Source organism: Vanessa tameamea, chromosome 4, assembly GCF_037043105.1.
Source record: "Vanessa tameamea isolate UH-Manoa-2023 chromosome 4, ilVanTame1 primary haplotype, whole genome shotgun sequence".
Taxonomy (NCBI): Eukaryota; Metazoa; Arthropoda; class Insecta; order Lepidoptera; family Nymphalidae; genus Vanessa; species Vanessa tameamea.
The window spans coordinates 6,091,924-6,236,102 of record NC_087312.1 but is presented as its reverse complement, the minus strand read 5'-3'; the positions used below and the strand labels follow the sequence as shown (position 1 = coordinate 6,236,102).

Sequence of the window (144,179 nt, the reverse complement as noted above, 5' to 3'; positions counted from 1 at the left end):
TTACCCATAGTAAACTATATTTTACTTTTAAAGGTTTTGTACAAATTACAGCTTAAAAAATAACTTGATATCGCTCGCAGCGATATTCGAGTTGTAGGTGGTGTCTTTAATAGAGTAATTTGGTTTGGTGTGAGGTCGATAGATACGGATACCGCCTCAGGCTGAACGCTCATTGAGTTATGACTCGCCACCTGAAACGTACGGGCATTAAACACAACTATCACACAAAATTAAAGTGAACTAAATTGTCGACAAAGTCATATTACCAAGTTACTAATTATCATATGTATGTTATATAGGACTTTTTATGACACAACAATAATAACAAATTCAAATAACGAAATACATTAATATTAAAATGAAGTTAAAACCTTAATGGGTCTCAGAAAATGATTATTATTTAAGTTTCGAAATATTAAATAAAAACATGGTAAATATCCCGTTTCAAATATTTATAGTAATAAAAATAACCATGTTAATTTAAAATCTAATATTTAATTTGTTTAGAACAGAGAGTAGATATAGCAACAAACAATACACTAACCGCAGAAGACGAGCATTGAACTTCAGAAAGTGAGAAGTCACATAAACATAAGTTATAATCATAATACCTTATCAAAGTTTTTAACTTATTACGAGAGAGTTATGATGTGAGTTCTTTTGAACAGCAGTACATCAAAGAAACGAATTATATTCTTTAAATATTAGATTATTTTTGACAACTATTTAGTTAACTTCTTATTTTATTACTTACTAAGGTACCCGTAATTCATACGGGTGGAATAAGGGTACTAAGAATACTATACAACGACTACAACTTTTAAATTGAAGAACTAACATAATTAAGAAATATTTGGCTAGGAAAGTTGAAATTCAAGGTTTTTCTTAACTATAATATGCATGTATTATTCATATAAACCATCCTCTTGAATCACTCCGTTTATTGATGAAAACTGCATTAAAAGTTGCGGTCCGTTGGGTAATTAAAAAGGTCTAAGCGTACAGACGCTCGGAAACGATTTTGTTTTATACTATATAGAGATGTTACTTAATATATTTAAAAAAATGTTAATTTATATTTCTATAAAAAAAAAATAGATGAGCACCTATAAAATAGCTGTTTTTATATCCTATTTTTTTACTAAGGATATTATAAAATCTCAGTTTGAGTTGACACTCCTAATAAGTGGGGTCGTAACTTAGGAATTCGCTCGGGTTACTTAGTAAGGATACCTTAAGTGAAAACTGTAGCTAAAGTGGTGAAGGAAAATATCGTGAGGAAGCCTTCATGTGTCGGATGGAAATCTGCTATATATGAGGCCTTAGTCGGCTACGGTACATTACCTAGGTAGTACAACTTGACATAGATAAGTAGTCAACAGCGCTGTGAACAATGTGATTTTGCTTGCTAGCTTACTCATGTCTATACATTAAATATATATACATATAATTACAAAATATAGTTCGTACATCTTTAATAGATTATTCTAGAACAGGCGATAACGTCGTATACCTTTCTTGAGCTTGGACTAGGCCCTAATACCAGTAATATAATATAGGTAATATTAGTTCTATCCAATTTATAGACATTGGAAATGTAATAAAGATTTTATGGCCAACACCAAAATACTTCTACAGTTTTTTTTAAATATAAAATGAGTACTTTCGTGTATCTATCTTCATCTATGCTTATTATCTTTCTAGAAGTTTTTAAGTAAACTAAATCGTCTATAATTTTTATTATTTTAAAGACAACTTAATGGATATTCCTTTTATTATTTTTACTCTTTGATTTGAGTGAAATGAATACTGTTTATATATAATAAAATATATAATTTTATTTGACAACATATAAATTAATTAGTTTTGTACTATAATTATCCCTTATTGCATATCAATAAATTAGTTATTGATTTTTATATAACTAATACGATAAATCATGTAAATAATTACACAACGGAAGTCGTATGCATAATTAAAGATTAGTTGCAATTACGTGACGTCTAATAATGAGATTATTCCGCTTATCTTAGATCAAGTACAATTTACGATCAGTAACTAAATACGATATTATACATACGCGAAATCAATTTCACTAGAAATGTCGAGTAGTGTTAACCAACACCCCTGGTTATTTAATATGTTACTGACTCTATTCCATTTCGACCATACTCGCTCTGGTTCTAACAATGTTGATAGCATAACTTATACGAAAATTCTGTGCAATTACAAATCCATTTAAATAATACAACTGTTACTGCCATCAACTTTCTCCTCACGTTGTTGTAATTAAGGAAATGTAATTCTTTAATTCGTTTATATGCAGAATTCATATCAATGTTTTTTTTTTTTTTTTTAATGTAGCTAATGCTCGACTTGTCTTGTGATAATTCTTAAAATTGATCTTTAAACAATCTTCCATTACGACTCGCCCGCTACCTATTTACGTTACATATATGAATATGTAACTTTATTATAAATAACATATTTAGTTACAAAGATATACCCCTAAATATCGGCTATAAACCAGATAACATAAGAGAAAAGAAAAATTATACGCCAGAAACTATTACGCAATTGTTAACAAATTGGTGGTAGGGCTTTGTGCAAGACCGTCTGGATAGATACCACTTGCACAACCATCCGCTATTGTACCGCCAAACAAGTGAAACTGAACTGAATTGAAATAAGCCAGTGTAATTACAGGCACAAGGGACATCTACATCTTAGTTCCCAAGGTTGGTGGCACATTGGCGCTATAATAAATCGTTAATATATCTTACAGGTATATTTTTTTGGACGATGGTGACCACTTACCATCAGGTGGCCCATTTGCTCGTCCGCCTTCATATATTATAAGAAAACTGTTTTAAAATTTGAACTATATAGGACGCATGGTGTAGGAACACATAAGACACGAACAGTGTTGTCAGACTATTGATTTGAACAATATACAAATTGAAGCGTTGCAGCGCTGTATGATATCAAATTACTACAAAGTAAATAAATTAAAGCTTATCCATAAATAAATTAAAAGAAAAACATTTTTAAAAGCAAGCTTTTATTTAAATGTGATAAATATAAAAAAAAATTATAACTTTTACACTAAAACATTTGACTAAAACTTTATTCTCAGCAAGCCTTTCATTTGATAACCATGTTGTATGATTAAATACATATTTAATGATTATGATTATGATTAAATACCATGCAAGATTTAAAATGACGTCATACAGTTAACTATACATTGCCAAACAAACTGAACTTATATACAAAATTTCAGCTCGATCGGTTATCTGCTTCAAAATTGAGTTGCAAGATTTTACTCGTACATATAAGTATATATAAATAAAATCTTGAATTGCAATTAAATAAGAGCTTGTAAAAAACATTAATGAGTCTGAAAATTATATATAGAAACATTGATCTGAAGTCGCGACCTGCTTGGAATTAGCATGAAAATCCATTTCAATCGTGCTATTATAACATTTAGGTTAATACATACAAAAAAAAATATACATTATTGGGAGGCAGCGTGGACACGGTTGGACGTTGGAAAAATTCTTCTCTATATATAGCAAATTTTAGAAAACCTTAAATAGTACTTTTTGTTATTTAATACAATTTATACTGAAATGATATTTTGAAAAAGAAACACATAACCATATGGCCACTTATTACATTATATCTCTTTTCTACTACCCCTTATGATTTTCGACATTTTTTTCAATAACCTACATACCCGTTTGTACTTATAATCTTCACCCCTAGGCTTGAGGGTGATATAAATTAGGCTATGTCCGTTCTTGGGGTTCAAAAATGAAATGAAACTAGTATTTTAAATATATTGTGACACAACAGTGAGTATTCCTGTCACGCTATCAAAAAAATCTCGAAGGTAATCTCGAGCTCCAAGATTACAATTAGACCGGCCTCCTCCAACACTTTTTTTGTAAAATGAGAACAGTTTCATTAACTGTAGTGTTACCCCAAAGTATTATCCCGTAAGGCATAATATGAATGATACTATTTATTACAAACTACAAATGAAAATTAACTCCAAATACATTTCATAATAACACACGCAATATTGAAGAAAAAACCCCAACTTGACATTTAGATATTAGTAATATGAATAGCAAATACTCGTTGTCTTAACGAATATCTATTGAAGTTAGAATGTTAATATTAACTTCATAGTGCTAGTTCTATCTCTACCGGAATTTGCTTATTAAACATTATACTCATATCAGGAAGCCTTCAAGCGTATGAAGGTACCAAATCAATATACCTTCATATCCCTAGCTACATTATATACATTAACTCTATGAAATACCGCCTTAACGAACAGGTCTAATAGGTATGTTACGTATAATTCTTAGAAAATTTAAGACTGCCTTACATTGTTAAAATTCAAATTTAAGATGTAAATAAAATATAAGAATAATCATTACACAGTTGGTTGTATACTTAAACATGTTTTACTACATGTAAATTAAATTACACCAACCAATGCGTAATTAAATTATTTGTTTGTAAGTCCATATATTTTAATTGAAACAAATTCGTAATTGCTGACTAATGAAGTGATAATTATTTTATCAAAAATTTTATGCACGAGTGCATGCTCTGAATAAAAAATAAACACATTATGATTACAAAATTAAGCAATCAGGCAACGCTTATACAGATACTTCCATAATAATACTTTTTGCTTTTAAGTATAGTTATACCTAATGACGAAACTTACAGCGTACCTACACTATACCTACCTGCTTATTTGATGTAAAGGTTGTCTTAGAAGTTTGGTTGTCCGATGTTAAAATACCGCTTAGGTCTAATAAAGTTTTTAATTTTTGTGTGATTTCTTGACAGAAGCTGCTTTTAGTATGAAAATTAACAGAATTTAAACTCCCGTAAATTCTGATCATGTTCTCTGAATTCAATACAGATTGAAATTTAGACGTGAGCAAACAACACTACACTACTCAGATACCACTCATACTAAATACATTATGGCAAAATCACAATATTTAGTTGAATAACTATTTAGTTACTAAATCCGTGTTGTTAGTAAATTAAATAGTTCAAAATACAGTATTACACTATTAATAACAAATTTTATTGTATACCAGGCAAAATGGGTGCAATGAAAATAATAAAAACAATACGTACATCTGGTTAAGCAATTCTACTTAAACCTTAAGCTTAAATATATAGTTCTTACGATTTCTTTAAGATGAAGAAGACAGGGAGGTTGAATTTAATTTACAATATAATACATATTATACAAATAAAGAGATGCAACATATGTCTATTTAGGCACAATAAATTACAAAACAGGAGGATAAAATATGAAAACAAATTAAGTATAGACAAGATATAATTTGTTTGCGACAACATCTGACGAATTCTATATTCAAATTTTAATATTTAATTCGATATCTAAATCTTAATAGTATTGGCTATCGCGGTGCAATAAAAAAATTTCACTTAATCCACGCAACCTAAACAGCACAAGTTAAACTCGCGTGGAGAGGGTTTCATACTATTCTGTACAGTTTCTCATGAGAATTTAGGTGGATTTTTCATTCAGGTGTTGCAACTGTAAACTATGAGTACGGCTCTACATTTAGTATTTTTTTCAAAGAGGTCGGTAATTTAAGAGGGAAAATTAAGAAAATTCAAGAAAAAAGTGAGTAATTTTCGTTATTACTTCAGCACATTATAAACTGTGCGTTTTAATTTTATAAAAAACTTGATCTAAGAAATATATACTTTATCTAAATAACAAATCCTATAAACGTTCCTTTCTAGGGGTTGTTCAGAATCTTGTAAGTAAGAAAAAACAAACGATATCGTAATAAAATTGATCAAAAACCTAACATATAACATAAGTAATGCGTATTATTAATATAACTAATTACAAAAATGGTCGGGGTTAACTACTGAGTCCGCAAGTTTAATCCAAATAAATAGATAAACGGCCTTTAATTACTACTAGCGACCTTTTCCCGGCCTTTCTATTTATCTCGGAACTATTAGGATAATTTTGTATAAAGCGGCACGACGGTGTATGAAATTAATATAATACTATTGTTAGTACGATATATATTTATTTTGATTCGATATACGGCGCATACATACAGAAGCTTATATAAGAAAATATTGTGAGATATAACGTAAGCAAGCAGACAAACATTTTGTATTAATAAACGTGCAAATAACCTATGAACCTCATATAAAGGCAGCGTTTTCAAAATTTCCTATCCAAACAATACATTTTTTTTTATATAGTTGTAATGGAATAGGCGTTTGTCTTCTATCTGACCTGATGAAAAGTGTAGATGAAGACGAAGGTGGTACACGCCCATCCAAAAGAAACCTGTTCACTCTACTCTTAAAGGCTCCAGAGTTCAACTCATCAGGAAAAATAGACCCAGGCAGTATTAAATATTTATTCAATTTAAGTAATACCATTGATTTACAGATAATAAGCAGTGAGCCCAGTTACATACTTGTCAGTCTTCTTCCACGCTTTTATTCAAATACTTTCCAATCGTGTAGCTTAAGAGTCAATTACTAGTCTAAATTGAAAAGTTTAAAAGGGAATTTTTATTGAAAGAAAATGTTTAAAATGTTATTTATTTCAATAAGACTTAATTCTCTTGGACACAAAAAAGCAAGTTGAACTAAAGCTACCGTTATTTATTTATTTTTTATACCTAACTAGCCATGTACTCAATGTGATAAAACATTGCAAACATTATACCCAAGAAACCCATACAACTTTCTTAAGTATTAGTATTTTGAAAACTTGCCTCTCTAATATTTATTTACCAATTTTCACATTTGGAATTTGAAAAATGACAAACTTCCATGAATAATTTCAACCATAATTAAATTATCTTCTCAACTCCACGAATTTTCAAAAACACTGTAACAATATTCTTACTCATAAACAGAAAACTCATAAATCATTTATGAATAATTATATACTCATAAATTACTCATAAATCTAAATATGAAAAACTTACATAATAACAATCATCCCCAAATACTTTTAGACAATTGGAACTTTTTTTTTTTACTTATAAACAGACGCCCAAATACCGATTTCCCTATCCGTAATTAAAATGGTGCACTTTTTCACAAAATTTTATCCAATTCTACCGATAAAAGATACTGATGACTATTCCTTACTCGTATTTAGGAATAATGGAATGTTATCGTGAAAATTTCTGTAAAAAATTTAAACATAAGATCCGTTAATCATATGAAGCAACTAATAATACATAATATGATGAATATTTAATAGTCCGTCTCGCATAAGCCATATAAGCGCCTGAAATTTATTATAAAAAAGTAATCTTAAAGTTAAATATTCTTACAAAGTTTAAAAATACCTAATAAAACCTTAACAAATTTTGTATATCATGTTAGTAAGATGCTTACGTGTACTGAAAAATGTTCCCCAACTTGGTTGTTATGAAAACGCGGCTAATACAGCACAAAGCTGTCTTTGATCTTTTATTACCCGTATTTTGCATCTTGAGTACGCTCATGCACGCTACGGTGACTTTTGGATCTTGTTCGGAATCTTAATGTTATTCTATACGATATAAGATCGTCGGAAATAACCACTCTTATAATAATGATCATTAATTATATCAAACAATTATTGAGAGCGTGAGTGCTCGTTTTTTATTATAACAGTGACTTTGGAAACGACACAACTCTTTTAATAAAATTATATACTCGAAATATAAATATATAAACGTAGAATAAATATAATACAAATATATAACAAATTATGAAAAAGTTCATGTATTATACTTATGAAGCTATATATAAGTTCATATATTAGTAGAGAGGCTATTAATAAAATTTCACCTATGCCATGGATAATAAGCACAATACCAATTTTTCTCGGTAGAAAGTATAGCATTTTTTCACATTCAGGGAATAAGGTGACAAATTTTATAATCGTCGCGGTACATTTAATTTGTATGTGTAAGTGTACCTAATGCTATATAAATTTCTCGATCCAAATACTATTTTAAGTGATCTGTGCTTGGCATCCGAGAATGTAGTTTTATGACAAAAAATATAGGGGAGAGGTAATAGACAGCGTTTCAGTATACCCACCAATAAATCAATGAAGATTTCGAAGATTTACCATTTTCAAATAACAATTTAGCACTGTAGTAACTAATTATGTTATTATATTAATATCATTTACATAGTATAAAACGAAGTCGCTTACCGCTGTCTATCCCTATGTATGCTTAGATCTTTAAAATTACATAATTAATTTTGATGCGGTTTTTTAATAGATAGATTGATTCAAGAGGAAGGTTTATATGTATAATACATGCACAATATAGTAGAGAAACACTTATAATTTTAGATGTTTCTTAAGTGATGTCATAAATAAACACATTTTGTGTGCTTACATTGCAAATGCTGGCTGAATCCTACGAAATAGATCAAAATAATATACTACAGTATTGAACACCTTAAAAGAGTCTTCAAAATAGTCCTCGATGGTATAAATCTATCTCTTAGGGATAGCCCACAATAACCATTTTTTATCCTTTACTTTTTCCGAGAAATAATGGCTTATTTCCGAAGCGATTTTAAGCAATACACTAAATTATCGTTAAGGTACGTTGGAGTATTAAAATATTTTATTTAACTTGCCTGCCTTGTATGTTTGTTCGGGTGGAATCTTGCTACTGAATTTTGAAACAGATATCTTCAACCGGTTGAGCTGAAATTTTGTACACGCGTTTAGTTTGGATGACAATAGACGATAAGCTGTGTAACGTCGTTCTAAATCTAATATGGCGGACCGCCCAAGGGTGCGGAATAGTTATTTATAATATATTTCTACAATATGGGTATCAAATGAAATGGCTTGTTGAAAGTAACTCGAAAAATAATGTGACGTCATTCTAAATCCAATATGGCTGACTTTTGATGTTTTTTAGTATTACAAAATTAACCAGCTTGCAACAATGATGCGTTGAATTTTTATTTTTTTTTATGTTAGAGGTGGCGAACGAGCAGTAGGCTCACCTGATGGAAAGTGACTACCACCGCCCATGGACATCTGCAACACCGGGGGGCTTGCAGGTGCGTTGCCGGCCTTTCAGGAAAGAGTACGCTCTTTTCTTGAAGGTTCAGGAATGAGATACAGACTCAGAAACTTAGCCAGTGATAACTAAAACAATTTTTTTTTTTTATTTATTTCGACCCTCGTTCAATTCCGCGGTCAATTGGAAGGCAAATCCAAATTGGCCTAAGACTATACAAGGCGCAAATTCGGCCTCACATGGAGTACTGCTCTCACCTCTGGGTGGGTGCTCCCCAGTACCAGCTCCTTACATTTGACCGTATCCAACGTAGAGCAGCTCGAATTATCGACAATCAAGCCCTTTCTGATCTGCTCGATCTGCTCTGCGTAGAGATGTTGGATCACTCTGCATCTTCTAACGAATTTTCCACGGGGAATGTTCCGAGGAATTTTTTGGATTAATCCCGGCAGCTGAATTTCACCTTCGGACATCTCGTCAAAATTCTTAATTTCACCTGCACCACCTAGATGTCCGAAAATCCACAACAGCGCGATATTTAAGGCATTTTCTGCCTCGCACAACCACTCGGTGGAACCAATTTCGCCGGCGGTTTTTCCGAACCGATACGACTTGGGAACCTTCAAGAAAAGAGCGTTCCTCAAAGGCCGGCAACGCACCTGCAAACACCCTGGTGTTGCAGATGTCAATGGGCGGTGGTAATCACTTTCCATCAGGTGAGCCTCCTGCTCGTTTGCCCCCAATAACACAAAAAAAAAGTTTTTATTTAAATGCTCTAAAAAGAAGATAATAATATATTCTTTTAAAATTTTTACAATCAACTTATAGCCTCATTGTAAACAATTTATATAATCATAAAAACTTGTCGCGAGGTTTGCGAAAGTACCTATAAGTATTTGATTAAACTGAAATAAAAAAAATAAACTGAGCATTTTAATTACTCAATTAAATATAAACTGGTTCTAAATAAAAGCTTTTTTCTAAAAAAAGATTTTTTTGTTTTTAATTTATTTTAAATAATATTCTCTCTATTAAAGCGTTTAGTTTGTGCAAGGCCTGTGTAGGGTTATTTAAAAAATAGATACTATGTAACTGTATAAGTGATAGCTTTGAGCGTTTAGGGATGTGAATTTATTGCAAATATATACAAATGGATAAAAACGAATGCATATTCCATCATGGTATATGATTTTAGTTTCGGAATTTCAATGATTTTTTATTGCATCCGTGAACACACTGAAAGATTCGAATATGATAGCGAAATAAGCGAGAAATTGTTCGTCTGTGTACTGCCTGGGCGTTTCTATTCAGAAAGATCAACTAGCGGTTAGTAATCTTTTTGAGAGCCAACGTTTAGTTTTATTACCGGTTTTTCATAGGAAAATGAATATACAAATAAGCTTTAGCTTCGGCGTTGGTAGTTTTTAGTTTTTCGTAAAAACTACAATTTTCATCTATTTATATATAAAAAATTATCCCTATTTCACTTAGCCAGGACATCGTGCGTGCACCTGAAGTGTTGGACCTTTTGAAGTGAGTGTTGTTGTTGAGTATTGTGAGGAAGATTAGAAAATTTAAGAAAACTAAATTTAATGACTGTATTTATTATTCTAATGTAAATTGATGGCGTTTGACATAACTGTCAGTTGTTTGAGAATTAGTCAATTTACAGATTGCGCGCTGTAAATATTATTTAAAATAGATCATATCTACATTTATATTTTTAACAAGTATACAATTAATATATATTTTTAACAATATACAATATACAATTCATATATATTTTTAACAAGTCTTTCTAGTACGATTAAAAATATGTAATAATGGCTTATGCCAGGCCTATGTTACAATACTTGATTAATTTATGATTGGAAACTTTTATCAAATATGATTTAAATATTCTCCGTGCTCAAACGTATACCGATTGTCATGGCGATAGGTTGAACGGTATATATGTTGATGTACAGCACCGTCTAGTAGAGAGATATAAGAAAGGGTATAAATGTTCTATGACGTACAGAAGTACATTAATGTCTCAATTATTTTAATGTTAAATGGTCAAACGGTGTCGAAGGCGATTAATCTCCAACAGATGTTCCAACATGCATTTTATAAGTATGCGTAGGACATCATAGAAATAATTATGTATCTCATTATAATAAATGATTTACTATTTGAAATATGTTAAAAGATTATGTTTTTAAATGTTGGTAAAAGTATTTAAAATATATTATACAATCAATCAATCTATTGTCCCTATTTTTTAATGATTTTTCTTTTATATATTTAGAGTAGTTTTTTATAATTTTGATATGTTTAGGGCAATTAGGCCATCTGATTGAAAATGGTCCCCGCCCATAGACATTGTCGCTGTAAAAAATATTAACCATTCCGTACATCATCAACGCGGCGCAAGCTTGGGAACTAAGATGTTATAAAATATGTGCCTATAGTTAAACTGGCTTACTCACACTTCAAACTGAAACATAATAATACTAAGTGTTGCTGTATGGTGATACAATATCTGATGAGCCCTACCACCAAGAAGGTAAGTAGCTAGAGACTTGTTTTTTAAAGAAACAAAAACGAATTTGTACAATTACAAATTTAAACACCATACTAATCGATAGATTTATTATAAACTGACAATGCTCGCAATTATCACATGACAAAATATATGACATGCTGTAATCCTACTTATTAAGCGGAAAACGTTAATAAGTGCATGTAACGATTCTGGAATCTATTTAATATACATATATTATGTTAGAAGTTTGCAGATTTTACTTATTAGTATCATTATTTTACAAATCTTTTAAATTCATGTGCAAATTAATCTTTCGAACAAAAATCGCTAGATGAGAAAACTTGGTAATATGAAATCCGTCGCGCCGTGAGTCGTAGCGCATAATTATGTCCTTTGCGTCTCATAATTAGGATTTTCCAAGCCTCCTGGAATACTACTATGTCATCTAGGATAAAATAGTTCACGAATGTACTGAAGAACCTTCACTTGCGTGTATAAAATAATATCATTCATTATTCGACATTCATTCATGAATTATATTCTTTATGGAAATATACAATTCTCAACTATTCATTTTATATATAAAATATAATTCACGGAAATGCACGGAACTTTGACAGTAGTGATTTTTTACAACAAATGAATTTAAATGTACCTTCTCGTTTACTTCATAGAAACGTTTTTACATTTCTATTTCTTATTCAAATCTTGGACACTATGCTGCTTTGTCAAGGATCTGTAAACAATACAATATGCTTTCTAAAAGGCACGTTTATTTAGATATATAGTTTAAAATGTTATTATGATTTTTATTTTTTATAGATATTTTAAATTTTGAACTTTATACTTCATTTCAAAATTTGCTTTACATTGTGTCTTATATAACCATTGTTTACCTTTTTTGTAGTTCCTATGTGAATTAATTAAGTAACATTATGTAACATTTCTTTTTGTTTAAATCAAGTTTAGTCAAAATTTAATGTGCTTTATATGGTCTACTGTAATTGAAGCTGCACGTACACTTTATAATACTATTACACGATTTAATGTACTCGGAAGTGTGTATCCTTTATTGGAGATCCTTAATAAATAAATAAATAAAACTATTCTTACTAATTTGATTCCTACGTAATGGATCTAGACGAGTAGCTATGGTTAATTTCGTTGTTCGAAAATGTCATACAATACAATTGACGTAATGAGTAAGATAAATCGAAGATCAAAGTCAATAAACAATCACAACAACCTTCGATGCATTTTATCTAGTCCGCCTGGAAGACTTCCGTCCGATTAAACCATGCATTCCGTCCATTTTTAAAATCTTTAAATATTTTGGATGCTAGAAGAATTATTATTAGTTGTAAGTTTGGTTATGAGTCAATCTTTTATTCTTAATTTCAAACACGAATGTTTCAAAAAATACTCACTACTTTCATCAACGTCAAGACGTCTTCTTTTATTTTCTATGAATCAGTACGTTTTCATGATTACAAGTAACGAAATAATTCGAAAACACATCAGACATTTATTTTCGCAAGCATTTAACTATTTTTTAAATACAAGAAGGAATGAAAGGTAAAGTTTTAATTTTTTTTTATTATTATTTAGTAATAATTTTACTTTATCTAGTATCAAATTAATACCAAAATTATTTCAATCCTTTAAAATTACACGTATCGTCATATTTTTTCTGAACAGGAAAATACAAGTCAAATGTTTATAATGTAAATTTAAATAAAAAACGTTGCATTCTATTTAGTTTAAAACTATGTAAATAAGCTAGACGTATTACAAGAGAACATCGTTCAGACAAATAAAGTCTATTATAGTAGGTAGCCCATAATTCTTCAGTGATAACGACGTATCGGCCTCATCGCTGTGTTATTTAGGCAGCTTGATTGATGGAGACGAATATTCAGACGGGCGGCGCCGACAAATCTAGGTATATTTCTACTGTGATCTGCCTCGTTCCTGTTTACCTTCTCCAATTGCAATATAAATCTTACACGAAAACGAAATTCTAAAGTGTTGCCTGTTGAGCTAAAATGCAAGCTTATGTACTAAAATAAAGACTAAGTTCTGCTAGTGAACTATACTGGATACCGAAATTCCATCGTATTTATTTGCATGACTGCCTAAAATATAGGCTTAGAAATTGTTTTTATATCCTCTTCAAACAATGCGAATGATAATCTTCAATACGTCGATGTTCGATTTACTCCTGTTATTTCCGTAATATGATACGTATTTTCTAATGGATACAATTAAAATCCGTCAGGTTTATTAATCCGGATCGTTCTAGAACCAATGGACCCCTGTTTTCCTCATGTGATAAAATAACGTTTCATTTATGTATATTACACAAGGTGTGTAAAAAAAATTGAAATGTTTTTTTAATCCTTTCTACTTTATGTCTAAATAACTTATTTTAAAAATTGAAGATTTAAAATTTTCAAAGCGATGATTCAAATTTTTAATAATTCGTTCGAAGATTTTTTTTAAAATTATAAAAGTCAAACATATATTCAATAAATATTTAATGATCTTATAAATTATAATTTAATAATAACTATTATTATTATTTCTATCATTAAAGCTTCATTGATCTGTCTATTCAGCAGAAAAGTGGTTAACCGAGTCGAATTCGCAGATAGTTTGGTGATTAAAGACCGATAATGTAACTATTAAGCAAATTCGTAGTAAACGATGCATCGATGGTAAAGCGACGGCAGAGTAGTCGCCAAATTACTTGCAGCTTCTAATTTGAACGAGAAGACGCTCCGAGCCTTAGCGTAAAACCCATTGTCTATACGTTCCTTGAATTACGGGTCGTCTTAATCATAGTTAGAGACTAATTTCGTCACTCATCTACATACCTTAAAATATATGTATATATGTTTTTTATATTAAATAATTATTTGTGATTTAGATATAATGTTCCTACTATAGTAATAATTTTAAGACGGAACAAATACTAAAAATAAATACCACTATTTAATGATGGTAAGAAATAGAGATATATTTTGATGAATACCAAATTTATGCGTCATATAGTTTATGACGGAGTAAAATAAAGGAACACCACATGAAACTGTATTCGTTTAAAAAACAGTGTAATGGAAAGGATATTTTATTATATACGAGCTATATATAATAACCCGTATGTTGGCGTGTAACTAACCTAAAAACAAAAGCATTCCCCAGGTGCGTTAGCGTCAAACACGCAGCGGGTCGTAATTCTGCCAAAACATCGTTTTTTTCAATACTTTAAAAGTTATGCCGACCCTCAATTAAGGTTATAACGTACATCGAATTATTATATAAAATAAGATTATAATGAATATAGGAATTATTGTCATTGATGACTTTTATAAGTATAACAAATCAAAATTAAAAAGAGGTATTGTATATTATACAAAACATGACCACATCAAATGGTTACAGAAATTCTAGCAGCGTTTGACGTTTCTATGTTGAGTTACAAATCTGATTCTCTGGACTGGACAGGGCTGGATTAAACAGCCCTGCTGTCACAAGTGGACGCATGTCAAGGTATTATATGTTTAAGAAATATGTTTCCATTGATACTCCCTTGGAGTATTAAATTCAACTACAAATGGACCAAATATATTCTTCGGTATTAGATACAAATATTTTTTATCTATGTGTTTATATTTACTATATACAAGCAAACACACATAATCATAAAATGATTTTATAATGTTATATGTTCCTTTATTGCGTACAAAATTTGTTGCAGTAGGTTTGAGACTGTGGATTTGAAATTCACGATGCCGTAAAGAGTGCACTCGAGATGCAAAATACAGCAATAAAAGACTGAAGGCAGATCCTTGCTGCTTTAACCGTTCTCATAACATTTTGTTGACATTTTAGAGCTAGATGTTGATACTAACCATTGAACTATTGCGTCGTACTTATTTTAAATGTTCTAGTCGAATAAATCATATAGTTTTGATATCTTACACTTTTTGTTTAACATAAAATTGAAATTGTCAAGTAATGCTTAAGAAAGAGTAATGAGTAATAATTACAATAAACAGTTATAAAATTTATAATTTTTTACGTACTTTTACACAATATTAATTAGTGAAAACATATTCGTATTTAAGTATAACAATCATATAAATAAATATAATTTTAATTAATACATATGTAAAATGTAAGAAAATAAAAAATATTATTTATTTAAGTTTACATTTTTAATCAAAAGTTTTTATATACTTTCTTGTGATTCGAAAAGTAACATCGATAAAATCGTTGAGTTTTACATGATATGTTATGTATAGTTTTAAACAAAGAGTATTTGATGAAATAAACATCACTCGCAACTTGTGATTCAATATTTTATAGAAGTCACAATCACTGAGCATATTTATAGAAGCTAGAACTCCCTGAAATGTTAGATTTATCTGCCTTCTGTTGTGGTGAATGCACCGCGGGGAACGAACGTGCATTTTCTATCGGGCAAAGTCAATCCAATTTACGGCGTGGACGGAGTGGTCGCGTTGTACGTTTTATTGTTAAGCGTGACCCGCTACCACAATAGCAGAAATAAAATCAACATTTGTTGTATTCTTTGGCAGAGTCATGATTCATACGATTAATCAGATGGTACTGCCTTTCTTGTAACAATATATATTACAACGAAACTCAATAAGAAATTGTGGTTGCTACTGAAAAATTCTCAACAGAAGAAAATCCATAACTTTCTACTGTTCCCAAACAAGATTTGAACACAGAACCTAGAGATTTGCATATATATGAACTACCCATTCAATTAACGAAACGGTAATATAACCTTTAATGGAATAATTATAAGTTTTTTTTTTTTTTGTTAACATCAATTACAGATCTGTTGCTAAATTATAATGTCGGTTTCAATATATTTATTTAACGGGCCTCTGTGAATCTTCCAATAGAGATGATCCAACCGCCATCAGTTTGTTTCCCAGAGGGCTCGACATGTGAATCTATTTATAAAACCTTTCTTTCCATACCTTCTTAAATGCTACATTAATCTTAGTCGCAGTCGGACATTTACGGTTCTCGTTGCTTTTCCCAAATGAATTCGTATATAAGGATCGCTTGTTGTATAGTGATATAATTATGTGAAAGCCGAAACACAACATGATTACATGAAATATTTAATAAGGGTAATTATAAATAAGGATTTAATACAATAGTTTATTTTAATTTTATTTTAAACTATCTGTCTGTTTAGTATTCGTAGACTCTTATTTAACTTCTGTACTCGTTCACATAATCGTCAAACTTAATTCAACCTGAGTATTTTTATCAATAAAATCATTATTTATTTAAAAAAACAATTTTGATTTTACATTTCGCTAAAGAGAGTGATCCAGTTTACATTAAAAGTTCTAAAGATTAGTATCAGAATAACAGCTTACAATTTACTTAGTAGATTATTATTAATTACACAGTACTAAGCACGTTCGAGTCAAACGTGGTTCTGCGGGGGATACGAATCGATGTTCACCAAATTATTTGCAGCTTTTAATTATACCTCTTACGAATGAATTCTTAGTAAACTCTTATATTTAGTATATTTAATTAACATTAATTACATATACTAATATATTTTGATTAACATTAAAATAGTCTTTATAAACTGTAAGCCAATATATATAATTAAATAATTAAATAAAATTAAATTAAATTAAATAAAAAAAAACAATATATATAAAATAATGTATAATTAAATAATTTAAAAAAGGCTTTTTGCTTTTATTTTATTTTTATCTTTTTAGTTATCGCTGGCTAGGTTTCGGAGTCTGTTCATCATTTAACGCATCATTGTTGCAAGGTCGTTTGCCGGTTACCTAATTTCGTAATACTAAAAAACTTCAAAAGTGCCATATTGGATTTAGTATGACGTCACATTATGTTTCGAGTTACTCTCAACAAGCCATTTCATTTGATACCCATATTGTAGAAATACATTAAAAATAACTATTCTGCCATCTTGGATGGTCCGCCATCTTGGATTTAGAATGACGTCACAGACATACGTGTATTGTCATCCAAACTAAACGTGTATACAAAATTTCAGCTCAATCAGTTCAAGACATCAGTTTCAAAAATTGAGTAGCGAAATTCCACCCGAACTAACATACATTGCAAGTTAAATAAAAGCTTTTAAAATAGATAGGACCGACATGGCGCAGTGGTTCAAATTCGTCAATCATTAATCGAAATTTGTGGGTTCAAAAAAACAACAGTGCTTAATTTATATTTATATTAATTCATCTAACACTTAGCGAAAAAATCATGAGGAAACTTGCATGTATCGGATTAAATTAGTTACATGTATAACTAGAAATCCGCAGCGAGATAGCATAAACTTCAAAACGTTTTCCTGAAAAGGGGAGGAGGCCTTAGCCCTGTCGGACTGTCGGACTTGTGATGGCTTAACAATCTTTATTTAAATACAAAAAAAAGTCTATTTAATTTAATCAATGATAGCAATGAATTAGTTTACTCAAAAGTAAAACATTGGATATTTAATTGTCTATATTTAAACAGACAATTTAAATCGCTTTGAAATAACATTGAAGAAATATATCTTCAAAGAAATACGGCATTACAGCGTATTTTGTAATAGTGCGTCTATAACTACAGTTGAGTTCAAAGCTTAACGATGTTTGCCTTGTTAACTAAGTCCAAAGCGTAGTTGAAGAAAGTGGCAAACCAGAAAGTTTATGTAAACCGGCTTAAATCATTATTGTAGGCACCCTTTTTGGCAACCGATACCCGTTTCAGGATTTCGAAATACTATTGGGCCTTATATTAACGTTAACGTTTGTTTCAAATTAAACTTTTAATATTGAATTAAGCTGAATAATTAATTTACATTTCACCGTTAATAATTTATTTTTATTAATATTCAACCTTTTTATTAATTCTTGTTTTTATACTGGCAAGGGAAGCTTAAGTTAGGCTTTTCTCTATTATAATATGCGTATATTATAAAATATAAACCTTCTTTTGAATCACTCTGTTTATTGATGAAAACCGCATTAAAAATCGTTGCGTAGTTAAAAAGATCTAAGTGTACAGACGGCGGGAAGCACGTGTATTTATACTATGTAGAGATAATACTTTTATTTCACTTATCACATTTTAAAATATGTATATAAAATAACACAAAATGTTTAAAAATATCTTCCATCAGTAGCGGAGATTTGCCAGATTACTGGTAGTTAACAATGAGACTAAGGAACTTCCTCAATATATGTGCCGTTTCTAACAACACAGCCTTCTGTACTTTGTACGGTTCTTGAATCAATAACTAAGCTAAAGTTCCTTTAGGTGTTGGTCGAAATCCTTAACTATTAGTCTAAGGTTCGTCTATCATATTAATAATAATAATTGTTCCTATCATCAGGTAAGGGATCCTAAATTCACACTATAATTATTATACAATTAAATTATTAGTAATACAATCATATACTCTAACAAACAATATGACAAACTTCGGGTACGTGAAATAAATTACATATGTACGTGAATGCTTAATAAATGTATGCGTTTACATAATATAAGTAGTAAGTAACATATACCAGTGGTAGATCATTGTGGATCCGCAGACCTGTCACTGACCAATAATATAATCATTCTACCAAAAAATACCCAATACTTCGTATTGCTGCATTTTAGGTATAAGGGTTAGTGAGCCAAGGTACAAACTTATTGAATCGTCGTGCAAACTCGTGTAAACTCATGTCTCGTCGGTTCATATCTTGTTCATTCAGTGCCAGAGTCTATTTATCTATATAACATTTATTATAATAAATATTTTTCTGCGTGTATATGACAGATTAAGTAAGAAATTATTAAATAATTAAATTATTACAACGCTTACATTATTTATTGTATGTTTTAATAAATTCTGTAATAATAATAATTAAAATTTAAATTAATTTTGATTTTTTTGTAACATCTGAATAACATTGATATTAAATAAGACGCTACTTTGAATCGTCTGTCCATTGTTGTGAATCATGTGATTTGTAGTGAGGCTTATATAAATGAAATAAGCTCCTTACAGAACACTTTTCCTGGACCAGCAAGTTGTTAACATTTAAGGTATGATATAATTTTGTGATAAAGTATATAATTGTTATTGCTTGTTAAATTATTGAGACTATATAAATTGTTTTTTTTGACAATTATCAAGATACAAAGTTAGTATTAAGGTAATTAGTGATAATGTAAATATTAATTAATACAATATTACGATTAGGTACTACAGCTATTATAATGGTTAAGTAAATATTTGTGCTTCATATAATTTTTTATCGTCATTAACCAACATTAAAATATTTTAAAGTAATAAGGAAATAAAATTCTTCTCAAAATATTCTATCGTTATCTATTAAGTCACTACAAATAAATCTAACAAAGACATGTTTTTGCAATTTATAAAAATATTTTTTTTATGGCATCGGGAGGCGGACTTCCAAATTGATTACCTGATGATAAGTGGTCACCACAACCCATTTACATTGGCACCGTATGAAATTTTTCAGACACAAATTTTTCACCATCAACCTTGGGACCTAAGATGATATGTCCCTTGTGCCTGTAGTTAATTTGACTCACTCAACATGATGGTAGCTTGCTTCGGGTTGATTTTATTACACATCTAATGTAGGCTGAAGTCTGATTATTATATTCAAAGGATAACAATTTATTTTGCTTACGTATTGTATAGGATTGCTTAATTACGAGTTGATTGAATTACTAGTGTTTATAAACTTCGTATGTGTATCTCATAATCTTTGTAGTCTTCTAATCTGTAAATAGCATAGGAAAAACGCGTTCACCCCTTTAACAAAGACAGGAAAGCTTTGAAAGGAATTGCAATTTGCTCCTGATTTAAAATAATTTTAAAACAATCTTTCTCTAAGTTTTTTAAACAAAGTGTCAGTTTCTCATATCCTGGTGCAGAGATTAGTGTTGTTGACTGCGCGGTCACGTAGGCCCCGTGTCAAGTATCATGCGATGGTGAAAATGCAAGGTACCGTGAAGCGTCTCCGCAGTTTATGCCCATGCACGTAGCACTAGCACATAGATTTTTATAGTAACCTCGGCACATAAAACATTCTTTTTTTTACCAAATATAATATAATTATAAATATATATTTATTTAAATTATATTTTTAATAATTCATCTTTTATAACATTATTTTGATACAATTCTGACTTAACTATATTTTTAAATACTCTTCAAATATAGTTACATTAATATCTAATACTATTAGTAATATTATTATTAACCGCATAGGATATCCCATCGGAACATTTTCCAAAAATTCTCGAAGTTTCTTTACCACTTGAATTTTTTGGTAAACTCCATTGCCCATCATTTTATCTCGATCACAGTACAAAGTCTGTGTTACGATGAATGTCCTTGCAAACTTTTATCACCGATTCTCCCTCTTACGGAATTACTTACAAAAATATACCTAAACATCGGTTTCCATATTTCTATCATCGAAAAAGGTGAACTTCCATATTCCCAATTTCATCCTCTTTGATGATGATAAGGGGAGTACTTTCACATAAATAGAAGCTTAAACACCGATTTCCATGGTTGAAATGGCATACTTCCAAACAAACTTAAATCCCCAATTTTACCTCCTTAAGCGATGAAATTTCAGACAGTCAATTTAAAAATGGCGTACTAGCGATCTGCTGCGCACGGTTGCAATTTAGTATTAAAGAGACTTAAGTGCCTACAATAAAAAATTGTTTGAGTTATAATTTTATTATAAACGATTAATACTTTTTTATCAATATTAAATAGATAAGAATAATTTTGATTTTACTTATTATTGATTGAAATGAACCATTGGTCCAGTTTATTGGTCGTAATGTAGATTTTTTTATTCCAATTATATAAGAGTTATGTGACTAAAATTTTGAGTGATAGCAAATAAAATACTTAAATATTATTACCGAATATTTTTCGTAATTTTTTTTTATTGGAATACGTATATTTTCAAAGTCAAGAAAATATTTCTTTTGTGTGTATCCCATAAGTCAATTCAATTATGTGAAAAATTCGTATACACTTCGTGAGCTTGTGGAAAGGTGTACTTGAGAACGACGGTCTCCAAGGTCTTAGATTATGTACATTGTTTGCGGGAGACCGAAGTTTAGCACTTTCTAAATAGGACTTGAACCAACCCAGAACCAAAACAGTTAAATCGGAGAAGTTAGGGTACCGTCTTGCACGAGTCCGGAAGCATAGATCGCGACATTCGAGCCCGTATAAGCGCTACTTGTGTAGCGGACGTGCTACGAAAGCGATCGCGTAAATCACTCCGTTTCCGTGCTGATGGCGGCCATCATAGGGGTTTTTTAGTGAGTACAATCTCACATAACCCGACATCCCCCCCAGGAGTCGGGTATCTATGAAGATTTACCCTGCGTCAACAAAAAAACAAAAAAAGCGCTGCTTGTGACCGCATAATACCGCCCAAGCTCAAAGAACAGATGGTACAAGAGCATCATCCGACCGGTCCATACGGAAGCGAGTGCTGGCCAGTACTATCTCGGCACATTCGAGATGAAAATGCTAAAGTGGATGTGCAGCGTAACGCGGTCTGCCCGCATGCACAACTCGTTCATCCGAAGTAGTGTCGGGGTCTGGGACGAGCGGATAAGCTCCATGAGTGCTGACTGATGCCACGGCATCGCGCGTTGACCTAAGGACTATGTCGGGAGAAAGTGCCTAGATTTGTACCTGGAACTAGGCCTCCCTGGCGCTTAAGGAAGTAATGACTGGACGTCGTGAAGCAGGACATGAGACCCAATGAACTTACACAGGATGACGCTAAAGACCGTGTAAAGTGGAGTAGACTTAGTCGGAAGGCAGACCCTAGCAATAGCCGGGATTAATAAATGCCAGGCAGAAGAAGCAGAAGAAGGCTCAATGGCACGTGAACCTTAACTGAATATTGTGGATTTAATTACCGGGCAAGCACCACTAAAATTTTATGTTTAATTAGTGTTTATAATAATTCATCTCATGCTCGGCGGTAAGGAAAACATCTTGAGGAAACCTGCAAGTGTCGAATGAAAATCTTTCACATTTCTATCCACCAACCAGCATTGATGGTGCGTGGTAGAATAAATTCCAAATCTTTTCTCACAAAAGGAGGCCTAAGCCCATCAGTGGAACTTTACAGTTTGATACTTTTTTGGCTAGACATATTACTCTTAACATATTCAAGGTAAGGCTTGTCGAAAATTTAGCATGGAAACTCGTAAATCACACCTTCATAGTCCTTGAAATTTCTTCTATTATTTTGATAGAAACCCTTGTCAGCTCCATTACGCTCCGACATGGAGACAGTTGTGATCCGCCCGTCCTTCATTTACGCGAATTACGGCCTCCTCGTATTTCCTTCGTAACATTTAGATGATGAATTTTAAAACTTGTTTAAACATCATTTATGGTTTTATAGGTATTAAACACACGTTACTTTACGTTGATACGTAAAGTAATATATATTTATATATTTTACAGAAATATACAATCGCATATTTTAATATTTGTTATCGCTATTAACAGAAACGGACAGGCGGGACTATCTCACAAGACGAAAGCGATACGACTTATATTACAGTGAAGCCACGGAAAAGTGTGCTATTTATTGTTTTTGTAAAATAAAAAGTATGAATCACGTCGTTTTAATTTCAAATGACTGATTGTATTGGTTTTGATTTTGTCTCAAGTAATGAAATATTTGATTAATTATTCGATTGCCAATATTAATCCCTATTTGTGCTACGAACCTTTCGAAATTGTACATATAAATGGGCCAGGAACTTTGAAGTGGGATTATATTAGATAATTAATTCATATCGAGATTTTCGTTATTACATTTTCTCGAGCTTGTTTTCATACTTTACAATTTTGAGATAATTGCTACACTCAAAGACATTTAACGGATAATTAACGCGTATGAGTATGGATTATCCATGTTATATCTACGAAAATTGAGGTACGCTATAAGATATTCTTGATATTCATCTTCTCCAATTATTTTTCTTAAATTCTGTACACAATCGTAATCTGTAATCAGTAGATTGAATGTTTATTTCTTATTTTTTCGTGCTTCATTATTTCAATATTTATTAATTAATATAAATATATTAACATCAATAGCTACTCGCACCGACTTCGCTGGTAACAGCTATTTTTTATCTGAGCTATCGTTTTTAGATTTGGAATGGAGCTAAAATCAAATATTTTAAATCGATCAGTATCACGTTATATGTTCTTGTACGAATTCGCGAAAACGAAGATTGAAATCTTTGTTACAAACGGATATCTTTGTTTGTTTGTATTTCTACGTAATTTTTGTTTGATAATTGTTCTTCCCTTATCACATTTTGTTGAAAAACCTTACGAGTAAAAGATTATTTACTATTTTATTTGTAAATAATGGCTAAATTATTATTTTATTTATATTGGTAAAGATTTACATCCTGTTTTAAATTGATAAAGTTAACGTCGTCAAAGCATCTGTAAACTGTTATTTTAGAGCTCTAGATATTGTAAACGTCAAATTCACAAATAGATGTGTCACTGTTCGTTTGAAACTGGCTCAAACCGAGGATTTTTAATAAAAAAAGAGACGTAATCAACTATCATTACATAGTATAAAACAAAATTGCTTACTACTGCCTGTGTATGTCTTAATTCGTCGTCTTAAGTCGGATTTTGATGCGGTTTTTTTAAATTGATAGATTGATTCAAGAGGAAGGTTAATATGTTTAATACATGCACAATTCAGGAGAGAAACACTGATTACTTTAGAGGTTTTTAAAGTGAACCCTACGAGATAGATCAAAATAATGTGCTATAGTATTGTACACCTTAAAAAGGTCTTCAAAAAATCCGCAATGGTATATGTCTGTCTCTTGGGGATAACAAACGATAACCATTTTTTATCCTTTACTTTTTTCGCGAAATAATAGCTTATTTTCGAAGCGATTTTAAGCAAAACAGCATTAATCCTTATCCAATTAAGTACCTTAAATACATTGTGCACTTAATATGGATCAATATGGCCCTTGCAGCATGTAATTTAAATTAATATTTTCGAAGATATTACAGATTTAAAACGCAGGTACATAGCGGTTTGTATTGTCTAATGACTGAAAAACTGTGCACGTAGTATATTTATTATTGCATCCGTGCGAAGCCGTGCGGGTCGTATCTTATAAAATCTATCTATCTTGTAATCATAATGATTACTGCGTTAATAAAAATAAAAAGTGCGCTTACAAGTTTATCTCTGTATTCAACATATTTTAATTTCAGTATGAAAACTAACTTTTATATCAAGAATAATTCTGCTGTCGCGTTCTTTACATGTTCGCTCGTCGTTAATACAATCAAATCATACTTTTTTATTTATTTATTTATTTATTTAATAATATCCACGGGCTCACAGTTGCCCGTGCCTTTTTTTACTTCATATTTTTATTTGTTTGTAGCGGTTCACTATTTTCTTATTGGCTAAACATAAACAGATCGTCGCTGGGGTTGGAGCTCGCCGTTCTTCTCGAATGACGTGGCCCATACCCATATATTTTTTTGTTGTATTGTTTTAGTAGTTGTTGTTCGTATTTGTGTAAAAAATTTTAAATAGATTAAGACCATTATATCTTCAACGAGCAATAGATGGCGAGCGAGAAGGTACAATAACCGCCGCTTTTCACAAAAAATACATAACGGAACTTATACAACGTTCAGGATATACAGGCTTAACCGAGCTTCATGAACTCCTTGTAGATGTAACTGTAACTTCAGACTGTGCTACGGAAGTCGGTTATAATTCCAAGTAAACCTCGTATACTTCTGATTATGCATTTTAGTTCACGAGAAAGCAATTCAACATTTAAGTTTGTTATGATTTAAGTTGCAAGGATTATTTTATTTAAAATAAAATCGTTTTTAGACGAAAGTTTTTTATAAAGCAAATTTTTACATATTTTTCTTCTGAGCGAACTGCTCGGAATAGCACCTTGTTTTTTGCCTTCACAAATGGTAGGAAGATTGAGTATTTATTTGTTCAGAGACTCTGGAATGCGATTCATCAGGAAAATGCCACTGATAATTGTTATTTATAGTTCTGATTTGTTGATATTAGATCAAGTATTTTATCATAATATTGTAATATCATTAAATATGCAACAATTATGCTCATCCTCGTACCAGATACCAAAAAACGATTGCATTTGGTTTACCGCACTATGAAATTCCAATTTATGCACTTAAATACATTTTATTCATTTGATTTTGTTAAAATAACATTATTCAAACAAAATCCACTGAATTTATTTTAATTAAAATTAAATCATAATATGATCATTATTAATTAAATATCACACTAACTGACATGCATACACACACTACACTTTCGTCTAAAAACGCAGAATGTATACGCAAAATCGCGCGCAAAGTCGAAACGTGGTTAGATAGGCAAAGTAGCCTAACATTGATACGTATGTATGAAATATTATTCGTTACAACATCAATGCGCAAACCACAAAACATATTTATTTCTTAATATAAAAATATAATAAACTGGTACATGTTGAAATATAATAACAAACAAAAATATATTACTCTTTATATAATATTTTTAAGAAATGTAGTACCTATAGACGGTGTAATTTTTTAAGCGAGATGTCCAATCGGAATACGACTATTGTTCAAAGGAGTCTCGGATTCTGTTTTATTTTTGTCGCGAAATTATGTTTTGTTAGCCTAAGCCATATTTTACAGTGAAAAACCTTTAATATAATGGCTTGAAATAAAAAGTATTTATATATATAATATGTTATAATAGAATAGACAGGTGATAACACAGGAGACAGGGCAATTTTAGTAGTTTATTTTTGTACGTTGTAAATCAGGTATTTGCACATTGGTATGTACCTACGACGTATATACTTAAAAAAAAAACAATAACAAAAATGATTTAGTCGGTATTTTAGTCAATACTTGCTATATTACCTCACTGAAAAGCAAGGCTTAGAACTATGTGAAAGTTCTTACTGCTTGGTGCTGTCAAACTGTAAACACGTCGGACACGTTCTACACAGGTTAATTTAGGTTTAAAGAACTTTATTTCTCAAGAACATTACAGTTCACTTATGAGTACAGAATTTTACACATAATGCAGTTAAACATGTAACAAATAGTTCGACCGTAAGAATATCAATTGGTAATTTTAAATATTTCTTCAACAATTTTTAATATATTACTTAATATTAGAAATATATTTTATAAAATTATAAATAACTAAAATAAACTAATAACTTTTGTAAATTATAATAATATTTTATTGAAATAATTTATGAATAATGTCAACCAATAAATAAATATGAAGAAAAATAAAATAAAATCATAGAGAATTAAAAAAATACTGCAGTATACACAATCACGCGAAGAAGTAACCGCAAAGGTTGAAATAAGAGAAAAAGTCATACTGTTCAAGGTATACGAGTGCGAGAATAGATGTTTCACCTAAAAAATAATTAATGATAAATATATATTAATGATTCACTGATTTTCTAATCCATATTCTATTCATTATAAATTTTATAAATTTCTTAAATTCGTTCGACTGAATGCAATTGTCAATATTAATCTGTGATTAACAAACAATTCATTAATGAAGCATTTGATTGCGGAACAAAAGACATACAAGTCCCAATTATGTAAATCGAAGGTTGATTCGAGACAAGGGTCGACAAGCGTGTAAAATAATTTCAGTAGATTAAGATGGAGAATGGTGGAGATTGTTTCAGAGTAATTATATACTACAATTTCTACAAATTTACATACATTGTCTTAAAAAACTTTATACGATACGCTCAACAATTACAAATTTGTAAGCATTCGATTTAATGCACACTTTTTTTTTAAATACCTATTCGAAACAAAGCAGAGATGTAACTTTTTTCGGTTTCCAAAATTTATACAATAAATTATATTCAATTAACTCATAATATCTATATTTTCATAATATATTAAGATAACGTCGCGTTAGAATTGGTTGTCTACAAAGTTGTGATTTATGCGGGTTCATTATAACTTTATGCGTATATTTTAGTCATAACTGTAGGAATCATTCCTAGGGTTAATTATAGGATTATTATAAGAACTGTGAAATGCAACGTATTTACAATACATATTATTAAGATACGACAAATTAAATAAATAATACAACGTAGACTTTCTCCTCTATTAATACTACATTAACTTTATAATGTTTAAGAGTAGCTACAATTTTCATATAACGTTCTCTTTCATGAGTTACCGCGACATAATAGTCTCAGAGACAAAGAAAGCGATACTTCACAATGCTTTATTACCAGTTTTTAATCTTCGTTTCGAGTTCAGCGCTATTCGAGTTTACAGACATATTTAGGCGACAACGACGAATATTTTGATGTTGGAGATACAATCTCGTTTATAAACCGTATGATTGGGTTAATTCAAAAACTTTACAAACGTAATAAGTTCTTCTAAATACTCATAGTTTTTATTATCTACTAGCTGTGCCCGCGACTTCGTGCGCGTTTGAATTTTAACAAAAAAGTTATTGTTGTAGCCTAAGTTACTCCTTATTACATCAGCTATCTGCTAGTGAAAGTCCCGACAAAATCGGTCGGAACCAACCGAACCGGATTAGCCGGACACATAAAAGACAGACAAATTTGAAAAATATGTTATTTTGTTATACATATGCACCGTGTATACATACATATGCATTTAGTAAAAAGCGGTTATTTTAATATTACAAACAGACACTCCAATTTTATACGTATAGATTGCATAATACAGTGACCATTTGAATTACAAACGAGTCAAAACTATAATTTCAAGATTAAATAATTTTAAACTCAACTTCTCTATTAATTGGTACAAATGTTAATAGAGTATCCGTTTTTATGTTTATATAAATAACTTGCACAATTGTACCTTTACTGTTCAAATTGTTTGTTTTCATTTTGGCGGTAGAACTTTTCATCGCTCCGTATATTGCTGGTGGATTCAGGTAACATATTCTTCGTTCTCTGTGGAAAATTTTAATATTAAAGCTAGCACGTAGATGAGCAAAGTTTCTTCATCGAGCGATGCGAGTTTTTGTATACACCTACATTGTCTGTTGTGAAAGCAAAAGAAGAAAAATGAACGCGCCTACTTTCAAAATAAGCACAATGTTTGTTTAAAGGCGCTCGAAAAACGCACATATCTCCAAAGACACATTCAACGATAAATCTAAAGAATAAAAATAAAAATTATATTTGAATCTAAAATAATATATCTTAGAATCTGTTAGTCGGTCGTAAGTCGGTCGATAAAATCAGACTTGATTTGTAAAGTTTGTTTTTGTATAAAATATAAGTTTAATCATTAATAATCGTTGCAACAGGTAAATATCAAGCACTGCATAACTACTACAACTTTCTAAAATATAATATATAACTTTAATAACTGGAATATGACACTGCAACACTATTAATAACGACCTCCTCCCATCCCGACGTTGTAGACATCTAGCAAGCCATTGGTCTTAACTTGATATAATGGCAGATTCACACTAGACTTACGTATCGCGTCGGGATTAGTAAAAGTTGGAAAATATAGATTTTTTATAAAGATCATGTTAGAATTTAGTACATGCCGTTCTAACATGATCCGCTTTGATTCTTCCGACGTATCACGAATTATCATACTATATGATACAGTTTGAACTATCGTAAGAAGGCAAGATGATATTTATTTGCAAGATAGCTCTCAACATAAAAACTCAATACGACACTGCATTGAAGTCTAGTATGAATCTGCCTTAATACTCTTGATCCACTGCCACACTTGCACTTTAAATGAAATCATACGTTACACTATTGTAAATTAACAGAGCTATTTTAGAATATTATTAACTCTGCGTATTATCTAGTATTTGAACTTGTATTTGTATAAATATTTATAAAAACTCTTAGTGTGAAACTAAGTAGCTATTTGTACTTAAAGTCATGTATTATAGAAATAGCAAATATGTAAATGGAACGAATAGGATTGGAATTTCGAGAATGTTATAGAATATATATATTTAATATGATTCTTAATTGTAGTAGTGGTAACATTTGTTAGTTTAAAAGGGAGTCGTTAAAAGGGGGCTTTCGGGGTGGTAACATGGCTCATGCTCTTATAGATTAGATATTTACATAGAATGAATTACTATAATGTATGTAAGTCTTCAAAATGTTATGAAACGGACAATTCATTACAATATAAATATTAAAGATTTAATCTTTTTTTATCAATGAATTTACCTAATTATCAATTATGCATATATTTTTTTTTTATGTTAGTGGTTGCAAACGAGCAGGAGGCTCACCTGATGGAAAGTGACTACCACCGCCCATGGACATTTGCAACACCGGAGGGCTTGCAGGTGCGTTGCCGGCCTTTCAGGAAAGAGTACGCTCTTTTCTTGAAGGTTCCCAAGTCGTATCGGTTCGGAAAAACCGCCGGCGAAAGCTGGTTCCACAGAGTGGTTGTGCGAGGCAGATAATGTCTTAAAAATCGCGCTGTTGTGGATTTTCGGACATCTAGGTGGTGCGGGTGATATTTTGTAATATAATTATAAATGTAACTAAATTTTTGAAAGTATATGTTACTAAATACTACACTGTCTGATATGATTGAAATCTGTTTATTTGAAAACAGAGAACGTTAAATCATATCAAATTTGTTTTGTCTAGAACAATTTTATATCATGAAATGGACGCGACAGCTTTATTTGAGAGCACAGTTAAATACGAAAATAATATATAACAGTTTGCCCTGCCATTAAAATTAGATGCCCTGTAATTAAAATTAGATATTAATATGCATACATTTGTTATAATTTTAAACACAGCGAATATAGTTAAATATAAACGAGAGCTATAAAATATATATATGATTTTGGATGGAAATCATCAATTTATGCAAAAGTTTAAATAAATGGATACTTAAAAGCCAGGCTTAAAATTCATTTAATGTAGTTAAATGGTAAATATTGTGCATGGTATTCCATTTACAATCATTTATTTAAAATGGTATTTTTGTTCATTATTTTATATTTTAAATACTGAAATGAACCAATGATTTGTGTTGTATGCGCAAAATGCGTCACGCTTGGTCAAGTACCATTTTAATGTGCTTAATTTGTGTTTATAATTCATCATACTTATAATTTATACTCTTTTTTATTCTTACTCTATCCGTTATTTTTGACATTAGTGTATAGGTTTCTGCCATAGTGTCATCAACTTGTTAATATTATTCAACAAACTTGACAACCATAATACTCATACAAAGATACAATCCAGTAAAATCTACATACAATTACTCTTACAATTCTCAAAGAAAAACTGTCATTGACCCGAAAATAATAGCGAATATAATTATTAAATACTTTTTACATTATAATGGCTCCGAATGGTTGTTGTTGTCAAAATCGAATCGTATGTGTTTGTTTCACAAACGCACACAAAGAATCTGAGACATCGGTTAGATCTTTCACTTGTCAAATTTTCCGTCACAGAGTAATAATGCAACTGTTTTGTGAATATTGTAAAGTGAGACTGAAAAACAAATAATATCGTATTTTTTCATGACACCAGTAGAGTTTCTGAATAAACTTGTCTGATACAAATAAATAAAAAAATACTTCAGAAGTTGGGTGTGGGAAAGTGCGAAGTTATCATTTTTAAATCAAATATTTAGACGTATACGATATAACAATTGGATTTGGAGTGTGTTTAACACATACAACAAACATTATGATATAAATATTTACATGCATGCGTGCATCTTAACCGATGATTTCGGGTTCAAACCCAGGCAGACACCACTGAATTTTCATCTGCTTAATTTGTGTTTATAATTCAACTCGTGCTCTGCGGTGAAAAACATCGTGGGGAAACCTGCATGTGTCTAATTTCAACGAAATTCTGCCACATGTCTATTCCACTAACCCGCATTGGAGCAGCGTGGTGGAATATGCTCCAAACCTTCTCCTCAAAGGGAGAGGAGGCCTTAGCCCAGCAGTGGGAAATTTACAGGCTGCTAATGTAAAAATGTAATACAGGCATACATGCTCCTAAATAATAAATAAACTCCGAAAATGACAAATAGTAAATTATAAAATAATAAAAATAAAATGAACGTCTTACGATGCAATTGTAAAATAAATGAAATAAAACGTGTTATTTATTGCAACAAAAAATAAAAGTAAAAGTAACGAAATTATATTTATGACTACGACGTTACACTACGAGTTTTCGAAACGAGGGCGCATTTCTTTTCTATCCCGGGAGTAATATTAATGCAGCTGTCTGCGCGGTCACGTAACCATCGAGTCGAGAGTCGAAGAGCGTCGTCGAAGGGAGCGCAACGACATTTTCATGGCTTATGCCGTTGCACGCTACGCGTCACCACCTCTGCCTTTGTTCAACTTTTTAACTTTTGCGCTAAAATTTAAGTAACTAAAAATTAATAAACTAGAAATAGTTTGTGATAGTTAGACAAGACAATTTCAGTATAACTTTACATATACTGACATACATTTGAATATACCTGATATATTTTAAATATTCGTGTAAGTTTGAGTGTAAATGTACACTATAATTTTTATAGCAAATTTATATTATCATTATAAAAGACAGAATTTGAAATGCTTTTTATGTTTCAATGTTTTAGAAATAAAGTTGCAACAAACAAAGATACGAGTTTTTTGTAAAGAATTACGCGGTCGTATTTTTTTATCCCTAAGGAGAAGTATTTCAAAATACTCACCTTAAGAAGATTTTTCTTTATACCGAGTTTTTTAAATTCTAGTTTTAAATAAATTTGTCACTTTAGTGTTTTTTACGTGTAATTAAACTATTGATAATTTAACTAGGCTCGCATCCTGCATCTTCGACAGCTTAATTTTTTTTACATTTGTAGTACTACTACAATATAATTTATTGCTAATGATTCACTGATTTCGTCGCGATGAGTAACAAACAAACAGACGATATTATTGTCGCTTTTGTAAGAGTATAGATTTATCTAAAATCATATATTGAATAATTATTTTTTACAAATTTTATATTGGTTTTGGTATTTTATTATGGTGGTAGTTAAAGCCTGTAGGTACAAAATATATTTTAGTTCATCAGTTAGTGAAAAAACCGTTATTATTTTAAGAAAGATATCCGTTGACCTTGCTCGAGAGGGCGTTACCGATAAATATCTCTCACCACCTGTGCCCTGTGTTTGCGGAGAAAAGTGTCACAAGTCTGTTCAGCTCAATGTCTCGACTCTCACTGATTTGTTAGCCGACAGAGGGGATGCACTGCGATTTTGGAACATCGTTGCAATAATGAGCCAAAGCCTTACGAAATTGACCCGAGTAATTACGTAGACAGAGAAACTTTTTATTTATTTCTGTTATACGTATTATAATTGTTTTTTAAATTTTGTGGAAAGAAGAGGAAATGCTTTGAATATTGTTAATTAACACAATATATATTATTTAAATTATTTCGATAACGATTACAGAAAAAAAGGTTTAAGTGAAACTCAAATAATGCCACTTTACGTATACCCACGCCTTAAAAGTTGTTTCCGCGAGACTGCTTGACAAAATCGTTCTTCACCTTATCCCCTACGTGTCCACGTCATCATTGATTTGTAGGAAACCTTCACACCTTACGACCTTTACACAATTCATGTGTGTTGTGATTCAAAGCTGATTAATAACCGACCAACACCCTTTCCATAACCAACAACTATTTCAGTATGTTTACTGAAAAGGAACAATTTAATGAGGAATAGTGTATAATAGTGCAATAGATATTAATTTTGTAGGTTACCTGATAGACGTAATTAAATACAGAAATATTGAGTGATGCAATATTTATAAACGTTATAAATTGCACTAAAAATGGTTGTACAAATAAAAATATAAAATAATCTTCTTCTTAAAACTGATTTGTTATGCAGGGTATAACTTTTTCACGAAATTGTACGCTTAATGAGACCTCATAAAATGATCATACCAGAAAGAATACAATTAAAAATTTTATCAAAACTTCGTCGTTCTCATTTAGGAATAATAAAAACTGGAGCAATATTAATTCTGGTTCCTGGGTGTTGATAATGCGATTGTATGATTAATCGGTTCTCGTGAAACATGAATTTGGCTTCGGATAACTCTCAGGATCCTTCCGTGACGTCAGAATACCCGTAACGTTTAAAACTGCCATTGATATTCTAGGTCCGCTTCATGGGTTTACATATTTAATTATAGAAGACGCATGTACAAATTGGGCAGAGCGCACAATATGAAAAATTCAACGGCGTCATCGAAAATAAGTTATAAAAATAATTGATTTATGAGAACATTTGGCTGTATCAATAACTATTATTAATAATAGTGACTCGTTTTGTATCTCATATTTTCCAAGTAAAGTGTTCATTTATTGGTATTTTCACGTGATGTACCTAAACCAACGTTATAATACATTTTAAAGGCAAATAGTTGGCTTATTTCCTGTTTTCGCTCAATTGTTTAATATATTATATATTCATCAATTTCTATTATCAAAATGTTATATAATTGTATTGTAAATAAAGTGCAAATCATAGGTAAATAAGTTATTGTACGTTATCTAGTCTAAATTTGCATGCGGTGACAACCTAAAGGTGGAATTATGTGTAATCTGAATGTAAAACGAAAATACGACGAACGAAAAACTGTTGTTATATCATTTGAAACTATAGAATTTTATTTTGTTAAAGATCTGTTTGATCGATATATTTTTATTAACCTAACAATATTAAACAAATACATTAACATTTAACACTACTATTAGTTTAACATATACAGTCAAGGGCCTTTAACTTTACCTAAACTTTCTAAGATTGGAATGCAGTTGAATTAGGTCAATTGGCGGTTAAGTCCCATCCGGATACATTTAACATTTAACCGCAGCATGTCGAGGTTAACTTTAGTAAAGCTAAATTTTACTTTATTAAATAAATATAGTTCTAGCTATAATAAATCTGTAAACAACACAAAATAAATAAGACTATGAAAATACATAATGATATTCCAATTGTAGATTTTTCAAATTCAAAATATCAATTGCAAGTCGTAACAGCCAATCAGAAACATGACACAATTCCGCTATCGCTCTTATGACCGATAGCGGAATTGTGTCATGTTTCGCATTTCCTCGAGAGAATTCTTCGTTTATACGAAGAATTCTCTATAATATCACAAATACAACAATTTAATCAACAACACTTATAACGTCCGTATTACTCGGCTCAACGAAAACAAAAAGTAACATAATACGAGACCATTAAAAATACCTACGTCCTTATGGAACTCATAAAGAACTTCTCTGTACTCATCCCTTTCTGAGAACCCGCATCGCTCAATTCAAACATTCAGGTATGGAATTTCCTTACTTTCTTGTCCTACGCCAAATATTAAATTCTCTTACCGACGTATTAATATTCGCAATGACGGGCGCCCGACCTCACCTTTTCTCTTGTGCTCTAGAATTTTATATCTGGCAGTTATTTGAGAAATTACGAACTCGGCTTCTTACCATTTATTTTATTTTCAGTACTATTAGCAATGATTATTTATTAAAGAAATAATTACTGTTAGACGAATGGAAATATTAAATATATTCTATTCGTACTTATTCAATTATAATTAACTATTAAGGCACCGCTTATCACTAATAAATAATTACTAGAACTGGCGTCAGGTTCGATACTTGTAGGGAGTTAAATAATTTTCTTTCCCCTTATAAATTAAATACCAACCACTGGAACCAAAAATATGTAATTAACTGACGATTAAACCGAAAGGAGAACTTAGTTGGACCATCTTACAAAAACACAACTTACTCAAAAGGTCATTAACGCCATATTCATCATTTGTTAGATTAGAATGGCAGTGCTGAGATAGATTTTGTAATGGATATGAGCAATTGAGACTATATATATACATATATCAGCTTTTCTAATATTAAGCAAATATCAGAGTGGAGCCAGAAATAAAATTTTTACCTTAGCGATATTTATATTTACTTTTTTCTATTCTAAAAGGTAAAACGGTATACTTATATTTGTTCATGCACGTACAAATATGGTTTCAAAATTTGAATAAACTTTTTAATCGTCGGAATTAAAAATATCCGCTATATCTATCACATTGTGTACAAAATTTTTAATTTAGCAAAATTTCAAAGAAGGTTAGGATACATTCCATTCTCATTTTTTTTATTATATTTGTCAAAAACAGTTTAACTCATTTTGGATGAATTAATCTTTATTTTATTGTGATAGGTTATCTGGTGGCCCTACATATTTTCTTTGACGATTGTAGTGTCATAAATGAATGCTATTCGTGTAATTTCTTTTACATGTCAATAATGTGACAACCAATTTAAATTACTTAAACTAATTCATATAAGAAATGGACAAAATTACTTATTTTATTATTGAAATTGAATCATTAGATGCTTAGATATATATAAATGCCGCTTACTGTAATGGCCAATTACACTCGTTCCCCCTTCTCACGAAATGTTTCAACAGAAAATGCACTAACAGCAAAGAAAACATATCGAATTATTTTTATTAATTTGTTTTTTTGCTATTTTCGCCGGCCGGCCGGTATTAATAAAATAGGAATTATTTTTTAATAAAAAAAAAAATCAAAATCAAAAAGGTCAGGGTGTTCCTTTTTCCGAACCGGTGGTAGTGTTTAATTTGACCACCAATAAGTAAGTGTGATGCTTCTATGTTGAATAAAGGAATTTTGAGTTTGAGTTTGAGTTTAATTAACCCTTTTAAGTAATAAAAAGCTAGCTATGCTCTTTCATAATAAGTTTTTATTATAAAGTTTAGTTTTATATTCTTTTGAAAAATAGAATCACCGTAATACTCTTAAATCATTAATTGAATTGATAATACGCAGAGTGCAGTCGCGGTAGCACTTCATTATTCGTTTGTCTGAAAACTTTGTATGGAGAATGACATCTCCATAAATTTTACATTATTCGACTGTACCGCGGTCGGTATTGTCTTCTAAAACAGCCTGAGCACGGCTTGAACAATAAAACTCATTCATTCCTTTACAAGGCAAATGTACACCTCCAGATTAATGGTTAAATAATTAAGAATTAAAATAAAACTTTGAACATTATAATTTCATATTTCAATTTTCTTATACATACCTATATAAAAAAACGTTTATATTTATTATAAAATATTACATAATTATCCTATTAATATATTTTTTAATAATAAGCATTGTGTAGCGGGCGAGTTATATTGATCCCTTGTTCTGTCATTTATAATTTGAAATTCGAAAAAAGAAGACAGCATTGTATTATCACACAATCCGTAATACAATTTTATTTTTATTTTAACGAATAAATAAAAGATATGTAGGTAGAACTATACATCTATACTAATATTATAAGTGCGAACCTTTTTTTGCCTAACACCTGACGACTAACCCCTAAAATACGAGCAAACCCCTAGATGACAACCTATAGATGTTAGATAGTGATTGAATAGTTAAATAATGCCTTGCCTTCTTCTTCAAAGAGATAAATCAGTTTTAACATGATTATCCAACACGTTACATACAATGTCATGTATGCATATTAAAAATATATATTACGAAATTACGTATTATGATGTACTTTTTAAATGTACATTTAAACGTAGTATGTTCTTTTTGCGTTCTCATAAACAATCATAAAACAACCTATATGATAAGATATAATTTAGCTTGAATGCGATTAAATTTTCTAATAAAAAAAAAGAAAAAAAAAAAAACAGATTAAAAATTTTAACATACTTCTACAAAAAAATATAGTATATTTCCATGCCTAGATGTAATAAAAAATTTTTAAATCGCCAAACCACAACGAAGCAAAAATATGTCAGCAGATAAAATAGATGACTTTTACTTAGTCTGGAAATGGCAATCTAAATAGGCCAATATAAATATATCTGTAACCGTTTCGTAAATGTCCACGATATGAAACATCTATAATAATGTGCATTAATAATTTGCGACAAAAATGTGAAAAATAATTATTTAACCAGATTACTATGGGTTAATTATAATACAAATCGTATGGTTCAATTAAAATAATAAATGATTCTCACTGAATTCTTCGCATTTTATACGTAATAATATTATACAAAAACCGACCGAATTTTCTTAAGTATTTGTGTTATTCGTTTCGCAGAATATACATATTATAATGTAAAAGTGTATGTATGTGCAAGTCTGCCTGAAGACATAAGGGCACTCTCTATTCCATGACCTTTATAATCCAATGGGACGGCAAATTTTACAAGGCCGTACAGTATTTAGGCGGCTTTACGTCCTTTTCGAGATATAGAAATATAAGCACTGCCAACTTCCAGAATCTGAGCTTCTACAGAGAATTTCTCAACAAAATAATCAATAACTTCTATAAGCCCAATTCGTTGGAACCCATAAGCTCAGGGTTGCAACCTTGTATGCTACCCACTAGACTAACGAAGTATTGTTTACTAAGTAGATTGCACACATATGCGAGCATAACGTATGATTAACTAAACTAAAAAGTAAGTAAATTTAGTTGTCCACAGACAGAGTGAGAGCTAAGAAATTATCAGCCTTCGTTGCGTTGATTCTTTAAATGCTTTCGTAAGCAATTATCGAATGCGAGACTGATACCACACACTGTACATTGATGGTAAACTACCAAAAAACTCACACGAATGCAACTGTACTTAGTTTCAAGTTAATCAAACGAACGATCCGCGAGCGCAACTAATACGTGCACAACGACTAATTCTATTTAATTCCCGGCATGTATCATCATATTCGATTTACGCTAAAATATTATTCGTCTTCATCCCTGCGATTGTCATGGTAATCGGTAGAAAGGTACAGAAATAGATGCACTAAGTTGCAAATTACAACAAATTAAATAGTATAAAAACCTATTCTATGAAAAAATACTTATGTATACAACAAACTTTTACGATGATCACTTAAGCAGTATTGAAGTCTAGGAATTTCAAGCAGATATCCATTTATAAATAAGATGAGATAATATTAATAAGATTACTATGATGTGTTCAAAAGATAAATAATTAAAAATAAAATTCAGGCGCCTGTTTCAATTAGATATTTTAAAATACGTCAGACTGCAAACTTTGATAAGAGACTTACTGATAAATTCTATACTATTTGAATATACGACAATGGATGTCACTTTAAGTAGGTCGAGCTAAAGCTGAGACAATATTCATTACTTTCCTTAGGCAAAGACGAGAACTACAAATATGAGGTTAATAGGTTGAACGTAATATTTACTTATCAAGAAAATGTTACGAAATCTAATAATTAAAATTAATTTGTTTGTCGAACGTAAGCGAAATATTCTATCTACGTATATAAAATAACATGTCCTGACTGACTGATTTATCATCGGCGAGCGTAAACTATTGAAGTTAGGGCCATGAAATTTGGTGAGTAGGATCGATTTATTGAATAGACACCAACTAAGGAAGGAATTTTGGAAATTGTAGCCCTAAGGGGGTGAAATAGGGGTTGAAAGTTTGTATGGAAGTTCGTCATTTTTTAAGTTAGAAACATGAAACTTGAATTTTGGTATACTGATTTGAAATGAGCAGATACATATTTAAGCGTTTCTGCATATTCTACCCCTAAGAGGGTGAAATAAGGGTTAAAAAGTGTATGGAAGAAACAGTATATATTCCACGGATATCTTTGATACCATCAGAATACCCCTTTAAGTTCAAGAGAGTACGGTTCGCGCTTAAAGTCTGCTTTGCCATATCAATTTATCAAGGTCAAATAAGATCAATCAATCAAGATATTAATTAATTAATAATTAGTGTCCTGTGATGGAACCCGAGCCTAAATCCAGGCGTTTTTATCTAAAAAGTACTCTTTTAATGAATAATAAGACTTATTTAAATTTGGTGAATGGTAAATTGGTTACATTTCCCGGTATCTTATTATATATGCGTATACCATTGCCCAAAAACGTTCTCTGTACCGTATGCAAACGGAAAGTACGGGTTACAAGTTTATTCTTATTTCTTGTATTAATAGTATGTATATCAGCTTTTATGGAATACTTTTGTATATTCTTCTGTATAAACATTATATTCTCATAAATATATTGTGAAGCAGCCGTTAATACACCTATTTCTTTAAATTTTTCGCGTAATGATGTCCTAGAGCTAATATTAAGTATAAATAGTTCGGATAGCTCTTTTCTGCAGAATAAATACTATTGCAATATCTGCTGCATTACCCCATAACAAATACAAAGACAACTCAAACATTCATGGGAAAAAACCAACGAACCCCTATGAAATATTTAACCTAAATAAGGGAACCGCAAAGATCGTAAATTAATGTGACTCGCTCGGAAGCAGTCGCTTAGTGCCGCCTCTATTAAGTAGCGTTCACCGCATGTTAAAGTATTTATACTTCACTTTTACGCTCGTATAAAATAGTAGCATTTGATTTTAAATTAACATTTCAGTGACTTTTTATAGATGTTTATCAAACATTTACATCATTAAAACTCTTACTTATCCATATAATAATTATTGATATCTGCCTTTTTTATACATGACTACTAACCAATCTTCAGTAAATATTGATTCTGTGAACAGATAGTCGCAGCGTGTAGGTTTTAGGCAAAGCTTTAATTTACTGCAATGTATAATATGATTTATTTTTATTTTTTGGCTGTTCGTTTTTTCTCCAGAGGATCGAAATTGCGATTCAACGGGAAATGCTAGTAGCATACTAGCCACCACAGCACGCGGTTATGATTAAATATTACTTTTAATTGTTATTTGTTAAGGACGTAAAGCGTATTTCTAAACTTATGTAAAATAATTTACTAGAATTTTTAGGCGAAAAAAAAAAAAGATAAATGTAAGCACTTAAAAAGTATTTAGAAAATTTGCCCAGTTTTAAAACCTCTACTTTATTCGTCGTTTATTTTTTATGAGCCCGCAATGAAGCCATGATCAATTGGTCGACCTAATCCATCATCTTCTCGGTATAGACAAAAAAAACAATTTGACAAACTTTAACGGCTAGTTTGCATAATGAAATGTCATTGTGGATGCCTACTTGTTAAGAAAAATCCCGCCACCATTTTCGTGCTACGTATTATTAAAGTACTAATTTCTTGATAGTATCGATTTATGCGCTTAATATAAAAAGAAAACTTGATTCGGACCCTTCACTATACGTCGATCAAGATAGAGCGATGATATTATTCTATATAGTGACAAAACTACTCTAATGTACGCTTTCAAATAATAATTTGAAATACCTAATAAAATAAAGATTAGTAAGGTAAGGTAATTAATTGTATAAATGTATGCAATATAATAAATCTATGCAATATAAGCAGAGTGAAGACAAACTGCCAGATAACTGCTCGCGTATGGCCAAGGACACGACGACCGTTGAAGCTTACCCCTCGAGTTGAAACCGCGGGTCGGCAAACGCAGCGTAGAGCCCTCCAGCTAGGTGGATCGCTGACCTAAAATAGTTGATGGAACTCGACTGGACGCAAAAGAGTGGAGTGCCGACTTTACCCAGTAGTAGTAGTTTCTTTTATAGCTTTAGTAAGCGGACGAGCAAATACGAGATCAGATCCATACATCGATCGACAATGCGCCACCAACCATGTGAACGAAGATTTTATGTACCCTTGTACCTATAGTTACGCCGCTTACTCATCCTTTAAGCCAAACAATAAATAAAGGAACAGAACAAACTCTTCGATGAATTTGAAAATATCGCATATATTGAGTAATTTACATGAACTCCAAAAGTTAGGATAAAAAAAATTAACTTGATATTTCCTTAACTTCAATCTGTTTCATATAAACGTCGGGTAGCTTCACAAGCGTACAATAAGAACCTATTTATATAGATTGAGCTTACATTACAAGCAGAATCATTGTATTTTTCCGGCTAGGAAAGTTAAAATTCGCGGATTTTCTCTAATAAAATATGCATGTATTATACATTTAAACCTTCCGCTTTATGTGTTTAATATAGGCAAATTTTAGTAGAGAAAAGAATCACTCTGTTTATTGATGAAAACCGCATTATACCGTGTTGTCCTGGCTAATAGTGATGTTGATGTCGGAATGTAGATTGGTAAATCCACATAAATGATAACAAAAATAATAATATACAACTTAGAGTGACAATCGTATTAAAATTGGTTTATTTTACCAAAAGACTAGTTTATCTCGAAACACAAATTTGGGCTTTATTTAATAATCTCGTTTAGTTTCATGCAGTGTCCTCGCAAATAACCATAAAACGACCGCTACTTTAATCCCTTCTAAGTACGGTCGGTCGCGAAAGACGCTGTACAGAAACGTATCTACTTATCTTTTCTACTTTTATTTTATGTAAAACAATTTTAACATATTACTTTCGCCTGAGGTTTTGTTCATCAAAAATATTTTTATATATATTCAGTTACTGCAATTTTATTAGGAGCAAGTTTGAATTATTTTTTGTCACAGCTATCGTCTTCCATAAATTATAATATATATATTATATAAATTGATATGTATTTTTGTATGTTTGTTCTCTATGTATTGCTACACCATTCATTCGATTATGATCAAACTTGGGTGGGTTACTCTGCTTACACTTGCAGAGGCCCCGGCGATAAAAAGTATTAATATTTCTTTGTATGTTTGTCCCTTAATATAAACGTTATATTAACTTTATTCCACCGGTCTGAAGCCGGGACGATAAACGACTTAATCAATATTATATTTAATTTTAATCATAAATAAAATATAAATATCGCAAGCAGTCAATCCGATAATATATTACACGAAAGTATGTCATCATTGTTCTGTAATAGATTATTCATAGAGAGATATGATTAGTTTTGTTAATAGTTATGGTACGTAAACAATATTTGTCTTCTATATCTTGTATTAATATTTTACTCTGTCTTCCCGTAAAAAACAATTCATGTGAAAGTAATTGTAGCGAAGCATAAAAGTACTTCTTAAAGAAAACAATAATACATAAGCTCTACACGACTATTGCGAATTACGCGTGGAGTGAATATGTATGAAAAACAATAAAAGAAATAAGATTGCTTGTTTACTCGTTTATGTACATATTTGCACGATGTATATGTTATATGACTAAAGTATGATACGTAAATTGATGAATTAAACATTCTTTATAATAATTATATCTTCTTTATCATTTGTTAAGTTGATATGTGGATATACTTTTTTATAAATTACTTTGTTGGAGCAAAATATTTTACGTAAAATATATAAAGAATCTAAATCATAATAATTTTGATGACCTCCGTGGTCGAGTTGTGTGTGCACCGGTTTTCATTGGTACGCCGCTCCGAGGTCCCGGGTTCGATTCCCGGCCGAGTCGATGTAGAAAAAGTTCATTAGTTTTCTATGTTGTCTTGGGTCTGGGTGTATGTGGTACCGTCGTTACTTCTGATTTTCCATAACACAAGTGCTTTGGCTACTTACATTGGGATCAGAGTAATATATGTGATGTTGTCCAATATTTATATTTATTTATTTATAATGAGTTTATAAATATAATGTTGGAAACAATTGTAATTTACAGCCAGCAATCACATCCAATTGTAATGATAGCATATCGTCATCACGGACAATCCATTGACGTCCATTATCGAACAGAAGCCTTTGCTCCTTTATAATTCAATCAAGACTGTAAATAATTGTTATTATATTCTGTGTTGGTAGAAAATTGAGGCCTTTTTATACTTAATGGACAACTGATGTTAAGTGGTTAACCATTCCTTACATCGCCAATGCGCCACCAACCTTGGGATTGGAAACTAAAAGCAACGCCCTTTGAGGTTGTAATTACACTGACATAATTAAAACCCTTAAACCCTAAGCAGATCTGTTTAGTAGTAAATAAAGTGATAAATGGGAGGCCTACTATCAGTATATAGCACAATTTTGGCACTGAATATCGCCTGTGTTAAAATTTTGTACTCCTTTTTTATATTTAGAAAAAATACACGTTTCGGTTTAAGATATACGAACGAGACTTTATATAGAACACCGCATTGCAGTCGACTTAACTATAACTTTCAGTTATCATAAACATCATTCAAATATTTTAAATCTAACTTGTTTTCTTTTTCGAAACCCTTGAGACTGTCTCTTTCAAATATTGACAAAAAATATACGAGTTATATTTTTATTAGAAGCCTATATTCTTTTACAATATTTACTACTGAATATAAATTAGGTCAATGATATTTAAATAACAAATACCTATACGTTACTTTATTTAAATAATAAATTAAGGGGGAAAATATCTCTGATTAATTTCTTTCGATAAAGTTAAGATAGATTTGTGCATTTTCTTATCGAAAATATATGATTGAAAATATACGAGTATATTTTTATACGTTATACAAAAGTATATATTATATCAACGGAATGTGATTAGAACAGATGTCTGCGTAGTTACGTAGCCGTGGCGAATGACGTCATGTGCGGTCAGAGACTGCATATTGAAATTTTCACATAACCTTATATAATATATATTATATCATTAAATTAATGTAAAAAGCTGGCATTACATATAATTTAGAGCGGTTTATAACTTTTAAACAAACAAACAGTCATTGATGCTTAACTGAATTTATTGATTTAATCAAATATACATTTTATTATATGTTCTACTGTAATAAGAACTATATAACAAAATTATCCGTAGACCCGTATTTATCCGATTTATCCGTACATCGGTATCCGTTGTCAACACTTATAGGCTTAAAACTACTATAATAACAAGATAAAAATATAAAAGAAACATAAATCAGGTACATAGCAAATAAATACTACTATATATATATTTTTTTTTTTTCATAAAACTGCGATAAATGGATTGTATTATTTAATAATATTGATTATAATTTAAAACCGTAATCTTCGATAAAATAAAACTGATATTTCATCCAATCGGATTGCACTGTAAAAATATTATAAAATATATTATTGAATATGAATATATACTTTTGAATAAATATGTATTCCATAAAATATAACAAAACGAGTTACATAATAACTTAACTACAAACCAGTGAATCGTTTCTACATCAAAACGATTATTAATAAAGCAAATATTAAATTAATTAGTGATCTAATAATAAATTGGAAAAACTTTAAATGAAACATGAAACAAAATAACTTCGTTACTTCCTCGGTCATATCACTCAGAAAATTTCGGAATACAGTTAAATAAACTATTTTTGTAGGGCAGATCATGATTAAAGCTCACTTACAATTATTAGTACAGTAATTGAAATGAGCGGTACATATTTTATGCATTTAAGCGTTGAAGTATTTGATTCGTCACGATATGCTATGTAGATTTGAAACATCGATATTAAATCAAATAAGATCAAAAATATATGTATTTTATTCATTTTTACAATAAAATATAGCAAGGAAAATATCGTATACTCGCCAGACAGACGCAATGGATTAGAGAGCGGCAGCAGAGACGGGAGACACGACGGTAAGATGATGATGATGAGCGTCATGCAGTCACTCTTGCCCTTAAGTCACACCAATAGACGTTTCACCTCAAATTAAACAAGTTTTTTAAATATTTAAAATGTCGCATTATACCAATATTGTTGGATAACAGCTAAACAAATTCGTTTACAAAATACGACTGATATTCTAAAAACACTAGGCTACTACCTATATTTTGTTTTACTTATCCGTATTATATTCAAACAACTATACCCGAGCCTTGAGAAACTTCAGTCATATATTCCTTACCTAAAGCGAGAATACAAAAAAGAACTAGATAATTAATAGGGTGAAAATTTCTCTCTTAAGTTTGGTAAGTGTTTCACAAGAAACTTAAAAAATAAAATAAAATAATGAGCAATAGTTTTTTTTTTTTGTAAATTTTTAAAACTCTAGTTTGAAATAAACTTTTCATACATGAACTTTTACTTTTATTACAAGTCTTGAATAAACATATTTTTCTGATTAGCCTAAAGGTTGATAGAGAATGCCCTGTGGCACTAATTCATATAAAGATTTTTAAATAAATGAATAAGTATTTTAGTACCAAATATAAAAATACTCTTATTAACGATAATATTTACCTAGAGAAAAAGAGCCCTTAAAATAATTTTACATTTTATTCTAGAAAAAATCCGTCCATTGAAATCTAATTAATCTGCACGCTTATTCTATCTCAACGCTTCAGTCATTGCTCTTAATTTTATTAGGTGTCAAATCCTTCGCAGCTAGATTTATTTAAATACGTAAAATAATAAATTATCAATTAATGTTATATTACAATAAAAAAACATATATTAAGCCGGATTTATTTAGTTTTATGTTAACTTCGATTCCTAATACAAGGACAAGGTTCATAATTAAGGTTTTATAGCAAGTTATTTTTTAGTAGAAAATATAAATATTGTACAACATTCACCACCACCCAAACGATCCTTCAAACCGGAAAATAACAATACTTGGTACTGCTGTTTAGCGGTAGAATATCTGATGAGTGGGTACTTACCCAGACACTCTCCCCTACCACCAAGTTATTTTTTTCTTCAATTATTTCGATATCGTAAACTAAATTTCACAATTCACGGAATGTTTAATATTACAAACGAATTCGAATTAAATTAAAAATATTTTTTCAAGAATTTCGTAAAATAAAACAAGCGTGTGGCACTCACTCTCATTGACAAAAAATTCAAATGTTTTTGTAGGCACTTTTTAGGCACCAATTAACAATATATACTAATATTATAAATGTGAAAGTAACTCTGTCTGTCTGTCTGTCGCTCTTTCACTACCAAACCAATGAAACGAATTTGATGAAATTTATTATAAAGCAAACTTGAACTCCAAGGAAGGACATAGGCTACTTTTTTTGCCTAACACATGACAACACAACCCCCCACCCTCCAACGAACCGCATAAAACGCGAGCGAAGCCGCGAGCGACAGCTAGTACTAAATAAAATGTGTATTCATTACATTTTATTTTTACATATCATACCATATTTTAATATATTAAATACATTGTACAATGTACATAGATGAACCAGCAAAAAACCAACAAACTTAATACTTACTTTTTACAAACTTTTCTTAAATGAAATAACTGTGTAACTATGTGTGGTTCATTTTATGAGAAATGCCACCCAGGCAATTGAGGGACATGCTCAGAATTATGTTAGTGTGTTTTAAAGATTTTATCGAATCTGTTCCGTAATTAGAAATACCAAAAGCGTTTTTTTTTATGATTTTGTCGATTTGCTTATTATTAACATTTGCTAATTGTGTTTGAAACAATATAAATTGCATAATAACTTCGAAGTCATTAAAATGTAATTTTTCAGACGGTTGTGTGACTGCCTCACAATAAATTCGTATCATACTCAATTTCTCGCCAACTTTAGACAAGGGTAGACAAGTGTATAAAATAATTTACAAAGTGAGTTGAATTGGTAACGACTCTAGAATCGCGTGAAAACTTTTATACTTGTCCGTTAGAGGAATGTGACAACATTTTAACTTATATTATAATACACATTAATAACATAATTCTTTAATCAATATATTTTCTAATTGATTAAATAATTCATCTAAATACCGATTGCAATTTTCTTTTTTCTACTTAAAAATTCGACTATGATTGATATTGCTACGTCATGATTTGTACTGAAGCTATTTTTGGTTTTGATTTATACATATGTAATTATACGCCGATTGAAACTATAAATTAAAATAATTGTTGTAAATAAATCATGTTGTAAATCATATTAATATTTTTATTTCTGAACGTCTATATTATTTCTACCTTAAAAAGCAGCTATGTTCATTTAACTTCAAATGTTTCCAGTGTAGCTGTTACTTTACTTATACTCCGTAATAAATAAACAATTAAATAATATAACTAAAAAAACTAATATTTTTTATGAGATGATTTTTTTTTCTGGAACGCTGATTTTCGAACAATTCATTGAATTCAAGTTATTCACATAGTACAACATTTTGACAACCAACATATAAAAATCTTAATTATCTCTTTTTATAATTAACCTATTTAGCATTAGCAGCCTGTAAATTTCTTACTGCTGGGCTAAAGGCCTCCTCTCCCTTTGAGGAGAAGGGTTGGAGCATATTCCACCACGCTGCTCCAATGCGGGTTGGCGGAATACACATGTGGCAGAATTTCGTTGAAATTTGACACATGCAGGTTTCCTCACGATGTTTTCCTTCACCGCCGAGCACGAGATGAATTATAAACACAAATTAAGCACATGAAAATTCAGTGGTGCCTGCCTGGGTTTGAACCCGAAATCATCGGTGATCAAGAGGCACGCGTTCTAACCACTGGGCCATCTCGGCTCAACCTATTTAAGCAATCAATTATACTGATACAAGTTTGTATAAAGAATGTATTCCTAGAAGTAACATAGCTATTCTATCATTTTAAAATTATCTGAGCTGTGAGAGTTTACGTAATTTCGAATTGAAAGTTATAGTCTTTAATAATCACGAGAAACTATTCAATTTCGTGTAATAAAGACCATGTTTTAATTAGGTAAATTAAAAAAAACAGAGTTACGTTTGCACTGAGATACAAGCACACAACTAATAATTAGATTTTTCACAAATTGTATATTTTTACAGATGTTTCTTTATCATATTGTTACAGATATATGAATACATAGAGAAGATGCTATAATTCCCGGATTAACTCTCGGAAACTTTGAAGATTAATATAATTAAGTACAGTTTCATATAAACTTTACTAAATCGTTGCGAAAACTGATAACAAAAATTATACATAATATTTATATTCAAACAGTTCACATATCGAACTTTATATATACGTGGTAAGGTTAGGTAGATATTATTAATACTATGTATAGTTTTATATATCACCTAAGAACGGTTGGGAGATCCAATGATAACAATTAACTAGGACTGTCGTTATAACTAGGTAGATACCATTATTCTAATACGTGACTAGTTAGCTTAATTATCGTCCCTTTAAAGGCTCACCCATAAAAGAATCTTTTGAACAACGAACCATAGATATTCAGTATTCGTTATTTTGTAATTAGTTAACGTTTCAGAGTACTAATATTATAAATAGTTTAGTTTAGTTCGTTTTAGTTTTCCGGATATACCAGAAAACTTCTAATCCTATTTATATAGAACTTTTATACGACGATCCTGAAACTACTACTACTAGTGATTTCAGGATAGATAAAAACTGCAAATATGTTTACGTGTAGCATTTTTTTTTATGTAGGTTATTATATCAACGTAGACGTTGATAACATTGTCGGTTCGAACGAATTTTCAAGTAAATTCTGAAAAAAACTATAAAAGATACTTAATACCGTGGCATTAATGAATTATAAATACTAATTAAATTACTCTTCGAAAAACCCGCGATAACATATGTAATTATTTTAAAGTCATTAAGTATTTTGTTGTTCCTTGAGTAACTAATTAATTATTAATGTTATTAGTAATTTGGAATGCATTACAATATGATTTTTGCCCAGTATAACTATTGTAAAATAGTCAACAAACGATCGATTACGAGGGACGATTGTCTACGAGTACGAGGTGTTATTTAGAAGCTCTCGTTGGTTCGCTACGGACAGTAAGGAAAATTTTATGGAGACAGAAATGCTACATTAAAAAAACTATAATCGTCAAATATACAATTCTACTAAGCGTAAGCAAAACGAGTCATTCTTAGAATTGGAATATTTGCGCGATAAAATTGTTATGTAATAGGACAGGATTGGCAGAGAAATTATCTATTGTTTACATTTTGACTATAATATTTGTATATGTGGTATGGTTCAAATCCTTATTTTACATATGCAAAGCCAGGCCGGTTTGCCAGGTTAAGTCAGGCTTATTACACAGTGATTATAATTTTAAATTACTTATTTTTTTATTATAAAAATATGGTAAAGCATCTAAAGCCTATTTACACATGACAGAAAATATATTCTGAAACAATTTCATGTGATTAAAATTGTCATCTATGAAAATGTCAGCTATTTTCCAACTGTAACGTTATAAACATATTTTAATGTCAAGCTCGATGCCACTCTGGTTCTGTGAGTTTTGCTGATGTATTCGCAAACCACGCTTATAAAGGCTTGTTTACATTTTAATGAAAGGAAGGGCTTGTAAAATTGCTGTTTATTTTAGTAATCACGCCGTAACCCGCAAGTATGTACAGGATGTTTTTAATATTACAAATCATTTTATTAAATTAAAAGACTGCTGACTTAGGTACGATTTTTATAATGCTGGTGTATTATTTCAACAAAAATAAATTGCTTCCGAGACGAAGGCTGAAAGCTACGCTGTGGAGATAATATATTGCGGTGTCAACTCAAACAGATTGGATGAACTGTCTGTAAGAAAAAAAATTGTCACTCATTGTTTTATACGCGGCGTACTTTGTTTGCAGAATATTATTACATCATCGAATCATTTCTATAGAATGACAAAACAAATTACGTAAACGAGCTAATTCGTTTTATAGAAGCAATTCCTATATTTAGTTTAAGCAAATTCTAAAACAACTCTTCCGAAATACGATCACAGTCAGTTACGAAGAAAGGGTGTTCTTAAATCACTAAGATTAATTTTCTGTGCACATAATTTATACCAGCAAACCAGGCCGTCGGCCGACGAGACCATGAGGCAATTTACAAACTCGAAAATCGCGGAAGTTCGTTAATTATTCGACGGGAGCAGCTCGGGTGCCCCGGGACTCACGTTTATTGACAATTAAGACAAGGCTCAACCGTTTCACGCGCCTTATTGCTCTTTCCGCGGTCGCCACCTAAGCCCGATTCGATATTCCCTATCCAATAAAGTATATTGATTCGGTAAGCTCCTCGATATTTTAGAAATTTAAAATCTTATCAAATAAAACTTTAGTAAGTATGATGCATAGGTAAGGTTAAATAGAAGGTAATAAGTTCATTTGTGAAATGAAATTTACTACCATTAAACGATTAAAATTGAAAAAAAAATGCACATCAATGTTTAAATATTATTTTTAGTTACCTCAATAACATCAAATGACTGAGATATATGAGCTGAATCAATATATAAAAATCTGTTTTATGATACGAATATCTAAGTTATGAATAACTAAGTTACGCAATTAAGCTATCGATAAGCCTAATTCGATTATGATATATCGAAAATATAACGATCGGATATGAAATAATATAAAGTTAAACTTCTTACGAAAAGATTTGAAGCATCACTCTGCTCCAATGCGAGCTGGTGGATACATGTGGCAGACTTTCATCTGACACTTGTGGGTTTCCACAAAATATTCTTCTTCACCGAGATGAATTACAAACAAATTAGACACATACAGTTCAGTGGCGCTTACCCGAGTTTAAATCCAAATCATCGGTGAAGATTGAACACTTGAATCTTCTGGGTCATCTTGGCTCACAAAATAATTTACGTAAAGTAAAATATCCCCACAAAATTGACGTAGACAAATATTACTTTATGTTTAATAAAATATAGTCAAGCTTCGTAGCCCGAGAACGGTTTACAGCGCGATAAAGCGAAAAGAAATTTTAGCTCGTGATTCGATCGCATTAAAACATTTATTACATAATTGACAAGTTAAATTGAACATCGAATCATAATGAAATTGAACATTAAATTATAATCCAATCCTTTAGAAGTGTAAGACAGATATTAACATAACATTATACGAATATCGCATACAAATTCTTACTTCATTATATTTTACAAATAAACACATTTACAGTCTCTTTTTCAACGTCTGCAAAAATAGATTGATGTTCTATATTCTACGCCAATGATTTTTATGTATCTTTTATTTTTATTCATCTGTTTCTCGGAGCATTTCACTAATTTTAAATGTAACTCCAGCTATATTTAAATAAGATAGTTTCGAGGTGATCCCATATACATTTAAAAACATAGACATTGCACAGATTTACCAATCACAAACGGAGGCCCTCCTATTCACGGTCTACGTCGGGATCACACTTGAAGAGCGTCTATCACCGTCCAGGAGACGGTGATTAAGGTTCAGGTCTAGATAAGGTGTCTGCCTGATCCTGGACGGAAGATGGAGCTTCGGGCAGCATTTTGTCCAACACAGCACGAAGCTCATCAACGCTGTTACCGCCTTGGGCCGCCTTCTACCCAACACCTTACCGGCGTTTATACAATGGTGCAGTGCGCATCCATGGCATTGTACGGTGCACCCTTTTAGGTGGACTCCCTCACCGCAGAGACCGCAGAGGATCGTAGCGGTGAGAGCTATACGAGGTTACCGTACTGGGTCGTGGATAGCGGTACAACTTCCGCCCTGGGAACTCCCGACAGAAGTCCAGGATTGGTGGGTATTCAAGGCTCTAGCCCACGTAATGTGGGGAAATGCGATAAGGCGTTTTTTCTGAAAAAAAATATGTAACAACTGAAAAAAAGGAATAATGGCCTATATTTTATCGTTATCAGTTCAGTAGTTTCTTACTTATACCGTTTACCTATACACAACCCTTACTACCGACGTTAATCGGATTGTTGTTCATTTAAGAACTTTTAATAAAAAGCCGAGAGCTGTCCGGCACACCCAGTTGGAATACAGTTGCTTGTCACAATAATAGAAATGAACAAAGTTTTAGAATAATTAAATGACAATGATAAATTATTATTAAAAAAAAAGTCAAAATAATATTTTATTAAATTGTATACAATAGAAAGAGACAGAGAGACTTTGATTTCTGCCAGTTCACTCTACTGTAAGCCGCGTAAAAGAACTTCGTTCCAAAAAAACCTAATTGAATTATGTGTCACTGTTTTACTCTCTGGTTCACATAAAATATTATAAAATGCACTTTATGATATGTTTTTGTGTTGTCGTGTTGCATGGTCTTGTTTTTTTTTCAACTTCACACTTTGTACAGCCTCTAGAAAACCTAATATTTTCTCTAATAAACTATAAGAGGGGATCAAACTAAGTAATATGTGTACATATGTTTCTTTGAAGTCAATATCTTACAATACAGTAGTAAATATTAGTTGTTGCTATTTAACATGATAGCAATATCAAAAATAATAATATTTATTTACATAATATAAAATATTTATAACTACTAAAAATAAACTTTTATAATGAAAGTATATAAGATAACAAATAATATATGAAAATAATTTATTATCCACTACGAGAATATCTTTAATATGGTCCCTTAAAGTAAGCACTTAAGACATGAAACCCGGATCGAGTTACTGTCGCCCCGAGAGAGCGACTTCTTATAATAAACCTTCAACTTAAATTCGTGATTTGTCTCCTGATATTCACAACTTAACCGAAATAAAGCTTATAGAAAAGTAAATACAGAAACAAAACACATTGATAAGTGCTAGTGCTTAACATTTTATAAACATATATTTACTATATGAAAAAAATATTAAAATATACTCATTTTTCTCCACAATGATTTTAAGGTTTTGGCTTTGACTTGATTTATGAGATTTTACTTTATTATTTTCTTGATCGTCAATAGTACCTACGATTGTTACAATCAATTTATTTCAGATCTATTAAGTTTCGTTTGACGTTAAGCCCAAAGTCTGCAATTTCATTTTATTGTGCGTTAAAGTATAAATAAATAAATAATCACGGAGCATAAAATATTTGTAACATATCTCATTGCTCGGGGAAGACCTACTCTGCTCTTAAAGATAAATTTGGGGTTTATTTCACCAGACTCTGCTTCAATGCGGGGGTGGTTCGTTGATACATGAGCGGCAGAATTTCATCCGACCATGCAAGTTTCTTTACGATGTTTCCTTTAACGCCGATGTGATGAATTATAAGCACAGATTGAGCATACAGAAACTCAGTGGGCTTTAACCCGATTTCTAATAAGATAATTTTAGCCACAAGTTCTATACTAAATGAAAAAAATAACTACCAGATTTCTTTTTTAAATTTTACTATATCGATAGAAAAATATCCAAGTTTCTTTATATATGTTTAAGGGTTAATTATATTTTAATATATTAAATGGTCGTAAAAAACCATGAATATAAAGCGAAAATGTAAAATGTGACATTAGTAAAGTTAATCTACATCGCTTTTGAAGCTCAACAAGTATTTTCCTGATAACAGAAATAGTATAATGATGCCTACGTAAATCATTTTCGATGTGACATTTGACAAATGGTTTCAAGTTAGATAATTTGGAAAGACAATTGAATATATGACTGAATCAATTTCATAGCGATATGGAAGTTCTCGAAAAAATATCAACTTAATTATTACACGTAGTATTTCTATTTTAAGAGAATAAAAAAAATATTAAAATAATACCGAATCATTAACAGCCTGTAATTTCCCACTGCTGGGCTAAGGCCTCCTCTCCCTTTGAGGGGAAGGTTTTGGAGCATATTCCACGACGCTGCTCCAATGCGGGTTGGTGGAATACACACATGGCAGAATTTCGTTGAAATGAGACACAATGCAGGTTTCCTCACGATGTTTTCCTTCACCGCCGATCACGAGATGAATTATTTTAAATACAAATTAAGCACATAAAAATTCAGTGGTGCTTGCCTGGGTTTGAACCCGAAATCATCGGTTAAGATTCACGCGTTCTAACCACTGGGCCATCTCGGCACAAATTATACCGATCAAATGCCTCGATTTATTTATTGTAATTTAAGAATCGGTTTTGGCTGACTTTGCCGATAACCAATAAAAATAATGTAGAGACACTAAAAGCAGTCAATCTGAATCGTATATTTTTAAAATAATATGAAGACAAGTTAAATCCTACAAAACTTATAAAGCTATGATACATTCTATGAAGATTTTATATTAAAAGTTGCACAACCCGTCGCGGCTTAATGTCATAAACGAGTTGATTGAATAAAGTTGAAGATTGAGAGCGCCTACTTTAAATAATATGTATATATGTGTAAATATGCGTAAATTACGTTACTGCGTTATGAATCGCCGAAACCTAAACATTTTAATATGAAATAGATATATACTATGGGAAACTATAACTTACCATATTTTTTAAGGCATAGCGAGAAAACTGACTACTGACCGTTCACCTGACTGATCAGTGACTACCACTACACAATAGACAACTGTAACACCAGAAGGCTTGCAGATGCATTACTGACCTTTATAAAAAATCACCTCATAAGGTGGTTTCTCAATCACATCAATATCAATAAGTTAGACAACTAATTGATATTGGTACCGCTCGTCTAGTTTATTTTGGTTATTTTCACAGTATTATTTCATATGGCATATTACTTTGGGGTAATGCTGCAGATATTGAATCTGTTTTTATTTTACAAAAGAGAGCAATCCGGTCTATTTATAATCTTGGAGCTAGAGATTCTCTTCGGGATGTTTTTAACAAAGTAGGAATACTGACTGTTGCGTCACAGTATATTTACAACAATATTATGTATATTCACAGTAGCATTGATCACTTTGATAAAATCAGTGATAATCATTGTATGTGCACAAGAAGTAAGGATAAGATTAAAACGCCAAGTTTCCGACTCCGTAAAGTCAATAAATCATTCTTGGGGCAAGGTATCCGCTTCTATAATAAAATTCCGCAGACATTTTTAACTTTGCCGTTTCATAGATTCAAGTCAATTGTAAAAAATACATTGGTAAAGAAGGCATATTATTCAATACAAGAGTATATTAATGATAAAAAAGCGTGGAGTTAATGCTTGATGACTTCCAGGCTGGAGACATAACATACATATATAATTATATTTAACTAACATAATTGTATTTTTAGATATTGAAAAATCTAGTAACTACTGAGTTTCTTGCCGGTTCTTCTCGGTAGAATCTACATTCCGAACCGGTGGTAGCTTTACTTTAAATAGTTTGTTAAATGACGATCCAAAAGTGCTTGTAAAAGCCTACTTGAATAAAGTATATTGTGATTTTGTTCTAGAGTGGAGACCGCGTCTCGGCAAACGTAGTGTAGGACGTCCTCAGGCACGGTGGGGTGACGATTTGCGCAAGACGGCTGGCAGGAGCTGGATGCGAGTTGCCGAAGAAAGACCGCAGTGGCGTGCATTTGGAGAGGCCTATGTCCAGCAGTGGACGAATGCGGGCTGATGTGTGTGTGTGTGTGTGTGTGATTTTGATTTTGACATCGGTACGAAAACGCCACAGGCGGTATCTGGTTCGTCAGAACGGTTATACGAAGCAGAAAATGTCTTAAAAACTGCGCTTTTGTGGATTGACTAGACATCGAGGTAGTGTGGATGAAATTTGAAATTTTAACGTGATGTTCGAAAGTGTAATTCAGCTGCCGGTATTAATCTGAATAATTACTCGAAGCATTCTCTGTGAAATTTGCCTAAAAAATGCGAAGTGATACGCCATCTTTGCTCAAAACCGAAGAATCTTGATCGTCAACAGTTTTAGCCGCTCTACGTTAGGTTCCCACACAAAGGTTAGAGCAGTGATCCATTTGGGTCCAATCTAAGATTTTGATTATTAAGTCTCGTCTCCAGACACAAATTTATTCCAAATCTCGTTGTCTTGTTCCGAAAAATATTAGCATGGCTGGTGTATAAGTTGTCTACAGTGCAGTCTTCTGCATAGCAATAAATATTGTTGATTTGCAACAAGTCATTGATATGTAAAAAAAATGACGTAGATGATTTATGACATGTACAATCAACAACAACCTTGATGCTTTGATCTGCGAAAAAGCTGTTGATTCAGTTGCATAATTTCCTGGAAAGCCCATAGGATAAAAGCTTCAAATAACGCGTATTGTACTAAACGCAATCAAAGGCTTCTCCAAATCTGCTATGCATTTCTCCAAATACTGCTATGCTACAAACTGGCAGCTAAAGCGTCCCCGTAGGATTTAATTGCTTCTGTCTATCTATGCTTCAGGTAAATGAGACGATAACGAGATCAGTGAGTCCCATATAAAAACCATATTTGCGGTCTATAATCAACTGCTCATCGTCTAGCTCCTACAGGACTCTGCAGTTATTAATGGACTCCATTATTTTGAAGATCAAGGAAAAAAATGTCTATAGACCTATAATGAGCAGTTGCTAAAGCATAAATTGCACCAAAGAAGTCTTCTAGGAGTTCGGAAATCTTACGCTTAATGCGTAGGATTCCCCGAAAAGACACGTTAGAATCTAAACAGCACAGCAGCAAAAGGCCAATTCTTATAACCCTTAACAATAACGTATATAAAGGACCTAGAGACAGAGTTATATTCCTTTCTGAATTCGTTGGTATTTACATCGAGACGCCATGAGTATTGTAAGCACTCTGTCATCTCTTAACTTATTTGAGGTCGTAGATTGCCTTTGTATCCTCGCTCTTTATTAGCTGTCCCTTATATTGTAACATATATAAAAGATCACCTCTTTATATCATAATAAATAAATATAAAACTTAGTTGTTGCTATTTTATTATTTCCATTTTTGGGAATTGGAATTATGGTATATTATGTATGTTTAGAAGTTAATACAAGGAAACATATGCGAATATAAAAATTAACCTAGAGTTTAGTCATGTCGTGCATGAAAAATAATTTATTCAATTATTGTTGTGTTTTGCAAAAAAAAACGGTACTAATCTACGATGTGTAATAGATAATCTACGATAAAAAATGACATAATAATTACATCGAATTATTTAACTCAACCGTGATTTTTTTTATTTTTTTTTAATAATGACATTAAAAATATAATTTACTAATTTAAAACCTAATAATCGTCAAAAGATCCGTTTAGCATTTAATAACACTGTTTTTTAAACATTTACTGTTTACTCGTTGATGTTACGAATAATGTTTCATATGTCGTTTAACGTAAGCTTTTATGTTGGCAATTAATTGTTTCACGGCTGTAAAAGTTTTAAATGCAATATGCGTTTCCCAAAAATTGCCTATCACCCAGCACTGATAGTCGTAGTTTAAATATGTGAACTCAGTAAATTGTCTCTTAACGATGGTATATATATAGGTGTTTAAAATAATTCATTCAGGTAGTACATGATCTCGTTCATGTGTATATAAATAATTCATTGAAATCCGGTCCGCGGCCGCAATACGAGCTGGCAAAAATCGTTTTACGTGTGGGAACTCGCGGACGGGCTGGGCTACGCCTGCGTTGATATAACTCGGTACAGGCGGCACGGCGCAAACAAATTGGATGCTTAAAATTCAATTTAAAGGTTTCATGGTCCGCTTCATCTGTTCGCCTCGTTCGTTACGAGTCGGACTCGTTCACATATCCAAATGGAAACGCAATTATTCTGTAGTAACTTGGGAATGCTTGAATGTTTATCATAGGCAATGTAGCGGTCAAGTAATGTCGCGTCATGTATGTCGAAATAAACGTACGGATAAATATATATTGTTAGTTTACTAATTTATAATAAGTAGATGAAAATTGTTTTAACTGGTTATTACGACGTTTATGCATTGGTGAGCGAACTATTTATGACAGTTAGAAGAGTGATCTCTTCTCGGTTGAAGATTAACCAATTTATCGTTCTTTTTTTAAATTTCGTCTTTTTAGATTCGTCAACCATGAGAACTAAACTGTTATGTACCTATACATGTAATTAAGGACACTGGCTTACTAGCCCTTCCAACGACCAACCTATATATAGAACCAGAATACTGTAAAATTAAATTATAATGTTGAACGGTAGACTATAATAATTGAAGTGACTTGTATCTAACCGGCCAGTCTTGCACGAAGATCTGTCATCAACTTAATGTTGTAATATATTTAGATATTTTGTAAACAATGATTTAAAAAAAAAAAATATAAATTTAAAGTAGTGGCCACTTTGTTGAACAAGTTTGTTACCAAAGCAAAAACGAACTTGCGGAATGGAACCAAATCTGTAATACTGTTTTATGCAGAGGAATTTGTAATAACTGTAAGAAGTTTCCTTCCCGGACTTGCAAACTTGTAAGAATAGGATAAAGTTTCCTGAAGATGTAAATTGATGAAGATGAATATTCTCTTTTAAGAAAATCTATAAGAATTAGAACAATCGAACTTAATATTAAGCAGGAAAGTCTGCTTACTTTTTTTATATCGTTCATGAAAAAATCTTTATTAATCTTCAAATAATAGAGATATTAAAAACTCCTGAACCCAATAATATATCTTTCTTATTTGTTCTGAATAATTATTATAGATCAAAGGTACATACATAAATGATAAAAATACTATTAAAATATGAGATTATTCGATTCACGCATTATAAATCACGTATTTATTAGCTACTAAAATCTTATAGTATTTTTCATGCGAGAAAGTTCGACTGGGTAACTGTTAATTTAACGATCGAATAGACGATTACGTCAATTTATACGCAGATAATAATCAAGAACAAGACTTAATTCAAGAACATGCTCTGTGTATGAGCGAGATGTCCCATGTGATCAAGACAGTTTTCTTCATGTCTAAATTTGTGTTTATAATACATCTCTTCGTGAAGAAAAATATTTAGTCTAAGACGAAGTTAATGTACGACGTGTGTCACTAATTCAAGCAGCGTTGTAGAATAAGTTCCAAATGTTATCATTTAAAGAATCAGTAGTCAGTAGTGGGCCACAGGCTAGGTATATAAATTTACTATTTAACAAATAGGTATAATTAATTTTTACAAATAACATTTAACCTAATACAAAACATACGTTCCAGACAAGATCAATAAAATAAGTTTGCTCTTAAAAGTTTTCTTATTCTCGAACTTATCTAATATTATGTACAGCGCTGTCTCGTAATAATAAAGTTATTCTTCCAATAAAAATAACGTCGTATTCGTCATCTCTAGTAAAGTTACTTAATTTAAAAAACCGACTAATTAAAAATCACATATATGATTTTGACATTAATTTGAAGGCAAGCTTACGTTTACATGGTAGGAGGGCTTTGGAAAAGTCCATCTGAGTAGGTACTATACACTCATTATATATTTGCTTATTATTTTTGTTAAAGCGGTGAATGATCCAATGGCTGAGTGAGCAAGCCTGGTGATACCGCTATGAGGATACGTTAGGACAAGTCAAGAGCCTAAGACTTGACTCATTGTTGCCAAATAATTAAAAGACCTTTATTAGCTGGTAATGGTGTGTAAATAACATAGTCTATTTTAATAAATTTGTATGTAATCTTTTTTATAACTCAATAAATAAGTCTAAATTTATAATAATGATTGTATGTGATCTAACGCTAACGTGTTCTAAACAAGAACATTCGTTCAACTAATTCTGTGTGTGTGAAATTCCATTCGATAATGCATCTTAGTAGTGCTTTCAATCGCTGAAATATATTTACTCCGTTCCAAACATGAATTAATCACGGGCTTGTATTTTGACTGGGGTAAATTTGGTCAGTGCAATTCCGAATACGTCACGTCGTATCCTGTCGCTTTGTAGCCAAGTAACGTACGACCTGAATGAATGATCACACAACACCTGCCGGTCAGCGCTTTCGTTAACTATACTTTTAACACCATATCATTTTTCTATATATAGGTATATATATGAAATGTATTTGTATATGTAATATATAGCCAATAAAGAAATAGTAGCTTAAATTATTACAAGACAAATGAATGAAATGAATTCCTCTTTGGGGTATTTTTATTTTTGATTAGGGCTTCGACCTTTCAATATTACATTTCATGCAATTGACCAGTTCAATGTAAATAAAGTAAGGGCTGTCAATGTACCGTGGTTGGCTTAGGCTACCTCTTCTTTGCGGACGAAGTTAAGAGTTTATTCCATTACGCTGCTCCCATGCAGGTTTCCTTAAGAAGTTTTCCTTCACCGTAAAGCAAGAGATAAACTATAAACATAAATTAAGTACCTGAAAAATCAGTAGCGTTAGCCATTCACGTGTTCGATTGCCTCATCAAATATCAATATTTTTATAAATGTTTGCATTAGACAAACGTATCAAGCTTGAAACATTAATATATTTTTTTTAATTCGCGGACGATGCCGCTACGAGGACTAGTACACGTAGTTCTAGTTGAAAACGACATTTGAAACTATGTACGTAACATTCATCGACTGTCACGATCGTTGATGGATTTTTCGCTGAACAATGAAGAATTCCGAAACACATCTGCTGTATCTACATTTTTTTTTATTTATTAGATCGTTTATAATGAATGTAAATTATAAATTATTGTTTTTGTTACATAATTATTATATTTAGAGTTAAATTATGACTTTATTTACAACCAAATATTTAAAACGAATAAATCCTTTAGCAATTCGACAAACGGGTACAGATCTCGACAACGAGCTTAAAATTTCGTCAGCCCGGAATTCCAACGGATGGCGCCTACTTCATAATACTTGGTAAATTAAATTACTTACATCCCGCTTCATTCTTATAAACGATGAGAATATTATTTATTACCAGATGTGCCCACGACTTCGTGCGCGTTTGAATTTAACAAAAAAGTTATTGTTGTAGCCGAAGTTACTCCTTATTACATCCGCTATCTGCTAGTGAAAGTCCCGTCAAAATTGGTCCAGCCAATCCAAACAGACAGACAGACGGACAGACAATAATTGTAAAAATGTTATTTTGGTATGTATGTACCGTGTATACATATGCATTTAGTAAAAAGCGCTTATTTTAATATTACAAACAGACATTCCAATTTTATTATATGTGTAGATTTCTAATATAATATGTATCTATGCAACATTGTAATACTGTTGTAAGAAAGATATAAATTGATGGATTCGGTTTCGATTTGTATTTATAATTCACTACGAAAACACATATTGACCATTTACAGTTTTAAAATATTTACTACTTAGCATGTCCTTTGCATATACGCGGAAGACCCCAAAATAATAAAAAAAGCGCATCAAATATGATGCGGAATAATTTGACTAATTCGGTAGTCGAGTTCTAAATTTTATTTTAAATTTGTATTTTAGTTTTATTTACATTGGGTATTGTTTTTAATTAATTTTGAGTGATTTTTAAAGAGCGAACTTTAGTCCGCATTCGTTCATGTTCGAATACAAATTTCTGCCAGCGTCTTTTGTGGTCATTTTATTTCGGTTGTTTTGAAAAGATCCTAGTTGTTATACGTTTTTGAAGAGCTGATAAAACGGTTATGTTTTTAAAATAATCTGCAGGACAAGTTTCATAACGATTTTTTTCGTTTTTAAGGCATTTTTGTGGAAAAATATTGAAATAATATCTTTCTCCGTCTAGCATTTTTAAATTTAGTCGACAACATATATCAGCAAAAATTGTATAACCGAGATATTTCGATAATAAATCTAAAAAATTGAATGACATGACCGTTCAAACGGGCGACCATGTTTGACTTTTACGGGTGCATTCAGAAAGTGTGTTCCAAATAATAATTTCGTGCTGAGGTATGAGAGTCTCGATGGAAACTTATCCAAAATAAATTATTGATCAACGTTTATGAAAAAAGTTATATGTAATATTAAAAGTAAAGAATAAACCGCATTTTTTTAATTTTAATTATTTCACCCGAGCGAAGCCGGGTTTTCATCTAATAGAAGGAAGAAAAATAACTTACATATGCTAATATAACAACTTGAGAGTTCATCATTATGAAAGTAAAAGTCATAATCATTTTAAGAATTTATCGTACATACAAATTGCTGCTTACAAACTGTTCTTTAGATGAGTAGTCGGAGATATCACAAGGAGAAGTGGAGCGAGCAGTACGCACGAACGAGTTCATCAGCATGGCGCTACTGTAAATGTAAAAGGTCGTATGTAAAATTAAGTTTCAATTTACATCCGCATAAAATCCTATATAACTATTTCATATTAATAGTATAGTGTTCTTCAAACATTAATCAATTAAATATTTGCTTTTAAAAATAACAGGGTACAAATTCAATAATTATGATAGCCTGTTAAACGTATAGCCTGTGTAATAAAAACGCAAATATACACACCGATAGCTACTCTTAAAGGCCATGGTTAAATAAAATCTAATTATATATATAAAACAGTATTACATACCTATCGTAAATTATTGTGAAACAATATATATATCATTCGTGTTCTTTAAGAATTTTTATTTCGGCAATTGTTTGTATGAATTTTAAAAATCCGGTATTTTTTTTGTGCTGACAAGCTTTAGGCTCGCGTCATTGAAAATGAATACAATGGCACATGGACATCTACAACACCTGGTGCTTGCAAGTGCGTCGCCGGCTTTTGAAGGAATAAGTTATATTCTAAGGAGTAAGACTTTTTTCTTGCAGGATCCCAAGTCATATTAGTTCGGAAAAATGGCCGCAGAAAACTGGTTCCACCGAATGGTTGTGCGAGGCAGATAATGCACACTTAACTGCGAGGGAAATAATATGTATGTACAAATAGGTACAAATCGGTATATTATCGTTAAAACTATTTTAATCATAATAAACATTTTTCCAATTTTAAATTTATTATTAACTGTCCTTATTTGAAATGCAATCTGCGGTGCGGACAAACTATGCGGTGAGTTTCGAGTTTGTTCTTACAGAATACATAGCACGCATCAAAATAGCGTATCGCCGTAGGTAGTTGGTTTTTAACATTTCGCGTACGTATGCGATTATACGGATCAAAATAATTACTCACGGAATAAGCATTATGGATTAATATATAATATGGACTTGTAGATTATAGAGAGCGGAATACGTTACACCGACATTTACTGAACGTTTTACATGTATGTCAGCTAATAATTATTAAGATCTCATAAAATAAACTGTTTTAAGTTAGGCTTCATTTTTATGTCATATATATAGGTAGGTGGACGAGCAAATGAGCCACCTGATGGTAAGTGGTCACCACCGCCCATAAACAATGGCAACGTAATAAATATTAATCATTCCTTACATCGCCAATGCGCAACCGACCTTGGGAACTAAGATCGTATGTCCCTTGTGCCTGTAGTTACACAGGCTCACTCGCCCTCCAGACAGGAACACAACAATACTGGGTACTGCTGTTTGGCGGTAGAATATCAGATGGTATAAAATTTTGGACTATTGAGTTGATCGCAATTAAAACTTAACAACAAATAAATAATTGAATTATTTTGATAACAATTTGGTAATTTTACCGTTAAAATTCGACTTCTAGATTTTTTACTAAAATAAATACTTCCTAGCTTGTGCTAGACTTGTTCAAGAATACGATTGTAAAGTGGCTCCTCACCCGTTCATCGACCTTTCCAAACGTGGAATATCACCCTATCTTCTTAAGCACATTCAATTTAACTCACCTCGCTTAGACATTACAAAATGCGTTCAGGTTGGACGTTTAAAAATAAAAACTTTTCATCGCAATATAAGTTTTAAAATTTCATATTTTTTGTTTAATTTTTTAAATTAATCGAAGTATAATTGAGTTGGATTTGAGACTATTATTTTTTTAGTTAATATTAAACGTATTATATATGATGAATTTATGTGTTATTTTAATATTATTTATATTCCAAAACATTTCTTAACTAGAAATGTCATGTCAAATGATTATAATATGGGATCCTATTTTTTAAGGCAGAAGTTTGTAACTTAATGCAATGAAAAGCCGTCGAGAAGATCCGTTATCTCCAAAGATTTTCTCGAAAGTGTTAGAGTTGGTTTTCAGAAGTTTAGACTGGGAAAACGAGGGAATAAAAATAGCTGGGAAATACCTAAGCCAAGTCGCTTCGCTGATAAAAATAGTGTTTTTATGTCAATGCAAGAGAATTTGAATTAATGACTATCGGATTTGAGAAATAAAGTAATAATGTGAGAACATAATCAATAAAAAACATATTAAAAAAACGGTATTTTTTTCGAAACTGTACTCGTTACAAGTGGATATTAGTATAATATAAAAGAAAAATATATATTTAAAAAAGTAAGTAAGCAATAATACTAAAGAATCAAAAATAAAAAACGAGAGTTGTCTTGAGACAATCGCTAGGAACGCTTTCGCCATAAATTATGTATTAAATAACGAACACAATTAACTAAATTAACAATGTTTGATAATAATTAAATAACATTTACAAAATTGTTATTAAAATTCCGTGTGAATTAGAACAATAACAACAAATAAGTATAAATTACAAGCGTAAACTCAACTTTTAGCATTTACAAAACGCAAACTGACGTCAACGACTGCGATTGGTCCTACGCTTTTCTAAAATCATAAATCTCTGAAGAAAAGCGCATACCTTTTTTTAATTCGCTTTCTTATTTTTAACTCCGACCGTTAACATATATTTATATAAAACCGAATACAATAGAGCGAGCGATCTCTTACTATATCTCCTACGTATTCGTTTTTATATAGAGTAAGATAAAGCGAGGGAAAGGTCCTAAAGGGCTTTTCCCTCGCGTGATGATTTCTGCTAGTCCACTCTACTGTAAGACGCATAAAATAACAACGTTTGAATTGTATTAATACAATACGACCAATAAAACGTAAAAGGACAGGCATCTTTGTATAATTGAAATCCATTAGAAGAAAACAAGGCCATGGTTTAACGTTCATTTCTATGAATAAGTGTGGATTGATATGGACATCAAACGCACGCGAGCGCAAAGTATGGAGAGTTCTACAGGATGCCTACGTTTTACGGGCAACTACTACGTAGCTACGACAAAATCTAAGTATTATTTATTTAATTCATCCGTATCCGTAACTGAGATGAAAAGGTAGTAGTAATAGTCAAAGTAATAAAAAGTTACCTAATTTTAACAAGCACAAATAAAAAGTCAAGAAATTAACTATACATTGGGCAGCAAAAGAGGATGATACACTGTTATTGTCTTTTTCCTTCATGAATGACTCGATCTTCTCTACGCTATGTCCGATAATTATTTTTTCGATTTTAATTCGCCGGTTCTTCTCAAGCATGAGGTATTTATTTCTAAACCTATGATTATAAGTCATATTTCATTATTTAATCACTACATGCATAATTATTACAACAGAGGTCGACATAAAAGTAAAAACTAAAAAAACTCTTACAAAACCTTCTGACGTACTGTCAAATATAATAGGTACTAATCAAAGAGAATAAGATTTTAGACATCTACTATTTTACTACTTTATATTAATTTGATATATTCCTAAAAACGTTCATTTTTGACTATGAATAATAAAAATTACTTTGAAATTGAATGTAGATTTTATTTTTACATCATATTCTTGATTTTGTGACCGAATCATAATTAAATTTGTCGTATATAATCATGGGCAGTGATCGTATCTTGCGTAATAACGGTTTCGAGAGAAAAATTAATAATCTAGTTATTATGTTAGGAAGACTTTGATTAAAATTTCTTTATAAGTTATTTTTATTCTTAAAGTCCAAATGATTGCTACATTTTTATATTTATAGAAGGACTTATAATAAATCGAAGGGATGCAACTAGAACAATGATCAGATGACAAATAAGATATTATTTTTTTTACATTTTACAACTATTTTGATGATAATGCCTGAATATTTCATTCTTTCGTTTTGTATCAGAATTAAACCTATTAAATTAAAAACTAAATTAAGTATAAATAAATATATTATAATAATATTTTTTACAAATTTTAAGCACTGAAATGCGAAATCGTGTACAAGACTTTAATTTAGTTGAGCAAATCAATACGACAGGTCGGAATTTTAATCCGTATCAATACCACATGAACAAATTATATACCAAAATGCTGACCGTCTCCCTATCCATTACGTTCGTGTCAATAAGTTATATCAACGATATCAAATTACAAACAATATAATATAGCTCCGACTATTTCTTGTTGGGACTTCTATGTGAGCCGCGCACAATTAATTTATAAACAGATTACGTAACTATTGTTTTGTCGTCTTAGATCTATTTTGATTACTTCGATATTAAGCATTCTGTTGAAATCTCACGTATCAATTCTTGGTCTTAATAAACATATAAATTTATAATACGATATCGTAGTATCGGTTTATTAACTGTTTTGTTTTTAAATTATTAGAATAATCATTAGTGTTACTAGAAATTGTCATTGAATGACTCTTGCTTTTTTTTGTAATTTAGTCTATAATAGATTCAGTTTGGTTACTTTCATGATATATCTTCGAGTACAAGGTTGGTAGCGCATTGGCGATGTAAGGAATGGTTAAAGATCTCTATTAGCACTCAATAGTGGTGAAAACTTATCATACAGGTGACCTATTTGCCCATCCGTCAACCAATAACGATAAAAATAAATAAAAAAAGAATTTTAAGCAGCTGCATCCACAGAACTGTCAAGTCAAATAAAAACCCATCTTAAGTATTAGTCATCCTGTTGGATGACTAATTGGAACAGCCTATTAATAAAATATTCATTTAACAAAAAATCAAACCATCGAAACTTTTATAAAAACCACAATGATAAGATGTTTGCGTTTTAGTCGCTTAGTCATTATATCAATATTCATAAATTCATGAACAAACGGTACTTTTTTAAGTTACAAAAAAATATACTCTTTGCTTTAGAGTACTTAACTGTGTATTTTTTAATTTATAATAGGAAAGCGGGCCAGAAAAATGACACTTAATAATGAATGGTCAGCACAACCCATAGACTTTAGAGCTGTAAGAAATGTTCCGTTTATTGTTGTTTCGGGCGTTAATGAGCCAGTGCAACCAACCTGGCGAACAAAGATATTACGTCGCTTATATATGTAATCATACCGCTCACTTTTGCTCATTACTTAGTACTTACCCTTCAAACCAGAACATATCAACACTAATTGCTGTTTGGCGATAGAATAAGTGAGTGTGAAAAAAAAAAGCAATTTAAATTTCAAATATTTTATTTGACACCATATTATACGCAATCCATTTATATACCAAATTGTAACAAAATGTCGATATTTATCGCTATTTCACAATAACAGTTTTAATTATCTAAGAACAATATTTAGCTACAGAAATCTCCAAATTGTTTTATCACAAAATTAAAAAAAGTAAAAAACATTAAAATATAAAATTTCTCAATCATCATTGGATAAGATTTTTTAGCCTTGTCATATCAATAAAGTCATAACTTTCAACATAACATCGTTACTTGTAGTCGTTAAACAGAAGCACATAGAATTTAAACACAATCATTTAACACAATTCCTTTCAGGAAAAAATCAATAGATTTTATTATTTTTATATAATTTATGTCAATACAACAATCATCATATATAAAGAATTTATCACGTAAGATACAAAAAATTATAATAGCTAAAAATTCCGTTATTAAATTCCATAACAGTCGTCGTAAACGCTGTAATTTCAAATTCTTATCATTATTAATAGTAACGCCCTTATTTTAATCAATTCCACAGTTACATGTATGATGATGAATATATTTCGGGTTTCGTTACCTAGAAATTTAAACTTATCCTTAATGTCACATTTTGTCACAATGTGGATTATGATGGTTAATATTACTAAATCACTCATCATTACTTATTCATCAATTCCTGCGAAGATAAAAGTTTGGACGAGTACAATTAGTATAGTGATAACGTTTCGTTAATTACTTTCGCATCAGTAATTATATATTTCAATGAGAAAACAGATGATAGTTAAACAGGGGAACCGTTGAAACCTATAGTAACATATTTATATCGTTGTTCAATGGAAAATAAAATAAAAAAAGTATTTACCCTGTTTACCTTAAATTTAAATTAAAACATTAATTAGTTTGGGATTAAGAACCAGATTTGAATAATCATACAAACTCGTACTCGCCCATTCGTCGTAATGTAATAGTTTTCAATATTTACTTATCAAAAACTACTTAAAATTATAATATATCATTCAAATTAAATTTACAAAAAATTACATACGCAATATAAATAATTTATCCTACGTCATTTAAACACTTTATTCAGAGATAAAATTATGATACACCTATTATTTTTTTAGTCTTTTTGCACTATGTTATTGTTATATTCACATTTATTAAGTATACGAGTCAGGTTACAATTAATCTACAAACTTTATACATTAATCCTCTGAGCTGAAACATCCAATAGTAGTCAAGACATACGTAATTATAACTTTCAGGATCTCGTGTGATTTAACTAACCATTTATATTGATTGATCTTGTCTTATCTCCTATTAAACACATCTGTAGCTCAAATAACCATTCCTCGACTTCGCAAAAAGTTTAAAACTAACCTATATTTACAACCTATTTTCACATACGCAAGAGAATCGCATCGGTACTTTTGAATTTACTTACGCATATAAATATTATTTAGTTGTGTTACGTTTACATTATTTACATGATAATCAATACATTTGGTTTTAAATAAATTATTTTAACATTTATTTACATGGCAATAAATTTGAAAATCACAACTTTGTCTGTGTGTTCACTACAACTTCCGCAGTGTCTAATATATGTAAATCTCATACAGATATTTCTTGTATTTGCACTCGCTTTTTCATAATTCCTGGAGGTGCAGGTGTTGTAGCAGCTGGCGGCACTCTTAAAATACCAGAGCCGCCTGCAGCAATCGATTCAGAATCACCATTCGTATCTGATGTCGCATCCGACGAATCCGTTATCGGCCCAAATTTTACTTGAGTAGAACTATCTACAACGCGTGGTTCAAAAGTACTAGTTCTACCAATAGCATCTGAATTACGGCCATCAACTCTTTGTATATCTGGTTTTTGAGTATCGATACAAACAACACTACCCGCCTCTATCGCGCTTCCGACACTTACATCCGGTAACGAATTGCGCGCTGCTCGATGTTTCTCGTCGTAACAACTGTACTCGCCAAAAGTGGGCTCTCCACAATCCGATAACGTCCGCAAATCGAACTTGGAACCCGAACTGCGCGGCACGTGTGCAGATTTACACTCGAACCCGAAACCTTTTCCGTCAAATGCTCTCACCTCGTAATCTAATTTGCCATCATAATTGTCTGAAGATGAAGAGCTCCCGGCCTCGGCAAGATCATCTTTGCAACGCCGAGGCCGGGAGCCTCGCTGGTGATAGATTCCCGCGAATATCAGCACGTTTAAAAGTAAAAGAAAACAACCGACAGCTATGGTTACAGTGAGGGCCGCGGTGTAGGATTGATAATGGGATGAAGCTAGCCGACGCAAAAGAGCATCATCGGGTTGTATGGGCGTAGTCGTAGAATTGGGAGGACATTCCGTTGATAGCGCAGGAGGAGCTGGAGACGGTTTTGGCTGGGCTGATCGTGGTGGAGGAGTACTGCGACCTAATTCCCCACCACGACTTCCGACGTCAATGCTTACAACATGCGGTACATGTGCGCGCGAAAGTGATTGCGTTCTTACTGCACCTAATAATAGAATACATAAAATACATAAATTAAGAATTCATAAACCAAAAACATTTGTCACAAAACAACTATGTTTCTGCGATTCTTATAAGATTTAAGAAATAAGTAAGTACCTTCATAATAATTGGCGTTATCGTCTTGAAAGTGATGATGTCTCATAGCGGCATCTGGCAGATCTGATCCGGGGCGATGCAGTTGCGGTATTAGGGATAACCACAATGACATTTTGTGACCACGATAGTGACTTCTCATCTCCGACTTGCCGCCTGTGACCCAAATTACAGAAACAAATTGAGATAAATGACACTAACTCTTACGAGGGGACCAAACAAGGTCAAAGTAATCCCAAAACTTTTAATAAATAATTAGACAGATTGATAACTTAGGAAATAAATTAGATGAGAACTCGAATCTTGGAATTCACTTTATATAAATTTTAATTATACAAATTACTTGTTTTCAGATTAAAATTTCTATTTATATTATTTATTAGACCCGTCAGAGTTTATTTGTTTATTTGAACGCGCTTATTGTAATAAGAGCGAATCGACAATATAATCATCCGAAAATATATTTTTGCGTTTATTCTCATTGCCTCTACTGGAGACAGGAGGGCTGGTCCGTTTATTGACCAGAATATCGGGATTAAGTTTTGAAGGGGGATTGCTAGCATTCTTGCCACCATTCCACGAGGTCATGATATGTACAATAATTATTTAAATTTTTTTAAGTGCATATATTTAACGGCTTAATATTAATATCTCTTTTGTAAATAAATTTACATTTTTCTTATATATTATTGCATATATATTCGCTCCTCTACATAATATATATATATATATATTTTTGCTTTTGATAGCCTATTTGTTGGGGGGCTGAATACTAATATTTAAAACTAACGAAACCGCACAAAAAGATAGTATATGAAATAAAATAAAAAGTTTTAGTTTCTTACAAACTAAATTAGGTATACTATTTAACAAAACGTACTGATTTCCATATAAAGTTGGTTAATAGTGTCGTAGGTATCCCAGTAGGGAGTCTGGTCGGGTCCGAGTGGAACCGATTCCCCCATCACGGGGCTCGGCGGTGGTGTTGCAGAGGGATCATTTGGATTGCTGTTATAAAAAATAATAAATAAAACAAAATATTTACAATGTATAAAGTACAAATGAAGTCAAAATTATAGTTGGGTACTCGAATGTAAAAAAAATGTACAAAATAAATTTCGTAGATTAACCTACATTAATAAAGATTTTATTTTATAATCTTCTATACAATTATTATTCTTAAGATGTAGTTGAAATCTTAATCCCGGCTCAATCTGGTTCTAACTAATCGGATGTAATTAATAAAAGCGAATATAAAGTAATCTACACTTTTAATTAGTTTTAAGTATCAGTCTGAGCTTAGATTTCTTTTTATTTCATATGATTAATAGATGTCTATTTCAGATGTTATCTGAATAATGATATTATTTCATAATTGGACAAGATAAAGGTATTGTTCAGTTTTATTGATTGTTTAAAGAAATAATTAATATCTCATTTCTATTTTTTAGCTAAATGTTAGTATATATCAGTCAAATTTTATGACTATTTGTTTTAATTAAAAAACACACACTTTTGGTAATGGTAAAAAAGAGTCTTGTATTTATTCGAATACAGATACTCTTAATATATTTTATATAGAACTCGTATTTTTTAATTTGTAGAGTTGCTTCAAAGCGGGGAATAGTAGTCGCTCTCGCCGGTGACGCTATAAAAGCCAGTTGGGCCAACAGCATTGAATCAATAAGATATTTTTATAATATCAGTTAATCCGCTGACAACTATCAACACTAAAACTGAACACGAGTATAAAATTTTACAACTAAATTTTTAAATTAATTAGACATTGATTAAACACTTTCGAATTAAATAGTCTCCTCACCTTCGTAGCATATCCCAAACTTCATTTTAGTCAATCTACATCGAAGCAACGTTACAGTTTAATTTTCGAGTTCCAGCGATGGTTTGTTAGAGGTCAACCACTTTGTAGAATCTGGTTATTTGCTACGAATGCTTACTTGTTCAATATCTAAGAGCTATATTTTCAACGCTGAATAGTTCTTATTTACTCTCCACTGTGTAGACATTTGTTACAGACAAAAAAAAATCTTACCCATATTTAACAAAATTTGCGAGGTAATGCATGCACAGCTTAGACAGTCTTTGTTCAATCTGCGTAAAGTTCTGCTGGTGGTGTGACAGTGATAGTGGCATGCCAAGGTAATACGGAAGCTCCTCGCCGTGAACAGAGCCTGGACGCTACGAATAAACATACGATAAAGATTTCAACGTTGTATCTCATAAAACAGCGTCGGAATTAAATTTAATTAAAAGATAAGTAAACTGTTCTCACGGGTTAATCTTAGAGCTTTATAAAACTGAAATAAATAAGAATATTGTCTTGTCTAGTCTATTATCTACTACAGTACTTAAATAAGTTACGTTTTATAAGGTTCATCCCACTATTTTTATATATTTTTCAATTAATTTGTTCATATACAAATATCGTGTTCTGTTTTCAAGTTCAAAATGATTGTGAACGTAAACAAACTTTTGCTCTACTTTAGTGAACAAAATTATTAAAATTATTTCTTATCATTTATAAGAATAAGAATAAATCATCATTGAATAGACGGAAGAGTTTACTATCGGTCCATATAAGAATTCAAGGACGCGTACAACTTATCTCACTAAAATGAAAGAACATTCACTTATATACGTATATCTCAGAGATATGACGAAAGAAAATAAAAACACGCGAATCTATATTCTATTCCAGTTTCATTATTTATGTCTAAGTTCGTGTGTGTTTGTGATGAAATATTACCTAGAATCTCTAGAATATCTAGCACCTAACCTGAATTAACGAATTTGAAAATTAAAAGTAATTAGCTTATAATAATTTATTAAAATTAATTTATGAATATGTACCATACATAATCTTTACAAATTAGGTATATAACTATATATATATATTATACTAGCTGTACTGGACTATAAGACTTTCATACAAACTTCCAAGCCCTATTTTACCCTCTAGGGGTGGAGTTTCGTAAAATCCGTTCTTAGCGGATGTTTACACAATATAAGGAACCTACCAGCCAAATTTCAAGATTGTAGGTATTATAGTTTCTGAGATTTCGTGATTAATCAGTGAGTCGTATGTCGCTTTTATATACATACATATAGATATAGTTTATTAAACTTAATATTCAGGTTTTGTGATTATGATGAGTATATTTAATTTCCTCGCAAAGCCTTTTATATTTACATTCTAAAGTAACGTACAACTCAGATTAAAGGAATACGTGACTAAACTAATTTTAAGCAAGGCTTCATTTTAAAATAGTTTATTTTTCTTCTTTTTACTCATAGTCTTTTCTAACGTTACGCTATATTTTTTAAAATAAGTAAAGATTCTTCTAGCAACATTTTTAAAATGAGTGAAAAATTTTAGTGGCAATTTTAAACAGAAACTAGCCAAGTACGAAGCAAAAACTCTATTGCATAATTGTGTGCGCACACATGAACTGAATATTGCTCCACTATTATAATTCTGCCGAAGTCACCGACCAAGGGATCGAGTCAAGTGATCAGATGGTGTTACGCAATGCCATCAGGCTTTTTGCTATCCAAAGCATAGAATACTGATACCTATCTAACCTTGGGCTGCTACTGACAGTATATTCAGAGAGAAACGCTATAACTTTTATTGCCTTCACCCAGGATTCGAACCTATAGCCACATAGATTGCAGTCTACATGCTAGCAACTAGACCATCACGTTAAACATATCACAAAATGAATAATGAGAACTTTCAATAATGTATTTCATTTTTTATACTTTTGAAGCATTTCAACATAAGAAAAAGTATTGTACAGGATAAATAGGGGTTTGTAAAAATGTTTTTATTCTTATAAAAAAAAAGGTTTTCATAGGTAATGAAAATGTTAAAAGAAAATACATTAAGGATGAACGTTCGTATTATTATATAAAAAATAAAAATATTATATTTATACTCACGAATTTATACGTATAATATTGAAACTAAACAGTATTATTTTATTACATTATACAATTGTTAAATTAATAAACTAATAAACATGTACAACAAATTCCATAAATTACACAAAGTAACCCTAAAATAGAAATTAATTTACCTGCGGGTAGTCTTTATCCTGCGAGAGATGGTGAAAATGTGTGAAATACGTCACGCCACCGCGCAGTGCATGGAGGTAGCCGAGTCTAATCAAGGGAGCTGCGGTCCGGCCGTCGCTTAGAACCTTCAACAAGTTGTACGCTTAATTATCGTGCACAAAGTGAACGAAATAAAGACCTGTACGGGTCTGGTCCCGACCCGTAGCGGTGAGTGATATAAAATAATTTTAAAAAATACCCTTTAAAATTAAATTTGCGTTTTGAATATTTAAAACACAAACCAAGTTATTAATATTAAAAAGAGGTTATGTATTTTTCTTAAACTCGCAAAACTAACTATTCTAATTAATATGGAACTTGAAATTTTATGTTTAATTGAAGTTTCCAATCAAAATCCTTTATTTAATACAGAAGCATTTCACTTACTTAGTCAAATTAAAAACTATCATCGGTTCAAAAGAGAAAAGATCCTGACCTGGGAAGAACCGGCGGCAGAAACTCAACAGGTTTTTTTTTGTCAATTTGTATTTGCATAATATTTTCAATATATCAAAGAAATGGCCAGGAAGTGATCGTTTCATTCCCAAGGTGTGCTATCAACCAACTCACTAATTATATAATAATATTTTGCACACAAGGGTTCCTTTTTTAAATTTGGCAACATAAGCATTTTTAACGTTTTCTGGGATACTGTTGTAAAATTGTATACATTGCCCCACAAAAGTGTTACTGACTCTATGCAGTTTCGTGACGGATGTACACTACACAGTATGCTTTTTTTTTGTATATTTCTTAAGAAAGCTTAGCTTATCCTGTAAACATGTCGAGTAGAAAATTGTTGACCCGTGCCTTTTTTAATTGGCCTGCACCATATAACTTTGTCTTAATATTTTTATAATAGATCTCCAAAATGACTACATATTTATGTTCAAAGGTAACATATAAATTTTAAGCGCTTTGACAACCTAAATTACACATTACCATTACCTTACTTTAAGATCAGTCGCTGTGAAGACGTTACAAGCTATTTGAACATAGTTATTTAATGCGGTAAGATGTTTTCATTAGCACAATACTGGCGAAAAAAACACATGGAATCATACAAAATTCATTGAAATTATACCTATAAATAATTATATAAAATAAAAATAAAACTTGATTATTAAAATTACCCTCGCGAAGTTAACTTCACACGATAGTGAACTAACTGCCAGCTCCAAAATGAATAGCTATCCGGTTTAGAAAAGGGTAGCTTCACGGTAGAGCGTATTTCGTAAAAACTTCTTGAATATATCACTATACGGTTCATAATTTTTTATAGAAATTTAGTAAACCCCTTAAACTTTTCTTATTAAATATGCATTTTTTCCTCGTAAATGAATTCGTCGATTTGAGTTAGTATGTTAATAGTAATATAAGCAATACTTGTTTTCAAGGACTTACTAATGCTCCTACTCTCCAATCCAATCAAGAGCAAAACTTTTGCTAGCTTTGGAATTTAAATCTGCGACTTTGACACCACTTAGCTGCCAACACATCATTCAGCTATTGAATTATTTATTTTTATAGTATTGGTAAGCGGACAGGCAACAAATAGGCCACTTAATGGTGATGGTCACATTAGTATTGTAAGAAATATTAACCACTTCTTACATCACCAATGCGCCAACAACATTGGGAACTAAGATATTATTTCCCGTGTGCTCGTAGTTACACTGACTCACTCACCCTTGAAATCGAAACATACCAATACTAATTATTGCTATTTAGTGGTACAATATATGATGAGTGGACGTTACCTACCTATGTGCAGCCCGCACATAACCCTACCACCAAGTAAGGCTGCAATATTTTAAATTACCAGCTATAAAAATAATAAAAATTTAAATATATGATGGTTTCTTTTTTATTATTGGCATAATAAATTTATTGATTATTTTTAATTAATTCATAAAATGTATTAACCGGAACATATTCGGTACGTCTGTCACAGTCAAACAGAATTAACACATCCAAACTGCAAATGCGGAAACGACGATTGTTACAATGGACTTTATTAACCCAATCCGAAATAAATTCGGCTTTTATTCACGTCATGTGTATTAATTTATCACTTTACAGTCTATTAGGTCGTATACTATCAAACGTAAATCTACACTAATTATTATTTATTGAAATAGGCATTAAATTAAGCAGAGTTATTTACTTAATAAACGCCAATAATAATTACTGTTTGTCATTAAATGTTATATGTATATATATATTGGGCTTATTCCAATAATTAAATCATTTCTTTATTCTTGTCTCTAATTTTACGCAAATATAACGACAACCTTAATTGCTTTTCCTAATCGAAACAATTGATTGTAATCTTACCCAGAGAAAATTAATAAATTTTTTGATCAACATTTAATAAAAAAGTCAAATTATTAAATTTATAACCAGTACAACCTATGTCTTAGGTACTGGTAAATAAACATACGTTTCCCACGTATTATTTACCTTTATATGGGTCAAGTTAAAATTTCTATTTCGTTCATTATATATACAAACTTATAGATATAATGCGCTTAAAAGATTTTATATAATTTCGTCGTTAGTATGGATAGGATAAATAATGTGATAGAGCCATCGTCCAACCAATCTACTACACTAAATTATGGAGTGTGGGTGTAAGTGGAACCTTATCTACGTATGAAAAAGTATCCGTCGAAATGTTAAATTATCTTGGCGCACGAGCAACGCAAAAAGCAACAAGGTAAATTTCAATTTACGCCCTCTTCGACAACTTTTATCACGCAAATTGCCCATTATTTTTCAATTAAATCAAAATATAAAACGTTTTAAACGACTAGTTTTAAAATTAAACGGTAAACACTAAAAATTCAATAAACGTATTATATTTTGAAACTACTACGTAAATAGTTGGGGTTTTGTATAATGGACTGTCAATAACTACTCTAGTCACCAAACATATTATTTTTTTAACTCGGCACTCACTAACTGCTACATTCATGGATATGGGTAGGGTTACTATAACTTCTGCCATGCTAGCTAGTTTTTGAACTATTCTTTTTACAACTTGACACATTTTTGAATTGAGAATGTTCTTTATGCCTCTACACACCAGAATCTAATTCAAAATGGCCGCTTTATAAATAATTTTTAAGTGCTTATTAAATATATCTTCAAATAACTTTATATATAAAAATGGACGGTTTTGTAAAACAGTAAAGGATAATTAATGGTCTTTACATTAAAACTCGTTAATTTTTAAAAATCACCATAAAAAGATAACGAATTAATTATGATGTTGATAGCATCATAAATTTCATTGAAGATAAAAGTATTTTATAACAAAGCCTTTTAAGGTTGCCATCTTGTATTCAACGTACACGAGCGTCATTAAGTTCCTTTGTACATCACAAGAACGATCGATGAGTTGCGAAAACCGCTTGAGGCTTAAATTAAGATCGTCTGTGATACCGGAACGACAGCTACGACATGACGATGGCTGATCTCGCTAGTTCTATCTAGTCTGCATTTAGATATCTATGTTCAACTGTTTTGATATATACTTTCTTTACATTTTAAATAATTCAAATGACTACAAATTATTTTCTTTATAGATATTTACGCTGGAAGCAGACATATCCACTTTTTTTTTATTCCTAATTTTTATGTTATTAATTTTATCTGTTACAATATTTTTTATAAGATTATATCAAGTTTCTTTATAAAAACAAATAGCTATCAAACATTTGTCCAGACCTTTGATATCCCGAACATTTTTTCTACATTTTTACGACTACGCCCCATGATGATACAGACTCCTGGATACTTCCCTTACAAATTTTCTTAGCTGCACCATAGTTTTGGTCATCAGAACCAGATATAGACACCTTCTTACAATTTTTAATACTGATCTGAAATTATCTAAAATTTTATCACGGAAAATCATATACCGAAAACACCTTGCTCCAATTTCTGAGGACCGATTAGTTGAGAACCTGTCCCGAATGCAGTTACTCTTGATTTATCGTAAAAATTTAAAAACTTTATTTTGATGAAAATTATATACTTAAATATATTTATCGCGACTCGGCAGTTCATACAAATTTTAATTATTTTATACGAAATTTATTGTTCCAATATGTTAATTTAATTACAGCAGTAATAACTATTGTGGTTTTTTTAAGTATAGATTAATCATTAGGAATAGAAACCTTCTCATAATTTCTCCTTAACGTGATAAATTCAATTAGTTGTGATAACTACTTAGTTATCACTTTAAAAAAATTAAAAAAAAGTCAGAGACGAAAACGTAGTTCATTAATCATCAAGCCTAGGGTCACGTACAGCGAATTGGGCCTCCACCTTTTGCGCCTACGCCCTTGGAACCAGAGAACAAAAGAATGACCGTTAAAAATGGATCGTAGAACGCACGAATACCAGATATTTCCGTTGGAAGTGTAAAGATAAAGTGAAATTTATTTTTCACGTCTGAGTTGTTTTAAATTTTATATTAAAATGAACGAAAATAATTGAGGCTTATTTCAAGATTTTAGACGAAAACTTGGCACTCGTTAAACACAACTTTGTTTTAATTTAGAAACTTTACTTACTTAAACATGAAAAAACTTAAATGTCTTAAGACAAAAAAAAGACTAATAGTATAACTCACGTATCTTTGATTGCAGGCAGTTTCTTATTTCAATAAAAGTACCATCGTGTTTTCCGATTTAGAATAAATTAAAACTTACCTCTAGCGTAGCGTCTCGTACACTAAGCGGATTCTGCACAGGTTTGTCCCAGTCCGTGTACTCGTTCTTGAGGGTGGAATAAATCTCATTGAGGTGGTAGTAGTAGGCGTTACGGACGAAGGTGCGCAGAATGCGGTCCCGCCGAGTCTCGTTGAAGCCAAACTCCAAGTCTTGAGCATTGAATTCCAAGTAAGATTCTGCAAGTAATGGCATGTCATTCATTTGCATAAATTTATGAGCGCGCGTGGCATTCATATTTAATTAAAAAGTAGGAGAGTTTCCTAAAATTTTAAACCATTTTTCATAGTTATTGACGGAGTTTTATTATAAGAACTTAGCTTAAGTGTAATTTTGTCTAAACTTATTCTCTATCTTATCTAAAGTTTATTTAATATTTTTATAATCATATTCGTATAACTTTCATGAAACAGAACATAAAGAGTTGTTATAGATTTTATAAAACTATCTGTAGAATATGTTATTTTTAGTTACATTCATATTCAAACTGTAATGGAACAATTTTTATTTGTATTATAAGTTTACGCTGAAACAAAACCCGCCTTTTGTCCTATGCAATATTAAAGAATAAAATCATAGAAAATATATTACCTCGTTATTTATAACAAGTTACCTGTTGTGGTCAGACCGAACAATAGCTCCCTGTGCGGGAAGTCGGCAAGCTCGTGTCCCGCTGCGCTCGCCACGGCAGCCGCACCCGCGCCAAGTCGGGAATTGTCATTCGGCGGAGGTGCCTACGGGTAAAACTTAATTAACGCTTCTATTGGTATTCCTTTTTTAGCATTTAGCATTTCCATTTAATTATGATGTCATCTTTTAGAAAGATCAATAAATAAGGTATTCCTTGTTAAGACATAAAATTATTCTCGGTACTATTTAAATTCCGAACGGCTCGTAGCTTTAAATTTAAATTCATCTTGTAAAATGGGTATTAAAACTGTACTTGAATGTGATTTACTGTGATATGAAAAACAACTTAATTATGATAATATATATATATATGTCGAGGAACGAGCAACGCCATTTGCTAATACGATCAAGAACTATGCCTCGGTGTTGCTAGTTAATAAATTCTCGATATCGAAATGTCAAGTGGACAATTTCGCGAAACGGCAACACTGCATTTTTGATGGAGCTGTCATTCATTCATTTGTTATTACCGATTTGATTCCGTAAAATAAGATATCGAGAAGTCCGTTAACGGGTTTATTTGAGCACCGAGTAATGGAGGAAGAGCAATCTGAGCCGGAACGTGCGGAGGATGCGACATATATATAAATATTAGTATCGCATGGTACGGACGTTAACCAAATTTGTAAAAAGATAACATTTCGTCGTATGTTGTCATCATTGTAATTTTGCTTGGATATAGCATATATATAAAAAATAGCTTTCGCCCGCAGTTTCAGCTGTACCTATAGGATTTTAGATATAAAACACGTCCTTCTTTGGGACTCAACCTTGCTTAATACCAAATTTAATCAAACTCGGTTCAGTACTTTAGCCATGAAAGCACAATAGACAGACTGAGTTACTTTCGTATTCATATTTTTGTAGTATGGATTTCTTACATCTTCACAGAAGCGTATACATTCTTCATCAAAATATGCAGAGTAAAACACTCAAATAGACACTTTAAAAAAAAGTATTAATTACGTATTTATGTTTATATATATAACAAAACAAGAATACATTTATTGTTTTTGTTTTTAAATATTTAATAAAACATAATACGTAACGTTATTCAAAAGACGTAATAAATCTATTTTAAAGAATACATTTTTAAAGAAAAATTGTTATACCATAAAATAAGAACTAATACAACACGTTAGTAAAAGCTATTGGAAATAAATGGAGCGTCTAATAAACAACGGATTTCAGTTTGGGAACTTTCTTACGGAAGAAGGATTCACGATAACAGTTCCGTCTACAAATGGTGCAAATCCAGGTAAAAAGCGGGGCGGGTCGAGCCGAATGGCCAGCAGCTCGGCGAGCGGCTTGTTGCGTAGACATGGCGCCAAATCGTCTTCAAGTAAATCCCCATGACATCCGGTCTGCTCCGCAACCTAAGTGTAAATTTAAATATATACAAACATTACTGTAGTGAAACTGAACGATGTAGCTGGAGGAAAAAGATTTTATCGAAATAAAGCCTGCAGCCCATATAAAACAGTTCTTACAGATTAGGTTAACTAAATTACTTAAATGACTTTCAGCAGCTCACTCAAAGCAAACACTTTATACGTTTTTAATGTAGCGAATTTACCTTTCTTTTTATCGTGAGCGGTTCCCTCTGCAACGCCCATGAGCTAAGCCCCGACCCGCTTAACAAGACGACGCGCTTCAGTAGTTCTGAAACAGATAAGATAATTTAATTTCGTTATTTCCGAGAAGGATCAACTGCCTAATGAAATCTATTGGCTAAACACGTTTTGGTTTTAATAAAAGAAAAGCAATTACCTCGAATAAAGGGATTATTTGGGATTATTAATTATTTACTTTTTGTCAAATTAATCGAATTATATTAGGTTTGTAGCTTTGTACCTGTACTGAGGGCTATCATAATTACATTAAGTGACGAAGGGTCTAAACGAGGCTCTTGACACGAAAACATAATGAAATCTGCCATGAACCGGTCTAATTATAAACAAAAGGAGACCCATGCATCATTCGTGAACGACTGCTATTTGTGGAGAACGCGGTCTCGGTAATGGCGATTACGAAAGCGGACCCTCGCAATTTTATTTCATTGTATCATTTTTTAAAAGAACAAGAGAATTTGTGATAATTAAATTCCGAGAGTTAATTGTTTTTGAAATATAATTTTTTTTACAGATTATTTTGCAAAATTCAGATCCGATCTAAAAAATCTCATCAACAAAAAGTCTAACCTCTGGCAACGGGAGAGACCGCAAGAAAATTGGCAAGCGCTGCTCCAGTACCGTGTCCCATGAGAGTAACTTTTTCAGGATTTCCTCCAAATGCTGGTAAATTTTCTCGCAACCAATGTAAGCCAGCCACGAGATCCATTAGCCCGAAATTACCCTGTGCAGATCCTTTAGCACCAGTCTTGAGAAAACCTAGTAAAACGGTGAAATATATCAAAATAACAGTTTTTTTACAACTTTTATTACAGTTAAGAAAACATAGGGCCATACATATTAAAGGACTAGGTATGAAGTCTAAGCCCAATGGTAAAGAGCTAACAAAGCAAATGTTATTTAATATGACATAATTGATGTCTGCAATTTCGTGATAAACATTAACACGTTGTTGATGGCTTGTATGGTGACGTATAACATCGCATGCGGGTAATTCGCACCAAATGCGTCAATTTGCGGGCGATGCCATCCGCGCGTCACGACAAGCCCGGGATCACTTATCAGTGAGTACTATCGGACATTCCCATTTCCATATTAATTAATGACCACGATTTTGCGTAACACATCCTATTAAGATCCAGCCTAAATATTGTATATGTATATTTCCTATGACATCGATATACAAGTTAAATCCTATACTCCCGAGAGACCCGTCGGGATGGGTAGCACTCGCTGCTTAATTAAACTACCACTAAGCAGTAACACTTTGTTTTGATCGATTTGAAGTGTGACTGAGTTATTGGTATTACGGGTACAAAGTACATATAAGCGTAGATTCTTGTGATTGAAGTTTGTGGAATTAAGTGATTTTTACTTCATACAGATGCACCACTTAAACGTAAGTAGTGTAATCGGTTCATCTGATTTTCTGTTTATCGAAAACATCGAATGTTTGAATGCCAGGAGGAAGTCGTGAAGTCAATATTTTATTACAAAAATACTATTAAGATTTTTGCATGTCATTGTTATTTAAAAACGTGTTACTCTTTTGTAATGTTATTGTGTGTTAAACAAATTATGCTTGAATTAATTTTTAATTATGAGCGTATATTGAGTTTCAGCTTTGTTTAGTTTCGAGTTAAGATAAATTTTAAAGAATTAAATGTTAAATTAAAACAATGTTAAATGTAAATATTTTCATTCTACTGAGTGTAAGACGTCGATAATTAATTAAAAAGTTGAGTCCTTTTGTAAGTTCTCATAAATGCAGTAGTTACTCCTTAGCCTCCAGCAAGGAAGAGCTCAAAGCAATTTTCCAATATTACGAGTAGGTGTTAAAGTTTACTTTGAACTTTAAATACACAAGGGCTAAATATATCGAAGATATTCTGTAGATGTTACGAGTTGCTTAAGATTTTCTGTGAAATTATAGTTTTAATAAACATATATTTCGTCAACAATAAAGCTTTGCAGTATCTTCAAAATAATACTATCAGCAAATTACTTACCAAGTACGCCTAGTCTAAAGTTGATAGTAACTACAATGATGTTTCCATGTGCCGCGAGCGTAGTGCCGTCGTATGCATTACCCGAGCTCCACTCGTAAGACTCCCCGTGCACAAACACAAGGCACGGCAGACCTGCTCCCTCGCTCTCCCCCTCTAAACCTGCGTATTAAAAATGTCTAAAGAATCGTGAAGAGCAATTTTCTAACGCAGAAAGGACCGTCATTACGAGAAATGGCATATTAACATTCCATTGAAGTAAATATTATGTAGTGAAATCAAAATTAACATGCTCTATATACTTTAACATAAAGAACAGTTTTAATGACGATAACACATTATTGAAACAATAGTACCTAAATAATTATTTCAAACATTTAAATATGATATTAAATTAAATACCTTAAAGAATAATTATACTATTTTCAGTTGCATAGCATTGCATTAGCAATAGAAGAATAAGCATAAATAAAATTAAAATAGTTTTAAAACTAGAACGCATAAATACAGTAGCACGACAAGTTATTAAAATCTTCACATAAAGTAAATTAATAGGTTGAATAGTTGCTTCCACAATAACTTCATTGGAGTTTTCCATCGACTGTTCATTGTTTTTTTAGTTCCACGAGCTTGACGTCACGTTGCTCAAGGAGGTCTCTGCCTCACTTCCGCACTGCTTGCAGGGAGCAATATGCACTGCAATGCACTACGGAATTGAGGCCTCGACACCCTTTGCGCCCCCCTCTTCCTGCCAGGGTATATGCTTCTCAATGGCTCTTGGTTTTCACTCTTCAGCTCTTCATGGATAATTATTACATTCCTTTTAAAAGGATTCCATATTAATGCCCATTAAAATCTTACGTTTTACGAATTATGTCATATATTCGTATCTGTTTCTTACAGTTATGGAATGCTTATGTCAAAATATTTGCGTTTTTATAGTGTTATCGTGTATATTTGTGTGTTAATAAAAAGGTATATATTTATGAATATACACATCGTATCATAAAAATTACTTACATTAAGTCATACAAAATAATAATATATTTTTAATTAATAATCGCAAGCCTTCGTTCACGGCCGTGCTCTCTTGGGTATTGAGGTCAAAGATGATATTATGTAATGAAATGAACCAGTAATGTTATATACTAGAACAATGTGCTTAAGAAATAAAAAAAAATACAAATAGTTTACTGTACGTAGTAAGTAAAAGTTACGAAATTGCAATACAATTGCATTAATTAATTAAAACAAGTATCACGCTTCTTAGTAATAGTTTTAAAAAGAATAACACTCGCATTCTCCTCTCTTCGTTTACTTTACTAACACTTAGTCTACAATTGCAAGAAAGAAATTGAAATTAATTAAGTATACTTTTATTTAGTGTGATACAATTTTCAACTGTCGTTAGAAAATGGGGTCTATTTTCAGCTGAATTTTTTTTGTATGTATCTTACTGGATAATTACATTGATTAAGGTGTCTATCAACCGATTTTGATGATTCTATTTTATTAAACGTACTGTCGAGAGTCATCGAAGAACTGGACAACTCAAAGGTTTCTTACGGCTACCATTTACGACGGCTAACATCTAAGCTACGGCTACATCAATACAATACAATTTAGAACATCTGCTGTAAATTAATCTACGAGAACATTATACTGCGTACTAATTATCATGAAAAGAAAAAGTAAATATGAAACTGATTAAATAATCATTCATTTAATATTTAAAATGCTAAATAAATTTTGAAGGTAAATAAACAACGAATTTAAAACTATTAGATCTTCCACGAAATAACAAAAAATACTATATTCGATCTACTTATTATTTTGTATATTTATTAATATTTCATGAATCATGATATGTCTTAATTAAGTATAACGACGTCCAATCAAATAAACATTCAACACCATGAATACTAATGGTATGAAACCTAAAAATATTTATTAGAAATAACGATTCTAATGAATATATAAAACATTTTAAATTTATAACCCGCCAATAGCAGAATGATACATATTTGAAAAGCGGCTTATTTAACGGCCTGTGAATTTGTGGTGAAATGCTTTGAATAAATAATGAATAACTGGCGAGGATTAAAGGGCGCCCGAAAACTCATTGAATCGTCATCCCAACAGAAGCAGTTCAATTACAATACGATTGTTTCATTATAAATATAAACCTTCTGAAACATAACACTACATACTTAAATTCACTTCAACACTTTTCGTCAATCATGTTAACAGTATTTGTTTTTGTATACCGGAATTACTTTACATGATTGTTATACAAAGGCCTCTTCTTAAAGAGAAGGTTTTGGAAGTAATTCCACTATGCATCCCTGCTGGTTAGTGGATACACATGTGTCACAATCTCATCCGACACATGCAACCTTCTTCATGATTTTTTATTCGCCACAAAACACAAGATCAATTAAAAACCCAAAAAATAAAAATTACTTTGTAAATCTAAACACAAAAATACAGATACATTTTATGTATATTAACACAGATATTAAAGATAATTTACTAAAATATATTAGCCGCAGGTTCCTAATTTACAAATAGGCGTTGAATTTTGCAATATTCATACATTCCTCTCTAAGCTGTATCAGGGGAATATGCGGCAACTCGAATACGATACCCACATCTGATATTATCGAGCCGTAACATAAAGTATACAACATACATGAGGTCTACATCGTAATTGAGAACATGCTACAAGTACTATAAATTCGAATTAACTGATTATAAAAAAAATATTTCAAATCATGCGTATAAAAATTAATTATTTTATTAAGCAAATAATAATTAGTGTTATAAAGCTTAAAAGAAAAAAAGGTTCGGCTATTTTTGTCAGGTCCATAATTAATTATTATTGTTAAAAATATAGTATAATTATTATAAAAATAAAGTTACTCAAATGAAAATATCAGAGCTGGGTACAGGAATTGTACAGTTATTAGGGAAACTAGGCGCTTTAAGCTTACCGTTAACAGGCACATAGAGGTTTACGTAGAGACAATCCTCGCTCTGGTTCACAAGCATGGGCAATAATCTTTCGAGTTGACGAATACGAGCACGCGGATATAAGAGCAATGCTTCTTCACGCGGTACGGTCGCAGGAGGCACTTGCGGACACGCGGATCCTAACGCGTCCGCCAGTCGAGTCGTACGCCACTGTGATGGTGTCACAGGCGGCATGTATCTGACACATAAATGGTTACATGTTATATTGTTTTTTTTAACTAACTGAGATAACATTTATAAAATAATTAGACACCAATTTAACATTTATTAAATATTGAACATATTTTTATGGTATGCGTCTAGTTACCTAAGACTTCCGAGGGGTGGAGTCGCGTAAGGAACACCAAGGTACGCCTCCACTTGAGGGTGCGAATGCACCACGATCCCACGCAATGGTCCGTACTTGGTACGAATCACACGCGTGCTGTATTTATGCGTAGACAGAGCGGCTGCGCAACAGACGAGCCACGCGTAGAGCGCGGCGAGGTCCGCGCGCATCACGCGCACGGCGCGGGCGCGGGCGCGGGCGTCGCGCCGCCGGCTACGCGCGCGCTCCCGCGCATCACGCGGCCCGCCGTTCTGCGCACGCACACCGCCCCATACGCCACCAGCTCATCCTAAGACACCTTTCTCGCGTGCTCGGGGCCACTGTTACCATTAATTTGTTACATTGTATGAATGTTATACTAAAATCTAACTAATATGTATCTGATATACGATAAACATACCCAAATCATGTTTCCGTCTCAATAACGTCATATGATATAATGCGGAGCATTAGTTTAATCTGCAAGAAAAACAAATATAAAATTAATATTTAATTGTAATTATAAGTACTTAATATGACACTGTATGAATGGACAAACAACTTATTATGTTAATATTTGTATAATTAATTTCCATTTTAATCAAATGTCATTGGAGTTTGCTGGGTGGCGGAACAATGTCGGAGGTAGCGCAAAATGTTTACCTTAACAAACCTAACCTGACGTTCGTATAATTTAATGGAACACAAACACGACAACAACGTCGCATATTTAAACAAAATTTGCCGGCTTCGATACAAAAGTAGAAAGACAACTTAGAACGTTCGTGATTGTTCCTCTTATTAGATACCAGTAATTTAATAATAACATTAAACGGAACGTGCCATACTTAATGCAAAAGATACCCATGGAGTTCAACAACGAAGGTACATCAAATTGACAATTAAAAACACAAACTACTTAAACATCGAATAAAAACACATTCGTGAAATAAAGTTAAGAAATGATTTCTGCGCTAGAGGCACGCTCATAGTATTCATTAAATTAAGTACATAAGCTTGCAACGCGCAATATTCGTGGTAGTAATATATAAAACATTGCATTTGCACTCAAACTTTCGCAATTAAATCCGTCAGACCACATGGATACGGCTAAATTTACTGTTTGTATCGTGTTTAATACTTGAAAAATGTAGAGCTACAAAATTTATATTTGTAATTTTAACATTCATATTTTTACAAATTTGAAATTAGTAATTGTAGAAAGAATATTAAAATGTTCTTTATAATTTATACTTGCAAATTGTTTTATTTAATTAGTATTGTCAAAATATTTTAACGACTTGTTTTGATATTGTTTACTGGAACAAAAACAGATTTTTTTCTAAACTGTATTCTTGGCTTGTATTTATCTATTTAGATAATAATATATAACAAGACATGACAAGTATTTATATACATAGGAATAATTATGCGGGCTCTTTCTTAGATGAAATATTTAAATTCCATTTACCTTGGACTACCTTTAACAAATGATCGTAATTAAAAATATTTGCATTTTCCTCTTTCTAAAAGTTTAGCTTTATTAATTTGAAAAAACTCACGAGTATACTGCAACGCTTAGTTAATTTGATTTCGAATAATTTTGTAAGACTTTTTTAATTAATATACAAAACAACATAACCTTAATATATTTTACAGAGATAAAATCAATCTACTTTTTTTTAAACCAATTTTATTTTACTTTGTCAAGGACCATCTATACAGTTATCTCCTAATTTCACCAGAAACATCACATTATTACCAAACATGATATAGACTTGTATCTAATAAAATCTCCCTCCCTTATCTTCTGTGAGAAAATAAACTAACAAAAATAGGGGACAAATATAGTAAGTTAATAAAATTAAAATTGATACGTCATATAACATACTCACGAATGATCAGTCGTCGATAATATTCTTATATGAGAATTTCATGACAAAATACTAATAGCCTTTTGATCTTTCAGTCAAGAAACGTCTTTATACATTTCAAAAGAACGTATTTAATCGTGATAACTTCGTGAATGAATGGAAATTTATTTAGGAAGGTTTTTTTATATGGAGATCAGTAACGGTATCAGACTGTGCAGCAAAATGTGAAACGACAACAAAGATTCTGCGTGTCACGCGAGTGATTGATGTCCAATCACCCTCGCTCTCTTTGCGGGCCGCTTGCGTAACCAAATAAGCCTTTAAATACCGCGGCCGCCCACAATAAAAACAAGTGTCAAAGTCGAGAATTGTATTGCAGTCAACCCAGTCATAATAAGTCTAAAGTAAATAGAAAACGAAAGCATTTGACGTAATGACGACATTTGAGGATTTTCTAAAATTGTTTTTAATCTTAATCTGCTAATTTTCCTTTTACCGGCAAAGTAACCGTAGAATTATTTTGTCGCTATATCCGCTGGCGCGTAACAAAGCCGATATTTACTTGGTAACTTTCAGCAGTAGCCAATTTTAAAGTGAGTACTAGCTCGAGCGCTCCTCAGAAAGTTCACATGCCAGAGTTAATTGCTTTAAGGAGCGTGTTTAATATCTTAGTGGAGGATTTGCTAACGTGTCAACATCAATTTGTGGTGAACATGTTAATCTTTTTCAGTTTGATCGAGCCAGGCGTGTCAAGCCTGCTCAAGATAACACGCCGATTACCCGTCGTGCGGGTCTGAGCTCGCCTGTAGTAATCAATCACTCGTATTTTAACAGATTTATTTGCATTATACGGGATGCATTCCTTAAATATTGCCGCATATATTTCAAACATTTCATACTTACAGAGAGACTTTAAAGTTATTTTTTACGTATAAAATTCCTTGAAAGTAATAATTCTAATATGCAAATAGGAATTTAATATAAATCAACCAGAAAGTAAATATATTTTTTAAGTATAATCCGAATACTCATGACCGTGGCAAAGGCACTTAAAGCCATCAAGATATTTAAGAGGAAATTCGAAGAGATTTAGAGAGTCTTAGGACTTAAGAGAGAGATCCGAACAATAGAAGTTCATGTAGCACATACGTGCGAGAAAAATAAAATCTTTTAAATATATTTCAATACTATCCATCTATACTAATATTATAAATGCGAAACTCTATTACCTCTTCATGCTTAAACCGCTGAACCGATTAAGGTGAAATTTCGTGTGGAGATAGTAAGAGTCCCGAGAAGGACATAGTACTACTTTTATCAATTCACCGATCGAGTGGGTAAAATAAGGGGGAAGGTTTATGTGCTATGGTCTTATAAATCGCGCGGGCAAACCCGCAGTTTTAATTAGCTTATAAATATTTAAATAAAATCATTGTATTTTATTTCCACGTATTTATTTAGGTATTGTATTCAGAATGCAAGCAGTTTTCCATACTACAAATCAATTTAAATACCATCATTAGTTGTATTCATGTAAACACATGTTCGGGTATCCGAGTGACTTATTAAACAAAGTTCTCACCATTACCGAATGTGCTGGATAATCCAAGTCGTGTAACTCAACGAGCAGGTGTTTACAAAGTGTTCATTAATTACGTAGGAGTAGAAATTTATTTCAAGTAACTTAATTGATAAATACCAACAGACTTGTTATGCCGCGGTTTCATTAAAGAGAAACGCATGCTCACCCTGTAACCAATTAAAGTAATGGGTACAACACTAACGGAGAACGGATGAGGTGTTTCATAAATTACGAACGGTGACGTACGTTGAAGTCAAATTTAATATAGCAAAAAATTGCTTTCTGCGCTTCGCCCTATCATGAACATTATTTTATGCGAATTTTACCGTAATTAAGAATACCTTACTCAATAAGGATGTTGATGGAAGTGTATATCTGAAAAAACTGAAAATTTGACGAAAGCGAAAAATAAAGGCATGCCGCCCCGGTACCACCCACTCATCAGATACTCTACGGCCAACAGCAATAATAGTATTATTGTATATAGTAATACTAGTATTGTTGAGTTCCGTTTTAAAGGGTGAGTGAGCCAGTGAAACTAAAGGCACAAGGGAAGTAATATTTTAGCTCCCATGTTTGCTAGCGCATCGGTGATGTGGGAATATTTAAAAAGTTTTACAGCGCTAATGTCTATAGGCGGTGGTGACCACTTACCATAACGTGGCCCATTTGCCCGTCCGCCTACAATTATTACAAAAAAGGTACGAAATAAATATCCGTTATTTAAAGCGCAATTATTATAAGACAGTTATACGATTAATCTTAATATATAAAATGTTATTCTACTTTAAAAATAAAAGCAATCATAAGTATTAATTACGGTTTATGAAATAAATGGGTCATAAAGTCATATTACACGAACATCTGGATCGCCACGGCAAGAAACTTAAAAGACTCGGTTAAAATATGTCTTATAGCATCAACTAGTGAAGACAGCGATTAAAAGCCGTGCAGAGCACATCGCGGCCGGACAAGTGGCGGATTGCCTTCATCAATCACTACCAGTCCGCCGCAGAGCTTTAATGGCAATCGCCCATCTCCCACGCCCGCGCCACTCTTAGGCTGACCGTTCACAAAATAAATTGCTTTACACCGCACAGGGGCTTCATAACGTAATCGTTTACGTACACGATAATCAGTCATGACCGATTACCTCCTAGGAATGTAATTGTATTTAGTATTTTTCTCCATTGATAACACATATTTGTTCATAATGAATTAAGTTTTGGCGATGTGACAATTTTTTAAACATACATGCTTAGCGACAAAAAGCAATCAAATTATTAAACAAGATTTCGTGCAAAATATCTTTTTGTAAATAACGCTCATTTATTTACGCGAAAATAGTATGACAATTTCCATTTATAATTTTTCGTAAGTGACGATTATATAAAGCCATTTGATTGTGATAATATTCAAATTAATTTCAATAACACTTTAATTTACTGGAAAGATTCGAACTTATATACATATAAACATTGTTCAGCTGTTAAAGCAATGATTTAAAAAATATCTCTCTTGTATAGCGCTATACATTTATTGGAAGTTTAGATTTATTTTCATCACGCTAATTAGCTCCTCAAATTGCGTCCTATTGAATTAGCAACAATTCTGCAAACAATTGTTATTTCGACGTTGAAATGTTGTTTATTACGTTCCAAATACGTTGATTTAAACAAATTTGTGTAAAACCTAAAAATACGAGCAACAAAGACAATGGATCCTTATTAAAATTATAATCATCCATTGAATCAGGATAAATAAGTTATACAGCTAACGATATTGAAATTTGTGAAACATAATATATTATTAAATTATAGTGGCATGTTAAAACGAAACTGATTATTGGATGTTTAAGTAAAAAAAAGGAAAATTTCTCTGAAGGAATCAAATAAAATTATTACAGTTTGTCACTCGTTAGACTAGTAGCTGGGTTATAGGACTATATATATAGGGCTGCAGATCTCAAGTTCGAATCTTGGGCCTACAAAAGTTTAGTTGAGTTTGAGTTGAGTTGAGCTGCACACACTATTGTGCCAATGAATATAAACAGCACAGTTATTGACTGACTAGTTATGGATGACATAATCAAATACTAACAATAACGAAAAATACGAATAAATAATTTTTTATTATAATACGACATTGAGATGCTATTGCTATTAAACTCTCAACGAGTATCAGGAATGAGTGTTTATTTTTGCAAGAGAAACTCAACAATAGAATTCAATCACTCATATGATAGTGGCGCGAACGTGTGTATAAGCATTATGTTGCTTTGACATTCTTACAAAATTAGTTACAGTTTACAGTTATATATGCGTTGGTCAAGAGATAAAATAGATCATTACACATATTTTAATTTTATAAATCTATCTTAGAGATTCGTGCTTCCAATGAATTTCATATGAATGAAATATATAACATTTTATTTCTGTAAGAATTGTTTTAATTAAAACGTTAAATATATATACATTTATATATAAATCAGAATTAAAAATAGCTTCTGTACAAATCATGACCGTGAGGAATGCTGTCAAGAATGCCAGTAGAATTTCCCTGTTGAATCGCAATTTCGATTCTTTTTGCAAAAATGTACCAGTATTCCTGTCACCATTGGAGGTGACAGGAATGCTTAGACAGAGTGGCGTGACTTCGCACTATTATTCTAAGGCCCAAACGTTTCAATTACAAATGGAAAAAAATAATAGAAATTATTTACGGAAATGTTTTATTAACTGCATATATATTCCATAAAAAATCTTTAAGGAAAACTTTGCGCTGACGAATTTAGTTTATGGTTCTTATTAAATATATTGCCACTATCAAATAAAACTGTTTTTTTTTTGTTTTATGTGTTTAGTGTCGTTTTTTCTAGAATCTAAATTCTCTACTACTGCATAGATACCTTGAGTATAATAAAATGTAAGTGAAATGTGATTAAGAAATATTATTGTAATTGTACAGATTGCTGAAACCGTGGATTACCGTGTATACACAGTGACCATATTATAGCTTTCCTCCAGCCCAGTTATTAGAAGACATATTCGATAAATGATGTACGATTAATAATAAATTATTAAATAATTTATATATGTATATAAATATAATGGTATCTATTTTCATTTATTATATATATTATTTATCTTAATCAATTATGGTGGAATTTTCCAGAAAATCATAATAACTATTATCCAAAAAAAAATATAAGGAAATCATTTTTATGTATGCAATAAATCCTTTTACTAAAAGATAAGAAATAAAATTAGAAGAAAAATAACGTAACTATAAAAGAACGATTCCATTTAGCTATCTGGGGCTAAGTGCTACTCTGATTTGCATAGGAAATTGTAATGAAACTCTAGTCCATCTCCGAGATTCATTCCATGACGCTCTCCCAAGATCCCTTTCCCGTTGATAAGGTGCGACGGGGCGGATGTTGCGGATGTGGAGCACAATGCATCGCGGCTGTGTACGACACTAATGGAATATTAATGAAAGAGACAATCATTCTTGTGCTAAACCTCACTGTTAACTCACTACTGTGACGACAATGTACGTATCTTATGAATTAACTTTAAGATATGTCTAAACTAACTATTCAAGTCGTAATGCGCAAGCCAATTATGAACATTTTTCCTGTTAAATAAGTGAAAGCAATTTCGACTTCCAGGCTTTTATTTCACAAACTTTGATACTATACCTTGTAATACAAAAAATGAATTAATATAGTGATTAGTGAAATCTTCCTAAATAAATCTTCGCATGGTATAATATGATGCAATCCATCCAAGTATTATCCGTATCGACTCATAAATAATGTATAAGTCGAATATCTATAAATACATATATAACGCATACTCCGGACTGATTATTGTTATTGAACTATTCATGAACAGCCTAAACTATAAGACGTAGAGATTTAAAATATAAAAATGTTTGCGAAAATGAAGCCGAGCACTAAGAAAGTATTTCGTGGTTTATTATCATAAGAGAGACGCTGCGATTTTCTACTCCATACAATCGACCCGTTAAGAATAACATATGATTATTTCATTTCATTTTAGCACAACAACATAAATATGTTCATATATGTCGTTGGTATAAAACAAACGGATCGCTCTGAAAACGCCCTCATATAATTTTTAACTTTCTGAGCAACTATTCGCTAGTTATAACATATGATATATTTTTGTATCAATTTCAACATGAAGTAAAAAAATAATACTTCTTATAAAGAGGACCTTAAATATAGTTCTAGTACTGAAACTCGGCTGAGCTCTCCGCTGAATCAAAATTTGTTACTCCTCATCGTTAGCTTATCTCAAAGTTTAATGTTTTCACATTATTATAACGTTACCAAGTGCTAATAGCAATATAATAGGGTAACAGTTTACATTTGGCGTTTAACAAGATTAACATAAGCTTAGTCTTCATGGGATTTAATAGCGATATTTTACTAATTAATGTAGTTTAGATTACAGTAAATACTCATGAGATTGATGCCAAGTTATTATTTACAAAATCTTACATAATAATACGTTTACTTCTATACTTATTACAAATAATCGGTATTTTCATTATAATTATCCGAAATAAATATCGCCTATTGTGATCGATCTCGAATGCTTGTCATCTGCGCAAAATATTTTTACTTAGCACAAGAGTGTACGTAACGTACGTAATCACACGTACACACTCTATTCTATCAATTTTGTAGGATCTGTAGCATAGGTCAGCAACTTGAGAAGAATGGAACGAAATTAGGCTCAGAACTGTTCATAACAGCGTACTTCATAACTTACGAACTGAAAAATTACTAAAAGGCACAATAAATAATGACCCAACTCCGCCTACCCCGACTACCTATATGATAAAAAAAAGAAAATTAAAGACGTTAAAGTATGAAGATATCAAAAACGTACCAAAAAGAAATCGTCTGTGTAATTGCAATGAATTATTTGGTCGTAAATAGTAAGGAAAATGTCCATAATTTCTAATATTCCTTTGGAAAAATAAGAAATAACCTCAACCTAAGCGTCAACGGATCAAATTATGTCTATTGAATAAACGTTTATCTGGCCGTCAAAGAGGCTGATAGATTTATTCCTCAGTTAGAGGCGTTATTGACCAAATAGAGCCAATCTGACGATTGAAAAATGATATATTTTGTGATCTTTCAAATATGTACTATTTCACTGACTTGAATTAAACTTAACTCAATTAAATTAAAATCGTAAAAACAACTTTTGTTATTCATTTTAAAACCAATTGCCTATAATATTAATAAATTACCAGTCGCTTTTAAATTTTAATATTATACATATGACGTAAATAAGTATGTAACAATATCATCCCAGTTGATCACGGAGTCGTTGCATGGTATCTAAATGCAACATTAAACTTAAACACACGTAAACAGAGCTAGAGATAAATGCTTCATTATGAATAAACATACTATACACGAACTCTTCGCATTAAACGTTACTGGTCCACATCCGTGATGTTATACTCGTATATAGCTTCTTTTTTTTTTTCAAATCGAGGAAAACCGCTTGTAAGTTCCTGTGATTAGTGCGCTCAAAAAACACACTCTTCAACTTTATAGTATATTATGATAAGGCAAATATACTTTTTGAACAATCAAGAGCCCAAGCTATTTCATTTTTAATTTGTATTGATCTATCGAAACAAGTAAAATTCGCTAATTTTCATCGCATTTATAACAAAAAGTAATATTCATAAGCATAAATCGCGAGTATCTTTTGACATAAATAATTAACGATCGGACATTGACAGGTCATTAATCAGCCATCTTTTACAAGATAACTTTTATTTGTTTCACACGAAAATAAGCTATTCCATTTCCCCAGTGGCTCGTGAAATTGATTCGGAATATAGAAAGAATATCCTTTCAAAGAGATTATATAAACTTGATTGCACTCGAGACTTGACATTTTAATGCTAGCAGCATTATTTTCAGTGCGTAGTTTCAAAATATTCTTCTCTATGCAAATTTATTCATGGAATATGTTGAAAGATTTTCTCATGCGTTCTATGAACAAAAATAAAATAACATAATTATAATTGAACTGTCATGTCGTATATATGATTGTTTATCCTTTTAATTAACTTGTGTAGCCTCATTTCAAGACATATCTAATTTTAATGCATAAATTCATAATTCGAAAAGCTAAAAAAAGGTTCGCGTTTACACAATACTTTATAGTGCCGACTAGGCTTTTTTATGAATAAAAGTAAAATGAGAAACCAGACGGGCAAATGTGTAAACTGACAACTGGTAAGTGGTGACCATCGCCATAGATGCTGGCATAGAAAGATTTATAAACATCTTCTTCGACTGTCATTGGATACTATGACCATGTCTTTAAATTTAAAGAATAAAATCGTATCGAAAAGTTAAGAAAATCATATACTTAAATATTATCAATAATTATACTTGCTATTATTTAAACGCAATAAAAAACATACTCTTGAAATATAAAAACGATATGAAACAGTTTTATTTTTTCATTTAAGATGGGAAAGTAATAAATAGTAATTGGCAATAGCAGGCGGACATGAAAACAATTGTCGGTTCTTGTCTCATAAGGGATAAGGGAGTCGTTCTCTATCATCTGTCAGATCGAGAGGCTTGTACGAAGAAATGTGAGGCTATTAGTACTGGTTCGACTCTCGCCGACTCGAGCACCCTCAGACGTTCCGTTCAATAAACTAGATTATCTCGCCGACCCACTCTCATCACCAGATCCTCTGTTCCATTTCCTTTAGTTTACGAGGATTGTTAGAATTAATGTAGTGCTACGGAATAAATTATTGTCAAGCGATATCCAATATCTTTCACGTGGTATTAATATGATTAAAGTATGTGAGTGACCTTAGTACGTACGACGAAGTTCAACAAAGTGGCGAATTTAATGCGATAAAAATGAAAACATTGTATCATTTTGTGCTTGTGTGCAGAGTTGATGTGTTGCCAAACGTTGCGAGGGGAAACCCGACACCATATATCATGTATAAGAGTAGTTGGTTCGATGGTTGTCCACTTTATGGGTTTCTGAAAAGGCCATCGCATAACAATTGTTTCACAATAATGTCAGTTGATATTTAACATTTACCATGACATTGAATGTCATAATATGAATAATGACTTATATTAATCTTTAAATAAAGTCAAAAACCGGCCAAATGCTAGTCGGACTCCCGCACGATGGGTTCCGTACCATTGACTAGGTAAATAACAGTAGATTAACACATTTATTGATATCGAGCATAAATGGGCAAAAAAAATGCGTTTTGTATGGGCTCCCTTAAATATTTATTTCATTTTGTTTTTAGTATTTTTTGTTATAGCGGCAACAGAAATACATAATTTGTAAAAATTTCAACTTTCTAGCTATCGCGGTTCGTGATATACAGCCTGGTGACAGACAGACGGCAGGACAGATGGACGCACAGACAGATCTTAGTAATACGATCCCATTTTTACCTTTTGGGTACGGAACGCTAAAAGTAACAGCCCTTGATATCCCACAGCTGGACGAAGGCCTCCTCTCTTCTGAGAATTAGATCTTCCACCATGTGGCGTTATTGTGGATTGAAGGTGTAAAGTATTTTGTGTATAATTAAAAAATTTAACGAAAACGTTTTATTATACACTAGCTGGTGTACCGCGACTCCGTTCGCGTGATTTGAAGCCTCAAAAATAGAAGTTATATGGTTGACATCTCTTTGTATCTTTGAGCCGGTCGTGGCATTGCAGATCCCAATAAGTATTTGTCTAACTGCCTAATGTATATTTTAACACGATATTACACGTAGTGCCGTCGGGGATTACAGCATAGATTTTTTTGGAGTTGCGAACACGCGGTAGGGCCACATAAATCTAGCCGTGTGTATTGTGTGTGTGACTCACTTAAAAGTTAACTATTTTTTTTTTGGAATGAGAACTTAGCCTTAGCCTTAACCTAGAGGAACTGGTATAAACTAATGTTTATACCAGTTCCTTCTCAAAATTATCTGCGCCGTACCCATTTATATTTATAGTATATTTATTTTCAAACGCAAAGGGATAATGTAATACTACTGGAACTCTTTAAAAATGTTTTAACCTCATCGGCCTTGGTTCCATAACATCTCGATTTTAATAAAACAAACGCTATATGTTACCCCAAGGTTACAACAGCTTAAGTCAGTGAAAACCGCATCCAAATCGGTAAAGCCGTTTCCGAGATTAGCGGTAACAAACGAATAGATAAACAGACAAAAATTCTAAAAATCTAATTTTTTGATTGATTTTAATATTTTTTCTCAAATAATTGAAGTAAGTCTACATATCTATCCGAGATAACGAAAATATATAAAATATTTTAAGTATAACCCATAGCAACCAAACTAACTAATAAACAAATGTTTAACCTATTCTATAATATATTTATATCCAAGCAAAGTTATATGTACCTACAGTTTTTTTCATTATAAATCTAACCTAACCTATAATATATTCTATTATTCAAACAAAAGAATATTTTATAAGGCTAAACTCATTATTGTTAACGAAGATTTTTAATAAACAAAATATTTATTAATTAAGTCTACTTATCTATCCAAATAATCCACAGTAAAAATTATAAATAAAATATTTTTAAATATAACACACAACAACCAAATTAACGGACAAAGTAAGACACAAAAGATTAACCTATTCTATAATATATGTAGTATCTATGCAAAGTAATGTGTTCATAAAACGAAATCCAATCGAGCAAGATGGTAATGTCTGAAACAGATAAATGATAATACCTCGGGTTCATGTTACGAGCCGGCAAACAGTAAACAGTTTATCTAAAAACTAAAACTATTTCACTAAAGTCGAAATATTCCCGAGGCTCGGACACCGATACAGCAGTGGAAGGCTAAGTCCGCAATACACATAAAATCAATTTACCAAAGCCACTCTAAATCGTTTCGACCCTTACAGAGATAGGCATAATATATCAAATTTAACTTAATCTCAAAACCTTTCTATTTAAGTTTAACTTTAAAATTTAAAACGCTTTTATCAATCAAATAATGAAAATTTAACATTTAAAATATTATTATAAATGTCATAGCAACCTTGTTCAAATTAAATATGATTTATACATGCCTTTAATAATAATATCTACCATTTCTCAATTTTTATTTATTTCCATGACACACAATTTTAACAAATAATACATTTAGTTAAACAGATTTGGACGATATCTTTATAATAAACATTTGAATATTAATATTAATAGCTAAATCCTGTTATAGTCAGCTCATTACAAAATAAAGGCAAATTTCGCGGATGAATATCTTTGGATATAACAAAACCTCTAAGTGTGCAGTGTTAAATGATATGCAGAGTATTATTTATATAGAAAGATATACTATTCTATAATGATTTTGACTGCTTACAGACGACTCGATTACTCAAAATGAAATAGCTGTTTTTTATAGAACGAATTCGTTATATGATACAAGAATAATAAACATTAAGTATGTATATATATGAGTATATCATATGTTGAAAGATGGTATACCATGGTAACGAACTTAAACGTTATTTTTATAAATAAGAGAAAAAAAAAACAATATAATTTTAAACTAAGAAGGCGTGCAATATTTTGTAGGCTAGAATTCCATGTTGAGTAATACAATAAATTTGAGTTACTTTAAATGTTTAAAGTAGGTATTTCGTCCTTGTGTTGTTAACTCGGTTACATTAATTAGCGTCTCAAGATAATAATCGTTACACAAGTGGAATAACAAGTAACTAAAGTAATTCACCCTTAGTGAATTTCAAGTATTATTACGTAGCTATTGTGGGGTGGTGTGAAAGAGTATCTACTGAGTTTCTTGCTGACTCATCTCAGTAAAATATATAGTAAAAATCAGCACCATGTGTTCGGTACGTCTTTTTGGTAGGGCTTTGTGCAAGCCCATCTAGGTAGGTACTACCCACTCATCAGATATTCTACCGCCAAACGGTAACACTTAGTATTGTTGTGTTCCGGTTTAAAGGGTGAGTGAACCAGTGTAACTACATGCACATTGGACATAACATCTTAGCTCCCAAGGTGCGCATTTGCATGATGGAAGAAATGATAATTATTTTTAACAGCGTTAACGTCTATGAACGGTGGTGACCGCTTACCACCAGGTTGCACATTTGCCCATTCGTGTACCTATTACATTTTTTTTTATATATTATTGAATCTTGCAAAATTTTAAGGCAATTTGAAGGTACTATATATAAGTAGATAAGAATCTACTATAAAAATTTGGATTCATTTAATTTTGTTTCCACAAAATTCATTTTCACAAATTTTTGATTGTAATGAGAATAAACTATGCTTTAAAATTACAAAAAAAAATTAAGTAACAATATAGAAACCCTATTTATAACATTCTTAGTACCATTGAATTTTTCCGATTTATCACATCCTTTCGTGATCTCGAAGTTTCCACAATGCGAGTTTGAATAATGGATAAAATTAGCGGTAGAGCGAGCATTCAAAAATGATAAAGGAATTCAATAAATGGGAACAATGATCAGCTTCTTTGCATATTAAATTACTTCGGAATTATGGAATTTTCACAGGTTTCTATTTACAAATTAATTAGTTTTTAACTATAAAGAAATGATCGTTCTTTTGTTTATTTGGATGACATGGATATTTTTCTGAAAACAACTTTAATTCTTTTTAGCCTTGTTCTTTTTAATATGAAAAACCCTACACACTTACAAAGCTATGAAATACGTTACATTTCCTCCGCATATTAGCTACAGAGACGATCGATCTAATCACTTTTTTCGCCTTCCTCTAATAGAAAAACTATTTCTTCCTTACTCGGGAGTGAAATAAAACGTAATGAAAAGAGCTCTTCGGGTTCCCTTGCAATTTACTTTATACAGCAATAACAAAACATCCTCCCCAATATCGAATAAATTAAAAAAAATATTTAAAAAAAGAAACAAAACAAAGTCTTTTACTTTTTGTGTGTACACAAAAAGTAAAAGACGATAAGACATTATCGCATTGAATCAAAATAGTATATACGACAGGGGCTAACAGTTTGTTATGAATTTCAAATACTTCTAAGAACAGTTCGGAGCACTAAAGTATTCCCTATATTTCATTATGCAAACAGTAGCTTTGAACTTCAAAATTTCTGCACTTAGTATCCTCTTTTCTGGAAAAGTTAAGTGACTAAAAATCTTCTATTGACGTTGGCTTCAAAAGTACAATTTATCTCAACATTTTTCAGATTTTTTTATAAACTTTGTAAGTGTTATTATATCACTCTGTAGTAAATTTTTAGCAATTTTCTTAAGAAATGAGTAGAAAATCCTCGTTAATTCATCCCTATTATAAAGTAAAAACATATTTGATATTTTTTTATGTTACTTAGGTAAGCGGGCTGGCAACCTGATGGTAAGCGGTCACCACTGACCAAAGCGCTACAAACCTCGGGAACTAAGCTATAATAATAATATATTATGAGTGGTACCTCCACAGATGAATTTGCACAAAGGCGTACCAATAAGTATTTATTACATAACAGAAGGCGACTTATCAATGATATATTTTTAAGTTAAATTTCTCGTCAGTAACATTTTATTTTAAAATTCTATAGAACAAATTACACATCAACTCAAGGACCTAGATAGTTTGGCCAGTAACATATATAATTCAAAATGGAAGCCCGATCGATATTGGGTATAAACACTTCAAGATATTGTGCCTATTTTAGTAGAGCCGGAAAATATATCTTGACACAGCGCCGGTTAGTCTATACATAGACGAAATGTATGGAACTAAAAATATGTTAGTTTATGAAAAATAGCGCCGTGATTTTTACAAAATTAAAACATTAACTGATTACTTTAGTATCTATAAACTTGCGGTCAAATATTTTCAATAAATAATTGGCAAGTATTAAATAACACTTGAAAACTCATTAACTCGTCGCACCAACAGAAGCAGTTCAATAACAATACGATTGATTAATTTTAAATATAAGCTTTCTGTAACATAACACTTTAATTCAATGTATCAAATTTATCACGTGTTATTAATTATATTTTATATCAAACGTTTTTATGCGCCGGAATTACTATTTTAAAATTAGGCAATAGGCGTATTAATTATATATCAAAAAATAATAATACTTTGTAAATTCTAACTACTAAGCAAAAAGCTCTCTTTTTAAGATATGAAGCTTATTCGACCACGCTTCTCTGTTGTGGATAAACTATACTTCGCAATGGCTTCTTTCAGTACTGAGCACAAAATGAAATATATAAATACAAATAAAACACATGAAAATCCATTTTTGGTTCACCGCTTTGAACCAGCAGTCTTAATCTTAACCTTAAGATTTATGCGTTCAATTAATAGTCTTCTCTGACCGAATTTCAGCTATAACAGCTAATTTTAAAGACTAGCGTAGGAAACATTATAGTACTCATATGTGTGTATGTACCAGAAACAATCACTTGCAGTCATAACCTAGATAGCAATTTGACACGAAGAATAAAATTAGGCGCAGAATCGAAAAGTTTGTTACTTTCCGAGGCACAGAGTGTATCACTGCCCATCCTAATTCTAGGCAGCTGAGAATTTACTATCAGAAAAAAAAACAATCATATTTTATACTGGCCCGATCACTTACCACTAAACGAACAAGGCAAATAAAATCATCACCACTGCTGGGCCAAGGCCTCCTCTCCCTTTGAAAATAATCATATAGAATTTAATATAATATACGCATAATTTTGTTCGGATTTCATGAACGATATGGTTGTCGTATACACTCAAGATAGGTTTATATTTTGTAGTGTTTCACGAGATGAATTCTACAGACATATACATTTCCACAGGAACGAGGATAACCAGTTCCATAGTCCAGTTCCTAATATAACAATGTAAACGAAGACTATAAATATTGGGATACAAGATCCACAAACCGCGCCCAAACCATTTAAAGGGTCCGCGACTTGAATTAGTAAGCGATAAAACTGAATCTTGATCAAACACGAACAACGAACACGCATGTTAAATATTTACTACGACTGAAGCTCACGACTTTGTTCGCAAATTATTCAATGTGAAACTTAGTTATTTGACTATACCATATTTTATCAGGATTTATTTTGCTTATTGATAAAGATCACACGTTTAACAAAATAACTACTAAGGTTTTTTGCCATATGCTTTTCCACCAGCCGCTTGGTGGATGAAAAATTGGTCCATCAGTGGAACATTTATAGACTATATTTCACTTTTAATTTAAATAGGATGATTGATCGCTACTAATCTGGTATATTTATCAAACGTTATTTAGCATGTACTTTGAATTTAGTCTTTAACAATATCACGAGCAATGTAATTAAATCAGTATTGTATGGAAAATATATATTTTAATTAATCTGTTGTTTATATAATGATATTATATGTTACTATTGCCTAATATTTAATATAACTACACCGAGTTTTATTTTTGTTTCTACCACATGAACAACAGACATAATTTTTAGAAGTGTGACTGGCAAATGGAAAATACCTAAAATATTTAGAAATTGATCTGCGTTTACGTACGGTTGTATTACACGTAATGATGGTAATACCCTATTGACTCTTTTAAAAATCTTTGTTATATATCTATGTAGATTTTCCGCAACCAAATTTTATTGCTACGGCATTTTATCTCAACTGCCTCGTAAAACCCGGGATACAAACACATGCATACTCGTATAAATTCGGCCGAACCGAACCAAACTATAAAATAACCTAATAACATCTGAAAATTATATATTCATATTTTATACTTTCGATTATTCTCAAAGTAAAAAAAAAATACAATATTTTCTTAAAATATAAATTTGTTATATAAACATGGTTACATTTATTTTCACTACTTCAGATTCTAATATAAATAATAAAGAAATATGTTAGTTAGCAAGGACCGGTTCGAGCTGTTAATTCTTGTTATGGGCGGCATTGAAGGAAAATATGGTAAGGATAATAAAGATATCTCCATGTGATAGATAAAAATAATTATCAAAAACTTTTTCTTCAAAAAGAAAGGACGGCTTAGATTAGTACTACTTGTTGTACGGATTGTAATTATTTTAAATAGTTTTACCAATTATCTAACGAGTAATTTTATGCTATAACCAAAACTAAGCATTGCTTTCAAGTATATAACTAAATTATCCTTTTCTTTTCTAACAGCGTTGCTTGCTAACCCTTTTGCTCCATTTTTCACGTCCAACTTTTTCCTACCCGTCGAGTTGTGGCAGCTCTAACTTGTATAATGTTTGTCTTTGGTTTTTTATTTCACTTGAACAACATCCAACCATTAACTCTTCGAAAATGGAAATTATTAATAAAACAAGCGAGCATTCTCCTTGATAAAGATATATATTGATGCAAACGGTACCAGATTGAAAAATTAAAATGATATTGCTATTGCTTAATTGGTGTACCTTGCAAATTGTAATTGCTTTTCCCCAATGCATAATTTACTGATGTTATCTATGGTAAATAAAATCCGACTGCGTAATTTTCAGTGGGATGTTACGCCGTTATCCGCAGCGATGTAACCAACCCCGCTGCGATTGCGCGACCGCCACGCGCTGTTAAATCGGACGCACCACCGACCAAGATTACAACCTATCGATTCTACCAACATTCAGTTTAATATTGAAAGCAATTAACTTGGCCAACATAATAAGGCTAATTGGAATAGAATAAAACTCATCTACTCGAAAGTTATTTTTGCCGACAGCTTTGCTTATGAATTAATAGTTCAAAGTTCTTAAATAAAATCTTGCCTAAGTTTATACGAGAATTAGACTTTAGACATATCAAATGTATTAAAAAACAACAATTCTATGCGTTGTTATAGCTTTTGGTTTCTACGCCTCTCTTTACGGACTCACCTATTTCAAAATTAAGTTGTAAAAATATTAAATATTGTTTATGTGGTGATTAGTTAAACAATGTGCCTCTCTTACAAACGTCAAATCATTGTAGATAAAAAGAGAAAAAAACAGTGCTAAGTAAAACCCGCTAAACAACGTTTATGAGTACTTACTTAACGAAATAGTATATTTATGATTAACATTACATATGTCTATTGCATATACGATTAAGTTTTCTAAAACATTCAATCTAAATAAAACATTTTTTTTTATTTAAAACTAAAACTTGCGATTTCTTTATGGATTACTAAATATTATTCATTTAATGCTGATAAACTTTAAAAATCCACTTAACACGTATTTATGGTAAGCCATAAAATTAATTCGAACTTCGTATCGAAAATCTATGTCACGAATTCTTACTAATAATTGAATGCGTAAATAAGCGTTCAGTACGTAATCAGTAATATTCATTAATCCTTGTGATTTAAAGTTCGCTCCGCAGCTACTTTATATGTTGATTGGGTAATTTTACCAAAGCGTTCTTTCACTCGAAACGATTAGCAATTTGAATAAGCTAGTCTTTCTCGCCATTTAATTTAACACATTTGTATCAGATACATTTTATATCACAAATTTATTTTTTTATTACTTAGGCGATCGGACAAATGTGCCATCTATAGTAAGTGGTCACCATCGCTCAAAGACATCGGCGCTTTAAGAAATATTAACAATCCTTAGATCGCCAATGAAAACACAGAAAATCTTTTATATTCTAAGTTATAAATATGATATAAAGCAATTATAAGAATCTTATGACCCGGAATATTACTGACTGGAATATCGTAAACAGTTAAGTATACTTAACTGTTTCAAAATATTTCAGTATACTATGATATAATATACCCTACGATATACAAAATATTGGATTAAGTTTAGTTCGCTTTGAAGTCGCTGGGCTGCATCGGTCGCTCTTTGAGCGAGCATCGGTCAAAGGTACTAGTAAGAAGGGTCTCAAAAGTCAAAGATAATATGAAGTCTGATAGAAAATTATAGGCTATAATTAAGAACCCTAAAGTTAATACATAAATTTAATAATGATGTCGTATAATTACTTTTGATTTGAATAATTCTCTCGTTCGCAATAAAACTTTGAAAAGGTTCCGTTTATACTAAAAATGAATAACTTAATTCATATTAATAACGATGGGTTATGAATTACTGGAATATATTCGACAGCTGGACATTCTTATCATTTCTCATCATGTTCATTACCTAAGCTATAAATGAAAACTTAGTAGTCTTTGCACGCACTTGAACCTAGTATCATCGGTTAAAGAACTCGTGTTCTATTCATTTAGACATTTCGATACAATAAGATATATTTGATGATTAAAGACAACGACTAAAACAACAACAACACAATTAGTATAAACCTTATTAAAATAAGTTTAAAGTGATTAATGATATACAATTATTGCTCAATCCGGGGCTGAGACGCAGGACATCGGCTTATGCAGCCCGATAAGCTACGATAGCTACTAGCCCAATCTTGGGGGACCGTGGGAGGAAGTTCGCGGTCTTGATGCCGGTGTCGTGTGATGGATTACCCTCTGTGGAGCGCCCGCTGAGACACAAAGACTGTCGTCTCTAAGATCTAAAGTTTGCAACAGTGAGTGGCCATCCACATAGTGTGGGGATGTCACACGATATCCTACGTGGCGACAACAATAAATGAACGAGTCTATCAGTAGAACAATAAACAGCCCCGAAACCAGGAGCTTAAAAGATAGAGTGTTACCTGCGTAAAGTGGGGGCATTTTTATCAGATGGCACTGAAGAGGACTAAGCAGGAATGACCTCGAAAAAAAGATAATACACCCACAAGACAGCTCGATAACAAATATCAATAACGTAACGTAAGAGCCGAGATGACTCCGTTATTAGAATGCGTGCATCTAAAAACTAACTCTTATTAATGATTGCGAGGCTAGTACCGCTGAATTTTTATATGCTTAGTTTGTGTTTATAATTCATCTTGTGCTTGGCGGTGAAAGAAACCGTCCTAAGGAAACCTGCATGTGTCTAATTTCAGTGATATTCTACCAGAAGTAGAGCACCGTTGTGGAATAAGCCCAAAATCCTCTGCACAAATCTACTGTTTTATTATGTTACCTGTTATGTTATATGTTATATATTAATCTATTTAGTTCACAACCAACCATAACTCTCTTTAAATTTAATTTAATTTTAAAGTTAACGATTTTAACATATATATGTATACATGAGACTTAGATTTTGAACTTTATCTTACTTTTATCGTTTACTTGTTGATTTAAACAATGAGATTTTATTCCCGATCGATCAGAATTCAGACGTCGGAATATTTATTCCACCGAAAATATAATTATTCCACCGAAAGTGGCACCTCCGTCCGCTGGGAATGTAGACACGTGACATCTGTGACTGATGCTTTCATTAAAACGTTTGTGATTACACGCACTGAGCTACCATCTGATCCACTCACGAAAATGTGATATTTTTATTATTGGTTCGTTTATTTGTGTGAAATACAAATGCACTAACACATGCATACAAAACAATATATTTAAAAGAGGATTCATCATTTGCTTTGGCAGAGTTATTCTTTACAGAAAGTAATTAACTTTTATCTACCTAAATATATTTTATTATTAAGTGTGTGTTATGTATGTTCATTGTCTTGGTATTTGTTAACAATAAGAAAAAGGTTGCTGAATTTAAAGATCGTATGCATTTATTTGATGTTCTTAACCTTTGTAAATTATTCCTTAACAAGCTACTATTTATATGCTAAGAATTTTTTTACTCAAATTTTAAGCGATGGAAAACGACCGCTTTGCCGCACTCGTTACAAGAATTCTTATAGCGGATATTGCTTTTTCTTTTCTCTTCTCTAATAAGATTAAATTTTATTAATGAAACAGAAAATGGATCTTTTTACAAACAGAAACGGTATACGCTAAATAACTTTGTACCATTTGTCTTGGTAATGAAGGATTTTTTGTACTTTCCTTAGAGGGCCTTTTTCAAAGATCATTGCACGCAAGAATTATTCGTTATCTGCGAAATGAGGAAAACAAAATAAATATTATTTACATACTTTGTTTCTTAGCATTTTATTTATATAATACATTTCGTTAAGAAAATATATTGTATTAAAAAAAAAATTGTTACAACTGTGTCATAGCCACAAGAAGCCGATATTGGCTAATTTAATTTCGACAAATAGTAATTTTAATCGGCGAATAGAATCTTTTGTAATACCCGTTTCATTGTGAAAAAGAGGACAAGTGTGTTCGGATTAACGCACGAGGACTTCGAACAATATTGGGTTGAGACGGAAATAACGAGAAGGGTAGAAAAGTGATGGTAAATATTATATGTATTATACTCGTAGTATTTATTTTATAATTCTGATCAATCATTGTGATCGTCACAGTCAGATCTTATCCTGGCAAATAATACTTTTGACCTTTTTAAACTACTTTTGAGTAATAACTTGTCTTAAATTAGGTAAATTTTGTTCCTATAATATACATTAATTAAATCTTAAAATACTTAATTTTAACGCATATAAAAAGTGTCAATATATATCAAGTATAATATACATACTTATCCCTTAAAAACATATTTTTCTTATGAAATTCTCTGGACGAAAACTGAAATGAATTATGTTTAATATAAAAATATCTTTGAAATGTTAGGAAAGCCTTACATTGTAAAAACTTAATTTGAATATTGCTAGTATTTTCAATTTCATCTTCTAACGTCGTCTCGACCTCAATGTGCATAAAATAATTCTGAATTTAAAACACATACTACTTACACAAAGTTTCTGACTTTGTAAAGTCAATGCTCTGGCAAAGATTTTCAATAGTGTAATAACATTCCGCAAGCTTTTTATAATTTAATAAGTTTGAAATTTATTTCAAAAATTGTTGAAGATTATGAACTAAATTTATGCTGAAATTAGGGTCTAAATCCTCCTCATGAATCGCTTGATCCATTGTTAAAAACAGTAGGAAAATCCGTACGTTAGTTTTTTTATCTCGTTCATACAAGAAGTCGCGACGGAAGAATTTATTTTTCAGAATATGTAGTGATTAATAAATTAAACACTTAAAAACAATAAAAGAACACTGGTCGGTAATAGTTTGTAATTTTTTTCCGCAGAATCTAAATTCCAATGTTATACATCTAAATAAGAGGCTTGGTCTACGAGACTTGTACAAATAATACTTTTATATATATTTCCACGTTATCTCGTATTGCTATTCATACATAGATACGATATCGAAATCGTTTCGAAGCGTTGGCTTCCTGAATATTATGGACACCGTAGTCATCCCGAAACTTGTCCAACATTTAATAAATAAGATAAGTCAGGCGGAAACAGTTTATAATAATAAAAACAATAAATCATTTATTTCAGACTGTATGTCCTTTTTTTTAGTAACAATTATCTTATTCTTGTGCTAGTAAAATAAACAATACTAAAGAAGAAAAATATATAATAATTATATTATGAATGTTTAATATTTCCATTTTTTTTATAAATGTATTTTTACCGGAGTTTTATAAAACATTTTCTTCGATATTATAATAACGAATGCTAACTAATCTATCAACATTTATCAGTATTTACTTAAACTTTTTCACGTAACGCAAAACATTTCATATAACAAAATGTTTTTATACTTGTGACGTAATAAATAAATATGTCTTTTTTCTCTCTTTAAGATATAATATAATTTAATTACTAGTCTTTAACCGCATACTTTAGTGTACTAAAAATACACAAATTCATCATTAGTATATTTTTTAAGTCATAATAGTTAGTTTGATTTTTTTCATAGTTCAAATAATTAGTTCAGTTTTTTATTTATATGGGTGGTGATTACCATTTACCCGTTTAAACATTTGCCCGTCCGCTCTACCATCAGGTAAGTGCATAAATATTAGTGCTGTAAGAAATATTAATCACTTCTTAAATCGCAAATCCCCAAACGGGTTTTCCCAGAACCCTACCACCAAGTGGTATTAATCGGTTTCTTCTATTCGATATTGACGACCTCCGTGGCCGAGTAGTGTGTACACCGGTTTTCATGGGTACGCCACTCCGAGGTCCCGGGTTCGATTCCCGGCCGAGTCGATGTAGAAAAAGTTCATTAGTTTTCTATGTTGTCTTGGGTCTGGGTGTTTGTGGAACCGTCATTATTTCTGATTTTCCATAACACAAGTGCTTTAGCTACTTATATTGGGATCAGAGCAATGTATGTGATGTTGTCCAATATTTATTTATTTATTAATTACTCTAACACATTGCCAAATTAACCCTCTAGATAGGTGTTATGCTGCTATAAAAATTAACCAAAGTCTTTCATATCTATATTTACCAGCGACATGCCTTGTACTCCTAAGGAGGTAGAGATATTATCATGACGCGATCTAATCTTTAGAACTGTTGAGAAGAGATATTTCACCATTATTTTCTTAAAACATTATTGTGTTACGCCCACGCTTTAAAAGCTCTCAGGCGGGATAATATTTCTACCTAGCAACTTGACAAACATAACTATATTAAATAACTGAACATAATTCGTATTATTTACATATATATATATAATTTATTAACTATTATTTATGAAGTACATATATAAAAGAAACTATATAAAAATAAACCTTGTACATTGGCCTACGACGTTCGATTCAAGTCAAAGCGATTTCTATCGTAATTCCATCCTCAATCGTCTATCACGTGACATTTAATTTAGTGTTATCTACAATTCGTTAAGCGATATGTTACTTGCCTTTTCTCTCAGGCTAACGCATTATGATCATTTAAAGCTGAGACAAAAATAATTAACAATTAGTTTATACTTGGTGGCGCATTGCTTTTGTATTAAAACGATGTTTTATACCATTATGCTGAAATGACTTGATAAAAAGTCGTAAATATAATCGTCGAACTGTCCGAAACAAATATTCTTCTTACATACGATAAACATTTTATTAACAAAACGTGTTAAGAATATGATATATTTAAGACATTATATATTTTATAATGTTGCATAGAATTAGCCATAACACACGTCACATTAGTCATGTAAATTAATTAATTCATAAAATGCTTGTCAACTTATGATATAAGAATGATTTGAATTTTCATTAAAACAAAATGGTACATCCCCGTAGCGAAATATTACGTGCGCTGTTATATTTTTATTTAAATATTCAATACATAATAAAAATGAATAAAATTATACAACATATTTAAATTATTCATACTCAAAATTACGGACGGTATTGTATATATATTATAAAAATTAAACACCGTTCTAAAAAGTGTCTTTTCTGTGCCATTGTACCTAAGACGCTCGCGTTGTTGCCTCTTTGAATAGCGAAACCCAGGCTTTGAGCTATTTAACGCAGTTCTTAGGTCGCCAGAAGTATAGACCAGTCTCGCACAAAACATTTTTGAGTCTGAACACTAAGAATTAACAATTTCGTAAACTAGCGCAGCAATTTAAATAAGTAATGAATGTGGCAGCTGTTACTTATTCTACGTGAAACGTATCTAGAGGTTCTCATTTATTTACTTTGGTAAAATCTGAATTTCAGATATCAGTCTGTATTTTAAACAGTAGTTGGTGCAAACAACCCGAATATAAGTAACATTCAAACAAAGCGCCCCGCATTTCCTCCTTTGTAAGCCGTTACCCTTTCTCAATACTATGCTATCTGTTACGATAATCGGTTCGCTCGTTAAGCAAATGCCTTATCAGTATAAATCTGAATATTCCGCCGGAATGAGACATCGATCGTGCTCAGTAAGGAACGTATTATGTTTTATCGTACGTTGAAAATATCGTGTTAAATTATAATAAACTATTATTTATAAAATAAAAAATATCGTTAATTATTATGCGTGTTGATTTTAGATAAGAATCATTTTATTTATAGAACAGATTTTAATTGAAAGTAAAATAGGTATTTTTTAATAAAAACGACATTGGAATAAATTACACGACACGGCTTAGTACTCACGTACGCAATCGAGTGCATGATAAAACTCGCGTACTACATAACGATTTAATATGTTTAGGGATGAAGAAATTTACTTTTCTGTTTAAATACATATATTTATGTATAAATGTTAATTCGATTACATTATTCTTTCATCTCGATGACTCGATTCACTCGCACAATAGAAGACAATCATATTTTGATAGGTATTTTTTTTTAATGGTAAATAAGTTTATAGTTTATATATTGACATGATACGAGTCAGTGACGTTTAGTGGATTAAGAAACAAATGTCCTTTAGTCCAACTGTATTTTATCCCATGATTGTTTCCTAAAAGTTTAAACAGGTAACCCTCAAAGTATAAACATATTTAAAAAAGAGATAAAAATAGCGATTCCAAATCAGATATAATATTCTCTTTGAAATAAAAAAAATATATATTTAAAAGTAATTTTGATTAAAATATATGCATTACAAATGAGATGATTCATTATTAACGAGGTTCAACAGTAAGTTTATTACTTTCTTAACAATCCTCGCTCGTGATTATTCTAAAGTCGAAAATCCTAAAGCTATTGTTTTCTGTGAACAAAAGTGAGTCGAATGCGACCATTCTCCAATGCTCGATTAAAAGCCATGCCTTCGATTTCGGTCGGTCGGTCACAGAACTTTCCACAATGAGACTGTTTGAGCTTGCTACTAGAAACATGTAGTCGTACGTCGAAGCATCCTTCCTTTCATGTAGATCCACTTCCGTAACTGACTGTTTGATAACTAATACCTCTAAATTGTAAACCATTTCAAGACTACATACAGAATATGTATGATTTAATTGTACTAAAACATTGATGAATGGAAACTATTGACCTAAATATTTTATTTAATTTAAAAACTTTATTTAATTTAAATATATCATCAAACGAAACCACTAAAATTAAATTATCCATATAGTTATGATTATTTATTTTAAAACATGTGGAATGCAATTATAATTATAATTTTTGAATCCTATGTGATATGTGGAATTTATTAATACGTAGCCGTACTATATCTTATATATTTATATCTTATATATTAATAGCGTAAACCGATTTTGTCCAAGTGATTATGGGACGATAGATGCACATATAAAATCGGTTATGGTCTCATTTCGAGGAGCTCCAGTCGTAGATGTGCAGAAAAATAAAGAGTACTCTTGATTGCGATTTGCTAAATTTTTACAATTTAAAAAATAATTAATCTTAGAGAGCGGAAAAATGTTACTGGCCAGTTGGAGAGCGGTGATACGGCTGTGTAAAAAAATAAATAAAAGAAAATAAACAAATTTAAAGTAAATTGTTATCGACAAACTCATTGGAGTTTGTTTAACTTAACTAATGTATACTATTTGTCATTAAAAAATTCATAGAAATAAAGTATCATCATTTGGCGCCAAATGTGGATGAGTGACTTGCAGTTTACAATGAAATTAAATCAAAATAAAACCATGCCATAATTAAGGTTTTGAAATTCCTAACAAATCTTTTGAATTAACGCGAAGTTTCGCGGGCAACCCACTAGGTATCTATTATTGTCATTGAAATAATGTCAATATCTCTTATTGGTTATAACGACACAGCTCGTAATATAAAAGTTTATGAAGGTCTGTATGACATTTACTTAAACTTTATTACTGTAATAAAATTACTTGATACTTTTATATAAGTAATTTTAACCACGCTATAAAATATAGATACACATTACAAGACAAAGGAATATAAATGCTCGTGGCGAATATAAATTTAAAACTATAAAGTATCAACTAGGTATTATTTGCAATGATTTTCATTGCAGCATGAACATTTTCTAAAACTCTTATCAGTAACAGAACAACAAAAGGATTGCTTGAAAAGATAGAACCTGCAGGCGAAAGCAACGTTAACAAAGGTCTTCGATTTTTTTAACAAAACAAAAAGTAATTATAAATGCACAGTATTATTTATTTATACCTGATTTATTTAACATTCAATTGTTTTAAAAGGATTGACTTAATACTTTCATTTGTTACATCTACGCATGAATTTTCATATTAAAATATTCTGTAAAAGGAGCGTTTAGATTCGAGTAAATAAATAAAATTTATATTTTAAGTTTAATTATTCTTTTAAATCTTGTCATGGAAATTTTGTAATAGAATGGGTTCTAAAAAAGTTATGAATAAGGTTTAATTTAATTTTTTGTCGTTAGTAACATTGGTCATTGCAGGAATTTAAAATAAATAATTTATGTCTTCCATTTTTTATAGAACGCTATTGATGGGGAATTAGAGATGTGAGCGCGACAAATTAAGTAAGAAATTATTAAATAATTAGATGATATATAATAAATAAATATATATTATTTTTAAAATACCCTAACAAAATGTGTAAGTCTCTATAAAAAAAATCTAACAAGCGCATGATTAGTGTTCCTTACATTGCCCATTTCTACGGGCGGTGGTGACAACTTACCATCAGATGAGTTACCATTTGCCAGTCTGCCTACATATTTTAAATAAATTTAAAAAAAAAACCCACTCGTAGTGACATTCAGTGTATCCTTCAAATATTATATTGATTACAGTCATTGTCGCATATTACTCTCTGATATTTTACGATCGTAATCCGCGAAAAGTATCGTGTTCTTATAGAATGACTCTGCTATATTTAATCGTTATATTAATATCATTTATAAATAAAAAAATATATATTTAAAAACTTCAATATTTATTCTAAATACGTTTGTATAAGTACGTAATAATAATATGTAATTTTATGGTGACGTTATACACTTTATTTTCATCGTAATGGAAATGTCCGAAAGCCATACATAAGTAACTAGCTAGCACATATGTCATGTAAACGACTACACAGATTGATTAACCTAGAGCGCGGTTGTACTGTTGTTGATAAGTCGTTAATTTCTAATAACTTCATTACCGCTGTTTATCTCTGTAATCATTTTATGTGACCTTATAATGATATTTCTATTGGATATACAATTTAATATTCGTGCTTGAACATGTTATAGTGTTGAGCAGCGTTTTGATTTTATCTAATTCAGTTTTTTTTTTAGTTTAAATTTAGTATAATTGTTGATATTTGCGTGAAAGTTTCTTAAATATTAACGTAGATATTTCAAATAAATAACAGATAATACGACACATTTCGAATATTAGCTAGCCGTGTACATCAAATAAAGCAATTTAAAGATGAATACACAATATAATTTAAGCCAATTTTTTCAACGAAATAACAAATTGAAGTCATAACGAAATAGAAATATTAACGAGAAAAAATAAATTCAAATTTGGTTTATTTAATCACAAACAACCGAAATTACAAGCCTTAAGCATATTATATTTTCATTATGCAACTTGTACAAAAGTATTCGTTATGTTTCGTAACAAAATCGCGTCGTAATGAAGCCAGAGATTTATGAGATTTTACTAAGCCGCAGGCGGTCAATTCATTAAATATCCACAAACTCTGCTAGCGATGACAAACCGACTGCTTTACATTTTATAATCTAGCGATGTCTCACGGTATGACCTGCTACACAGCTTCACCTATCGTATCTAATTTTCCTTGATGGTAGGGCTTTGTGCAAGCACATCTGCCGTTGTCCAACAAATAGCAGTTCTCAGTACTGTAGTGTTCCGGTTTGAAGGGTGTGTGAGCCAGTATAACTACAGTCACAGGAGACATAACATCTTAGTTTCCAAGATTGGTGGCACATTGGCGATGTAAGGAATGGTAAAATTTCTCACAGCGCGATGGTGACCACTTAGGTGGCCAATTTGCTAGTCCACCTACAAATGTCATAAAACTAATGTTATATAGAGATTATTGAAAATTAAACCACACACAGTTAGACCTGGCAAACACCTATGCACAAGCGAGTAGGTACCGCAGGTTTTTTAATGGTTATTCCAACGCCATCAACGCCGGTGAGCCCCACATCATATGGAGGAAACCCGAAAGGTCCTTTTTCAACAAATAAAAATGGGTTAACGTTACACTCATTTCAATATCATTATCAAGTTAAAGTTTATGTTAATTTCTAAATATAGAAGGTGATATTTAATGTATATTAAATATAGATAAGTGCTATTGCAGACTTTGAGAAAACTTTTTCAGGTGCAGCAATCCCCAAGACAAAGTTTTGGTGTATTCGTAATAGTTTTGCCAGCGTTTACCACGAAAGCGTCCGGACCGGCAACGTTCCCTCCGACTACATTGACATGATTAACTGTAAATCATAAAATATACTATACATACGAAGCTATATATAATTGAAATTTGAAAAAATGCATTAACAATTCACAAACTATTACACAGTACTCTGTGTAAAATAAATGGTGTAAATATTTTAAGTCAATAAAAATATAAGTGTTACGCCAATTCCTTAAAACAAAACAAACCAAACTATTTTGTATTGAATATCGTTAAGCATTCCTATGTTACTATTTCAGCTACGAACCGTCTAAATATTCTAAATTTGTAAGTCCTGTAACGAGCTAACTTTACAACACAACAAGTTCACAGTCGCGATATTGCTTAAACTGTCAACTATTTTGTGGCAGGCGAAGTAATATCAGAATGTATTATTTAATCTAAGTTATTATAGTATAGAAATAGTTTTAGTTTCAACTAGTAAATATACCACGGCTTGATAAAGGCTTCATCTCTTAAGAAGTTGATTCGTGGTACTGATACACGTCTGATAGAATATCATTCGACATTGGCAGGTTTTCTGAGTGGTAATTTGCCGAATTTGAACCTGTAATCTTTGATTAAGAAAATATGTTTTATCCACTTGGCAGTGGTTATAAAAACAATCTATAATTCCTTCATTTGACTAACAGCAAAATAGTAATGTTTAGGGTAAGAATTAGTTGTCTAATCTGTAATTATACAACTAATCAAGTAACCTTAAACGAAGAACTTGAAACTAAAGCCATACTAGTGAACCCTTATCGAGGTCTTTAATTACAGTATATAATGTATTTCAAATAAAGCGACAACGAAGTGTAACTTCTCAGATATATGAGCCCGCTTTGTTGTCTCCATGTATACAAAACTATCTGTTGTTTATTTTCTGCTGCTCTACCACAAAGACTCTTATCCTGTTGAAAAATACCACACAAATAACTCCGTAATCAAGCCTCTGAAACTAGAGGAGTATTTATGTACCAGATACATATTTGTGCCACGGTAAAAGTTATGTATTTTAATTATACGTCTATGTTTATAAAAATTCAGAACTATATTCATATTTCTCTGAGTTAATTTTAAATACGTTTTTGTAACATTTTTTCACTAATGTTTCGAACAATATATTTTTTATTATTTTCTAATACAATAGAAATAGATAAGTATTCGAATAAAGCTATAGAAAAAAAAGGGTTTGATCAACATCGAGGCAATAGTATAAATGTAACTCCGTCCTTTCCATTCTGTATTCCACAAATTACCATTTTATCGGTTTCAGTCGGAGATTTTTTAAATGTTTTCATAATTTCAAGTTTGATTGCCGTTAGTGTATCACTATATTACTAAGGCAATAAAAAAAAAGAAACTCAATATATTCACGTCAAAATGCCAAGTATTTGTAAAACTAATAAAAATACAATAAATTTTATTATACACATATAAGTAACAAGCATAAGAGTTCAATCGTTGGAATCCATGTATATTTATTTATTTAAAAAAAAGAAAGTACGTTTAGAAAAACATGTCTAGCAGTGCCAGAAAAACAATAAATGGTTTTACTGTACACTGTGGATTATAGAGCAGTAGCAAAATATATTTTATAAAAAGATAAGTTGGTTATAATTATCATTAAGATATAAAATGTATAGATTGATTTGTTTTTTATAATGTTTAATTAAGACATTTTTTTAAAAATAAAATAAATAAAAAAGGGAAGCCATGTTTTTAACAAGATATCCCGATTTCCTCAATAATAGAGTTCTGACTCAATAATGATATTGAGCTGGGATTAAGCAATTAAAGAAGGTTCTATTTTTATTGAGAGAGGATTTTAATAAGTCTTTATTAATATTTCCTAGAGAGAGAATTCAATTGATCAATACAAAATAAAGTTAAACGGTTTAGTTATGTGAAATCCACAAACTATACATAGACGCATTCGGTTAATATTTTGACAGAATATTGCTTTTAAGAAATAACATAATATACATTAAATAATGTAACAACAGGTCGGAGCCTAGACTAAGTGGCAGTCAACGCGTGAATCTTAAGCTTACTCGGGTTTAAAACTTTGCAATGTTCAAATCTGGGCAAGCGCCATGGAATTTTCGTGTGCTTAATTTACGTTTAAGCAAAAACGTCGTAATATCGTATATGTTTTGAATGATATTTAGTAGAATACATATGTCATATGTATTCTACTAAACCGTATCGCCCTCCTCAGAGGACAGGGAGAGCCTTTAACCACCAGTGGGGCATTTAGATTTGTTACTCCTTCTTTATTACTTTTTATAACAACACATTTTATTCTAACTTCATTAAAATTAAATAAATCATAACGATGCTATTGCATAAACTCTTGGAATGTTCATTTTATTTAACCTGAGTAAAATGTAATGTTCGAATTCATTCTAATTGAGTTAATGAATTTAATTATCACATTAATGCTGGAAACAGGGAGAATAACAATAATAACTTAAATAATGTTCGTTATTACATGAATCCGATTTCCAAATTTAGTACTTATTTTTAGATATACTGCTCTAACGTAATGAAAATAAAAGTGCACGCTTATGAATTAATATACCAATTACTTACTTTTCTGAAATAATTAATTAACTTTAGAAGGCTAATAGCGCTAAACAGAACAACAATATTGTTACGCTCGATAACACTTATAAACGTGCCTGCATTAAATGTAACTTAGCCACATTAAGGAACAGTTTTTATTTTAACATAAATTAACTTTTCTATGATTGATTTTATATTGTCAAGTTCATTAAATAATATGTAATATTTATGTTTTAAGAATGTATGTATATTACTTACAGTATACTGAACTGGATATGTACGCACTCACTAATGAGTGCTACCGTCAAAAAGCAGTACTTTGTAGTGTTCGGGTTCAAAGGATAAGTGAGTGACATAAATATAAGTAAAAGGGATAACGTATTCGTTCCCATGGTTGGTACTTTATTGGTAAAAGGTATGGTTCATATTTCATACAGTGCTAAATTCTATCGATCGTGTTGTTCACTTACCATCAGATGGCCCATGCTCCTATCTGACTTCCTATTTTAAAGTAACAAAGGTTATTGATCTTTCAATCGTATTGAAATAAAGTTACCGTTCGTTGCTAATGATTTTTCCGACTCAAATCCACTAATCGAGTACTTGGTCGTTTACTTGATGCATTTTCAACAAAGAGAGAGTTAAATAAAGGGGAAGGCAAAGTTCAAGAATCAATTAGTGGCGTAGCTTGTCGTCCATAATTCATGCGCCTACACTGGCTTACCTGTTGCAAACTGGTTTAAACTGTCCACAAAGTAACAGGCTTTTTGAGCCTTAGATTGACTGTACTAAATTTAACAAATTATGTAACTAATCGATGTTGAGAGTGCTTCAAAAATGGGTTTTTGAAATGATCGATATTGATCATCTACGATTGCCTTAATACTATTTATCTGAGGTGTATAAACCGTATGAATTAAAGTTGACAAACTTTTACAGCAAGACTGACACCAAACCGAGTCGGTATTATGGCCCAGTGGTTACAAGACACGAATTTTTAACGGATAATTCTGAGTTCAATTCCAAGCAAGCACCGTTGAATTAATGTGTATAATTTATATTTATAAATCATCTTGTCAGTGAAGGAAAATATTGAGAAAAATCTGCACGTGATGGATGAAAATCTGACAAATGTATTCATTAACCCACATTAGAGCCGCGTGGTGAAGCATTTGCCCAGAAGTGGGACATTAACAGTGTGTTATTATTTATTTACTGACACCAATGATTGCTTTGGGTAGGTAGCAAGCCTACCATTATTAGCGATGTTGGTGTTGGTTACCGAAAATCATACAGATAGTCAAGGTACAGCTTACTACACCCACCCAGGTTAAATAAATCGAATGGAACATATAACATACCTCCATAATTTAGAAATTAATCATCAAAACAAAAGCTTTGTGTAGTTTTATGCAAGTTATTTAAGACAATGAATAAGTAGGTTATATCCACATTATTTAAGGCAATTACAGCCCGCCCCTTTAACGAAACTGAGCTCGTTTGAAACTGACATAAAATTAGTAAGGACCAAAAACCCCGCATATAGTACATTTAAACAAGTCATTCTAATTCATTACTCGAAACATTTTATCATCATTTCCTTAGTTATGCAAATTTAAGATGGAATTTAAACTGATGATACGAAATGTTAAATAAACTTATGTTCTTACTCTTTTCTTCTATCTGTTCTTTTTATCTAAAGTACAAATAAAGCCTGATACGTAATATCTGACAAAAATCCTTAAGACAAATGATCATACTGCCAAAAAGAACGATTATATTATTCGACTAACATATCGATTTCTAAAAGATCATTTGACGAAAATGAAATTCGAAAATATTTTACTTTGCAAATGTGCTGAATATTTTAGTTTAATTTTTTCTTTTTTTTATGTTGTAACCCAACTTTTATCGTATATTATTAAGTTAATTGTTTATCTAATTATAGTTTTTACGTGAAAATTAAATAAAACCGGTAATTTATATAAAGATGAAAATTTAATTAATAATGATAATATTTACCAATAGCTTTTTTGAAGTAAAAATTTTTCATTTTTTTAAGAAACAACGAGTAACCCTTCGTTATGATGTATGATTCATTTTATCAATGGTACCAAACAAATTGATAAAATGCAATCCTGTTTTTAGATTATAGAAGACAGAGGTGGGCCAGTGGTTAGGACACTCTAATCTTAACCGATAATTGGTTTTACACCCAGGCAAGTTCCACACAATGCTTAATTCGTGTTTATAATTCATCTCATGCTCGGCGTAAAGGAAAACAACAAAATATACTTTTTTCAAGTAAGATTTAAAAGCTCTATTGAATCATCAGTCATTTTACTGGATGCTATTAAATATAAAGCTAGGACTGGTTCGGAACGTAGATTGTACTCAGAAGAACCGACACGAAACTCAGTAGTTATTCTTTTCCAAAATTTTGAATACAAAGTTAAGTCAATCGAATATAATTAAACTGATCCTGCCTAGCTCCATGCTTTTTTATCATCTATATAATATTATTGAGAAATATACTTTATCTGTTAATGTTTCTTTTTAATATCTTTATCCTTATCCTGAATTAATATGTCAAAAGATATAATACAGTGAAAAATAACCAAAATATAATAGTCGGGCTGTATCAATATTAGTTAGTCGAATATCTATTCCAACCATGTATGTTGCTAGAGCTGTGTCGCTGAACGAGTGGGAGTAAGGGACGATAAATGAGGATTCCACTCAGGTTTCGGATCCAAAAAAGAGTTAGAAACACTGTAGCACCTTTTACATCAATATCATAACAGCTAGGCAGCAAAACTATAAAAAAGTTATAATTTTTCTTTCTAGCGTTACAAACTACACAAATTGATTTCTTTTGAATATTGTTTCTATTTCTATTGTTATTATTAATTATTTTTCTTCAATCAAACAATGGAATGTCATAAATAAGTTTAATATGGAAAGGCATTTTGTATACTAGAAATAGTAATAGATCCAAAATTAATGCTTGTGAAACACCACAGATTCAGAAGTTTTTATTCCATTAATGAAAATTAGTTTGAGCTCTTTGACTTAAATACTAAGCAATGAGACGAATTGCTTTACCTTAAAGAGCTTAATATTTTAAATAAAAGTATTTCGTGTTCAACGCAACCAAATCGCAGAATAAGCAAATAGCATTCAGTGATTTTTCCCAGGCATCGTAAATATGTTTAAGAAGTGCTATTACCGCATCAATTGTCGAGCGACCTCTTGTAAAACCGAATTGCTCGCTATGAAAAATAGCATTTGTACCGAAATGGATGGGATGTTGTTTCAAAAAGATATTTTGAAATATTTTTCTCAAACATAGCAAAATATAAATAGGCCTGTCACATCGTGAGGAAACCTGCATGTGTCTGATGAAAATTTGTCACGTGCGTATCTACCGGCTACGGTTTACACTGAATTAGAGTGATATAAGCTCCTAAAGTTATCTGCAAAAGGCTGTTCCTTTTAGATTTTGTAATTAAATTATAATTATATAACAAGCTTACTACTACTGCTTATAATATGCAAAGTATTCCGATACTATCATTATAATAAATAATGTTCTTCTTGACACAAGGAAGTCCTCCAGAAAGGCTATATACTTGGTGAAGTTTCCTCAAATAGGTATTAATCAACAAACCACAGTTTACAAATATTATAAAGCAGAATAAGTGATAGAAATACGTATTATTTTAATGAGCATACTCTTATAAAATCTTCTGTCTATCGCCACCCACCCACAACTAGTGAATCTTGAACCTATTTGGAACGTAGGTTTATTTTGAAACTTAAATATCCGCTAAGAAAAGATTTTTGGAATGGATGAACGAACTTTGTATGAATGTTACCCATAGGCGGGACGAGGAACTAGTATAAATACAGAGCCGTATCTCAGAAAGTTACCACATTATTTGCGTACAGCAAAGCGAATGTGCATAAACAGCGGTAATGTGCGTGACTTGAATAGATACCTTCTGAATAGAAGAAGAATACCCTCAAAACTTTTCTCACTCTAAAATTATTCACATTATACACATCCAATATACATTAAACTCAAAGTAACTACATTTATTGCGTGCGTTACATGAATAACTGATTTCCGAAGGTATTAATCATTGAATCTTTCGCAAAAAATATCTCGATATTTAAATACAACTCATAATATACATACAGAAAATATTATATTCTACGATATCAAAGTTGCATTTTTGTTGAATTTAAAAAAACCCAACTCGATCAATATTTATTAAATCTCGTGAAATGAACGAACGTTTAATTTATTTGTCATAGACAAGTATTAAACTTTTTTTTTATTAAATGAAGAGGCATTCACACTAAAGTGAAATATCATTCGTCTATTTAACCCATTCACTCTTATAACGCCTTTCTACATCTCGCGCTGCAACCTGAATAAAATAAGAGGACCAAACCCCACGAGAGATAATTCAATGTGTGATAAGACGCGGATGAGGGTATGGAATACCAATAAACGAAACTTTTAAAAGTATTTCACGGACAGAGTATGGATAACTCTTTTTTATTTTTACTCTATATTTTTATAGTCACGCTACGTCACATCATACTTACAGATACATAGTGTGATATATTGAAACGAGATACCGTCCCTTTCCGCATTTGGGTCAACAAATGCCAAAGAAAACAGTGAATTTTCTCTACTTTGTGAGTTTAGCAACGTGATATGAATCGAGACCCGCCCAAAAAAGATATAAAAAATATGCCCCTAATTTTCACACAAAATTGAACTTACCGCATTATAGGAAGATTTATATTACGGACAAGCGTGGGTTCTCGTCTGCACATAAAAGCACGTTTCACTTTAGTTTTTATTTAATTAACTTGGTGCTAATATTGACAATTATTCAAGAACCATATCACAGTTTATTAGCTACGGCTCATTGTAGTCCAACATTCAATGACTGAGTACAAACTTCAGTTTAGTTATATAATATCTAACCAGCTTAAATGAAATATAACATTACGATAGAATGACATATTAACGTTTTGAAATTCAATTTCAATTTAATTTGTACTGTTATAAAAACAAATTGTAACTATTTCGTATACCTACCTGATTATTTGTTTTATTTATTTAAATTTAAAAATTCAATTCTTGTGATGTTAACCTAAGCCATGGTGTGTGAAATAATAGAAACTTAACATAAAATGTAAGAGTTCACAGCGAGAAAGAGGTCAGAGGAAGGCGCGTAATCCCTCAATTCTTGGACTCTCGCCCGAATGTCCGGTACCAAAGTAAGATATTTCAACAAGACATACGACTCTGAAATAAATTTTCACACAATCTAAAACTACACCCCGAAAACGAGTGTAAGGTTTTTTACCAATAGCTTGGAGCGAAAAGCAAATTGTATTACGGTTTATTACATTTGAACCCGGGAGCTGAAATTCTACAAAGAGACTGAAGCGTGGTATTATTAAATATGTATGTGCTTATTACTTACACTTAGATACGTATATGTAAAACAAATATTAACCGTGAAAAATTATAAAGTTAATTATAAAGTTAATCATATGAAGTGCCTCTACGATGATTTATTTTTTTGTTTATAGTGCGCAGACAGACTATAGACAGATATAAATATTATCTCAGGAGATAAGCGACCCATAGATATATCGTTATAATTATACATCATTTCCAAAACTGTCAAAATATTGTCATCAAACACCTAAAATTAAAAAGACTTATGTACACTTCAAACTGAACTAACCGATACAAAATATTTCTTTGGTGGTAGAATAACTTATGGGTGTGCCTACACTGTACAACCTACCAAGACGGGCTGATAGAAAGACATACCTCGTAAATAATACCTCGAAATATTTAAAACTCTTTAAAAATAGTTTCTTTCGTTATCATACCATGAAAATTGTTTTTTAATATTATTTTCAGAGGGTAATTAAAAGTTCAAGTGTACAAAACTGTATGACTCGTTTATAAATAAGTTATCCGTTTATATATTTATCTTTACAAAATGTAACGACTATGTTATATGTAAATAATTTCATATAATGTAATACATATGCATATTTTGATAACTAGTATTACATCAAAATCGGTTCTATATTGCGAAACGATAGAATTATTTTGCAATTGTCCATCAACTAGGCATCGTTGGAATACATACGGCAACCATATATGACATGAACAGTAAGTTTATATTGAACTACATTCGATAAGAGTTCTTAAATGTTCAGTAGCCTGTACTCTTCACTACGCGCTGGCGGATTCATCAAAATCGGTCAACTATATCGTTACATAAGCAATCCGATATGCAACATATTAAAGTTTTTATTCTTACTACAACAATATCAAACTATGTATCATTGGTACATTTAAAATAATATTTTGCATTTATTACAAATTTTTAAAGAACATCTAAAATGTGTGATAATTTTTAGATATCTTAAATTTAGTTATTAAACTAAAAACTTGAAATGAGTTTGATCACTGTCGATAATTCTATCTGTAGGTAAGATTCTCTTGTATATCTTCGTTATTTGCAAATTATTAAAATTAAAATTGTTTATTTTACTTTCTCTATCAAACATCAATCTCAATGAACGATCAATAAAGTAAGAGCTCACAGTTGAACAATTTATATTAACTATGATGACATATAATAGATAATGATACTTATATGTAACAACATCGCTACGTGCAATTCGCCACTGTCATCAAAATTAGTCAAGCAAAGACATATATTACATTGTGACTACATATATTTTTCCTCCTTTTTCTAATACGTTAAGAAAAAGCCTGTTCCTACTAAATCATAAGTAGCACTCGATATTTTTATATAGATGGTATGTAATTATCGTCTAGTTCGACTAGATGATATACGCCGCCCTCGCCGCCCGAGATAAGGCAACCGACCCTTATCACTATACGCTTCTTACCGTTCGTCATAAATTTTATCACCGATGAGCGAGCGCAAGCGAAAACCTCTTTTTTCGAATTCACTCTGAATTAACGAGCCGTGAACTCGTAAGCGAGCCTTCAGACGTCTTTTTCAGTCACTAGCACGAACACTCGAAATGAAAATTATACACTTTAACATTTTAGTCATCACTTCACATTTTACAATATAATCGTTCATCCAAAAGTCTTTCGTAACTTTACTAATATTTTTGAATTTAAGAAAACTTTAAAAGTTGTAACACAATATAGTCTAAATTCAACTTAATTCTTTTTGAAAATACAATTTGTATAGCCGTTCCAAAAGTATCAGCCCTGAAGCAATTCCTTGAAAGGAGACGGTTTAAGGTTGTAATGTTGTCGCGCGCTGCGTCTGAAATGTCAAACGTTGCGGTGTGCGCGATGGTTAGAACAGCGTCGCGGAGGCAGTCGCTCGCCTGGCGGCCAGCTGCGGACTGCGCGGGTGATACTGAGTGTAATCGCGAGGCCCACCGACGCCGCCCGCACCCGAGCCGCGGCGCAAGCGCCCCACGGAGATCGATACACCCCGCCCCAACCACCGGCGCGCCCGTCGGGGTGCACTAGCCCACACACGCATCCGTCGCGACGCTTACACTTAAGACATACTCGCTTAAGAAATCCTTCGCAGTTCCTCTAGTTTTCTAGTGGACTGAACAAATGCAAATGTTGTCGTAAGCATATTAAGAAGATAGAGCTCGACATGTATTACACTACCTCAGTGCAGTTTTATATTCTCAGGTGATGTAATCTAAGGCAAATAAAATCGGTGACTTTATATTTTTTACTTTTCTTTATTTGTTATTTTTGATAGAATATAATTAAAGCTTTGCTTAGAATTATACCTATAATAATTGTTACAACTTAACATTGCGACTATAGAACATTGAATATCAACAAGTGGGGTAGTCCACTGCTACTTTTAAACGAACCGTAAAATCATTTCAGAAAAATAGAAAATTCATAGTATTCGAACTTGCCTGACCATGTTTCAACCCTCTTGACATAATAGGAGCACAATGCCGCTGGAAAAAGAATCTAAAAATAATATTCACTCTTAGACCCGACCTACTCCAATACATCTAAAAGTCGTTGAGATAGATTGTACTTCTGTTCTAAATGTAAAATAAAATCTTTCTAAAATATATTTAAACATAAATCTAAAGCAAGAGTAGTAGATTCTTGGAAAAGAGAAAGTAAATGTTGATTTTAGCTCAGAGAGATAAGCAATAACTATTTCAGTACATGTGTGGCCCCTGAGGACTTACATGTAGAAAGGCAATCCAAATTTATAGCGCGCTCAATCAAGTCCCGGTAACAACATACTATAGCCACTAAGGAAACGCTATGAAGACATATTCCTGTAAAAATCTGTCTTAATCTTTACTCAGTTTATACGATCTTTATTTGATTACTGTTATGTTTGCAGTTTTAGTAAAGTAAGAGTTTTTGATTTCTTTTTTTTTTAAAGTGAAAATGTATTATTTTCTCTTCAATTAATATACATATGTTAGAATAAATTCCTACATCATCAATTATAACGCTAAATTTCACACATGAAAAAGTATTTTTTTTCTACTTAACGGATAGGATACAAATGGGCTAGTTAGGTTAGTTTATTACCGTTGAAATTACCTTCGCCCCATCAGGAGAACTCCGCTGAGCCATGAGCGGAGCACAGCCTAGGAAGCGTTATATTAAGACGCAGCCTTCCTGATAAAGACGGTCACCGCTGGTCGTCGTGGTTTTATTGCGTAAACATCACATAGAGGGTACCTTTCTGAAGGTTTTCACTGCGTGAAGAAAATAATGTTAGTATTACCTAGTAATCAATGCTACCAAACTACAATTCATCCATAAATAGTATTTCCATGATTAGTCTTCGTAGAATTACAAATAGTCACCATATTAATGTCACTAGTTTGAATACTTGCTTTTCAATTTTTTTACAATTAGCATTTAGATATAATTTAACAAAAAAATTAAAATAATGGAATAAGATAATTGCAAATATAATATTAATTTCATATGAATTTAAACTCTAATATGGACACACATTACATTTTTTGTAATAAATAAACGCTATCGAAAATATTTTATATTGATAACTCTTTAATAATTTCTCACGATTTATTAACAAGGCGATTAAATTGCTAATGAATTCAACCGCGTCGTTAATCTATTGGATACCTTAGAAGACCTCATATCCAGTAATTCTGGATTCAAATCCGAAGTTGGACCAATAAAAGTTTCTGTAGTTAGAAAATTTTGCAAGGTTACACTACCTTGGAAAGCACGTTAATCCTACACCTGATCTTTTTCCAGTAACATCGTGATATTACTAGATCAATTTAGAAAATTTTAATACTTCATTTAAAGTATTTAATTTCACTAGTTTTCGCAAATTTAAGTTAAGTTTTTGTCAAGTAGGTACTTATAGTTAACATCGCTTGATAAATTTAAGTGATAATGCCGGACCTCAGTGAAGCTGTAGTCTCGCGAGCTGTTGATTTAATTAAAATAGTTACACTTTAAATGGTTACAAATGGTTCAAATATACTATTATTTTTCGCAATTTTAATATTACCTGCATATTGGAGACTGTATAAAAAGTAAAAGAGCAACTTTACAAAAAACATAACAACGACATTAGAAATGATGTCAGATTTACAGTCAGTGGGCACTGCGCTAAAAATGGCGTCCTTCAATTTCGTCTGAGGATAGAACTAATTTCCAGAACGTCTGACAAGTAACAGCAGGCACCAAAACTACAAGAAAGAGATAAATGAGACTGAATTAGAGGGATACTTGCCTGCCCAAGGACTACCCACTTGTCATGGAGTAGCTCGCTCTCAACGTTCTTGTGATCATCGATACCTTCTTTGAGATAATCAACTAATCCGTACTTGAGTAGCGTAGTGAAATAAGCTCAAAAATATTCTAATAGTAAGTACAGGAGGCCAAAGGTGGAATATTTACGAGCTGTTGTTTATATAAGACATACATAAACAAAAGAAAAATATAAGTCATTAATTAACCAGACACACAATATTATACTCTGAGATGTTCATTCTCATATAAAGTTTTCAAATATTTTGACAAAACAATTTCGATCGACGATTTCAATTGCTATTAACACTTCTATCAAATAAAGTATAGTTAAGATAAATAGTCAAAGAAATACTACTGAAATAATAAAATATTCAAACCAGCTTTACATCACGATATGTTAAACGGAGGACCCTCCCCCATGACGCGAGGAAAAATTTTATTAAACCAACAAAAAGTTCTATTCCTCTGCCTAAAAAGTACGTAAAATGTGGGAAATGGGCTTCACAGCTTTGGAAATGCAACCTTCAAAGGATTATTCCCGCGTACATTTAATGTGTAATAGAGCAAAATATGAGAATGACATTCAATTTCAATGTCAACTCAAACCTTTGAAAATAGTGATTTTTATTATTTTTAAATTTTTTATTTTGCCTGAATTTTTTTTGAGAATTCTCATTTAGTTTTTCATTGTTTTTCGAGTATATAATTTTTATTAATAATCTTGAATAATTTTAAATTATTATAAAAGGTGCATTGAGTGAAGAAGTTATTCGACTAATTATGATTTACTAGGTACTATTACTACTACTACTTAGGTACTATAAGTGAAAATAATTCGATAACGAATGCAAGTTTGAATATTGATCATCCCATATAATTAAGCTACTATGAATCTATCCAATGTTAAATAAGATATTTAGCCCATATATTTATAATTTTCACATTTTCTCTTGTCATATTCATACAACTGCGAAAAAACCCAGATGTACATAAATGTTTATATAGATTCATCGAAATTTTGCGGAACATGGTAACATCTGGTTTACCTGCGGAGTGAATTTTATCACATTGACATAAAGATTATTTCTACTAGAACTATCGGGATTGAATTTGCCAATATTGTGTAACATCACGTTAGTATGAAATTTCAACCGATAATTTTTGAAAATTCTAAATTCTACGATATCTCAATATCATAAACTCAATAAAACTGCAAACACCATGAACTAAGAATGAATTAATTTAATTAAACATCACCATTTTTTAAATTCTAATGGACGTATAGATATTTTATAAGTATTCTTTTATGGGGTAATTACATATGACAAAACAAACAGAAGCATATTCTTTCGTAGATTATGCTAAGGTTTACGGAAAACAGTTTAAACTGAAACTTAAAATTTACCTCTCCGATACGCATAACGACCGTGGCCCAAAAATAACCAAAAACTCATTATGGGGCAGGTGTACGGTCGATGAACAATAAAACAACTTTTATGGATATTCCTTTCATTGCTATGCTATTCTTCACACATTAAAATAAATTAGAGCTGTATACTCTATATACCAAACAAATACAAACTTTTATGAAGCGATTTTAAACATAATTGAAAATACAATAAAACGTGAAAAGTAGCTCTTTGTACAAATGTTTGAATTTAATTTTGATAAGGATTTATGTGGATTCGTAATACGAGTCATTAATCATAGTATGGTAGTCATCTTATATTGGAATTTTCATAAGCCTAATACTACCTCAATGCCATTCTTTATACATTTTCCTGGTATTTTCGAAGGTTAAGGTCAAATAGCAATAAATTATAATGTGACCACCTTGATTGGATATTGAACCCACCCTAAAAGAGGAAGATGAATAATTAAAATTGATTTAAAAAGAAAATTGTTGTATAATAATATTATTTATCTCTAATATTGGTTCGCATGTAAGTGATATATATTATATTATATTATATTATATTATATTATATTATATTATATTATATTATATTATATTATATTATATTATATTATATTATATTATATTATATTATATTATATTATATTATATTATATTATATTATATTATATTATATTATATTATATTATATTATATTATATTATATTATATTATATTATATTATATTATATTATATTATATTATATTATATTATATTATATTATATTATATTATATTATATTATATTATATTATATTATATTATATCATATTATGGTGGTAGGGCTCTGTGCGAGCCCGTCTTGGTAAGCACTACCCACTCATAAAATATTCTACTGCCAAACAGCAGTACTCAGTATAGTTGTATTCCGGTATGAAGGGTGGGTGAGCCAGTGTAACTATAGGCACAAATTACATAATATCTTAGTTGCCAAGGTTGGTAGCGCAATGGAGATGTAAGAAATGGTTAATATTCCTACAGCACCATTGTCTATGGTCGGTAGTGACCGCTTACCATCAGGTGGCATGTTCTCGTCGTACTCGTTATATATTATCTCATTCTCATAATCTGATTGGACGGAAATCCGATAAAACCGCAGTGAGATCAAGCGCAAAACCAAAACTGTGTTATTGAAACGAAAGATAGACTTAATGCTTGAAGGCATCAAGGCCTCTATTCCAGTATACGTTTAGGCAAGTCAGAAATACGTGAAACGTTTATTACTACTATTAAGTCAATATGGAAATCAATTACACACATAAATGAAATATTTACCATTAACATGATTCAAAAAAGTATCACGTAATTTATATAAAACCTTTAATTTCAGTCGTGCAAAGTCAGAACGAGAACTTAGCCAGTTTATTACGAAGATATTTTCGCATATATCAAAATACAGTAAAATGAAAAAGTGGATATACCGTTCGAATTCCAAACAGTGGACACACAAAAATCCTAGTAATGGAAAAACATCACCATTTATCAAAACATGAACAAGAGCTATTGAAATGCTAGAATCTTAATACAACGACGTGTATGTAGCTTGTTTGTTGATTTAGTAGCATAAAATACGAATCGTCCCTCCGTTGTAAATCACTAATCAAATAATAACGGTGTATATACGTAGATAAAGCTAACGTAAAGGCCACGGCCTTGAGAAACAGGCTAAACTTACCAAACTATATTAAGGAACCGATTGATTAAGTTCGTCTACATTAAAACAGTCTTCAGTTCTGAAAACCTTTCGAGTTTCAATTTAATGTTACGTAGTTGCGCTTCGACTTTAATACTAGGAAATAATAACATCAATTGAACTTAAGTAACGTCAAAATTTATGCTGTGGTATTTGTTCTACAAAATCAATAATGTTGAAAATAATTCAAAGCAATATTAGTGATCGAATTTCGCAAATGAATGTTACAAATAAAAGTTGTTATAATCTGCATTAAAACGTTTCGAGTTTATAATAAATTGTTAAAAAATTAAATGCTTTGGAAGTGTAGAATGTTATAGTAATTTACCTTAACAAGGAAATATTGAAAGTAAACAACTTTTAGTCACTATTTTAATATACAATACAAATTACGCGTATAATTATTATATTATCGTTTTTTATATAATGAGGTAACCGCTAAAAAAACTGGTACAAAATTGAACATTTCTGTTACTAAAACAGGCAGATAAAAACTAAAACAACCGCGAAAATAGTTTAATTTAATTGACATCGAGCATTTCGCAGGCAAATTGTGCGGCAGAACTAATATCTGATGCTGTTTATCAGTGGTGAATTTAATGTAGCTTAAACCGTTCTATAAACCCTCACCATATTGAATAAAACGTTTATGTTGAAAATAAATACTAATTAATACAATAAAATATTTTTACTAAATACGACCCAACATATGAGCATACATTTGATGGAAATATAGTTTAATATTTATAAAAAAAAAATTAAGTCAGTTAATTTAAATTAAATCAATTTTCATAAGTATTGTAAGATACTGCGGTGACTTTAATTTTATTCTTATATATAAAAAAAATATATTACAAATACACTGCAAAGTTGTAAAGGCCGAACCTAACTAAACATTAAACATTCATAGGTTTAATGTTTAGTATTTAAATTATAATTTGATAATGCGAAGTATTTAACTTTGCCGATACATAAATTCAAATAATTTGTTAAAAAACATTAGCATAAAGCATATTATTCCACAAAAGATTATATAAATGTCAAAAAAGCATGGACCTTATACTTCTTCGGCTTTTTAGGCAGGATATATTATATATATAATTTAAATCAAACTTTGGAAAAGAGTAAGCATTGAGTTTCTTGCCGGTTCTTCTCGGTAGAATCTATATTCCGAACGGGTGGTAATTTTAATTAATATAGTTCTATAAAATAACTATTCAAAAGAGCTTGTAAAAGCCTGCTTGAATAAAGTATATTTAAAATTTCGATTATATAACATAAAACAATCATATCAGAAATACATTTATAAAAAATTTAATACAGGTTCATTTTATTTCATCGGTACAAAGCTTCCAGCGTTGTAGTCTGTTAGTTCCATTACTAATATTGCTTTTGTGGCGTGGAAATTATGCGCATAAAAATAATAGGACCGTATAATATAAGCGACCGACGAAAAGTTTGCCGTCATCTGGGATGTATGACCAGTCGCACACTGAAGTTAATGTCGTACTTCGCAGGTATGTTTTAAATGATTATTTATAATGTTGTACCGTTGACATAATCAAATATGAAATTTAAAAAATATATATTTCATTAAAATTCTAAAATTCATAAACTTACTTTATTATTCATCCTCTAGTCTTGATTGTGTTTTGCCAATATAAAAATAATAATTGATGATAATTTTTAAAATGGAAATAAGCACTTTTCAAATTAGACGCAAGAGAATATTAAAAAGTAAACAACATATTAAATGATAAAAGAACACGTCACAAAGATCAGGCTTTGATGTACTGACGGGTTGGGTATCGCAGGTGAGAGCTTGAGCCATATTTGCCGCGTCCTCGAACGGCGCTGTTTGCGTGGCAAACACTCTGCTCCCTCAGTCAGCTTCGACCCTCGCCACCCGCCGTCAAATCCCGCCCACGATAACCTGCCCATCACCTGTTAGCACTGATTTTATGATATTTGATTTTGCAATTTTAACTCAATTTGTGTTACTACTTTATTAGCAAAATATTCGTTAAGATATCTGGTCCGTATATATTGTCCCCTTTTATTAATATTTTAAGTACCAATTAAAAATATGGCCATGTAAATTACCCAAGTAGGAATTCCATAGATAATATTTCGTTTATATTGTTGTAAAAATGCATCTGTGATATAGAAAGACAATGCAATGTCGTCGAATAAAACAATTCTAAATAATAAGCCTCACGAAAGAAGTGTTTACATTTAGTTCGTTCCAGTGATGTTTGTAAGCAATATGTGGAAGTATGTAAACGAGCTCGATGCAAAGAACGCGTGCCGAAGAGACTTACTCATATCTCACCAAGCCAGCCTCCTCGTTTCAAACATTTCTGTCACATTTTGGCTATGTTTATATTCCATACTTCTTTATTTAAATAAAGCATATGTATATATTTTACTACTTGATTGTTTGTCAACGATATATTACGAACCCGTTGTGGTAGCGTTTCGTAAAATACAATAAAAGTTTGTAGAATCTCCGGCCCATAAAAAGTATCCTTTAATTAAGTTTGTACTTACCCTTTTTATCGTGATGAAATTTCTGTCTTATCTGAAATTAAGTAATTTACATAAGAAATATTTCATGCCTTTGCAAATTAATATCTATTACTTATTAAAAATATTTATTCTTGAAATTACTATAGTGGACCCTTATTATATAACATTTAGATAACAGAATATAACGTTACATAAACGTAAGTCATTTTTATTTTAATAACATATGAGCATTAAACTCATATCTATGATCTATTTCCTTCCTCAATATTTAAATACTTGCCTTATAATATTGAAGATATTTCTTTGAATAAAAAAATACACTGTTGTGAACAATGCTCTCTCAGAAATAGTACACTAGTTCAGTATCAATAACACACTGTTAAATTAATAGATAGTAAAAGACTAATTGTATATATTCCTCTAAATGTGTAAAACCAAGAGGAGAAATGTGAGACCTTATCGATACTACAAAATTTCTCGTTATCACTATAAATGGCAAGCTGCAATTAGGTTCTTATTTATAAAAAAATCATCATATTTAAGAAGCGGTTAAGAAAACTAGATTGTAGACGAGCTGAAGTAAAACTACATCATTGTAAATACAATTACTTAAATTATTAGGAAGCCGCGGTAGTATAGTGTGGTATAATTTTAACTGCTACGCAAAAGTTCGATTCCACGGAATGTAAATCTGATTTTTAGGATTCCGCACCCAAATGTCCGTCACCAGGCAGCATATCATGAACCGTGCAAGATAGACAGTCCTGCTCGCACTTGGCCGGTTTTTCGAAGTTATGTCCGCATTACGTTTTTTTTTTTTTGTCAATCATATTGAGGCATTTATAGACTATAATAATATTTTAAAAAAACAAGAAACTTAGTACTAACTAGCTAGCTACATACAAGTTTAGCTAATATATGAAATATTAGCAAAATGAAAAGCAGTGAACCGTAGTTAGTTAGCAGAGTTGGGAAAGAGTAAATTTGTACACAATATTTCTCACAAGTCTGTTAATGTATAATGCTTTTGTACAAAATTATATAAATTACGTTATAATACTTGTAATACGGTGTAACAGCTCGTAGAATATGAAATATTGATATCCCGCTGACCACTCCTATTGATTCAAATTCATCAGGCAACGACTGACACAATAAAATTAGTAAACTGTGTGTAGTTTTATACATTTCGTATAGAGTTTATTTTCCTTACTGGATCTCAATTCATTTGCCTAAAAGACAATGAAACGAATAATTTATCCATGAATATTAATGAACTGGGATTCGCACTCATCTCCCTGCTCACGCTTTTATTGCGTATTAATATAATAGCTTCTGAATACCAGGATATCGATAAATCTTCGTAATTTACTGCCTTTGATTTGTAATGAGCTATAAAATACCGATTCGTAATTATTCATTCTTATTATAAAGTTTAACAGACAAATTTAAAATATTTATTCAATATTGAATCACGTTTGCTTATTGATTGTAATAAATGTACTTCCGGTTCGAAAATATATTGATTAAGAATAAAAACAAATTCGATTTTTGTGGAACCAATACTCAAATAATTTTATTTGTTTGTATAAAAATAAATCTTCTCTAAGGTTAGCTTACGATGGTGCAATTAAATCAATGAAACATGTGTTTGGAGAGACTATTTTTAATACCAAAAATAGATACTAATAAGATATACACACACATATACATATCCACACTAATATTAGTAGTAGTATAACAGTTACTATTTAATGAAACTACTTTTTAAAAATATCCATGCTCAAATAATATGCATATTCTCCCGTGCAACTGTTATTTTAAATAAAATTTAAATTAAATTTCAACAATTTAAATGTCTACTTTACATAAATATCTTCAAGGAGTTCTGTTATCGTTAGAAATGAAAGTACGCAAAATTTGATTTCCTAAAAATATTAATTACTCGAAAGGGATCTTTCCCCTGGAACGGCGTGGGGTAAAATACTGCCACATCAGTTATAAAATCCACCAACCCGCAGTGGTTTACCATGGCGCAATAAGCTCGAAGTCTTTTCCTTCCCAGTAGGCTTTGCCGAGCAGTATAATGCATACATCCCATAACTAAATTTGTGTTTTTATAATCATTTTCAAATAAAAAATTGGGACAAAATAATATTAAGCTACGATAAAACCGCGTCGAAAACGGTTTAACAAAGTTAAACGTAATATAAACAATTTGTGGCAACACGCTTCGTAAAGTTACATTACACTACAGACCTCCTCGTTGGAAATTTATATTTAGTCGACTACGCTTGGAAATATATATTAAACCCACCATTCGTTTATGTATACTTTATTTTATTTTCAAATGTATGACGCCAGCTTATATAAATGTTCTTGATAAATAAGTATAAAACAGCAGTAGTTTATATAAAGACCATACTGACGTAGAAACTACTTCAAACATGTGCTAATTGTATCGCACACTAATTAGACTTTAGCTTGCAATTAACAGAGCACCTTAATTAAGTCGTGATTTTGAGGTCGTATCAAAAAGGTCGCATAGGTCAAAAAGGTTTTAATTGTTTCTAAAATATATATAAATAGTTTTATTAAAAAATACTTTAATGATTTTTAATAATAATATTTAAATACATTAAGTTATTATTATTATAAATCCACAAAAATTTACATAATCAAAAAAATATATATTGTTTTTTCACTAGAACAGAAACTAGACTAGAATAGAATGAAAAGAGTATGTAAATTTTTAGCATATTCATAATCAAAGATAATTATTACTTAGGTCAATTGTTTTAAATAGCAGCAAGATTTGACCGTCATATACCTAATATAATAATATATGAAGTAAATAAAATATCTTAATGTAAATTAAAATAATCTTTATTCAAGTAAGCTCAATTAGTACTTTTGAATTAAATTTACTACCATTTGATCAAAATGAAAATCAATTAAAATACTATAATTGTCGTATTAAAATCGTCTTACAAACGGCGAAAATATCGATTACAAAAAAGAATATACATTAATTCACAACATATTATGTAACTCGGTTGACAATAATCGGCGAAGCTGTCGGTGAATATACATTAAAATACAACCTCCTTGAAAGACAGATATAGCTGAATTTTTTTTTTTATTTTTAGTTAAGGCATACTTTTTATGTAAAACTCAATATCACTAACATTTTGGCTCTGTGACAGAAAACCTGCTTTCAGAGCCGATGCTGAACAGATATTTGTAATTGCGTAAAGATTTTTCGATCTGGGTTATTCTCTTGAAGCTTCTCATCTCGCAAATAACATAAGATCATTGATTAACAAACAATCTGATAATAATTTGTTAACTTCTCAAAATTTCATCTCAAAATAGTTTTAGTGAAGTAATGTAATCTATATTTTATGTAGTACGAAGTTTGAATAATTTTCTTATCGTTAGAATATTGAATTGTGCATTTCATCATTAAGATTTATCTATAATTATTCTGAATGTAATTAGTTGCAGGGAAACATCGTGTGAAAAACTGCACGTGTCTTGTGAAAATTTGTCAAATGTCCATCCACCATCGAAAGCTGTGTGATGTTTTTATTGTATGCTGTTATTCAGATAGATACGATAGTTAGTCGAGAGATAAAAATACTATTGCGTGACCCAATGTAATCTGAAATATATCCGGTATACTTTATTGTGTAGTATCTTCTTTCTTTATTGCTTTGGGTATAATCTGGTCTACACATACTATTAACTTTTCCTTTAAAGCCTAACGACAGTGTTCGTCTAATTATGGTGCATAACTCATTATAAAAAAATGCGGAATTACTTAATAGATTTTAATCACAAATTTGCTCTCAATATATGGGAGATGAGATACATTATACAAAGGACATGTATACATATGCACGTACTATAACTATACGCATACTTCAAAAACTAGAGAACTTTCAAAATGCAAACAATTAATAAAATTTAACTAAAAAATTAGAAGTTAACAACGAAGGGATCATTATTAGCATATTATTAAAGAATGATGTTTTAAACAATAATGTCCGCTTTAAAAGGCAATCACTTACTTTCGCATTCAAGTTGAGCACTTAATGGGTACACTATGAATACGTGATAAACGTATTAAAACTGAAAGTGCAGTGCAAGTATTCGAGCCGGCGCCACGTTTGATAGAATAATAAAATAAGTTTTATAGCCTCTCTTTGCCCTAATAAATCCTTACCATCAACTCGCAGATGCCCGCTAAGATAGAATTGTACAGCACCTAAAGAGTTTTATTTCTGTGATTTCGCACACACTTATTTCCTTAATACTAGTAATCTATCTAATCATTAAACATTAGATAAAAAAAGAAAGTCTTTACGTAATGATCCCACTTAACCTCGATCAAGTTACGATAAAATTTATAGTTTTAATGTTAATATATTTATTCGATTTTTTGGTGCCTCGTTAGTTTAGTGTCTAGCTAATAATACTTCTGATCCCGAGGTAATGAAATTCGATCCCTGGATTATTGGACTGAAAGCCTATTGCTGCCACACCTGATATATATCCAGTTGTGTCGCATTTTTGTTCGATAGGAATGTAAGACTGAAGGAATAGAGCGATTACATCGGCTCACACTTGTTCACTATAGTCGCCCTATATACCACCGCCGCCACCGCCTCTCCACTGCCATTGAGAATGCCCACCATGGCAAGATCATTTATTTTGTTTATTGCTGATTCGGAATGATGACCTTGGATGTCCCAAGTATACATTTTAAATTACATAAATTTCTCTTATTGTTTGTTACAAGTAAAAAATTAAAACTAGAATATTATACATATTCATAATGTAGTGCGTATACCTACCTATAAATATATATATTTTTAAATTGGCATCAATATGGCTTGGTATTCGTAATTAATACCGTGGAACCCTAGAAATGTATTTTGTAAATACACTTGGGAGCACAAACCAATGTTCAATTGTTTCGAAACAATACCTCAAATCAATCCATGTCGAGCTTGCAAAACCTCATAAATCCATAATCCCAAAGGCATCATTCAGATAAAACTTTATTTATTACCTTGAGTTATTTATGCAGTTCGTACTTATTGACAACTCAATCTACGACTTCCTGACAACAATCAAAGCGAAGTTTCAATATTTGAAATAATATGTCAACAGCTAACGATCTAATTACGATAACGGGCTAATATCGTCTAAATTTATTGAAATAAAAAAAAATTATAATAAACAATACACTTTTCAAAAACAAGCTTTTTTATAAAACGAGTTACTCCACTGGAGCCAATCCTGGGTGTGAAATCAGGTCATGCTTACCGTAAAAATGCATAGTCTTGGAACAAAGATGTAAAATTTCAAATCTGTAGGATAAGAGGAACTGGTTCTAATTCACTTTGCAAGATTTGACCCTATATATAGTAACAAATATTTCAAGTTAAATAAAAGCTTGTAAAAATGATTGGTACTAAGTACCAATTTGCAGTTATTTTGCTTTCGCAAGAACGGAGAGTAAATTAAATAAAATATTTTTGCTTTAGAAAAATATCTCGTTTTAAGACGGAAACTGTTTCTTTTAGTTGCCACGAGTTTAAATGGCTTTTTTTTGAGCTGATAGTGAAATAAGTAATTTTATGTTATTTCTGAGTGGCGTTTTTTTTATTGAACCAACAAGTATTTAATATTAATTAAATCCTTAAAAATTGACTGATTGTATATATAACGACGACATAGCGAATTCTTTCTGCTCAGTTCCTTTATTCAAGCAAGGCAAACACCTCCGGCGAAAAGATCAAAGAAAGAAAAGTACTCAACGTCACTCGCCCTTCGCCCTTTAAACGGTCACGCTTCAGTGCCCGTCAATTTGCAACCAGTATTTACAATTTCATTTATTGTATTGAACGCATTTCCTAAAGGAGTGTTATTTAAAGTGTTTTTCATTTAATTGATTTGGGAACAACCTTTTACATAAAAATGTGAACGTTTAATTTAATTCATAATATTATATCCACTTTTGTAAACAGTACGGGTACAGGCACTGGTTGCAAGAATGCGTCACACGATCGGACGTGGCGAAGAAACTGGTGAGGTCGTCGTTTGTGCCCTACTAAATGTAAAAGTAAAAATGACGAACCAATTAACATAAAATCCTGAAATTTCGATGTAGATGCTTGTTGCTTGAAAATAAAAATACGTCTATAAACCTACTGAACTAAGAATAATAGAAAGATACATCAACAGATTAAAAACACATCTGTGGAAAATTGTTATTTTAAAGAAAAAAAAGGTGAAGATACGTTTTGCGTTTGATACGTTTGTCATTTTAGTACATTGGCAACCTGTATTGAAACTCTGCCAAAGCCATAACTAACGGAAAGCCATCCAACATCGTTATGAAACACAATTCTTTTTTTGGTTACTTTTGCTGGGTATGTAAAACTAATTCATATGCAAAGAACTAGGACTCGAATTATATGCTCACGTTTTGCATAGTCTAATAAATGAAATACGCTTCCGAAAAGAAATAATATATAAAGAGGAAACTGAATATATTATAAAAACCAACACAGAATAATCTTCTATGTTGAGACAATGATTTTGTTGAAATAATAATTAAAAAATTAAAATAAAATTGGAGTACGTGAAAAGCGTCAAGTACTAGACTAAAGAAGAGTATCTATGTTTGAATATCGATCGAAACACAATTTTTATTTGTGAGATTATATTATGAACAATTATAATATTGTTATAATTTATAAAATGCTTATTATAAATTATTAAAAACTATAAAACATTTCTTCACGCACACAAAATTAGGCTTTTATTAGAAAAAAGAACCTTCCGCCACGTTGGAGATGCTACCCTCTAGCGTAATAAATAAACTGTATCGATTTCGAGAGTTATGAGCCATGTATTATTACTAGAATCAGTCCATTACCGTTATTTCCATCTGACCAAAAAGTTTTTTAACTGCTTGAGGAGAGATAGCAGCTCTTTTCGGATCATTTGATTTCATTACGGACTTACGTTATTCAAAGCGAGCGAATTGTGCGAATAACCGTAAAATACGTAAATGGTATCTTAATTGCGAATCAAATTATGGATGGCACAGTTATAATGACATTTAAGTTCGTCTCAAATAATATCAAATGTAGATATTGGTCATGATGTTGCCTAACGATTTAATAATTAACTTTTTACGTTTTTTCTAGTAAGCAAAGTGATATTGCAATATAGTCAATACGAATGAACTAAATCAAATATTGATGCATATTCAAAGAGTAATATTGTACGAATACATGTATCTTCAAAAACTAATTTAAATAATTTGTTATTTGGTGTGTGTTATGTTGTGTTCTTCTTATACAGCATAAATAGCGTGTTTTGTTACAAATAAAAAGCTTGGTAGAGCCAAGCTACACCAACACCAGTAGTTCAAAAGGGCCAGGCTCGAACCGGGTAATTACTACGCTCTTACAGAATACCGTCGTGAAACAGCAGCATATTAATGCTGCTGTGTTTCGTCAGGTGAGTGAGAGTTCCGTGTGCCCATAAATGATGATTGGTCTGGGTGGTTGTGCTATATTAGACAGCAGTTTGGGCTCACAAGTTATCGATGCATTGGGTCACTTGTCCTGGAGGTCAGCGGGATCCGAAGAAACGGTGCTCCGCTAGCCGCCCGTGGCTTGTAGGGGGCCCAATTAGCGTGCTAGCCCCACGTGAAAGGCTGCCCCGCCGGCCACGCATAATCCCGGAGTTGCTTCATCGTGCCGGTTGGCGACCGAATGGAGAGGACCCGATGGCGACTCCCGGGGGGTTCTGGCGTCCCCGCGCTCTCCAAACAAGTTCCCCATCGGTGTATTGTTACTTGCGGGCTGCTTGGCTCCTGGTGTGATACTTTTTCGTAACTTCTTTCCCCTTCCCCTATTAACTCTAACTATGAAAAGAACCAAAAAGAAAAGTAAATTTAACCAGCGGTTGCACTTCCTCTCCCTTAAAGTACATTTCTCTAATATCCGAGGATTGCACTCAAACCTCAATGATGTCCATTACCATCTCGAGACTGAGAGACCTCATTTACTCTATCTAACGGAGACGCAGATCTGTAACCCGTCCGATCCAACATACCTGCACTATCCAGTGTATATCCTGGAGACCCAATTCCGTGCCCATGCAGGCGTGTGCGTATACATCAGGGACGTGATCTGCTGTCAGCGTCTTCGTAACTTGGAGGTTCCCGACCTTTCTGTTTTATGGGTTCTTGTGAATACTGGCCTTGATCAAATGGTTTACGTCTACCGTTCGCATAGCGGGGACCAGGAGACGAGGCTTTTTAACCATCGAAGTGAAGCTGCAGATTCGGTCCATCGACGCTTTCCATCTCCGCAGTTGGTGTTTCTTGGGGACTTTAATGCACACCTGAAGAGTGGCTGTACCCGTATAGTGACACTGACCACGCTGGTAGAGAGATCTACAAATTTGCAATATCTTGTGGCCTCTCTCAGCTCGTCCACGAGCCCACTCGTATTCCTGATGTCGTGGGCCACACTGCGTATTGCCTCGACCTTCTGCTGACAACCGATCCTGACAGATATGTTCAGCCTATTCCCAAAAAAGGAAGCCGTGCAGATCCAGCCAATTACAGACCTGTCGCGATCACCTCTATAATCTGTAAGATTATGGAGCGTATCTTAAAAAATCGTCTTCTGACAAATCTTGAAGCATACGAGCTCCTTAGTGATAACCAATATGGTTTTCGGAGGGAACACTCGACCGGATATATGCTAATATATGCCACCCAGCTTTGGAGTGAGGCCTTGGAAGGTCACGGTGAAGCAATAGCCATTTCATTATACATCTCAAAGGCCTTTGACCGGGTCTGGCACGAGGCACTACTTAGTAAGCTTCCAGGATACGGCATACCTACTGAGCTCTGCGACTGGATTTGTGACTTCCTGAGGGAACGGTCAATTCGAGTTGTCTTGGATGGCTGCTCTTCCGATCTAATGGCAATCAATGTTGGGGTACCTCAGGGATCTGTTCTCTCTGCGACCTTGTTTCTGTTGCACAAAAACGATCTTTTAAAACCCGGTATTATTAGTTACGCCGATGACAGCACCGTAATTGAGAGGTACGTGTCCAACTCGCGAGCTAGTCCAGAGGAAATACGGTCCTTGAGAGAGTCCATGATTGAACGGGTGAATGTGACATTGCAGTGGGTGTCCGATTGGGGTGACGCCAATCTTGTCCAGTTCAACCCTTCCAAAACACAGGTGTGTCTTTTCTCCGCGAAAAAGAGTAGCTTCGATTTAACACCCACTTTCGAAAGTGTATCCTTACCGATTACTAATCA

At 31.5% G+C, this 144,179-nt stretch overlaps 1 protein-coding gene across 1 annotated transcript; it reads right to left on the bottom strand.

Moving 5' to 3' along the window:
* Positions 1-67,811: 67,811 nt before the first annotated feature.
* Positions 67,812-126,731, bottom strand: LOC113394498 (neuroligin-1-like). Its single transcript, XM_026631829.2, has 15 exons — positions 126,266-126,731; positions 87,416-87,474; positions 86,995-87,335; positions 86,648-86,865; positions 83,658-83,816; positions 82,219-82,407; positions 81,594-81,679; positions 81,226-81,393; positions 79,941-80,061; positions 79,310-79,506; positions 74,549-74,671; positions 72,502-72,647; positions 71,329-71,456; positions 70,452-70,604; positions 67,812-70,338 (listed from the first exon to the last, which is right to left on the bottom strand). The coding sequence occupies exons 3-15, from the start codon at positions 87,183-87,185 to the stop codon at positions 69,428-69,430; spliced, it is 2,790 nt and encodes a 929-aa protein (XP_026487614.1). The 5' UTR covers positions 87,186-87,335; positions 87,416-87,474; positions 126,266-126,731; the 3' UTR covers positions 67,812-69,427.
* Positions 126,732-144,179: the final 17,448 nt, after the last annotated feature.

What these genes read in the sequence shown, in the direction of transcription:
- LOC113394498 (XM_026631829.2), bottom strand. Translation starts at nt 87,185, where the DNA reads ATGCGCGCGGACCTCGCCGCGCTCTACGCGTGGCTCGTCTGTTGCGCA. An exon ending in GGTCTCTCCCGTTGCCAGAG is followed by an intron (nt 81,680 to 82,218) that starts GTTAGACTTTTT and finishes TATCTGTTTCAG; the next exon opens with AACTACTGAAGCGCGTCGTC. An exon ending in GCAAATTTTGTTAAATATGG is followed by an intron (nt 71,457 to 72,501) that starts GTAAGATTTTTT and finishes TTTTTATAACAG; the next exon opens with CAATCCAAATGATCCCTCTG.